The 101,136-nt window shown below is 48.8% G+C and overlaps 1 protein-coding gene across 2 annotated transcripts; it reads left to right on the top strand.

The window, feature by feature from the left end:
• Positions 1-12,894: 12,894 nt before the first annotated feature.
• Positions 12,895-98,108, top strand: ACBD6 (acyl-CoA binding domain containing 6). Of its 2 annotated transcripts, XR_014617379.1 has the most exons (9): positions 12,910-13,107; positions 19,428-19,492; positions 19,997-20,093; positions 39,514-39,596; positions 50,448-50,553; positions 56,956-57,045; positions 90,981-91,123; positions 93,801-93,831; positions 97,795-97,889. XR_014617379.1 is itself a non-coding variant. In XM_084266032.1 (8 exons), the coding sequence occupies exons 1-8, from the start codon at positions 12,910-12,912 to the stop codon at positions 97,947-97,949; spliced, it is 825 nt and encodes a 274-aa protein (XP_084122158.1). In that variant the 5' UTR covers positions 12,895-12,909; the 3' UTR covers positions 97,950-98,108. The 2 variants fall into 2 exon arrangements, 1 of the variants encoding a protein (XP_084122158.1); XM_084266032.1 differs by lacking the exon at positions 90,981-91,123 and having other exon boundaries at positions 12,895-13,107; positions 97,795-98,108.
• Positions 98,109-101,136: the final 3,028 nt, after the last annotated feature.

Raw genomic sequence — 101,136 nt, 5'->3', positions numbered from 1 at the left:
CAGACAACATCACGCCGGGGCCAGAGCCTGCTCCCACCACGACGGGTGCCATCGGCTTAACCCGGAGCAGGTGGGAGGTGGGTGTCTGCAGCTCCCACCTGCTGAATGCCGTCGGGCTTCCAGAAGTAACGTGGGGAGGGGGAGAACGGATTTGGGAATTAGTACTGTTAATTACCTGCTGGAGGCGTTGCATCACACGCGCGCCATGACGCCTGAGAGGCGACTACATCCCAATACGGCAGCTTGCAAGAGCAGTGGCTGAAAATAACCGGTGGTCCCCCGTTCCCCTCTGTACCTCGGAGAGTTTTCTACCCACCAATAAATGCTACTTATTTAATACCAATAAATGTTCTTTATTTATGTATTTAATACCGATAAATGCTATTTATTTACTTGTTTGTTTACTTGATAGTGATAAATGCTACAGGCACTAAACAAAGGCAGGCGACAGCAGGGGAGGCAGAGCAGAGGTTAGACTCCTTCTTGCTGGACACTGCCATGTTCAGAATATCTGATTGGCAACACCCTGCCTCCTGTTATCGGGCGCGCTTTGGGACCACGCTTGGCATTGTGACAGCATTTCACTGCTCTGCTGGGACTTGGGGCTTTCCAACTCCTCAAAAGGTTTCAAAACTCTCAGGTCTGCGCATTGAGAAGAACAGGAAGGAAGGAGGGAAGGAAAAAAGGGCAAAGAGAAGCCTTAAATGAAAGAGGAAAGGCCACTGCTGCCTGACTCCGCTGCCTTCTGCCCGCAGCAGGGCTGGAGGGCAGGCAGGGGGGATTCAGGCAGTGCATCCCAGCCAATCCTGGTCCCCATACCTGGGGTCCAGATCCTAGTCCCCATACCTGGGGTCTGGATCCTCATCCCTATACCTCAGATCTGGATGCCGGTCCACCTGCCTCAAATCTGGATCCCTGTCCCCATACCTTGGGTCCAGATCCCCATACTGTGGGTCCAGATCCTGGTCCCCATGTCCCTGGTCTAGATGCCAGTAACCATGCCTCAAATCCAGACATGGGTCCCCATACCTCAGGTTCAGATCCCAGTCCCCACAGAGTGAATCTGAATCCCTGTCTCCACACCTGGCATCCGGATCCCAGTCCCCATGCCTCCAGTCTGGATGCCGGTCTCCATGCCTTGAATCTGGACCCCAGTCCCCATACCTTGGGTCTGGATTGAAGTCCTCAAATCCAAATCCCAGTCCCCACACCTTGAATCCAGATCCCAGTCCCCAGCTTGCACCAGGCTGCCACATTCCCCTCATCCCTTCCTCCTTCCCAGGAAGGTGCTTCCGTTGTGATTTCCCCCCATGCTGCTGTAGCTTGGAACAAATAAAAGCAGCAACATTATTTGCATTTTGAAACAGTGAGGAGAAGTCAGGAGTGGGCTTGCAGCCAGTGCAGTCTGGCACTTGTTTTGTTGAGAGCATATAGAATAATTTATAAATAGCATGGTGGGGGATTTTTTATATATATAAAATATACAATTATACTTTTAAAGATCCTGTATTACTTGGGAGAAAGAGTCTTCAAAAGAGGCTTTAGGAAAAAAGTCTTGGCGGGGGGAAAATTCTCTTTAATGGCATTCAGAACATCACAAAGGGGAAGGTTTTCCATAGCAGGAGACAATGCAGGACACCCACGGACAACCATTCCCACACCTCTCTTCCCACCTCCTCCCTAGGCAGCTGGCTTTTAAGATGCCTGGGTTCATTTGTTATGGGAGGGGGATGCTTTAGCCCCCAGAGCAGAGCCTGGACCACTGGGTAGGTCAACGTTGTGAGGGACAGGGAAGATAAATTCATCTCCGCTCCATCATCATGCAGGGAAATGGCTGCTCTCTGCTGCCCTGCCCTGCCCAGGAGGCGATTCCTGCTCCCGAGGGACGACCAAGGATTCCAATGCTGCCTCTTGGAAGCAAAGGGACGGGGAGGGAGGGGAATAAATAAATAGGGAAATAAAAGCAGGTCAGGGGCGAGGTTGGTGTGGAATGATGAGGGGATTTACGAGATGCTGCCCTGCCTGTTGAAATCAATAGAGCAGCAGCCCTGGGATTCAGACATCCTCAGCATCCCCCAGCCAGCCCTGAACACTCCCATTATCTGCTTCATCGATACCTGTCTTGAGGAACGCAATCCATATATTGGATTTCCCACAGACAGTGGTGTGAAATGCACGGATCCCCCGGCAGCTGGAGCTGAAGCTATTGATTCTTCATATGTTCTCCCTCCCAACTGGGTACCGGTGGAGGACGAGGGTGTGATTATGAGCATCAGGAGCCGGGGGTTGGTCTCAGGCCCTCGGGCAGAAGCAGTGCAGAGGGTCATGCTGGGAGCAGCACAGCCCAATCCACTGTGAATTCTAAGGACGTTTATGCACCCAGGCAAGCTGCCTGCAGCGGGGGTTTTTAAGCCAAGAGGAGCAGTGGTTTCCTGGCAATAATAATGCACTGGGTGGTCCTGATTCCAGCAGTGGGGATGTCGGTACTGATCCAGGCTCTTCCAAGCACATAACATCCAGCGGCAATTCTGAATGGGGTGAGGAGATGCTTTCATCCCTGCTTTGGAGGAGCCAGGATGAGACCTGCCAGGAGGGGCCATGCCTCCCTCCACCCTCGCTTCACTCACCCACTGAATTTGATCCATGGGCATCTGAGCCTGTCACAGAGGTGAATTTGGGACACGAGATCCCTGAGCACCACCCCCATGCTGGGGTGGGCATGGGGATGGGGGGGTGGCCCTGTCGCCAGCCGCAAGTGCACGGGTGTGTGGATCTGTGGCAGTAACTCTGTCCCGCTGGGTTTATCTATCACCCCCCTGCGCTCCCTGGGGAAGGATATGGCCCATACATCTCTCAGCCAGTGGCAACATGCTCGGTCTTAAAAACACCAACATCACACAGCAACGTACCCCGGGGCTGCCAGCCTGCACAGGGAAGCAGGATTGCTACCGAAATGCGCCAGAACACAGAAATGTGGGGCGCAAAACCAAAGCAGCGGCAGCTCCCTTTTGCTGGGAGCCTGTCCTGCTGGCGGTGAGGGGGGGAGCAGGGATGCCTCCGCTCCTCGCCTGACACCCCCGAGCAGGCTGACCTTTCCGGGGCTGACTCACAACCGACCTATGCATAGCTGTGAGCAGGGGGCAGCTCCTTGCTGCCTGCACCATGCATCTCCTTCGCTTAGCTTGAGGTTGCAGGGGTGTCCTGCCTGGAAACCCAGCTGGGCAATAAGGACAAACACCCATCTGCCAAGAGGTTTTGGGTCGAGATGCCCCTGCCAGGATGCTTCCAGACCTGCTCCTGCGCTGTGAGGGGTGCACCCTCCACCGCCACAGAGCCCTGGGGGGGTGTGGAGTGGGGTCTGTGCTGGTGGTGCCAGGCTTGGGAGTCGCTGCGCTTGTCTTGCAACCAGGAGCAGATGGGGGGTTTCACACCCTTCACTGGTGTGTAAGTGATTGCTCCTGGATCCTTTCCAATACATATATGTGCGTCTGGTTTAATTTATGCACACGTGCTTTGGGTGCAAGGAGACAGCAGCTGACCGGTGGGTAAGAAAACCGAACACCCCGAAAAGGTCTAAAATTAGAGAAGAAACAAGAGCTGCTTCCTCTGATCCAGGGATCTGCCTGGGTGGCTTCCAGGAGAGCCCTGGGAAGAGCCTCTGATCTCCCTTCTCCATGTACCAGGACTGCCCTGCTGCTAAACCCCTCTCGTTGCTGGTTGAAGCTGGGGGGAGCGCAGTGTGCACCCCCACCCCAGCACCTCTCTGCACTCATGGCATTGCCCCGCCGTGCCCTGGGACAGGATGGATCTTTGTCACTTTCGGATGTTTCCCAAGGGACAGAGGCTGGTGAAGTGCCAGGTGGCCTCAGGGCTGGTGAAGTGCCAGGTGGCCTCAGGACCATACCCGTCATGTTTACCCCAGTCTCACTTGCCTCTTAAACATGCTTTCACCCAGCCATCACCACACCAGCTGCTGGCCTCTTCCCCGGGGCAGGGAGGGGATAAACCTGAGGGGGGTGAAGGATGGGGGGTGAAGGATGGGGGACAGAACCCTGCCAAACAGTGGAAGGGAGGTGACATGGGACAAGGAACAGTGTCGGCTGCTTTGTTGGCTGTCCCGCCGGAGCCGCGGCAGGTCATGGAGGAAACATGAGATATCAGCACATCTCGGTCTATCGATGCTGCAGGCACCGAGCCGCCACGAGCGTGATAGAGTGGCAGAGCAGCGCTTGGCAGCAGCACCGGCAGTGGCACCGTGCCCTTTCCAGGGAACCTGGGACAGGAAACCCTCTCCGCCAGCATCGCACCCCTGGGCAGTGCTGGGTGGCTGGGGGTGGGCTCCGCAAAGTGTGCCAGGGACCAGGGAGCGCAGCTCCCACTGTTTCCCTGCCCAGAAATCAAGCAGTGCTTTTCTTCCTTGGGCAAATCCACCAGTGACTGGCTCCCTCCCACTGCTCCAGCAGGAGCCCACACCGATCCGCTTTCTCCCTCCCTTTGTTCCACAGCCCACCGGATCCAGGGACAGGATCCAGTGTAAGGCAGAGGGAACTGCCCTTTTCTGTGCCCGATGGGCTGTGGATGGAGAGACGCTGGGGTTGTGCCTTGATGCTGGTACAAAGGCACTTCATGTTTAGTGAGAGGTACCCACTGGGAGAGGAGGGAAGATTGCTACCCATGGGTGACACCATGCATGTGGAGGTGTCACCACGATTCTCTGCACTGAACCTGCATCCCTGAGCCGCCACATCTGGAAGGGCAACAAAAAGTGACATGTGTGTAAGGCCAAAGCGTGTGGCAACGGCTACAGCGGCAATCTCCAAAGCTAGATCGACTTCCCAGGAATTTCTGGAAACCCTGCCATAGCCTTGTAGGTTTTTAACCACCTCTGAACCTTATCAAAGCGTGCAAAAGGCCACAGGTCTCCTACTCATGAGGGCCATGTTAGGGAAATGATGTCCGCTCCTGCAAAGCCTGGCTTGACCTGGCTGCGTGGGCTCCAAGCCCCACAGCTCAGCCCCACATCACCAGCACCCTCGGGGCAAGCAAATCCTGCTGGTGCATGCAGGGCACTGCAGGGGATGGATGTCATCCTTCTGGTGGTGTCCTGGGACAGCACTATGCCAGGGTGTCCCTCCATGGAAGGCCATGTGTCTCCAGGGAGGAGACGGGACTCGTGTGCCTCCAGGCCAAGTTCCCAGATGCCTCAGGGCTGAGTATGAAGTGTAACACATGGCTCCAGGTCCTGCAACCTTGGGACAAGATGCCAGATGGGGAAGAACCCTTAAAAACAGGTGGGGACACGCCCCAAAGGGGCAGAGAGTGAGAGGCTGCACAGCAGCGGTGTTCCTGGCCTGGGGAGCGCCCAGGCTGGTATCGTGCTGGGGATTCCACATCTGTTCCCTGCCAGCTGTTGGAAAAACAATGGCTCTGGTCTCTGATGGCTGCTGTGGGGCCAGACACAGCCTGGCTTTGTCCTTGCCATAGCAATTAGTCCCGGTGCTGCAAACCGCACATATGTGGAAAGTCCCCCAGCGCTTCTCAGGGCCTCCGGTTGATGCCAGCTTTGGCAAGGGTCGCCTCTGGAGCCTGAGACACCCCCCCATCCTCTGCAGTTTCAGGCATCATCTTGATTTTATCATAGGTCTGCCAGAAATCAAGCCAAACCCTTCCCTCACTGACAGGGACCAACTGGGGGCTCTGATCTGACACCCAGGGTGACGCAGAGAGGACGCAGGGTGTCCCCTCCCTCTACCACACCAGCCTGCCTGGCCAGGACACACTGACCTGCAACCCAAGCCCTGCCCGCTCTGTTTTACGACCAAAACAAGCCATAAATCTCCTTCCGTGGAGCTGGGAGGTGCAGTCAGTTCGCTGTGGTGCAGGTTTATCTTTCCCTTTGCGTGACTTGTAGCACCACGTGAGGGAAATCTGTAAGTAAAAGTCAGGCTGGAGCCATTTATAACAGCAGTGCCGTGATTGGTACTGCTGACAGCTGCAATTACAGGCGCTGCCTTCGATCGCTCCTCGCTGGGGCAGAGTGGAGCCAGCACCGGTGCCGGGAAGGGGTCAGGAACAGCTTTTCCAGAGCTGCATCCCCATCTCCAGTGAACCTGGTCAGGATAGTGCTCAGCAGGGGCTTCACAGGGGAATGTAGAGTGGGGAGTAACTCCCAGTAAAGGAGGGTTTTGCAGGGGATGCAGGATGTTTCCCTGTAAGGAGAGTTCACTTGGCACATCAGCTCCATGGGCGCGACATCAGCTGGTGCTCAGCTCCATGGGCAGGGCAGGGCATTGCCCTGTGGTCATGCAGGGACAGATGACAGGTCCAAGGGAGAGATGCTGCTGGTGGCCCCAGATAACCCCAAGGTGGGCTGCGGGTGAGGGCAGCATCCCTGGCGGGTCACTGCTGGACATACCTTGCCAACACCATGGTCTAGGCCTCCTGCCCGTGAGTTGCCAAAGGTCCCTGTGCCCAGTGGGATGCAGAGCTGGGCATGGCACGAGCAGGGGATGGGTGGGCAGTGGACCTTGCCTGGGGGAGATGGAGAGGAAAATGAGGGACATCTGTGGCCTTGTGGTGACAGGGTAGTGACAAACGGAGCCACTGCTCCCCATTTGCTGCCGCATGGAGATGCGAGACAAGGAGGAGCAGCAGAGGTGGCAGCAGCCAGACCTCAGCAGGGTTTCCTGCGAATGCTTCAGCTCTGCCTTTTCAAAGCAGCTTCAGGGGAAATGAAACACCCAAAACCGAGCTAAATTTCATCTTTAGCTCAGGTGAGTTTTTTCACCTCCATGTTTTTTCAAATTTTGCTGTTTTCAATCAGTACACACCTGGGGCTTTGATTCAAAGCTAAAGGCTCCACTGCAGCTTTTGCACACATGTGAAAAGAGATGGGAAAGAGGGTGGATGGAGCAGGGGGCTGAGGGAACCAAAACAAAAATGAAGCCTTTTGAGATTGTTTCCACTGAGCAAAATGTTCTGGGTCAACCGGGCTGCCAATGCTACCTGTGCCTTTGAACCCAGCATACAAAATGCCCTACAAAATGTCATCCTGCTGCCCCAAACTGGAAAAGACCCAGCACTGAGATCTCTCTTCCCCACCACGGAAAGGGCCATTATTTGCACAGCCCCGGCTGCAACCTTCGAACCGCTGGCCAGCCGCCACGTTGCAACCACGCTGTTGTTGTTGACAGCCCAGCAAATACGTCGGGCATGCTTGGGGAGGAGTGCTTGGCACCCAACACAGGAGTTTCCCCATCAGTGTCTAAGAGGTCTGACGATATGCTGGGGAGAGGGGAGATGTATGCACTTCTGAGGGGGAAGAGGGAGGTGTTATGCATTCCTTTTCCATTGTGGCTACAGATTTGTATTCGCTACAGAACCACAGAATTATAGCGGTTGGAAGGGAGCTCCAGAGCTCATCGAGTCCAACCCCCTGCCAAAGCAGGGTCCCTAGAACAGGTCACATAGGGAGGTGTCCAGACAGGGCTGGAATATCTCCAGAGAAGGAGACTCCACACCCCCTGAGGGGGCAGCCTGTCCCAGGGCTCCCTCACTCTCACCAGGAAGAAGTTATTCCACATATTGGTGCAGAACTTCCTGTGCTCCAACTTGAGGCCATCGCCCCTTGTCCTGTCTCCACAGACACTGAGAAGAGGCTGGCCATTTCCCCCTGTGTCCCACCTTCAGCTATTGATAAACACTGATCAGATCCCCTCTCAGGCTTCTTTTCTCCAGGCTGAACAGCCCCAGGTCACTCAGCCTTTCCTTGTAGGGGAGATGCTCCAGGCCCTTAATCACCTTCGTAGCCTCCGCTGGACTGTCTCCAGGACTACGGCATGGGAATTTATGGAAGGAGGGAATTGATGCTGTATTGATATCTAAAAAACTCCCTGAGTGATGGGTGTGCTAATTACATACTTCTTCCTCTGATCCCCTTTATTACACACAGACAAATGGCCCTGGTGCTATCACGACCTGAACGCTGCAGAGTCAATGGATGCAGGTTGCTTATGCCGGGGCAGAGACCTTGGCTCTTTGTTCAGCTTCTTCCCCAGCCTGTATTGAATTTTGGTTCCCCATCGCCTGCAGCTCCATTTCCATTTCATGGACACCACCTCCCTTGTTGGGGGTAGGGTGGGGAGAGCACAGCTCTCACAGACACGCTGTAGGCTCCATCAACCAGCTCCCAAAAATATTGAAAGGCGTGTGCATTTGCTCTGCTTTGCTAACAAAGGAACCGTGCAAAAGGTGAAAAACGAGCTGGGGTTTCTTGGTCTCCCTGCTAAAAGGGTGAGCGTGTGGAGTAGAGGGGCAGCGTTGAAGTGGGGGTCATCTTCCCTCCTCCCTCTCCCCCCACAGGGGACAAGGCAAGCTGGGTGCTGCAACATGTATCGTGTGTAGTGACACATGTAAAAAAAAAAAATCCAGATTCCAGATGGAAATCACAGCTCAAGGCAGCCACACGCTGCCCTGGCCCTGCCTGAGGAGCTGGGCTCCAGCCCGAGCCGCATGCGAGCTCTCCTCCTGCGGGTCTGCAGGGAGGGATGCTGGCTCAGCTTTCTGCACAGGGATGGGGTTTGGGGAGCCACCAAAGCAGTGGAAAGACCTTCTTGGAGGAGTATTGTATCCAGTGCTGGGCTCCCTGTTATAAAAAAGACAGGGATCTCCTGGAGAGAGTCCAGCAGAGGCTATGAAGGGGATTAAGGGCATCTCCCCTACAAGGAAAGGCTGAGTGACCTGGGGCTGTTCAGCCTGGAGAAAAGATGACTGAGAGGGGATCTGATCGGTATGTATCAATAGCTGAAGGGTGGGACACAGGGGGAAATGGCCAGCCTCTTCTCAGTGTCTGTGGAGACAGGACAAGGGGCGATGGCCTCAAGTTGGAGCACAGGAAGTTCCGCACCAATATGTGGCAGAACTTCTTCCTGGTGGGGGTGAGGGAGCCCTGGGACAGGCTTCCTGGGGGGTGTGGAGTCTCCTTCTCTGGAGATATTCCAGCCCTGTCTGGATGCCTCCCTATGCGACCTGTCCTAGGGACCCTGCTTTGGCAGGGGGTTGGACTTTATGAGCTCTGGAGCTCTCTTCCAAGCCATATGATCCTGTGAATCTGTAACCTGGAGTAGATGCGAGAGGTGGTAGCTCCACCAGAGAGAAGGTGGGATAAAGCAGGGAGCCCAAAGCATTGCACCAGCACAGCTTGTGTTTTTACTGTGAGGACTTGGTAGTCTCGAGGACCAGGGGAAAAGGTTTCGGCCATCCCTCCATCCCTCGGGGTGTTTGAGGAAAGGTTGGATGAGGTGCTTAGGAACATAGGTTAGCGAGTGATGGAGGTGGTAGGGGGACGATTGGACTGGATGATCTTGGAGGTCTTTTGCAACCTGAATGATCCTGTGATTCTGTGATTCACAAAGGCTCAGTCAGGATGAGGCCCCCTGTTGGTGTCTCCTATGTTGGGGGCACAGGATCTCCGGTATGGAGATGATGGGAGGTGCAACCCGGAGAAGGGTTCTCCCCCCAGTGTGTGGGTGCAGAGGGCAAACCTCCCAGAGAAGAGTGATGAGGAAGACGGAGATGAGAGCAGTGGGACAGGGGCACACATAATGGCTAGCCTGGAGTTGCTCAGCAGACAGGAGGGAACATTTGTTAAGCAGCTCTGCCTGCAGTGGGGGTGACGCATGCTGGGTGGAGATGTGCTGGGGGCTGTGCCACAGAAGGGGAGCGTGCCCTGGCTCCCCATGTCCCTCGCCCTTAGGAGGGCATGCGTGTCCCCAGCCTGCAGCCTGCTTCTCCCCCATGGATAGGTGCCTCCCGAAGCAGAATGCGTGGCCACAAACAAACCAGCTCTTAATTGCCTCTTTCTCCTTTTGCTGGGGAACAAAAAAAGAGATGTAATCATAGCTTAGCTCGCTGGGATCCCTTCTGATGTTCCCTTGGGGCTGGCTGGGGTTTGATGGGCACAGTGGCCTCTGCCCTCTGCAGTGGGACAATGACAGGTCTCCAGGCTGACCAGTGGGATGGATGTGATAATTATACTGGGATATTTTTTCCCTGCTCGGCACTGCTGGTCACAGCCTGTTATTGTGTCTCTGCGATCCCAGCATGGTACCTGGGGCTGATCCACAGTCTCCACTCATGGAAGGGCCCCATGTGATTTTCTTTACTGGTCAGCACCTACAATGCTTCTGGGTTTGAGCACCTTGTGGCCAGGGACTGGGAGAATGGTATGAATTTGGCCTGGCTTATACTAGGATGACTGGGGCCCTCCCAGCCCTGCGCCACTTCACATTTGCAGGGCACAAGGGCATTGACGCTGGTGTCCCTCAAGCCCTGCTCTTGCCTCTCCCAGGCTGGTGGGGACCAGCAACTAAATAAGCATCATCCTGCAGAGCAGGCACAGCACGTCTGAGCCCGTCACCCCCATCCTCCGTGCTTCCTCGCCAGGCTCCTAAAACCTCGGTGGGGGACTTGCATCAAACCTGCTCCCACGCCTGCCGACGTGAGGGGGTGGAAGGAAGGATCAGGCCCTTGGTGCGCTTGCTCTTTAAGAAAAAATAACAAGGAAAAAGTGAGAGAGATCTAGCAGGAGCTGTAAGTGCTCTAGCAAAGGAACCCAGCAAGGTAGTGAGGCCTCTCTCACCATGGAGACGAGCCGGAGTGCAGTGTGGAGGCTGTGGGCTTCAGTTAATTTGCTGCCAGTACTTTTTCCAAGCTATTCAAAGAGGGTTTCATCCTGCCAGTTTGCCCAGCTGCCGGTTCCTTGCTGCATGCTGGCAGACACAGACCAGGCGATGCTTCCCCACCGGGAGTGGGGCTGGTCGGGGTGACACAGCCAGCTGGATGGAGCCGAATGGCTTCTGGCGAGGAACGGCGGGGAGGATGAGTTCGCTGTAAATATTGCGGTCTGTTTATGAGACTGGGTGTTAATCACGCACCAGAGAGGAGCGATTATTTTGTATTTGCAAGTGACAGAGCCAAGCTGTTCCCGCCTTTCTCCCTCTTCCCGGTTCGAACCGGGGTTTTGTCGCCCCTGCACAGGCCTCGGCAGGCAGCCTGGGGCAAAGCGTGTGCTTGTAGGCATGTTTGTTCCCTGCTCCGGTGTGGCCAAGCCCATCTGCCCCTTCATCACAGAGGCCCCACCTCGCCTCTCACACAAGCTGGGATGCAAGTGTCCCCTCCTGCTCCAGGGAAGGCTCCGTGCAGCTATGTACCCACTCTTGAACCATGCCCCTCTTCTCATATGCACAGCCCAAGGAGGAGGGACATCGCCACGGTTCAGTGGCCTGGTTGGAGAGTAATGGTAGCCCCACAGGGCTGTGTCCAGATGCTGCAGTCATGCTCCAGCTTGCTGTCCTGGCTGTTTTGGGCCTGTCCTGGTTCTGGCCAGGCCAGAGTCAACCTCCCCAAGCACCCAGCACAGGTGAGCTGAGTTAGTCCAGGTAAACTGAGTTAGCCCGGGCTGTTTTCCACACCACCTGACATCACTCCCCCCATAAAAGGGGAAGGGCAGGGCCTTGCTGCCTCCAGTTTGGGAAGAGCAGGGGCTTGGTCATTCCAGGGCAGTCTGAGTATAGCAGGAGTGTTGAGTCAGTTGGTCCTTGTGTTGGGCAGCACTCTGTAATCATCAGGTCAGTAAGGTACTCTGTGTTATTACTGGGTGTGAGTGTAATTGGCTGTTACTGTTCTGTGTTCATGGTGATTTTGTCAGTAAACTGTCTTTATCCTAGCCTATGGAGGCTCTGGCTGTTTCTCCCTTGGAGCAAGTGAGTGGTGTGTGGCCCTCAGCTGCTGCTTAGGGCTGAACCACCCCAGGGGCTGATTTCCCCCTAAGGAAACTCTCTTGCTCCTGGTGAGGCTGTGAAGGGAGAAAAAGAATAAAAGCCAGCTTGTTTTCGTCTTTTATGGCAGGCCTTTTTCCCACAGCTCCCACATCTCTCCCCTGTAAGCCCTTGGATGTGGAGATGGGGGTGTGCATTGCTCCTGGGCTGCATGAGTGTCTGGGACGTGTTGGGAAATTGCAAGCCAAGGATGGGCTGCATCAAGTGTGGGATGCTTTTTCACCTTCCTCCTCGTGCCTAGGGCAGTGAGCGTGCACTTGGTGCCTCTTCGAACTGTGGTGCAAGCCCCCAGCGTGCCCACCCGTAAGAGGGGTTCATGCTGCAGGACTGCCCCCTGATGTGCTGCAGCAGGACGGGGCAGCCGGTGTGTGCCTGGGTGGCTGGCGAAGTGGGTCGGGGCACTGCCAAGGCCTCCCCAGGAAAACTCCGGGCTGCCATTTGCTGAGGCGGAGGGTGGAGGAGGGAGATGGATTCGACAGCTGGGACAGGGCGGGGGGGGTGGGGGGGGGGGTGGGGGGAGAACTTTCCGCCCGAAGGTGATGCCGACCTAAATATAAATCGCCTTTGGGCAGGCACTTGGCCGGGACCCCCGGGGCGGCGGGACAGCGCCGACACCCGGCACCACGCAGGGAGGATGCTGGCTGCCACCCTACACCCGCGCTCCCTCCCCGGACGCTACGGAGGGCTCCCCCGCCCGGCCCGGAGCCGCGGGCGGCCTGCGAGTGCCCTCCAGCGGCAGCGGGCAGGCGCCGTGTCCGTGCCCCCCCCCCCCCCTCCGCCTTCACCCCGGGGACGGGCCGCTGGGACGGGACGGCGGGGGCCAGGGCTCCCAGGCGGGGATGAAGGGGCTCGGGTGGGCACGGCACCCGTGCTCGGCACAAGCGGTGGAAGGTTCGGGCGTGCGGGCTGCCCCCACCGTCAGGTGTTTCTGTTTAGCCGCGGGCGGGCCGTATGAAGCCGGCCCGGAACGCCCGGGCACGGCGCGCGTTTCCAGTCGGGCGGCCGGCCGCGCGTACCGAGGCGTGAGGGAGGACCGGTGCGGCCGTTGGACCTGGGCGGCCGGAGGGCCGCCATGGCGTCGCCCCCGCTGGCGGTGGCAGCTGCCGGGAGCGGTAGCGAGGGGAGCTCGGGCTCCGAGGAGACGGAGACGGCGCCGCCGCTGGACCGCGACCTGACCGCGCTGTTCGAGCAGGCGGCCGAGAGGCTGCCGGCGCTGCTGCCTTCCGCCAGCAAGGAGCAGCTGCTCTACCTGTACGCCCGCTACAAGCAGGTGAGGCGGGACCGGGGCGTCCCGGCCCACGGTCCGAGCCCGGGCACGCCGCGGGGTGGGCGGCATGGGCATCCCGGGCGGGGGAGCGGGAGCCGGGCCGGGACGCGAGCACCCGGGCCTGGAGCTCTCCCGGGGCCGAGGGCCTGGGCGGCTGCCCTACGGAACGCGGCGATGCCGAGGGGGAAAAGTTGTGCCGGGGTCTGCGGTAAGCGGGGCCCCGGGGAGCTTTTTCTGCCCGGCACGGTGCTCGCTGCCTCCGGCCGCGCCCGCCGGGAAGGCAAGCGAAGGCTGGCGGGGCAGAGTCCCGCCAAATTCATCCCGCGAGGTGTCATCCCTGGTCTCTGCCCTCGCTCAGGGTGGGCAGCCCCGAGGCCGGACTGCTCGCCTCTGTGTCGGCTCACTTTGGCCTCAGCACTCGCCCTCGGGCATTGGTGTGGAGGGTTCAGCCCGCGGCGGGTCGCCCGTGGGCTGGTGGCCTGTCCCAGTGCCCGCTGAGGCTCGGCGGCATAACTCCGGGGTACAGGCAGCTGCCTGGCTGGGCTCCTGGCATGTGCTGGGTGGTGAGGTGGCTGGGCCTGTCCAGCGAAGGGGATGGAACAGTTTGTAGCGGTTGTGTCCCCGTTAGAGCTGTCGGGGATCTGCAGCAATGATCCAGGTGTTAAGTCTTTGGGGGTCTGATGTGACCCAGCTGCAGTCTGGCCTCCAGCCAGGGTCCAACAGCCACAGACCCTCTGAAGGATGTGCCTGTGAGGATCTGTCTGCACAGGCTCTACAGTGGACTGGGAAACTAAACTGGTTGGCACTAGCTAGTGTTGAATGTGATCCCTGTTCCCCTTGGGTCCCTGGGAGCTGGGTGAGCTCTGGGATGGGAGCACACAGTGGCCTCACTGCTCCTGTGGCAGAAGCTAAGAATTAACAAAGAAAAGACACAAATTAGAAGGTGAAGGCCTGTAGTAATCACCTAACTGAGATAAATGAGAAGCTGGGAGTATTGTTACGTCTTTGGGAAGATGAAAAAGTACAAGTAGGACTTTCTTTAGGTGGGAGATGCTACCTTGACTTAAACCAAATCCCACTCATTTGGATTTGTAGTTGAACTTGGGGTATGCACATCTTCCTGACCCTGATTTCCCTCCCATATGGAGTTCCCTTGTCCTACCACTGCCACTTATAAGCTCTTTCATTTTTTCAATGCAATATTTAATTATCCTCTGGCTCCCAGACTGTGGTTTGAGGACCATTAAGTGTATTAAAAGCAGACTGGTCACATGGGGTTTTGTTTTCAGGTTTTTGTAGTGCTTAAAGAAGATCTGCAGGGTTTTTCTCTCTCCCTTTTTCTTGGAAAAAAAAGAGGGCAGAAAAAGAAATACAGGAAGAACTCTTAAGAATAACAGAACCATGCCTAGGATGAGAGAAAAAGAAAGGATATTTTTTTCTCCTCTGTAATTTTTGTCTGTATTCTCAGGACATCTATTGATAATGCATCTTGTTGGGTTTTTTTACCCTACCATGAATGCTTTGTAGGTGTCCTGGGTGGAAATGGGACTATGTTACTCACATACTGGCTCATGATTGCCTCCAGACTCCAGAGGGTTTCCTGGTGTTAGTCCTGTAAGACCAGTAAGATATTTAATGCTAAACATTCCTTAAATTTCACAACAGGGTTCACACAAGTCAGAAAAAGCTGGTAACACTGTGCCAGCCCAGATATCCAGTTGCCTTCAGCCGAGGGGAACAGGATGCTTCAGGCTTTTCCTCCAAGCAAGATGCAACCAGCAAGTATCTTTGTCCTCCTGGGTTTCTGTGCCTTTGGCTGCACAGAAAGGTGCCACTCCTGCTCTGTAGTGCCCAGGAGTGTAACGTTGGCAGTGGAGATGGCCAAAGTTTGCTAGCACAGCTACTGATAACTCTGAGTTTTGCAGCATTTTGTGCTTTAAATCAAAGCGTGGGCGCTTAATGTGAGTTTTCTCTATTTAATTACAGCAGCCATATCAGTGTGTGTAATGTGCTGCTAATATATTACTCTGGTGGATGGTAGCATTGCTTAGTGCACAAAAGGTGCTGACTCAGATCTGTCCATTGTCCTTGATTTGGCATCCTTGTCTTTCCTCGGCTTAGTGTTTTATGCCGCAGAAGGCTTTGATTTAAGATACAGCGCCATCATAAAAGGGGTGACAGTAACAGCTGAGCTCTCTGTTAAAATGCTGTGTATTATTTATTTCAAACTGTTTGGGTAATAGGCATTTCCCTGGAATTTTATTACCTTTTATTGGAGGCCATTTCAGGGTTTTATTACTTTTCTCTCTGATTTTGTTTATGTGTCAGAGACTTGAAAATAAGGGAATTGCTTAGTTGTCATCTCCAGTGAGGTTTTTAGAAGATGTTGCTGAGTTTACAACTCTGCCCCGGAGCAGGAGGGAGAACAGCCTAGTCTGTAGGGCTTGGGACTGTGTTGCTGTTCCTCCCCCAGCTTTCTGTGTGGCTTTGAGTAAATGACTTGCCTGTGGCTTGAATCCGTACTGGCAAAGTGAAGACAGTGCTTGCCCCTTGGGTTGAGGATGCAAAAAAGCAGCCCCTGAGGTTCAGAAAGTGTAGTAATGGAGGGCAGCATGGTAGTCATTTGTGCAGAGAGGGGAGGAGATCGGATCCAGAGTGTGCTGGAAGTGATTGGATTCAACTGCCCTGCTGGGAGGTACCCAGGTAAATGCTGAGAGGTGCAGGCAAGCTGGAAACACGGTGCCACTGGCAAAATGGGGCTTATGTTGTCTCCGACTGCAGTCTTGAGAATATAATCCTATTTTTTTGCATGATGTCTTTCAAGTATTGTAGGCTGTGATGCCACAAATCTGCCCTGAACATGGGAGTTTTCTGCCAGCAGCTTCCCATTGTGTGAACGGTTATGGTCCCTTGGCCACTGGTGCCTGCACCCCTTGCCTTCTATGGTTGGTGCTTGCTTATTCTTCCTTACACCTGCCTTTTTCCAGGGAATACAAGGCTTTCCCACAGGTTGGAGCAGGTTAATGGGTCAGGAACAGGCAGGAATTCCCTGTCTTGCAAAGAAATTCAGCTTGCTTGGCCTGTGTACAGATAGATCATCGTCTTGCTGTCCATGGAGGAGAGTTCTGTTCTTGTTACTGCTCCTTAGGGAGGATGCAGATATGATTGACCTGAAAAGATTTACAGTCAGGTAGGAATATTTGGCTGGAACTCCCTGGTGTATAAATGCATTAGTTGAAGTAGTAAAGAGATTTTTACTACCACTGCCTGAAGCAGAGGTGTGGGAGGTGGTGTCAGTTGTGGACTAATGGGTGAGTCGAATCTTGAGGTTCCCCACGGTCTGGACCAGAAGCTGAAGTTGTATGGGTATGGTATGCAGTGCTAACATGGCTCTGAGCATCTGTCTGTCTGGGTGTTCCTCTGAACATGGTGACCTTCAGCTCTGATGAAGGCTTCATCCAAGCTTTCTAAATTTCCATTTTGGCCACAAACGGAGACGTCTGTGGATGTCCCATCTGCCTGGGTCATCTTTGTACGACTCATGAGTACGATGCCTGCAGGCGACTGCATGCAGAAGCAATACTGGGGAAATACTTAATGTGTTCTGGCTGTCTGTCTTTTAATGCAGCTGATGAACTGTAAATGAGGAGAGCTAAGTATCAAGTGACCAGTCAGCCCTTGGAAACACTCAGTAATTATCTTGCGGACACACAAACTCTGACTAGAAATGCTAATACAGGCTCTTCTTTCTGCTGGTTATGGAGAAAACCAGGTTTTCAGACACATGCACACCCTGGGGAAGTGGTGGGAGGGCAGAATCATGCACAAAATCCTTCCGCTCCCTGGTATTTGTCATAGATTTGCACTGGCATATTTAGGAAAAACCCTCTTTTTCCCTCCAATGTTAGATTCCTGCTTGGGTTCTGATGCATCATGGAGTCCTGCAGCAAAAAGAAGGAAGCCAAGATCTTTATTTCCTTGTTTCCAACAAACCTTTTTAATAGATCTTAAAATAACAAACAGGGCATGAGTGCACATTTTTCCCCTCATGGTAGATGAAATTTAACTACTGCTCCTTGATTTGTATTACTATCGACATTACTAACAGTCTTTCCCCATGCTGGAACAGCTTTTGAATGCCAAATCTAAAGAGAGGAAACTGCTGTTGTGTTTTGATGATGGCAGTGGGAAATTAATATTAAAACAGGTGAGTTTTGGGGGTTTATTATCCAACTTGGCCAATTTTTGCAGGTTAGATATCGAAGTATGGAATTGCCTAGTGGGCATTTTCTGTCTGGATAATAAATTTGCATTTTATTTCTGTTTGGTTGATTTTTTTAAAAACAAATAGTCAGGCCCTCCTCTGGGCACAAGGGAGAATGTTTACGGTATGACATGAATTGTGACTGATTTATAGGGTTTAACTGTTGCTAGCCCGTTCTCCTGCTTCTCTGTGAAATGTGGGATGCTGTTTGAAAGGCCAGCTGGGATGTTGTGGTTTGAATGCGTTGCTCACTGGGAGACAGTCAGATGTATAGAAAATTAATTTCAGTTATGGTCACTCATATCCTCCAACACTTTAAATGAAAACATAGTGTGACTAATAAATATCCCTCAGCCTGGGCATGTTCTCTTTAAAGCCTGATTAATGATTCCATCCTCAGCATAAAATCTCCACCCTGTTAAGGTGAAGAATTGTTAGTTGATTTAAGCACTTCACCTGCCTGAACACTTGAGCATATTTCATAGGCCATTTGATGAATGCGCTTTCCTTTTGCTTGGCTAACAAATTCTTTGCCCACCACCAGAACCCACCAGGACCCTGTTCCCTCCCTGGGGTCCTACCTTGTGTAAATTTGTTGCCTGTCACAGGGATATTTTCATTTCAGTTGGATTCATTTCACCTGTGGCACCTCTGTGTGTGTGGGGATTTATTTTCCATGAGAAAAGGGTGCTCATAGCAGTCTGGTTTGGTGGGGCCTGACCCGTATTCCCTGCCTCTCCCACACAGGGACAGATGCACAATTGCTTTTATCGTCTGCTGAGGTGTGACTCCAAGAAAATACCTCTGTTCCAAGTCTCACGCTGCTAATCACTCTGTCCCTGAGGCAGGGGCCTTGTTGCAGGGACGGTGGGCCACTGTAGCCTTTTTCTGTCTGCTTTTTTCCCTTTGTGGGTGAGCTTATAGAGGAGGAATTCCTGCAGTGGGAGGAAGGGCTTTGTGTTTGTCCCATCAGTACACAATTCTGTGGAAAACTGCCTGAAGCCCACTGGCACCAAGTCTGTTTCACACTGGCTGTAAGCTGATTTTTTGTTTTCCTATAGGATTACCGAGAACAGCCTAGTTGCAGCCTACCAATACTTACAGGGGTCCTGCAGGGAAGCAGGAGAGGGGCTGTTCCTCAGGGAATGCAGGGACAGGACAAGGGGCGATGGCTTCAAGCTGACAGAAAGCAGGGTTAGGTCAGGCCTTAATAAGACATTCTTTACTCCAAGGGTGGTGAGGCCCTGGCACAGGATGCCCAGAGAGGCTGGGGGAGCCCCATCCCTGGAGGTGTTCAAGAGCAGGTTGGATGGGGCCTTGGGCTAGTGAGGGTGTCTCTGTCCATGGCAGGGGGTTGGACATTGAGGTCCCTTCCAACTCAAAGCATCCTGTGAGTCTTGTTCCATTGCTTCCCTGTGTTTCTTATACCCCCCACCCCATTTTAATTTCTGGCTTTGTTCTGACAGATTGGTTCTGCTCTGGCACGGGCCTGGACTTGCCTCACACAGTGCTTCCTCTGCAGCCAGATGCCTCGGAGCAAATTCAGAAGCTGCCTGGCATTCCTTTGCTCTGAGATTGTCCCTTTGCTTTCCAGAGGATCTTGAAAACAATTAAGCAAAGTCTGTTTACTTGAGCTTTGTGTGGAAGCAGGTGAATTTCAGCATTAATGAATAATCATTTCTGTAGAAACCCTAATCAACAAAATTTTTTCTTGATGCTGGTGGAGGCTGAGGCATTTGGTTGGGTAATAAACATAACATTGAGGAATCACTTGCTGGTTATCCCTGTTGGGTAATGCATGCAAAAGAAATGAGCTGCATAACAAAATTGCTTCCCTTGCAGCGCTGAAAAGAAAACACAGGGTTGCAGGGGTGCTCATGGCTGTGAGAAAGCTAAAATGAGGGCAAGATGGGGCTGAGTTGGGTCAGTTCTTTCTCTCAAAAGCTTTTCCTCTAGCACAAGAACAAAATTACCCTGATGCCATCAGAACCTGGTGTTACCTACACAAGTCCCCTTCCCTTTTGCTTTGTTCTAACAGAAGGAAATTTCTCTTCTTTAGGTGAAATGTGGAACCTGTAACACTCCCAAGCCAGGCTTCTTTGATTTTGAGGGAAAGCAGAAATGGTAAGAGGAAATCCTTGTAATTCCTAGAAATTTCTGGGCTCTGCTTTTTGTCATGTCTCATGTCATCAGTTGACAGATTATGGACCTAGAGTTTGCCACTAAACTGGCTTTAAAATCCTTCGTTTAATAGGGAAATGCTTGCTGCCATGCCTGATACAGACATGGAATGCCAGACTCTTGTATCTACCTTGTTCACCCAGAATTACCCTGTATACAAGACAAAAGAACTGTGAAAATAGCTACAGCTTTACAAACAGCTTTACTTTGTGAACACAAACCCTGTTCTGACCTGGATCAGGATCTGTTGAAAGATCCTTCCACAGCAGAGTGCTGCCCTGGCAGTGGCCACATGCAGCTTCAGGGAAAAGTTGACCATTTCAAACTGAGTGAAAGGTGACTTCGCACACTATGAAAGCTTTTAGATGAATCTATTCACTGTTGACACTATAAAAATACATCATGCTGTCTCAGAGTGGCGTGCTGATGTTTCATTCTTTCTCTTAGGGAGGCTTGGAAAGCCCTGGGAGATACCAGCCCTCATCAAGCTATGCAGGAGTATGTTGCTACAGTGAAAAAACTGGACCCCAGTTGGAATCCACAGGTAGGAAAGGTGAAAATGTTCAGAAAAAAAACAGCATCTGGTGTCATAAAGCTGACAGCAGTTCAGCTTCATGCAGATTTTTAATTGGTGCATGGCAAACTTCATTGTGAGCGGATTAAAGTCGAAATTCATTTTTAAAACTCTCCTTTTGTTATGCCTGAAACATGAAGAGCCATCTCTTTCATTCATAATTATCCTCATTACAGGGAGCGCATGCACAGGGCTGGCTTGGCTATAGTGATCTAATTTGTTTTGCTTTTATTGGTTCATGCTGTATTTAGCATGTAAAGATACTTTTTATTCTTTTCTCCTCTTTCTCTTCTCAACTACTATTTAAATGTTGATCAATACAAAGCAATCTCCATGAGAGTGACATGAACTGCATGATCAATTCTAAAAATGTTTCCTTTTTGTTTCGATGCAGCAAATTACCAAATCAGATTATGATTAGGTACTCCAACATAACAAGTGTATTTAAGTCCTGTGTGTGTGTCTTATAAGGAGACTGTACTGTCATTTTAATTAATCTGACTTTCATCCAGCACGTTGTTTTACTTGATTGACTATTTAAGGATATCTCCTGTTTATAGACTGATTTTTCTTATGCATTTTTTAAAGAGGATTGCTCTTTAGAGGAAGGGTTGCCTTTCACTGGGGGTAGAGTGGAGATATTTCACTAATAGCAGCATGCTGAAGGCATGGTAATTCCTTTTCACGATAGGAAATTGATTCTTCTTCAGTCCAGAGCTTCGGAAGCAAATTCTTGTCTGAGCCCAAGCCTATGAATCAAGAATTTGCTTCTCAATTGTCTTTTGGTGCTGTTCTGGAGACTGAAGAGCGATGGGTTTTTCTTTGCTAGTTCATGTTTCATGGTTTTGCAGCAAATAAATACTGTCATTTAGAGGAAGCCTTTTTTATCGCCCTCAGGGACAGTAGCTTTATGTGCTGTGCAGTTAGCAGAAAGCCAGCTGCATGCTCTGCAGATCCTTGTCTGACCTAAAATTCTCGTACAGAAAGTGATTCAGAAAGAATCCATGTACTGTCCTGAATGAGGAAAGCATCCAGCAGTGTAAATTGAAATGTATTAAACAATGTTAAGCTATTAAACAATAATTAGGTTATTAAACAATGAACAAACCCCAAAACCAATGCTTTCCTGACTCTTCATGAATAGAGCTTCTGTTCATAACAGGCTTCTCGCACTGTGACAAGCTGAGCATTGGGTACTCCCTTTTCTCTTTTGCCTTGAAGAAATACTGTCATGGGTGTGACTTTCAGGTTACAAAAGTGGAATAATCTGTTTTAATTTAAAAGAAGAGCTTTAAAGAAGCCATATAGCAAAGAAAGAATGGCTCACAGCCAGTGCTGCTGCTCCACTGTTCCCCTGCCGTGAGGAATGGATGCATGTGGGCATGTTTCTTCCTTCCTGGTGTTGTCCTTGCATAAGCCTGTCCCCAGGCCTTCAGCAGAAACCAGAGTCTGATGGGTAATGCTGTTCACGCTTTGCTCCATCCTCCCCTTCTGAAGAGCCAACACCAGAAGTGGAGCCTGGATGCAAGTTTCTGTGAAGATGGCAGGGCTGAGCTGTCAGAGTGGTTTCAAGAATTCTTTGGGTGCTTTTATTGCAGTGCTTCAGTTGATGTGCTTCTCTCTATGCAGATACTTCTTGGCTTTTTGAAGCCAATGACTACTTTTCCCCTGTGTGGTCTCAGTGCACGGAGCTGTAATGCTGAGGAAGATCCATAGGGCACTTTCTGGTTTACTGTCCCTGCACTGCTGTTCAGGTGCCATGTTTCTTGTCCTGACTTTCCTGTGCCTTGCCTATGACTGAGCTAGAAACCCTACAGGGAATGTAATCTCAAAGTTAGCATTGAAGTACAGATGATGTTGCTTTTTTTAAAAGAAGTTGCCTGTACTTCCTACTACATCTTCCTTTTAACTCTGCTTTCCTATGACCAAGAAAGATGCTCTCAGGAGTCCCCTCACTGCTCTAGCGCTGCTCTGTTTATTTTTCCCTACCAAATACACCCTCTGGAGCCACGAGAGGGAGCTCTGTTCTTTAAAATGATGGAGATGTGTGTGCCGGGGGGTGGAAATAAAGCTCTTTTAGTCTTCAAACTTCAATTTGGATTTATAGAAAAGATCTGTGGGTATGTTACAAGGTGCTTCATCACTGTCACAGTCTCCTTTTCATGCTCATCCCCTGGGTTCCATTGTGTTTTTCTTGCTTTCAGTGGACCCTGCATGAAATCCTACTCTTATTTGGTGAAAAGAGGGATAAAGTGCTTGCTACAAGCTTGAGAAGTTCAGCTTTCAGGTGATTATGAATGATAAATAGTAATTACAGTACAAGGGTGTCAAATTTCTCATTGTGCAACTTAAATTTTGCTGTTGTAAGGCTTTCTCAATATTGCTGTCACCAGTTTGTGCCATTGCTTGAAGTTGTTCCTGTGGGTTAAGTCCTCCTCCATGTCCTGTTTTGTGTATTTGCAAAGGGCTTTTAATATCTTGATCCTTTGGTACTGAATATGTGACATTTAAGACTTAGAAACGTCTTATCATAGGTTCACTCTTTCCCCCTGTAGATTCGCTGCTGTTCTGCAGCTCTCAGACTGTTGGTTTCTTTCTTAATAGATAGACTAGAACTAAAGGTGGTATTCCTTACGCAGTCCAATAGATCCATTTCTTCATTCCTTCCCCCTGATTCTTCATTGATTCATTCTTTCATATTGATTGACCTTGCAGGTTTTTTAGTACACTTTCAGTGTTGTGCTGGCACTGGTATAATTTAGCAATCTTTTCTGGTTTTGGATGGCAGGGGGGCAGTGAAACCAGCAAAAAGTAAAAGCATTCTGATACAGTGTGAGCACCCTGAATTTGTGTTCAGAGAACACCCTCCAAAATCTGACCTGCTGCTTCCTATTCCTGCATGGAATTTGGAGTTAAGGATACAGAGAGGCAGCAGTACAGCTGCTCTCTCTGTTGGGAAGCTGGTGTGCCCCCTTTGGTGGTAGAGGCACATCTGTTGGCTCATCTTCATGGGTGTTGCCTATGTGGTTTAGTGTCTTCACCCTTGCTGTTGTCTGTTGTCTGCTCTCTTCTTTCAGAGCCTTGCCTGAAACCTGAAAAGAAATGGTCATACTGCATCGTTTTCAGTGATTTTGTTTGCTAGGAAATCTTTAAAATAGCAGATAACCCAAAGATATGAAGATCTGTTGTTCTTAGAGCTGTGAAGCTGCTGGGAATCTCCCTGCTGTGTTTATCTAGAACCAAGTTACAGCTGCCTTCCTGGGTACTTTGCAGTGTGGCCTTCCTATGCTGGCAGGGGTCTTCCCGTGCTTCGGATGGTAGGTTTTGTCTCTTTTCCCAAGAACAGCCTTTAGTCACAGAATCACTAGGTTGGAAAAGACCTTTGAGATCATTGACACTGTCCTCTACTAACCCATATCCCTGAGCACCTCATCTACCTGTCTTTTAAGTACATCCAAGATCTGTGACTCAGTCCCCTCCCTGGGCAGCCTGTTCCAGTGCCTGATAACCCTTTCAGTGAAGAACCTTTTCCTAATGTCTGATCTGACCCTGCCCTGGTGCAGCTTGAGCCCATTCCCCCTTGCCCTGTCACCTGTTGCTTGGTTGAAGAGACAAACAGCCACCTCTCAACAACCTTCCTTCAGGTAGTTGTAGGTGGTGATAAGGTCTCCCCTCAGCCTCCTCCAGGCTGAACACCCCCAGCTCCCTCAGCCGCTCCTCGGAAGGTTTGCTCTCCAGCCCCTTCCCCAGCCTGGTTGCCCTTCTCTGGACTCGCTCCAGGACCTCCATGTCCTTCTCATGGTGAGGGGCCCAGAACTGGACACAGCCCTCAAGGTGCAGCCTCACCAGTGCTGAGTTCAGGGGCACAATCACTGCCCTGGACCTGCTGGCCACGCTGCATCTGACACAAGTGAGGTTTATACTTTTCCATTCTTGTTTCCATTCTTCTCTTGTTGTGGTCTCCCTTCGTCATCGTCCACCTTTTAGTGCATCTTTTGTTTCTTGTGAGTCATTCCTTTCAGTCTGAAGTTCCAGGCAGTGGAAAGGTAATTCTTGGACCAGCTCAGCTCCATTTGCATATTTCAGAGACATCACCTGTCCTTCAAGACTATTCACTCTTCTTCCAGAACAGAGAATAATTCATAAAGCAATTCTTCTATGTTCTCTATCCTTAAACAGAAATGTTTCATGCCATCAGCACCTCCTGCTGCTCTGGGTGCTTTGGAGAGGTATCTGTGTCCTGGCTGCTCCACTTCTGCCATGTTCACCTATTGCCTTCCCACTTTACTGGCAGCACATCACATGTTGTGTTTGACAGTGTTTGCTGGTGTGTGTGAGGTTGGTGATGATATTTATCTGCTCTCCCTGCCAGCCACCTACAGCTTATTGCCAAGGTGTGCTGGTCACTCTGACCCCTCTCACACTGTGGCTCTGCAGTACCCACTGCTGTCACGCTACCCCACAGCACCCGTGGTGGGTTTGGTGGTGTAGGGAGGCTCTCTTTCATGAGTGTGTTGCCTTGTGTCTTTAAGTGATACCTTTTGGTCCCGTGTGCGTCGCTGTCTCCGGTGCCTGCAGCTTTTGCGGCAGCCAGTGGCTGTATTTCAGCTTCCCCTACGCACTCTAAATTTCTAATCTCCAGCACGCACTTGGCATCACCAATCCCCACTGGCTTTCAGCAGCCAGATATTTCAAACCTCAGATGGACACGGGAGTCCGTGTCTGTGGGTGCTGTGACCACCCAGGGTGAGGACAGCCCCTCTCCTGCTCCGCAGCATTGTGCACGTCTCCTCCACGGCACATCTGTGGGTGGAGGTGCGTATGCGACACCGCAGTGAGGCGGTTAGGAGCTGTTATTGATTGTTTCTTGTAACGAGACGGTTATGTGGCAGAGCTTAAACAATAAAAATAAATAATAAAAAAGCGCATCCAGACTTGCTCATGGGTTTTAGCCTTCCATTTGCTGATTGCAGTTCTGGCATCTCTCGGTTCTAAATATTTCCTTTTCTGATTTCTTATACTGCACATTTACCAGCTTCCATCTCAACAGCTTGTCACGCTACTAACTTGGATGGCATCCTTCCCCAAACACTGAGCCCTCCTTTGATTTGCTTTGACTGTTGCAACTTGCAGGAGGACTTAATGATTTTCTATTTTTATATTTAAAGGGGGGAGGGAAGTTGGCTTTTTTTAACTTGACTGGACTCCACCAGTAATGCCCTAAGATTTCCACTGTGTAGTGAGAAAAGTTGCTTGTTGGCATTGGAAGAGCAGAGCTGTGTCTAGGGGAAAGCAGGAAGAGAGTTCATGTTCGAAGAAGAGACATTCATTGAACATCTCTTTAAGCTCTGGAGGTTTGAAATTCCAGTCCTGGTGTTTGCAGGGGAGTAAGCTGCATGGGCTTTTCCAGCTACTGTTCTGTGCCTTGGTTGAGTAGAGGAGGATTTATTTCTTTATCCTTTGGACTGAGTAGTCGATGGCAATCGAGATATTTTATTCCTGTGTTGGTGTGGGAGCACTGAGCCGGTGTCTGGAGCAGCCAGGTGAGGACCCCTGGGGAACAGACAGTCCAATGAATAAGAACACTTCCCAGTGAATAAAATAGCCAATGCACTATTGCTGCAGGCTCAGAACAGGGACAGTAAGCTGGAAAACCTTCAGGACTAAAGCAAATTGATTTGTGCAGTGGCCAGGGGTGTTTTTGCGAGGAGTGCTGCAGGGGGCAATATTTGCTAAGGTGGGTGGCCAGTTACCCTGTGCACAGGGCTGGGCTCCATCCCCCTTCCTCTCCCTCCCACTGCTTTCTGATGGAATAACCTTTTCTCCATCACAGCTGAAACTAGAATGTGGGGGAGACTTTTCAATCCAAGGGTACAGAGAAAAGCAGGAGAAGCTGTTTCCGGATTTGGAGGGGAGCTGAGTTTATACATGTGCCTTCTGAAGGCCGTGCAAGGTGTCGCTGAGGGACTCGTACGTGTTACTTGATTTGATGAACCCCTTGTATTTCCATAGGATCTCCAAGGCAACTCTTATTTTTCTGTAGTGACTCAAACACACACTGTGGGTCCGATGATGGTGATGTTCAGGCACTTGGAAATCCAAACCTGAATTTTTCTTAACTTTAGACTCGCTGCTCAAATCTGGCCGGTTCATGTTGGGAGCAAGAAGCTTTGCTCCTTTACACTCCACAAGTTTTACGCTTGGTCAACTTGTAAGCATTACATTAGTGGATGATAAATCATGCTGTAGTTTCAGGCTGAAGTACTGCAGGAATTTCTGCTGGAAATTAATACATGTATTAGAAAAATCAGGGTCTGTAAACAAAATGAGTGTGCCCACCGTGTTTTCCTGTTTTGTCTGTCAGTCAAACAGATGTCTCCCTTGATAATCTGGCCCAGTGGTCACCGTTTGTGGTTGGGGAAGAGCAGCAAGGTGGTGTGGGCAGGATTACCGAGGGGTGGGAAGAGCAGGAAGGGAAAAGACATGCTTGGGCTTCTGCCCATCACAGGCAGCAGCATGTTTGTGTACCTGCTGTGTGGTTAATTTGGATAATCACCTCCTTTTATGGCTTGAGGTCAAAAACTTTGAAAATAGCAACTTTATTTCTTTTTGTGGTACAAAAGGGATTTAATTGCACCACGTAATTAGTTTGCTGTGGTCCTTAGAGCTTGTCTTCCTGTGTTGTGCAGCAGGCTGGGAGAGGAGCCCATGGTGTTCCTTGGAGCTTCGTCGCAGTGCTGCCAGACTCCTTGCTCCCCCGTGTCCCTCTTTCCTGCTGGGTTTGTGCTGTCACTTCCCTCTGAGTGAATTCTGCATTTATGTTCTCTTTGGTTTGACCCAATGTTAGTATTTGTACATGAGGATATCTGTTGTAACAAAATGCCAAAAATAAATTGTACTGTTGTGTGTGGTGAAGCTGTTGTTTCAGTAGATGACCACGCTGGAAGAAGAAAAAATCCCTGAGATCATCCATAAACTCTAATTAGGTTCTTCCCCTTAAAACCCTCAAACCCAAACAAAACAACAGGCACCCTCCAAAAAACCCCCTTACCCACCCAAACACCTAAAAGCCTTTATTTTTTGCTCTTCTAGCAGATAAGGAAGCCCTAGAAATTAAAAGCATAAAAAAACAAATGGACCCAAGGCTTCTGGTTTTGGGGCATGTAAAACCATGATGCCCTCTGGGTTTGGGCAGGCTCACAAACCACAGAGTTGGGGTTTTCTGGGAACCACCTTGGATTATGTGATGGGTTGGTGTACATCCTGACAGGGCAGAGATTGTAACACACCGGGATTCTCCTGCCCTGCTGCTCTTTGCCAGCCGGGTGAGGGATGGTCTCCAGCACACAAGTAGAGTTAGTGGCTAACAAAAGATCCTGGCTTGTGTACATCTTTCTTCTCTGTGGGAGATGACAGGCACCGAGTCCTTTTATTTTATCGAAGTGGGATAGATGGCCATTTATGTGCTGCATAAATTAACCCTTGAGTGTTTTGCTATCGGAGGATGCTTTCAGAATAAATTATTTTTTTACTATCAAGGGGCTGTTTTCTTGTGCCAGGCAGTGTTAATGTTGCACTACAGCCATGACCTAAATTTCCCTGTGATAAAGGGGGCTGAATTTGCATCCTTTCTGCAGCCTCTCATGGGGAGAGTGTGCTCGCGCTTTAGGTACTTGATATAGTTCCTACCCCTAAACAAAGCTGTCCATAGGTCTTCCACTGCCTGCATCTCCATCCTCGTGTGTAGCTGTCTGTCACTATGATTCCATGGAAGATAGCTCAACTCTGGCACACCAAGTAGGATGTTAACACTCTGAGCAGCAAATCAAAAGCCATTTCCTATTTACACCTGCTTTTAAAAGCAGCACAGGGTCACAGGCAGCGCAAGTCCTCACTTGGTGCTGTGACAATAACACTGCCATCCCTTGGCTGTTGTTTGAGCAAGGGAGAGGTTTAATAAAACACTACATGTAACTTCTGTTTGTAAGGATGGCAGCATAGATGGGAACTGGCAGGGGCTTGCTGTGAACCTGAGGATGGAGTTGCAAGATGTCCTGAGGGCACTTTGCTCTAGCAAGTCGGGTGCTGTGCTGGTGGGGCTGTCTGCTGCAGTGCTCTGGGGTCTTTGCCTGTGGACGAGCTTGACAAATGATACAGGGCTGCTTCTCCTCTGCAGCTGTATTGCATTGTAGATCACAGAACAAAATGCTGGATCCAGAGTGAGATTTTTCCAGGGTCTTTTTGGAATTGCAGTTCTGGTGGGCTGTGTGTAAATGAAAAGTTAAAATGAACAAGCGTCTTGTAGCAGAAATACAAACAGCTGGAATATGTGTCAGCCTCCCACCCCCTGGGAGTCTGTGGGATTGTTCTTTTTGATTTTACATCTCCCTGGAAATTTATGGCCTCAGCTCCTTTTATTTATGACATCGCAACCCTCGTTCAAGCGATGGATTGAAATACAGCAGTGCCAAGCTGCGAGCCTGCATTTCAGAAGGATTGAAGTTCAGAAGGCAAACCAGCAACACAGGCAGTTGGGTATTGAAAGCTGCTCCCAAATCCCGGACAGAAGCAAACACAGAAGTTGCCTGTGTTTCTACGTTCCTAAAGTTCTTCAAAGTAAAGAATTACCATGACAAGGATTTGTACCTCTTCTCTCCCTCCAGGCTTGCTAAGCATCTACTGTACATTAAATGTGTGATTGTATGTTAAATGTGTGATCTTACTAGACCTGCAAGGGTTAATTCTTTGCTTGTAATGATGCTAGCCCCTATTTCTCCAGCTCTGCTGATGTGCCGTGTTGTTAGTATACTGTGGCCAGCAGAATACATTCTCTTGCAGCGACTTGAATGTACCGGTAGTTGTTTTATGAAACCGTGAGCAAGAAACTGGGGGGAACTCGTCATCTTTGGCTACTGATACGAGTCATTTTTGGTTAGAGATTTACGCAGAGGAAATATTTTTCCTTTCAATATGTCAGTAAGTTAATTTTCCTAATCTTGTGCCAATTCAAAAAAACTTCATGTGCCATCCAGAATGTATTCAGGGAAAAAGAGATGTAGCTCTGCCTGCCTGATGCTGAGTGTGCTGGTGCAGCATAGCAATGCAAGTCTGGCATCCTAGCGCTGTGCTTCCTCCTTGCTGGTAGATTAAGATGCTGCATCCCAGCCAGCTCCACCTGAAAAGAAAAATAAAATCAAATTTAAATATGTATCTTAAACTACTGGCATTTAGTGATGGCAGGATGTAACAGAATGAGGCAAGATGCAACCAAAACCTAGTTGCTTATAGGGGTTTTTTCTTCCCCCCTCTTAATAGATGTCCAGAAGTAACAGGTTTTGCTGTTGCAGTCCTGGTTGTTCTGTGGTCCCACAGCAGTGGGGTTGAAGGCTTGGGACACACCTGGGCTCTGGGATCTTAAAACTTCACTTGAGCAAGTGTTCTCGTAGCTGAGTAAGCATCTCAGTATTAGAGAAGGACCACTCAGTCAGGTTTGAGTTGCTGCTGATCCTCTGCTGAAGGTTGTTGACAAACAAAATGGATAGGTGCCAATGCCCAGATCTTGGCTTAAATTGATGTGTCAGGGTTGAATTTGTTAAAATGTCAGACCATGAGCTGAAGTGGGTGAGATGCAGCCAGGTGTTGCCCTCTGCCATTCCTACCTTGAGGTGGCAGTTTCTGCTGCAGGTTTTAGCATCAATGCCGCTTCTCCCCTAAAGAGAGAGTTGAACAGCTTCTTTTTATGAAGTGGCTGTGGGAGTCTGGAAGCAGGGGAAAAAAAAAAAGCTGTGTTGGGGCCTGAGAAGTGACTCTGCTGCCAGTCAAAACTTTCTTGTTAGGTTTGCTTCTGTACTGAAGCTCCCCTGGCTCAAGCAAATTGGGAAACGGAGTTTTTAGTAGCACTGGGTGGTATTATACAGCAGAGGTCTGGGGTGGTTCCAGAGGAGAGGGGTGGAATGGAGTGGGATGCTGTCATGGGCTGCAGAGCTGGGGAGGAAGCAGGCAGGGAGGTGCAGTTAGGAGCTTGGGCCAGAGGCAGAAAGCTGAGCAGCAAGCTGAATGTTTAGAGCAGGTTTGGAAGGGAAGCCAAATGGGAAGTGGCAAGGGGAAGTGGGGAGGTTTAACAAGGCCAAATGCAGGGTCCTGCACCTGAGTTAGGACAATCTCTGTTATCCATACAGATTAGGAGATGATGTGCTGGAAAGCAGCCCTGAGGAAAAGGACTTTGGAGGACTTGTGGATGAAAAGCTGCACAAGCCACCAATGTGCATCTGCAACCCAGAAACCCAACCCCATCCTGGGCTGCATCAAAAGAAGCTTGGCCAGCAGATTGAGAGAGGGGATTATGCCCCTCTGCTCGGAGGAGACCTCAGCTGGAGTGCTCTGTCCAGCTTTGGAACCCTCAGCACAAGAAGGATATGGATCTGTTGGAGCATATCCAGAGAAGGCCACAAAAATGATCAAAGGACTGGAGCACCATTCCCCAGGAAGCCAGGCTGAGAGAGTTGGGCTTGTCCAGCCTGGAGAAGAGAAGGCTCCAGGAAGATCTTCTAGCGGCCTTCAACTACCTGGGTGGTGCCTATAAGAAAGCTGGAGAAGAACTGTTCCTGAGGGTATGGAGCAATAGGACAAGGGGTAACTGTTTTAAACTAGAAAAGGGGAGATTGAGGTTGGATGTTAGGAAAAAGTTCTTGGATATGGGGGTGTTTGGTCCCTGGCACAGGTTGCACAGAGTGGTAGTGGGGGCCACATTCCTGGAGGTATTCAAGGTCAGGCTTGATGGAACTCTGAGCAACCTGATCTAGTGAAGATGTCCCTGCTCATTGCAGGAGGGATGGGTGGACTTAGATGGTCCCTTACGACCTTACACATTGTGTGGTTCTACAACAAGAAGGGTAAGAGGTGCTTTCTGGTTGCTTCTCAAGGACTGGGGAGCCTCCCTGACATCCATAGACCCCAGTATTTCCCTTGGGCACCCAGAAACCTAGAAAAGCCAAAGTTAAGACACCTGAGTCCTGTCACCTGGGATAGTGAAGTGAGATGATGAGGGGGGGTGGGAAGAGCAGGGCCAGTCTCTGTTTGTGGCAGGAGGTGGGCTTTGAATTGCTTGGGAGCTCATGGTAGCACTGAAGCTGTTGCAGAACTCTCCACCTGCTGTGTCAGAGGCTGGGAAAAACAAGGAGCTTGAGTAGAAATTATGGGTTTATCTTACTGTGCAGTATGTAGTGCCTTGATTTTTATGTGTGGAGTTGTAGACTTTATACTTCAGGGTGTTCTGACACAGAAAGGGTCCCTGTATCCTGCTGTTTCACCTGGCTCAGTAAAGAGAGTGTGGTAATTAAAAATAGGGGATGCTTTTGGCTAGGAGATAATAGCTGTAATTGTTTTGTGTATAACATGAGCTAGAGCTTAATTCAGCTGTTTCTTCAGTGTTTTTTGTGTTAGAAGAAGGGTAAGTGGTGATGTTTAACTCTCTTTATCTGAAGTATGGAGTTGAGTGTAATTACTGGAGATTACTATTTTGTTTGGTTATTAGCTAACACGTGTGCTGATATCTTGTGAATGCTGTGTGTCTCTTAGAGCGGAAGAAGAGTTATCCTCCAAAACAGCAGGTATTGTCTGACACTTGGACAGTTGTACCAAATTACTCCTGTTGTAAGTAAAGGCAGCAATCTTTTAAATGCCTCTAGAGAATCCCTTGAGTATTTTGAGCTGAGTTAACCGGCAGAAAGGTGTGTAAAGGCTGAGCCAGCACCAATGCACAGCACAACAGGCTGTTCAGCAGGCAGCTTCTCCAGATCCTGCTGCATCCTTCTGGCTGAGCCTGCCAAGGGTTATACCATAACTTTCAAAACCTTCCGTTCCTGCTGGGATGCTCTGATCCTTCCCTGCCCCAGTCTCTGGAGACGGGGACCGGTGAAGATCTCTTTGTTCTCATCATTTGTGTCTGCAGAGCTCGTAAATCCACCTTCTGCCTTCACGACCCGGATCTGTTGGGTCATGCTGTCTGGTCTGGTGTCACTGTAGCAAGCAGAGCTTGGATATGTCAATGGGCAGGCTGGGAATGGGGGCTGGTGTCCTGTCCTGGCTTTGCATATCAAAAGTTAGGGTTACCTGGAGCTTTCAAACTTGGGAAGGACCTGTTTCATCCCAAGCTGTGTAGCCTTTCTGTGTTTCCAGTTTGGCTCAGAATGTGTTTCTTGCTCATATGAGTGTGTAGCTCTATAAACTGCCCTCTTGTACTAGATGGACTAAACCCACCAGTTACTGTACAGGCTGTGTTTGTGCCCGTGGCCTGGTTCCCTCTGCCTGGATGCTTGTGGATTTTCATATCAGGGATGTGACAGAAGTGATTGATTGTTTTCAGGCTTGATAACTTGTTCCCCTTGTGAAAGCTCCTGGTGTCTGCAAGCTGCTGTGCGTGAAAGGGTGCACACACACTGCTCACTTCTTCCTTTGGTTGGCAGCCTCTGGGAGCCTGCAAGTTACTGCAGAGCCCTCAAAAAGGAGACAAGGGGAGGGAAGTCTGTGTGTGCATCTTATGCTTGCCACTACCTACCTGGTTTTCCATTTAAAACAAAACCCAACACTCAACAACTCACAGCATGTTGGGAAACACTGCATTAGGTATTTTGGTTGTGCATATTGCTTCATTCCATGCATCTGTTAAAGTGTGGAGTGAGTTACGGAATCACGGCTACTACCACGCATACAACTTGCTCAGAATGAAGTGTTTTACATTTATTTCCTTTCCCCTGACTGCCTTTACTACTAATTTCCAACTGTGATTATGATGTGGTTATTAACTCATTACATGAGTAATCTGCGAGGCCTTGTTTTAGATCACAGCCGTGTTTAACTGCGCGGCGCAATCGCGTTAGTTACAGCATGCTTGTCTATATTTTTTAATATAATCTGGAAAATATATTCCACATCTTAGACCATGTTTGTAAGAGGAAATTCTGTGCTGAGATTTAAGAGAAAACATTTTTTTAACGTAGCTGTTGATGGAATATTTAAAACCACACACCCCCATATCCCCCCCCACCCCCCCCGCCTGACGCTCTCCCGTGGCGCACGCTGCCATTTTTCTATCGGAGGGTTTGCTCAGGTTGTACAGCTTCTCAGTGGTCTTTTGAAAAGGCTCCAGGTGCTGAGTCATGTGCAGGCTCTCGCTGAGCCGCTGCCGGGAGCCAAGAAGGATTGTTGAGAGAGGAATATTGAAATAGTCTGTTTATGATGGCCATTAATTCGGCTGGTGCGGAGGGGTATAGCAGCCTTGTGCGGAAGGGGAAGCAGAGGGCTTTGTGATTCCTGCTCCTGTGTTTAATATCGTGCCTAATTTTATGGAGGGACTGGGAGTAATCCTGTAGTAGCGTCATCTCCGAGGGGTTAATATTTACCTCCTGCCGCAGGTAGCATGAAGTTCAGCTGAGCTGTAAAGTCGAAAGATACAGGTGTAAAGCTGGAAAATACCTTCGGAAGAAGACATTGTTTGCCCTCATTTCATGCTCCATTAGCTGCCCAGCCAGAGGACCCTCCTGCATTGTTATGGGGTCAGGAGCCTCCCGCAGAGCTGGGGAAGAAGGGACACCCCCTTGTCCAAGGACTGTCATCTCCCGACCACCTGCATTTGGGGTGGAGAGCATCCTCCTCCCCTTGGCTCTCCTGGCACTGGCCTTAACTAGCAAAGGAAAAGACGGCAGCAATTATGGCACACACAATTAACGAGCTTCTAATCTCCAGCCTTGCGTGTAATTGCTGCTGTCAAATACAATTAGTGTCTGCCCAAGTTCCCTTCCCAGGGGGATGGCCAGCCGTGGCACAGAGGGACTGGATGGGGGGGAGTGTCTGAAACTTTAGGAGAGCTTATTTTCCTGTTGCCTCCTTAATAATCCTCATTCTTCAGATTGGGTCCAGAAATGTTAATCCAGAGCATTAAGGGGACATGGTGGCCAGCAAAGCAGGCCTTGAGGTCGACCATTGGGTTAACTCTGTGAAGTGTCTTCTGTAAAATTTGTCACCTGAGACTATACTGGCTTAATTACAATTCAATCAGCACGCTTCAGGGATTGACTTGTACCTAAGCGGGAGCCTGCCAGGGTTATAGGATCTCACCTGTCCTGTCGTGGCAGCTGATACTGGAGCTGTGATTGCCTCCCAGGTGTAGTTCAGGGAGCTGGGATGTGCCCCAGGGTTTCTCCTGCCTTTGCCAAGCGGACCTCTGAACACCTGGCACTCACAGCTTCTCCAGGCTTGGTGGCTCAGAGCCCTCTGCTGCATCTCACAAGACTGAGGCAGATGGTTGCTTCTCTTATGGCCATTGCAGGCTGCCACTTTCTTGTTGAGTGGGGCTTTTCACCTTCAAGGAAATGTGTGTCCTGGGCTGTGCAGGCAGCTGCAGCTGGAGGAACAGGTGAGCTCTAGGAAGGTGAATTATGCAGACCAAGGAGTCTGTGCTATGTGTTCGTTGCTGTGGAAACACTTCAAGTTTTGGGTGTAGTAATTTTGTTGGGAGATTTTTCTGGTCTCCATCCCACAAAGCTGGATGCAGCTGCTACTCTGACTCAAGTTGCATCGGGCTCAGAGGAGGAGAAAAATAATACAGCCTCTGAACATAAGCTGAGAGAACTTCCGTGGCTCAGCTGTGAGGTCCTGAGGCAGAACTCACTGAAGTTGTCTCACTTACTGATTTCCAAGATGTGCGGTGAAGAAGAACTTAAGTCTTGACTGTTTCAAAGCATTGGCCAGTGTAACTTCAAAGACAAGTATTTTGATGAGAGAAACCTTTTTGCTAATGGCTTGTTCTTTCTCTTAACTATATATTTATGGGAAGCTCCTTAAAGGTTTTGAGTGTGGAGAAAAGCCAGTGAGATGTGGGATAGTGGGGGGAAGATGGAGGCCGCACAGCCCCATGCCTTGCCAAACACTTATTACTGCCTGATGTCTGGACATGTAAAACTAGCCAGAGTTCTCTTTTTGCTCTGATTAAAGCAGGGCTGCCCTTCATCTAATCCATACTTAGGGCTTAGCTCTTCTGTTAATGCCAAGTTACCATTTGGGTTTGATTTTGGGGTTTTTTTAAGTTTTACTGAAACTTTTGCGATTCCTGATGTTCAGTAGTATCTCTGCAGGGCTTCTCTGGACCTTTCCTCCTGTCAGATTCATGAATCCCTTGCCCTAACATAACTGTCTACCACTTGGTCCAGTTCAGTCCCAGCTAAATCCCCTGATGGTAAATTCACTTGCATTTTTGTAACGAGTTCTGGCACATGAGTTTGAAGTGAGTCATCGGAAGGGCCCTTGGAAGTGTCATCTTCTTAAATCCCTAGCAGCCTGTTTTGTGTAGATTGGAACAAAGCTTGGGCTCGGAGATGAGAAATAATAAATCCCTGTCCTGTCTTCAGGGATGTAGCAAGACATTGGCCCACCAAACCAAACCCTGACAGGAAACTACCGATCTCTTAGACTATAATTTTCCTTCTGCTCTCCAAAACTGCAAGAAAAGAAATGGATTGTGCTGTGATCACTGGAGACTCCTGAGACCAAAATAGAAGGTGAATTCAAAACCCCCACAAAGAAAATGTTTGTCTCTAATTGTCTTTCATTTCCATAATAGCTTTATCATACTAAGCATCTTCTTTCTCCTTTATTTTTCAATCATGATTAGACTTTAATGTTGTTAAAGCTTATAAGTGAGTTTGAGCTACTGTCTTGTTGAAGAGAAGATGGAGCTGAAATTCTCAGTGAGGCATCGGACAGGGTTTTTTAATGTGTCTGTCATTATATGTTAACCTCTGAACTGGGACATGACGTCTGTTTTATGGCTGACAACAATTTAAAGGTATACGTCTTGACATGGTGGATAAAGGGAGACGGGGGAGTGGAGAAAAAAGAATGAATTAATGATGTTAGCAAATATTAGTCCCTGTATTTCCATTTTGTTCAGAAAGTGGTTGTCAGGCTTTGAGGCTGTCTGGAGCAGCATTGTCTGTGACAGCCGGTCGAGACACGATTGTGCCTTGAATCAAGCCGATCCTTTTATTGACAAATACAGCGCACTGAGGCAGGGATGAGGATGCTCTGCTGTCCATTCCAGGAGTGCGGCTTTTCTCCTGGCATTCCTGGTGACATTTGAGAAGGATAGTTCTGGGCTTAGTGGAGTTCCCTGTGCTGGTCCGTGAGCCCGTCAGGCGTCAGGGGAGTTGAAAATGCCTCTTAATGAGTATGCGTGCCACACACTGAAGTGCATATTGCCCGTGATTTATGCTGGCTTTGGTCAACCAGACCCACCTACCAAAGTTAACTGTCATGAGTAATAGTGACTTTGATATCAGCCTTAATTGTATACAAGCAACAAAGAATCAATGGCCAAGAGTTAGGGGAAAACACGAGAAATTCTGATGATTCTTAAGGCATCGCTTGCGCTTGCCACCTCTTCCTGGATCTCTTATGTGCCTGTGCTTTGGTACTTAAGTGCCGTCCTCCGAGGTTTCTTTCCATGCTGTCACAAAGTCCCCTTTATCCCCCCTGGTTTTTAACTGGTTGTTTGGTGTCACCTCCTCATGCTCATGGAACCCACAGTGATCTTGCCTTTTCTACAGCATCATTCTTGTGCTGTCCTGCCTGCGGATAATGCTGCTGTCATCTCTCTCGGGTTCACACTGCAAATTATGGGAGCCTGGAATCATGTTATTCCTTAACTATCATTAGTTACATGTGTATCTGCAGTGCTTTTGGACAGCGCTGCCAGCAGGGAAAGAAATTGAGCTGGCTTAATTGAGAGCCACATAGTTAATTATTAGTGGCTTTTTTTTTAAAGGAGAGAGGAAATTTGCAGTGTCAGTTTTAATTTCATTGTGGCTTGCAACCTAAAGCGACTTTAAACTCACTGGTCATTATCTGTCTATCTGTAGCGCTTCCTTTATCTTTCCAGCCCTAAAAGTCCTTTTCTGTTGCAGAAATATCAAGAGATTTAAGGAGGAAAGTGCATCTGCACATTACTGAACCCTCCAGCTGGTATGAATGACAAATAAAAATACTGGTTCCTGAGGGTGCCGTAGCTGTGACGTGGTTTGGAAGGAGCAGCTGCTTTGTCCCACCTCTTTCATTGCCCAGTTTGGTCCATCACGATCAGGTATTGCGTCCAAGTCCCTGGCAGGCTGCATAGGACAGATATTGGAAGCGGGCAGATGAGCTTGTGGTATCGGCAAGTTGTCAAGGGTGGATGGAAAGGACTTAGTCTGTATCTGTGTTGAGGCAGAGGTAACCTTTTTGGGAAGAAGCAAGTGTTCCTTGTAGCCTGGACAGATTTCCCCTTGGGAAGTCTGGTGGTGGTGAGTGGTGGAGCCATGACCCTGACTTTAGGGCCTTGCAGAGCAGAGGCACATGCTAAATCCTGAGAGGGTGGCCAAGGCTTCTCCTGTGCATCTTTCACAAACTTATTCTACATGTCGAGCACCGTGATGGAATAAACCTGGTTCAGCATTCATAAATTAAATATTGAGCTTCCTGTTTCTGTGTGAAAGAGATGAGATAAAAGCTACTTGGACAAAGGAACCAGTATATGGATTTAAGAGCCAGAGAAGTTTTTGCCTGAGCACTTTTGGGAAAACCTTTATCGCTAAGTTTCCTGATGACCTTATGTGTACTCAATCAACGTGATTAATCTTTGGTAGAAAAGCATTGGTTGTGCAGAGAAGGTGAACTTAATCCAAGAATCCTTTCTTACAATTTCTGCCTGTAGAAAGATGAAATGTATTTTCTCAAGTCTTGTTTCTGACTTTGAAAAAAAGCCACAACCCAAATCTGCGGTGGGAAGAGATGAAAGACTAGAGACTAAATTTTTTTGCTGTGGTTTCTGATCCTGGTTGAATGACCACTGTCCCTCAATATCAAAGATGACAGACTGGTTTTGAGTATAGCTTCATTTTATAGAAATAACTCTTGTGTGTGCTAGCAGATGATCTGAAATTAATTTCCTTTGTAAGTGGTGTGGAAATAATTGATGGACAGTAAGGTTCTCTGCTAAATAATTTTTTAAGAGGGGCATTGCACTCTAAAGACTCTGAAGCCCTTTTCTCTCAGGAAGGAGGACTTTGTGTCATCTTTTATTCTAAATTAGAGAAAGCCTACTTACCATTGAATAGTTTTCTAAGCCAATTTCCTTTCCTTTTTTATTTTCATTTGAAGAAGTATGGCTGTGATATCTGCAAATCCAAATATTATGGCTTTGGGCTCTCCATCTTTATGGAGAGCTGAAATGTGGAACTGGTTGGCTCAAACCTGGTGGAATATAGAAGTAAATGTATTCAGGGGAAACAGTAGATTGATCTAAACCAAAAGCAATGTAGGGAACAGGAAGATAGACAAAAGTAAGCGTGTTTTCATTTAAAAATATGAAAAATAATCTTTCTCGATAGAATTCTGATGAGGCAGCAATGCATTTTGGTGTAATCAGCAATGTATTGCGGCTACTATGAGACTGATAGAGGTTGGGATGGCCTTCCCTTTGCTTTTAGTTTTATTCACCCAGGGTGTGATCATGTCATCGTGGAAAGCCATGGGACAGTGCTCTGACACCAGCAGTTAATGGCCTGTTTTTATAAGGAATTTAATGCTGCCAGTTGCAGACAGGCTTTGCCTGCTTGCCTGAAGTCTGTGATCCTAGATGCCCCACAGGAGTTTGAGTTTCTGGTCCCCAGTGTCCACTAATGAGGTCAGGCTTCCAGACAGAGCAGGCACTTTCCGCTTTCTGGAAGCCTGGCATCACCCTGAAGGCAGCCAATTGAAGATCCCAAGCTGTGGGATGGTTGGGGATGTGGGTTGATAGGGTTTTTTTTTTAAAAAAAAGATAGGCCTGATGCTCTGTATCAATCAATCATTATTCTAATTGTTCATTTCTATTATGGTAGGAATCATTCAGAATCCTAGAGTTCCTGGGAGTAAATCATTTGGAAATGCTGCCCATTATAAAATTTAATTTTAAATCTATATTAAATAGATTTATAAAGGCAAGCTCTGCAATCTAGTAACATAACATTATGCTGTCTCACAGAGGCTCAGCTTTTGGGCCCTAAGGGGCCACGGCTGGGAGCGTCGCAGTGGCAACGCTTGGTCTTGTCAGTGGGCTGGCGAGGCTGCCAAGCCCAGCTCCCGAGTGACCCTTCTGGGCTGCCTTCAGAGGAGCATCAATCCCCTTTGCCGAGGGATCCATCCAGATGTTCTGGATGGAGTTGGCAGGTGGGGTACTGTTTGCCTTGAAGATGAAGTTTCTGGGGAGCTGATCCCGTCTCTGGGCCAGGGGATGGGGCGGGGGAGATGGCAGAGGGGTGGCACAGGCTGGAACGGGACAGGAGCCAAGATGCTGGACCAATCTTTCTTTTTCTTTCAGACGGCAGAGAAGAGGGGAAAGGAAAGCAAAGCTGCATTTGGAGGCCCAGTTGTCAGCTCATTATATCAAGAAGAAATAATCAGGTGATTATCTGCGCTGGACTTTAGTTAAAAACAGTGGTTTTCTAATGTCATTCTGTTAAGCTTTTTTTTTTTAAACATTGCACAAGTGTGGTGGCAACTACAACAGGATAATAAATGACAGGAAAGAACTTTTCAGGTCCATAATCATTTAAATCAATAACTGCCTGTACCGTTGCCAGGTAGTAACCTTTCCCTAGCGCAAGATGTGGGGGAAGGGCAAGCCTTCCCATTATTCAGTTATATGGCTAAGAAAAGGTAATATTGGATATTTTTAATAGAAAGCTGTTCAGACGCTGCCCCTTTCAAATAGATATTTCTTTACCAATACATTCATTAAGGATCGTTCAGAGAAGGCTTTAACATCAGACAGTGTTTGCCTTCAGGGAGAGTTTGTACCTTATATCACACTAATTTTTTCAAGCCTCTGCAGCTAGCGTAGCAGAGACACCGCTACCGAGCTGCCATGTACAACCTGTCAAGGTGTGAGTAATAAGTGACATCAGCTGCTGAATAAGGACAGCTGGGTTTTCCTGTTTGGTTGGGTTTTACTGTTCCAGACTACTAATCATGGGTATAATATTAACTCCAATACCTAAATGATTGTCTGGAGGATCTTTCGGAATACAGTGTCGTATTTTCAGTTGAGAAGAACGCTCAGGGAAGACTAAATTTTGGAGTAGTGTTTGCTGTCAGGTTGCAGTCCCCCATTTATGTGTATGCAATCCCATTTGTTTTGTTGAGTGTCTTGCATCATTGCATCATTTTAGTCCCAGGGAATTAAAAGATAAACACTGATTTCTCAACACACAGCCTCCCAAGCTTGCTGGGAGCTTTCTCCAAGTGTTAAACCTCTTAACACAGCATTTCTTGGACTGATTGTCGCAAAATAATGAAAAATAAAACTTGAGCAGGTTGCTCCAAGCCCATTGCAAGGAGGTCAGGTAGAAGTTGGTATGGCTGTGCCCTGAGTAAGCAGGCAGGGCTGCAGTTTTGTGCTTGGCAGCAGTAGGGGCACTGCCCTTGGTGTTGCAATCCACCTTGTAGCCAGATAGAACTGTTGGCCAGGAGCATCTTTCTCTGCCTCGGATGGAATGCCAACATGTCTTTAACTTGCTCTGGGACCCCAACCAGATATATGCATGCTATGGCCTTGGTTTAACATGCTTCTGCTAGCCACAAGTTCCTTTTGCTTCCCTGCTCTGTCAGTGTAGGTCTTGGCCAATATCCTGTATCTCAGAGTTTGACCTTGTGGTTTAAATCCCTCTTGAGCTGTTCCTTCAGGAGGGGAACATATCGGAGCTGCCTGCTGGGTGCTGAGTATGAGCATGTCAGTCCTACAGTGCTTGCAGAGTCTTGGCCTTCCCAAGTACTGCCCATGCCCTTCGTGGGTATGAAACACAGCTCGATACATGAGAAAAGCTTGCTGGATTTGGCTTCACTGGTCTAAATCCCAGAATCACAGAATGTCAGGAGTTGAAAGGGACCTTGAAAGATCATCTAGTCCAACCCCTCTGCCAGAGCAGGATCACCCAGGCTAAATCACACAGGAACACAACCAGGTGGGGTTTGAATGCCTCCAGAGAAGGAGACTCCACAGCCCCTCTGGGCAGCCTGTCCCAGGGCTCCATCGCCCTCACAGTGAAAAAGTTCCTCCTGACATTCCCATGGAACTTCCTCTGCTCCAGCTGCACCCGCTGCCATCCCTTGTCCTGTCGCTGCCATCCCTGAGCAGAGCCTGGCTCCATCCTCCTGATTCTCACCCTTCTTGTCATATTTTTGTCTTGATTTCCACAAGAACATGACTTAACACAAGACATGAAGATAAGTACAGCTCTGAATACTCTTTTTCCAACATACTGTGAGGAACGTATGTGCTGTATGTTTAGCAGAGCACAGCTGTACTGGCTGTAGGCAGATGTAGGCTCCGGCACAGCTGGAACAGGCTGATTCTGCTGCAAGGGAGTGAAATGACGTGTCCTGACTCAGCTGACAGGATGGAAACTTGTGTGTAGGCACATCTCCAATGGAGAGAACTACACTGGTGCAAAATATGCAAGCACGTGAGCCAAAGAAGGATGACTCTAGACATGCAGTGTGGCATCCAAGTTTATCTGGATCTTGGAGTGGATTAGTTTGGTAGGAGCACCGCTTACCTGAGAGGGGTGGTTTTTCTGGGAGTCTGGGTGGTTACTCAGAAGAACCCAAGTTTCAGTGTTCAGAAATACTTCAGTGCATTTGTAAATAGAATGTAGCCTTAAAAAAAAATAAAGCAGTTTCTATAGTGGAAGAAAAGGAAAAATATGTAGGGGGAAAGACAACTTAATAGCTTGAGCCAGCATAAACTTAAACACATTGATAATTACCAGTAAGTCCAGTGTGTACGTGCATACTACCTCAAAAGCAAAGATCTGAGAAAAGAAACTTTGATCCAGACTGTCTTACTGATTCATTGCTCAGTCGTGGGCCTTACTGAAACTTTACAACAAGCTTGCAAAAACTGCAATATAAATTAAACCACTTCAGTGTCTATTTCCTGGGGCTGCTGATATGATCCTGTAACTAAAATACGTTTATCCTGTTAAGTAAACCCAGAATAAGCAAAAAAAAAAATAATTTTATGGACTAAAAACTAAAACTTGAGCCCTTGTCAGCCCTGGGTTCTGGCAGATGGCTGAAAGCAATTTCTCAGCTGGCATTACTCTGCCAAGCCCAGGCTGCCATATACCCTTTAGGATTTTGCTGACGCAGAGGCAGGAAAAGGCCACCTAATTTATCTGGATTTCGGCTCCTTCACAGCCTTCTTTGCCTTACACCAGGAGATAGGCAAGAAGGCAAGCATGGAGTTTTGAAGGCTCACTTATTTTATTCTTACCAGAAGCTTTTGTTTAGCAAAGTGATTGACGTTTAACAAATGCTTAATGTCCTTGGGGCTGCTGCTATTTAATAGCAAGATGAGAGATCTTGGGTTTAAATAGTGTACACCACTAGTTTACCATCAGTAATAAATTACCATAAGGCTTACATTCCTTTTGTGGAATTAAATGCTTGGGGTTTAGGATGCAAATCTGTAAATGTTGGACAAAGCGGAGGAACCATACTCTACCCTAAAGTCAGGAAGATCAGAAGTTGGAGGAACTGGGATGGTGCCAGGGCTTCTTTTGCCTTATCACTAATTATCTCAGATGTTTCTGTTTTGAGAACAAGGCAGAAAAATGGTCGGTCTGACTCACAGAAGTACGCTGCACCAATTCCAAAACAAATCCAAGAGCATCTGCGGAAACAGGTTATACCGATCTAATTAAATCAATTTAGGAAGAGATTCAGTTAAATCAGTGCTATTTGTGTGTTCATAGATCAATCCTGGAATCAGGAGAAGGTCTCTCGAGTTAATGAGGCATAGCAGTTATTTACTTAGGGGTGCTGGGCACTGGTCATCAATTAGGAGTCATTAATAAACCCTGGCACTAAAGAGCTCGAGTACCCCCAGTGACTAATGGGGAGCAGTTGCAGTATGTATTAGCTTAGTGCTCTGCCTCTGTGTTTCTCTGCAAATCACTTAGCTCACTCTGGGCATTACATAAAAATAACGCGTGCTGGTGACTGATGATGGGACTCGGAGGTTCCCCTGGAAGGAAGGGCTTGGAAATTCTCAGTGATTTCAGGCTGGGTATAGCGGCAGGGGCTTGGTTTGTATTTTTATACTGCTACATAAGGCTTTGTGTGTCTCTTCTGCTTTTATTACCAGAACAGACGCAGTAGTAGTTGAGCTCTTCTGTGATCAAATAGCTCTAATTACAGTGTCAGAAGCTTGGGAAATAGGCGGTGAGATGGGGTTGTCTGATGTCATCAGTGTAGTCTAAAGCACAGGCTGAGGGAGATGACGAAAATACTGTATCACTGGAAATTCAATGATAAAGTTATTTTTCAGTCGTCTTTTTAAAGCAGGGGCGTGGGGGGGAGACAGTTTAAGTGTTTCCACCAAACAAAACCATAGAGTTGGCAGATTAAGAATGCAAAATAACATTGCCAAATGTCTGTGTTCTGTTCCCCTTCCTCTGGAGCAGCCTTCCTGCACTCTGCCATGGGCTGCTTCCATGTGGCCTTGGCGTGCCAGGATGGGAACGATGTCCACTGGTTGGCATAGAGGCCTCCCTGAGCTATCCTTTGCACTTCTGCCATCACGAGGGATGCTGAAGGAGCCCTTCTCAGGTAGAAACTTCCACCCTCTCCTATAATCCTTGGGAGTGACCCCGGTCACAACTGGGGCGCTGTTTAGGATTGGGGTGTGCAGCGGGCATCCCTCAGATTTGGGAGCCCACCTGATGTCATGTAATCTATCAGAATTGTATTAATCCCGCTAACGCAGCCGCCATCTGGCCCTGCTGCCGGGCCAGCTCGCGCGAGCCCCTGTGATGGATGGCCTCGGGAATTGATTAGTTGTTGTGCGAGACAAATGAACTGTTTTGGCAGAAAATACCAGAGGTCGCTGCGTGTGGTCAGGCACAAAGGCTGCTGAATTTTAAAGAGCTGCTTCCAGCATCCATTGCAAGGATGCTGCTTTGGAGCAGCGATGGCTTTTGAGATGAGCCCGGCACTTCAGAGCACGGTTGGGGCTTTGTTCTCTTTCTCCAGCCCCATTTTTGGGAGCACTGGCACCAGAAGTGAGCGCAAAGCTGTGGAGATGCCAGAGCCGGCACCCTTGCCATGTTGGGAATTACAGGCCCACACTGGTATTGCGCGTGCCTTTGGCCGTGTCCATCAGTCATCTGCACAATCCCTGTGGAAGAGCTTTCTTGGTTGTGTGGAGCCCGAGCAGCCTGCAGCATGTTCAGCCATGGCATGTCTCAAACAAAACACCTGCGGGGCCAGGCAGCTGGGGTTTGGTTGCGGTTGGGTGTTTTATTTCAGGTCAGTGCTATTTCAAAATGGATGCTGCTCTGGTGATGTTTAATGGGCAAGTCTCTGACTTCAAGATCATTACTAGGTTTATTGCTTCCCCCCTCTTTTTGTTGTCCCCCGAGCGTGACCCTTGGGACTTCGCTTTGTTGTGTGAAGGGGCAGCTTGGCCTGGGCCCTGCCTTCCCTTCAGGAGAACTCATCCTTCCACTGGGGCTCCTGTTTGGGGTTGGCACAGCCACCTCCTCGCCAGCTCTGCCGCTAATCTACCAAAGCGCACGCGGCAGCGTGGCGATGGGTGGGAAATTGGATGACACATGTCTCGCTATGTTCCGGCTGCTCTCAGAGGGATGGCACATGAGTGTGCCGGCAAGTGGGCAACACTTCCCCTGGGATGGCCTGCCGGTTCAGAATAAACTTGAGTTATGGATTTATTCAGCTCGTAAAACCTCAGCTGGCATAAATAATTGAGAAAGCAAAGGTTTGTCTGTGGTGCATACCTCAGGGACCTGCTCCTGCCTCCCTCCCTCCCACCACCCTTTCTTATGAAAATGATCCCAGTTGCACTGATAGATAATAACAACACCAAGCAATTAAAAGCTATGGGTGGCTGGAGAGAGGAGAAAAGGTTCAGTTAATGAGCTTTTCCTCTTCCTTGTGCCCAGGAGAGCCTCAGAAGTGACGAGGCGATTAAAGCGAAGAGATAATTATAGATTATGTGAAAATGGGCCCCTTGGGGGCTGAGGGCCTTGACATAAACAGTAAGTGTTGCGAGTGTCTCTGGGCTCCCCGCATGCTGTTTGCTCCGCTCCGCTGCGCTCCCGCTCGCTCGGCAGCGCTGTGCCAAGCAGACGGGCGAAGCCACCTGTTAGCGGCACCCGGGGCCGCTCCGCAGTGGGTCCACTGGGACACGGCTTGGACCAGCCCCTGGAAAAGGAGAGAGAGAGAGAGAGAGAGAGGACGCCCAAAGTAGCACCTGGTCACAGCCCTCTGCCCAGGACTTTGTGCTGGAGGTAACCTGTGAGGGTGGGAGGAAGGGGATGGAGCAAACTCAGAGGATGCTCTCTGCGCGACGGTGGAATATCTGAATTTTGAGTCTCTTCTGCGCCCTCTTTCACAGCAGTCTTGGTGGCTGTTTTGGAAGCAAATAGGTTTACAGCACTTCAGGTTAGAAGTGAAGGGTGATTAAGCAGCAGCAGAGCTTTTCCATGAGCTGTTTAGAAACTGTTGGCTCAACACGTGAGCCAACGGACAGTTTATGAAGAGGGCTTGGGGGGACATGGCTTGGTTTAAGTCCTTCCACGTGCTTTTATTCAAGGATGGAAAATAGCTGCCCGGCAGGCAACGCACGCTTCAGCTCGACTTAGAGTTAACAGCTCTTCCTGGAGATGGGGGAGAGCGGAAGCTAAAAGCTTTGGGGTTGGACGTGTCAGCAAGGGAGAAAAGGAAATAGATACAAAGAAATAGATCTAAACACATTCTCAGTTTGAAGATGCTTTTTGGCAGTTCTCCTAGCTATAAGTTGGGAAGAATTCGGCATGTCTCCATGAGGTGGAGTTTTGTGGTCTTTCCCATCTGAAGATGTCTTGAACGCTGTGTTTTTACTGAAATTGTGATTTTCCTGAAAATACTGGTAGAAGTGCTGTGAGTTGTGGCTGCCTGTCCACCTTCAAACGCAGACACACCCTTATCTGAGCTCTGCCTTCGCAGTGACACTGCTTTTTGTGTTTCTGATGTGTTTCTGTCTGGTTTTGGACTGACTTGATCTGTCTCTGGGCCTCGCTGCCAACTCTTGCCAGTTCTGTGTGCAGTGCAAAGTCCTCCTTTGAACAAGCCTGATAAAAACACTGTATCTGCTGTGTTTACTTGTAGCTACTGCACTGGAGGGACTTTTCAGTGTGTACATGTGCACACGTGTAAAATCAAGGTGGGGGGACTTGTGTTGACAGGTTTTCAAGGTGTGTTTCTTATTTGTCCTGTGTGGTTTTGAATGCAACATCAGTGGATGCCAGGAACTTGTCTTTATTCCTTTTGCACCCTTCAAGTGGAGCTTCTCCCCCTTGTCTTGAAAGGCTGAGTGACCTGGAGCTGTTCAGCCTGGAGAAAAGACGACTGAGAGGGGATCTGATCAGTGTTTATCAATAGCTGAAGGGTGGGACACAGGGGGACATGGCCAGCCTCTTCTCAGTGTCTGTGGGGACAGGACAAGGGCGATGGTCTCAAATTGGAGCACAGGACGTTCCACACCAACATGTGGAAGAACTTCTTCCCAGTGAGGGTGAGGGAGCCCTGGGACAGGCTGCCCAGGGGGGTGTGGAGTCTCCTTCTCTAGAGGTATTCCAGTCCCATCTGAATGCCTCCCTTTGCAACCTGTCCAAGGGACCCTGCTCTGGCAGGGGGTTGGACTCGATGATCTCTGGAGCTCCCCTCCAACACCTACATTCCTGTGATTCTGTATTGGTACCCTCAAAAATATGGGTTCAGCTCCTCTGAGCTCTTTTCTCAGTTTCCCTTGCTGGGTTTTGGCACGTGCTAGATCAAACTGTTTTAAATAGATGGACTGCAGTTTCAGGTGGTTGTATTGTTCTCAGGTAAAATGTCTTTTGTTTACGATTGTATGGACTTCCCTTCAATCTGTTCAGGAAAGAGCTCGTTTCCTTTCATTAATATTTATAGAAAAGTTGAAGATAATATATGCTAATTTTTTTTAAAGAGGGCATGAGGTATAGAGGAAAGGTTTAAAGCAATAAAGAAAGGCAGGCTGAGCAGAAAGATGAAATTTCCCAAAACCTTATCTTCAGGTGGGGAAATTGCCATTCTGGATTAATTCCATTGTGGAGACTTCAGAAAGAAAAGTGGTTTTTTGGAAGGGGGATATATAGAGCATTTGCAGAGGTGGTTATTCCAGAAAAGCTAAATCATATCCAAATAGCTGTCAGGTCATTTCCCCCTTGCAGACAATAATATCCTCAGGAAAGGTCTGGAGAAGTCTGGTCTGGAGGCTGTGGTGGGAAAGCTGCCTGGTTTTGGTATGTCGGTGTTAATGTGCCCTCTCTCCACTGGCACAGACCCTGTAGCGTGGCACCCAGAGAGCGCAGTCGGTGGCTTTACCGATGCTGTGTACCTTCTGGTGCCAGTGCCTCTGGTGCTGCTGTGTGAGGTTTGGCAGGGCTGAGCCACCCTGGGCAGACACGTCTCTCAGCAGGTACCCAGGGTGGTATCACTGCTGGAGACAGAGGGTACAGCCTGAGATCATGGCTGTGATGCAGAAAATCATCCAGGACTAACTGAGGATGGCTGTGGACTTCTCTAGCGAGGACGGACTGAGCTCTGCTGTGGCATTACAAAAGTGTGCATGGCTGCACGGTGGGGGAAGCACTGCTGGAACCAAGTTACTGTACAGTGTCATCTGAATAGCAGCTTCACCCAAAAGGTGGCTTCCAGTAGCCAAGGGTGTGTTTGAGAGGTTGGACTCACAAGGCAGGGCTAGAGGGACTCCCTGGCTTATCAAAGCAGCCCTTGTTAGTGGGGGCAGGCGTGTCTCATAACCTCCATCGTGAGTCTGTTGAGCTCCATCTCAAGCAGTATGAGCTTTTGCCTTTTCTAATCCTGTGAGGTTCTTTTCTTCCTCCAGTTTTCAGAGTGATTGCATCCAAAGCATACGGTGATCTATTTCCCAGGAGCTTGTGTAGGGTGCAGATGAGACCTCTGGAGAAATGAGTTCATGAGAGACCGGTTAAGAAACTGGAGGACGTCTGTAATCTTCCCAGGCCAATACATGGAATGTGAAGTCTTGTGCAGTGTCTGGGGGAAGTCAGCCGTGAGGAAGGGCTGCAGACATGGGCTCACGTGCAGGAGAGAAATGCTGCTAAGGGGGCAGTGTGAGGGAGAGGTCAGAGGTGGTGACTTCTTTGGAGAAAGCACCACTTTGCTGCAGGAGCTTTGCTTCCCCACCTTTTACTGGTACAGAGGAAGGAAATAGCTGCTTGAGGTCTGAGGAACAAAGTGTAGCTTTAGTGAACCATGTGTGTTACAGTAAGACTGGAAGTCAGAGTTGTGTCATGGAGCTCTGCTGGAGACACAGTCTTAGTGGCATTTGTATTTTCATTTTTGGGGGGACTGCAGGTCAAAGACCATTACTTCGTCTTTGTTAACCCATTGCTCAAATGCAAATAACTTTGAGATTTTACTTTTTCTTGCTCTGGGGTTCTTCAGCATGCAAGGTTCAAGAACAGTTCTCAGGCCTCCCTGTTGCATTGGAGAGGCTGTTCTCTCTCTCCTGTCTGAAAGGCCCAGGGCAGAACATCCATCCTGCTGGGTATGACCTGCACCACCAACCTCCCATTTTTATGAGGAGTTGCCTTTGAGGTGTCAGGGCTGAGTTCTGCTGAACATCCAATGTGATTGAAAACTGGGGATGTCACGAGGGGCAACTACTGTGCATTCAACTCTTCTGAAGCCACCAGGTCCCAGAGCAACCCTGTTGGGTGTATTTTCATCTGGAAACTAGAAAGCAGGGGTAGTGTTTGGGCTTTTGGTTCACTTCTAGAAAACCTGTGACCTCTTTTCTTTCCTCCTTACCAGCAGCTCAGTTGTATCAGTGTATATGTATCTAAAGTATGGCATAGCCCCCTCCCACAGAAGATTTGGCTGTGTTGGAATAAGTAACTTCCCACTGATGTACCAGTGTGGACAGAAGAAGAGTTGTCCCTTCTCAGCAATACTGTGTCGGTAACTTCCCATCATGAGATACGTGAGTGCAGATTTATACAGCAAGATAGAAACTGTCCCTTTGCTGAGGGTCCCAATGTTTCTAATTTCCACCAAGCACTGTAGCTCTGCTTGCTTGTACAAAGGTATTTTGGGGTGGTTTAAGAATCTGTGAATGGCCTTACCTTCATTAGAGGTGTCCTTTGGTAAGAGCAGACGTTTTACCGTGTCTGAAGCCAGGGTATTGCTTGTAGCTCTAGAAGAAGCTACAGGTGTGACTCGGGCACGTGTGACACCACAACTTGATCCTCCTGTACTGGCATTGTCCTGGTACAGACGCCTGCTGCTGCCTCTGTATACACCAGCCTAATGCTCTGAGCAGAGATCCTGGTTGAGCTTTGTCTTAATGGGAGGAGTGCAGCTGGGTCACTTGCAGGCTTGTAAATAATAACCCACCAAACCCAGCCCTGTGGTCAGATTCCAAGACAAACACCAAAGATTTCACAAATTCCTGTACAATTACTTACTGGAGAGTACCAAATAATAGCAGGCACCTGTTTTAAAGCCCACTTTTAACCCCCTCACACACAGAATAACTTTGTTGTAGAGCTTGTCTTTTGGAAGGGCCAAGAGTATGAATGGGTTAAAAAGCAGGAGAGAGTGGAAAAAAGACCTGGAAAGGGCTGATAAACACATTCCGGCTGGCATGTGCATAAAGCTACAGCCATCCTTAAGCCACCAAGTTTCTGAAGCTGGGAGGATCCAACCAACAACCGATGTGTCCTGTTTCTACTCCTTTGGCTTTTTCTCCTAGCCACAGTTAGCAGCCAGTGTGCGAGCTGGATGGCATCGACAGGGTCTTTGGGCTGACCCAGAGCAGCTGTTGTGAGTGTGTTGCATAGCAGGGAGAGGTGCAGCTTTAGCCTTTTCTCTTCTGTGGGACTGCAGTGATTTATACAAGGACTTGAACGTGGGTTTTACTGTCTAACCTTATAGACTTCCTGCACCAGTCCAGAGGCATAAACCTGCTATTGTGCTAACATAATACTGTTCAAAACAGGCTTTGTTTTCTCTCTCACCTTAGAAGAGAAACCCAACTCATATTATTCTGCATGTGGAATACCAGGAGTCTGTTTCCAGTGATGCTACTGAAATGTCTGTAGCAAAGTTACAGCATATGGTGTGCATGAGGCCTTTGTTTTGTGCAGTAACATGGCTCTGCTTTTGCTTTTGTTTCCCAAACAGGGAAGAGGACAAGAACATTTTTGATTACTGCAGAGAAAACAACATCGACCACGTAACCAAAGCCATTCGGTCAAAAAAAGTGGATGTGAATGTCACAGATGAGGAGGTACGTAAAAAAAAGATAAAGACCATCAATCTTTTAGCTGCTTGGTGTATTCATTCAATGCCACTCCCTTTCCAAATTCCCTCCTTAGGACTGTTAACAGCAACAGTTGGGTAAGCGCTTGGTCACTGAGACAGAGACAGTCTGTTTGAAAATGGCTTTCCACTGGATTTCTGGTAGTGTGGAGATGCTGCCTGGGATGCTGTAGTGTATGAGAGACTTTCTGCATTATTTCCAGCAGCCACTTGCAGAATAAGATCTTCTGAATACCTACCTTCCCCCAGCTTGCATGCTGAAGTGGTGAGATAGAAACGGGAAGTGGCTCTTTTGACTGACTCTGTTCATGGATGAAGTAGGATTTCTGTCAGCTTTTCATTGTTCCCAGGTAGGGGGGGCAAAGGAGTGAGACTGAGTGGCTTTCCATCTTCACAGAAACAGTAGCATGGTCTAGTTTTTCTCTGCTCATCAAACTCAAAACCCCATTTCCCCATAAGGAGCTAATAGAGGTGTTATCAGAAACATCAAGAAAATGGGAAGTGTCTCAAATTGTGAACCATCTTCACCCTTTTCTTGGTAAAAGTGAACACCTGGCGTGGACAGTTTCCCATTGCTCCCTGGGGAAATGTCCTGGTACCAGCTCTGTCGCCTCGGTTTCCGTGCATGCGTACTGCCACCTAGCCCTGCTTGCAGCCCCTCCTATGTGCAGCTACTTTTGCCCTCTGCTTTCCAGCACATTGTGTTCTGGTGAACAGATGAAGTGCTTACACATTCATAGACTGAGACGCCACAAATTCAGTTGGGTTCTCGGGTAGCTCTAAGCAGATTTCTGCCCTCTGAGCCATGACAGCCCCGGCTGAGGCTCTGAATGCTGATAGCAGAGCCTTTTATTATTAATCGGGAATTCATGTGAATTAATTTTCAGAGGAGAAGGAGGGAGGGTGTTCACCATCAGGGTTGGAATTTCACATCATAAATCCAATGAACTGAAACTGTCATGTGTCAGTCGCTGCGACGGTGCTGTTACCAAGCTCCATCCCTCCTCCTGCTGATCACCAGTAGATGTCTGGGGCAGTCCCACAGAACATGGCTGGCATGCTTTCATTAATGAAAGCTCGTTTTGGGGGGGATCACATGCTTGCAGTAAGTGTATCACAACATCCCGTTCGCATCGCTTCGCTTCAAGGGCAAGATGCTCAGTCATAGTTCGCAGAAACTCGCATTGTCCTTTGTGTTCAAGCAACAAATGTGTTTGTTTTCAGCCAAAGAAACTGTTTATTTAAAAAAAAAAAAAACCAAAATGTTTGGTGTAAGGTGGCTGAAATATGTTTGTGCTTTAACAACACAAATATTTCCAGCCGGATCTGAAAACTGCCAGGTGCCATTCTCCTTGGGAAGTCTCCATGAGTCCCTGATGTAAGAGAAGTCCTGTTTCTGGGTATCAGCACGAGGCTGTTGTGTGGAATTGCTTCCACAGAGAGAGGAGCTGCTCACTGTGCCTACCAATGAGGAGCTCGTGGGCAGATTCCCACTGGTGCAAAACTCCCCTGTAGCTGAAAATCTCACAGCCTCGGTGATTCTGGCTTACCCCAGCAGATGCTTAAATTGGGAAGCAAGAAACTTTCTTTTTTGTTTGGCAAGCGCTATATTCCTTGGGTTTGAGCTTCTCTGGTCAAAAAGAAAAATAAAATTAGAAAAACCTGAAACAAATCCTATATTTCATGTTCTGTTAAGAAGCTGAAACCATTACTGAGATTGTTCGGTACACAAGCATATTCCTCACAGCCTGGAGGATAGCTTATTTCCAATATCACGCAGGTTGATTGAAGTTTTAGAGCCTGTTTTAGACTGGAGATAACCCAGCCCGAGCCTTTGGTAGAGTGAAGTGTATGCAAGCATCATCTCGTCGTTTTTATTAACTGTTTTAGTGTTGCTGTATAAACACATCCTGCCATAGCCGAAAGATGCCTCCCTGAGCCCTCTGAACATAACTCACACTGTCGAGCTTTTGATTTAAAAGCACATAAATTTAAAATGGCAGCAGGGATACATAGAAAGAGTTAACTTGTTATAAAACAAAATCTACCGAAGCACCCAACAGCCTTGTGCTCACTGTAAAGGCCCTGGGCTCAGCCCTTCCCTGGGCAATAAAGGCTTGAGTGGGGTACTTGTAAGGCATTTTTGGCTGTATTTCCCTGTGTCTAATTGCATCCCCTCCTTTCGCACCCACCTGAAATCAGGTAGTGAGAGGAGAAAAGGCATCGAGAATAAAAATGCAAAACAGGGACAAGGCAACATTTTGAAGCAAAAGGATTTTGGATAGGGCCAGAGAAGAACCTGGGGTGTAGAAGAGGTGTGTTTGGTGCCTTTCAAAGCAGAAGTGGTCTTCTCACAAGAAATAAAGATCTTCATGTACAGCATCCAAGCCAGCGTACCTGCTAACAGCTTGGATATAATAAACTTCAATTTAGAATTAAACAAAGAATCTAATGACAGTAATCATGTACAAGCTTCCATTTACTGTCTCGGAATTGCCCGGAGTTCAGCAGAATCGCTTGCGATCGCTTAGAAGAAGTGTCACGGCCTAAAACAACCCGTTTCTCATGGGTATGTCAGCAGGACTAATGGAATAAGAAACAGCCCGGGGCTGAGAAGCTGCCACAGGCACATCCTGGTTCTGTGAGGGGCTTGCTGCCTTTTCCAGAACAGTATTTCTTCCTCTCAGAGCAACCCAGGAAAGGCTCAGAGGCATAGATGAGTTGCTCTTGTAATTTGTGCCAAGGGCTGGGGAGGTTGTATGTAGAGAATTATTTTTATTTATTTTTTTCTTTAGTTGTTGGAAAAATCCCAGTAAACAAACATTACCTGTGTGCAGTATTTAAGCCCTTGCCAAAACTTTAATGAAAGGCAGCTGAAACGATGCTCTCTTAGTCCCCAGTCCTCGTGCTTTTGAGATGGAAACTGCCAAATTGGTGCCAGCTTGCCAAGGAAAGGGGCAGGGGGGAAATGGATTTGAAGAAAGACCATGTACTTCTGGATTTACAGGCTTAGTCCCATTAGACAAACTTCCCTGGATGTTTCAGAGCTCTGACAGTGGTTGACTTCCACATTGAACCTGAAGTTTACCTGTAGAATTGCAACCGTGGCCATTCCCTTCACCGGTTTTGCTGTTATGGGAGGATGCAGCCATATGTATACATACACACACGTGTGTATATATCTCTCTCTATCTTAATTGCTGGTAGTAAAACACCCTGAGTTAGAGGGGCTCTCACTGCAGCTGCAAACCCCGTGCCTAGAAGCATAGCTTAATACTGTAGCACATCCATTCAGTTTGGCTTTGTTCTCCTCTTCCTCTGCACTGGCTAATTGATGTGAAAATCATTCCCATCCATTTGTCTGCTGAGACTCGGTATATCTGAGACAAATCCCTGTCCTGTGCTTTGTTTGTGAACACCCTGTGACTTGGAGCTGAGCGAAATTGATGTGCTGTTGGCTTGAGAAACTGCTGCAGAAGCTGGCCAAGCTGGCAGCGGTTGCTCAAGCGAAGCACAGAAGATTTAAGAGGCAGGGTTAGTGCACTGGGGCTATTTTTATGCTTTTTTTTTTTTAATTATTATTATTAAATACTTCAAAGGCAGGGGAAAATGCATCCTCTCAAGTAACTTTCTGCAACAGCCGTCGTGCGGTGGAATTGCAGGGAGGGAGGGAATACCTCGACATTTGAGTGCATTTAGTCCCGACCTCGCTACTGCAGCTTTTCCCTCAATGAAATTACCGGCGTTGCTTCGAGTCTGTCACTGCTTAATGAAATAGTCATGTGGGAAGTGTTTTGGGAAGGCTCAATCTGTGACTTTTACGATTTCTGCCACGTTACTTGAACACACAAACATGTGTTATGCACTGATGGGAAGTGGCAGCTGTGCGGGCTGAGGAATTTTGCGAGGTGCGTAGGTGATATCCATGCTATATAAAGTACGTTTAGGGTAAGTTCATCTTATCCCTGAGGTTTGTTTTAAGGGAGATGAGGGGAACAAGTGGACTCGTAGCTGTATAGCTGCTGGAGGACGTTAGCTAGAGCTGAACGTTCTAATTTGCCTCCTACTATGCAAACAGTAGCAAATATTATCTTGTCCAAAATACAGGTTTCTTGGTAATGCTTTTTGTCCCACGGTAAGGAGATTGAGATTCTTCTACAGGTATTTTTGCCTCTCTCATCAAAGTTTGCTCTCGCACAGAAGGTCTCCAAAGCCCCTTATCGCCCTGTGTTTCGGGCACAGCGTGCTGCAAGGGTGAAGACGTTTCTTGGGTGGAACGTGTCAGCTTTTTAATAGCATGCAATTACAATGCAGAGCCATTTAAGGCACTAATTGGAAAATATTGTATCCATTTAGAATTGCAGAGAAAATATATAGGTAAGCAGAGTGTAATTACCCAAAGTGGAATTGGCCCAAGACTTGAAATCCATACTCCTGCAAATAGCACAAGGAGATTTTTAATGACTCCAGATGATCAGGCTTTGGTTTCTTGCCTTGCTCAAAAGGCAGCATTTGAGGCAGGACTGGCCTTCTGGCGGGATGGGAAGGGACCCGTTGCGCAGTGCCGCAGGACCCCTGAGCAGGCAGAATGGGCAGCGCTGCCTCTCCAGAACTTCTCCTTTACTGGTCTCAGCCGAGTTCCAGTACAGAATCACAGAATTATAGGGGTTGGAAGGGACCTCGAGAGATCATCAGGTCCAACCCCCCTGCCAAAGCAGCTCCCTAGCACATATTGCACAGATAGGTGTCCAGATGGGTTTTTAATATCTCCAGAGAAGGAGACTCCACCACCTCCATGGGCAGCCTGTCCCAGGGCTTTGTCACCCTCACTGTGTAAAAGTTCTTCCGCATGTTGCTGTGGAACTTCCTGTGCTCCAACTTGCAGCCATTGCACCTTGTCCTGTCTCCACCTAGCACTGAAAAGGGGCTGGCTAATTCCCCCAGCATTCCATGTTTAAGATACTTACAGACATTAAATAGATCCCCCCTTAGTCTTCTCTTCTCAAGACTGAACAGCCCCAGCTTATTCAGCCTTTCCTCATAGGGGAGATGCTCCAGGCCCTTAATCATCTTCGTAGCCCTTCTTTGGACTCTCTCAAGGAGATCCCTGTGCTTTTTATACCAGGGAGCCCAAAGTACAGTAAGATTCTGCTTGTCCATACACAAATGCACAGCGGTGTATTGTAGCCGCTTGTCTGTAAGGTGGATTCTGATGCAAAGGACAGAAATGCCATTATTTTGTTGTGTAATCAGGCAGTAATTACACTTACGTAGTTACAACATTATTCCTTTCATAGATAAAAACCCTGAAATCATCCTTGGAAGTACTTCCCGCCCTTATGCATGTTGCAGATGGTGCTGCTTTCTTTTGAAGTAAACACCTCTGGCGCAAAAATAAAGTGGGTATTATTCATCTGGCTGAAATGCCTATTTTTAGGCAATTACCAGTGCAGAGATGAGTTAAGGATGCACAAAATAAAGTCAAGATCTTTCTGTGTTTACCAATTGTTTTATATCGCTCTCTTCCCGCTTTTTAGTAGCAGTGTTGAGTGCACGAATATTAGTCATTAAACGGTGCGCGGATGTCATCGGTGCTTCCATAGAAAGCCATTGTCAGAACACTCCCTCTAATTCAAGGTTAATTAGTGTAGCCTTAAAATTATGTGTTACGAAAATTAATTACTTGCTGGGTCAAAAAGCGCACTTAAAAAAGCATAATGCCTTCTGTCTGAGGTGGCACCTCCTTCCTCCAAATCCTGTTGTACCTCCGCTGCCCTGCCCAAGAGTGTCCCGCAGAAGCAGTGTGAGCCTGGGTGCAGGTATCTTCTGCCCCTTGAGCTGTTCTGGTGCCGTGGTCAGGAAATTTGGCTCCCAGTTCTCATAAGCAGATGAATGGGTCACTTGCCTTCATTCCCTGTTGCTCTGCTGAGAGGTTTGTAACCAGGTGTGGGCTAATTTCACTGATTTCAGCTGGGTAGCATACTGGAAAACACGGGTCAGCCCAATGGTGTCACAGGTTAGGGGATGATTTCCAAGGAATTCCTTGCAAGTGTGCTACACACCCTCCAAAATCAGGGGACACTAGCAGTGAAAACCCTCTATCTCAAATTACTTGGAGCTCCCTCTCTCTTTGGAGTTGTGGATATATATATCTATAGTTCAGAACTACCCGCATCTCTGTGCTGTCATTCTGCAAGTCCAAATCAGGACCGATAGTAGGTTACATGCTAATATTAGTCTATTTTTTTCCAAAAGGTCTGTAGAAATTTTTCCCCTGGTCTTGCAAGACTGTCATTCTCTCTACTTGCTTTAATTTTTGCTTTTTTTTTTTTTTTTTCTGGCTTTGTTAATTTTCTCCTGGATGTTTCAGGGCCGGGCGCTGCTGCACTGGGCGTGCGACAGAGGACACAAGGAGCTGGTTTCGGTACTGTTACAACATGCTGCTGACGTTAACAGCCAGGTAAGGAAGGAAGAAAAAGGTGGATTTGATTAATGTGTTATGTAGCTTCTTGACCAAATGTTTTGCATGAAACTGAATTCTCCCAAAACTTCACAGCAAGCTCAGAGTGCTCAGCACAGGGAATAACATCCAAAAAGATAACCTGGGAAAAAGGAAGGACTTGGGTGTATGACATATATAGTTGTAAGGGGACAGTTCCACCTGGCTGTGGTGCCAGTGCAACTCATGGTACTGATGCAAGAGCGATTCTCTGCCTACGGGGTGTCCGGTAGCTTCCTACATGGAGTGTGTTCTCCTGTGTATTTTGTGTAATGTTACACTGCCAGTGGAACTTTGTGGTCTAACAGACAGAGCCCCACATTGCTCTCCAAAAAAGCATCCAATAAATGCCAGGTTTTGGCAGAGCACCCCGCAGCAGTAGGTGATCCTTTGGGTCCCAGCATGGTGGGCACACCACAGTTACAGTAGGGCCAACTGAGGGCAAAGGCTTACGCTGTTTCCATCCCCACAAACCCACCTCACCCCCATGGGGGTCACTATTTCCAGCACAATTTGACTTGGCTGAACATAAGCTAGCTTTTTAGCCACTGCAGTTTGCCACTCGTGTCTGAGTTTAACTAGTGCCAGTTTTAGGGTACCTTAGACCAAGCTTTGATCTGCTTTGCGAGTGGTTGTGCCTGTGCTCATGAGTAACGCTCTCTAGTTTTATCAGCGTGTTGTAATTAAGAGCTGGCCCATGTAAACGCAGTCATGTTCAGAAATATTTGTCTGACATATTTCTGTCAAATTTTGATTGACTTCTCATTACCAGCATGGCATTTAATTGGCTTTGCTTTCCAGCCCAGACTGGAGATAGATACACCTCTACTGACAAGCTTGATCGTACCAGTGAGACCTCAAGCAGCCTTGCAATAAAAGCTTTGGGAGTTTGTAAGAGGTGGACCCCTAGGCAGAGTTTGGCTCGTCAGCAGCCTTGTGGTGTTCAGGGGCAGTGAAGAGCCATGGTGGTATTCACACACACACAAAGTCTTACCCTTGTAGAGCTACAGGTGGGACGGGCTGAGGAAGTCTGGCTGGTGAGATGCCCATCATCAGGCTTAGACTGTGGTGATTGCAGTTGCGGTGGATTTTATGGGAGTCTCCTTCCCTAGGTAAGGAGTGGTGGAGCCAGCATGAATGGGGTTTTGTGTGCCCCACTGTCTGACCAGACTGGAGCCTTTCAGTCAGAGCTGGGGAGTGTCATGTTGGATACATATGGGAACAGCTCTGCCTTGAAATCTGTCTGGAGTCGGATTGGATGCCTGCCTATCCCCTTTGCCCTGGCAGCCCCAGAGATGGTTGTGTACCACTGCAGCAGTCTGAAAAGTCACTTCTTTATCATTTGTTTCTTATTTTTGGAGGTAAAGTCTGACTTTAGGAGAAAAGGCTGAAGGGAGAGTCCTCTTTTTTCTTTTTTTTTTTTCCTCGTGAACATTAATTTTCTGTTAAATTCTTCTTTCCTTTTTTCTTTTTGATGTATTGGACATTTTCCAACCAGATTATTTTTGGCCAGTAACAAAAGGTTAATAATAGCCATAAAAAGAAAAATCAATCTTTGATTTTATTTTTTTTCCCCCACCAAGATAATAAAGGAGATTTTTTTTTTATATATATATAAAGGTCTCTGTTTGCACGTAGGTGTGTTCCCAGAGAAGGCAGACACATTTTTATGCTCAGCCATATATAAATTGCAATAACATTTCAAGACTTGGTGACCTCATGTTTATTTCTTGCTTTTTTTTTTTTTTTGACCTTTACCCCATAAGAATTCACATCCAAAGCAAGAGCAGAGGGGAATTTTAAGAGCGACCAGAAGAAAAAGGGAGAGGGAGGGGAAAACTGTGGCTTCCTAACACGCCATAAGCACCATGGCACCTGTGATTAGAGATCAGCAGAAGCACTGTTGGTTACTGTGAAAGCTATAAAGCGCGGTGGGTTAAGCATGAGGGAATCTCTGGTGACTGGGATCAGCAGTGCTCTTAGTTCAGAGTGATGTGTGCTTCTGGGCTACAAAGATGATTAAAGGACTGCAGCGTCTCCCCTACGAGGAAAGGCTGAGTGACCTGGGGCTGTTCAGCCTGGAGAAAAGACGACTGAGAGGGGATCTGATCAGTGTTTACCAATAGCTGAAGGGTGGGACACAGTGGGAAATGGCCAACCTCTTCTCAGTGGGCTGTGGGGATAGGAGAAGGGGCGATGGCCTCAAGTTGGAGCACAGGGAATTCCGCACCAATATATGGAAGAACTTCTTGATGAGAGTGAGGGAGCCCTGGGACAGGCAGCCCAGGGGGTGTGGAGTCTCCTTCTCTGGAGATATTCCAGATGCGTCTGGATGCCTCCCTGTGTGACCTCTCCTAGGGACCCTGCTTTGGCAAGGGGTTGGACTCGATATGCTCTGGAGCTCCCTTCCACCCTTTACGATTCAGTGATTCTGCCAGAGCCAGCATGAAAGCAGCCTGTGCTGTTTCCACCCACTGCTCAGGGCCTCGGGTGCTTTTCTCTCGTGCTCGGTTCTGCAGCGGTACGTACACGTATGGCAGAAAGAGATACGGAATAAATTGGGGATTGGGAGGGTTATGAGCAGGGAGCAAAATGTCGCAGACCATTTTTTATTATTTTTCTTTCAAATCGCCTGTGTTTTAGTGTGCTTCTAAAAAGTTAGTCAGACAGCATGACAGATTTGTGCTCCCTTCCATTACCTCTTTAATAAATGCTCTTCCATCTTGGCACGCACTGACAGATTTCACTGCCCTAAGCAGCCAGTGACGGTGGTGGTGTGCGAGGTGGAGCAAGCCCTGCAGTTCCCTGGGCCTGCAGATGCGCCTTACTACCTCTTCAGTTGTCTTTGTGCTGTCTATTAATGAAGTACCTCCCGTCCCTAGATCAAGGAGCTCCATGAGAGCCAACTCTCTGCTCTTTGTTAATAACCAGCCAACTTGGGAGTGGGAAGAGAGGTCGTAAGTTGGGAAGTGCTTTAATTCTGGGGATAACCACACACTCCCGGACCGTGGTGATCCAGCACCTCTGCTTTTTGTTCAACACAGTGGTACTGCACTCTCCAAAGGGCGGTTCAGTAACGTCACTGGAAAGCTGCAGCCCTGGAGTTCTCTGATTGTTCATAATTAGCTCTAATACCATGTTTGAAAGGAGGTGGTAAGCAGTTGCCATGGGCAAAGGGGATACAGAAAGGCAACAGGCTTCTCCGCTTTGTTGGACAAGGGACATTTGTGGAATTGAATTACCTAAATCTTTAAGAGCTGGAGGCTGTTTCAAAGTGGGTGGTGGGATGGGATTTCAGAGCTGGGATGGAGATCCCTGGAGCTTGGGGCTCAGTCTGAAAGCGGCCTCCTGTCACTAGAACTGCCTAACATGTAGGCTTTGAGTGATGGTGAGAAAGGAGGGGGGGTGTATATTCATAGCAGTTATGGAGGAGCTCAGCAACCTGAGTATAAAGCCCCTTTCTAGCTTTAAAATACATGAAGTCAGGAACAAGTTTTCCTTGCCAGAAGAAGCAATAAGGGACAATCTTTTTCCCCTACATGGAGAGTTTTTCCTTGTGATGTTTTCTCTGGTGTTTGGAAGGAGTTTCTCTGGCACTGGGGACACACACACATGACAGTGAGCTCGAGCCATGCAGAGCTGCACCCCAGCTTTGTGCAGTCCTGAGGCTGTGCCATGGCACCCTCCGTGTTCCTGTGCCAGGAGCAGCAAGCGGCTTGTTAGGGAGATCCCTCTGTCCTCAGTTGGGTCCGGTGGTGCAGTGCCACTGCAGAGGAGGCAGCAGAGGTTCCACTCCCAGACCTGAGGTGCGGCTCAACCAGCTTTCAGAGGAGCTCCTTTAGTGTATTCAGGGGGAAGCGTAGGCATGGCGTACTGCCGCAGTGCTGTCTGGTGGAAGAGCGCTCTTGGGGATGGTCACCTCCTCCTGCGAGAGAGCAGAATGGCTTGAAAAGGAGGGTTCTGGGCTCTGGTGCAAAAGCCCCGCGCCATTGCTCCTCTTGTGCGGGGCTGTTGTAAGAGAGACAAAGGGCATCACAGTGTGGTATGAGAGAGGAGAAATACAGCATCTCTGGTTCATAACATCAAACCAGGAGACCATAGACTCTCCTTCTGGACTTGCTGTGGCTGCATGTTGTTCCATCCATGAGTACTCTCTATGCCAGAATACTAATCTGTGTGTTCGAGGTCTGCCTGTGGGAGTGCATGGGGGGCTGCACTGGGGCAGTTGTCACAGGTCAGCTTACTCGGACAAAGCTTGGCAGGGCTGCCAGACCACACAAACAGGCTGCATAATGATACTAAAATAACTACTGTTAGTTGTAAGTGGAACTGTGTGTGTCTGCGTGGTAGCGCAGATGACTTATCATAAAATATTTGGATATGATTTTTTGAAACTATATCATTGTGTGGTTCTGTTAATCAGCTCATTAGTGGTATGGTGATCACCTGGCTACACTGAAATTGTACTATACCGATGACTAGGAGGATGAAAACAACCTATAACTGATGTTCGGGTTTATTTGCTGACCTTCCACTTTCCCAGTAAAGGTGCAAATCACTGCACTGAGACTTAAAACCCCTTGTCAGCAAGTCTTCAGCGGTCACCTATGGACCCTCAGGGCTTGGAGAAGGGAACTTGAGAAGCTAGGAAACCTGTTGCTAGTATAGGTGGATCTTTATTTTACTCATTTGTGCACACCAGGAATTTCAGCGAAATAGCACCAGGTGCCTGCGCTGTCGGCAGAGCGAGCTGGTTGCTCCATGGTGCATCTTCCCCATTGCATGCTAAAATGCTTGCCTGTCTGAGCGCTCCTGGAGCAGCTGTCCCCTTGTAATACCTTCATTCTCGTCCTCAGTGGAGCCAGGCCGGGAGAAAAAGGAAAAAAACCTTTTCAAATGAAGACAATACAAACATAATAAATGGCAGGGAGGGTTCATCTTCCGCATGACTCAATCGTTCTCAAACAACATTATTATTGACTGGCCTGTTGGTTGCCAAAAAGGAAAATCAATTGTACTAGAAGTAGTTGCTGGGCCACAGATCACGGTACTAACCCAGCAGAGACAGGTTGATTTTTATCAACTATCCAAAGACTAATTTCCACTGTTAGTTTAAAATGAAGTAGGAATTACGGATACGTCGAAGGCTGCTAAGGTCGGTGGTTCTCTTGGGTTTGTTTTATTTCTACGTGGGGTTTTTTTCTTTTTTCCTGCCTGGCTCTAAAAGGATTGTGCCTGAGTAGGATAAAAAGAAGCGCGGAGCAGTCAGGCCTTGCTTGCCTGTCTGGGTTTGTTTTCTCCTCAGTCTTGTTTGGATTTCACAGCAAGCTTACAAACTGCTTTGGCCTCTGCGTGGGCCTCCTGTTGCTGGTATTGCGTAGACATCTCAAAGTGAAGCGGGTTGCGGGCAACACACATCCCATCCCTGCCCCCTGCACCGAGTATAGCTCATGCCCTCATTTTTCTGTGGAAATGTTGAGGAAATCCATGTGGGCATCATGACTGTTCTGACTGAGACCAAAGGCCACAGGCTTTATCTACACACCTTCCCCCCTGCACGGTAAATGGCAGGGGGAATCCTTTTGCTGCAAGCTGGTGGGTGCTAGCACGCTTGTGGGTGGGATGCCAGCTGCCCAAGTACTCTGCAGTTAGGACCGTTCTCTAAACCTGGCCAAGATGAAAAAGGACAATGCCTCAGCCTTGTGCCCTTGCAGTTAATGTCCCTAGGATAAATTTCCTCCTAAATGTACTAAAAGCCTGGCTCATAAAGCCAGGAGGGATCTGGTCCTGGATCTGATGATTGCTGCAGAGGGTTTGGTGTAGTTATGCTCATGGCAGGCAAAAGATGTCACGGATACTGCTGGACTTACCATTGCTGCGGTAGGAAGGCATGGTGGCAAGCGAATGAAAACACTAACCAGAGATGAAAAGCAAAGCAGTGAGTAATGAGAGCAGAATTATTAACCACGATTGTTCCCTCCTTTTCTTCTATCCCCCTTCCAATCCCCATCTCGGTGTTCCTTTTGGCGGCTTTGCCAGGCAGACCTCAGAAGGCTATGCAGGCTCATACCCCTTCAGTCTTGACGTTGTTGCCAATGGGTGTGAAAGCCATTAGCCAAAAGAAAGGAGAGATCTGCTTAGTGACAGAGGGTAGCTTTCTACATTAAAGCATTGACATGGTGCCAGTCACACAGTTATTAGAAGTGGCACAGCTCCATGTCTCTCCTGCGGGTCTCTCTGTGGAATGTAGATTGGCAGCAGGTTGAATGTTAAATGGTCACCACTCAGCAGATGCTGATTTTACCTACTGGGAGAAAAGTCCCTTTCAGCAGAAACATTTGCAAAATATTTGCAGCTCTAAATATATGCCGGGAGATACAGAGATTTACCCCTGGTTTGCTCTTCAGCTTCTGAAGACCCCTCAAGCCCCATCAACGCTAACAGTAGGTTGTACGGACAGTGAGATATCTCCTGCTCGTGCAGGCTGGGCTTTTTTGCATTGTTCATTCCCATCTTCCAGCTTGACATGTACAGTCTTTGTTGCCTCTGCTCCCTGTAGACACATGAATCATTGCTTCATTGCTGGTGCAGCAAAGCAGTTGGCACCCTTGCTCAGGCAATACGCGTGCAGCGTTGCCTGCAAAGCAGGCGCACCAGCCCAGAAAGCTTCTGTGGTGTTTGGCAGTGATTTCAGGCTCCACACAGTCCTTTCAGCCTCTATGCGCAAACCTGGTGTTAGAAAAATGAAATCCTAGAGCTCTTCTTATTAAAAAAAAAAACCCAACAACCAAACCAAAACTGAATTAGCAGTGGTCTCTGCTTTACCCTCAAAATCTAAAGGTGCTTTCAGGGTAACCCAAATGCAGGGTTTAAAGCTGGGGACTGAGGGCAGCCACACATTTTAGCAGCTTGCTGTGTGAGATTGGTGGTTTGTGAACATGCCCTGGGACTGAGGGATGCGCTGTGCGCAGGGGGAGGCACTTTGCGTGGCCAGTGCCAGTGCTGGAGGAATGCTGCCTGGGAGTCATGTACTTAGTTTTAGCTGAGGGGGCGTGAGCACCCTCTACATCCCAGAACCTTGTCCCTGTTTTCATGCCTGACCAGTACAGCTGTTCTGTGGTTTAATGGGTGCAATCTCTGTCATGACCCCAGGAGCAGTGAGCCTTGAGGTCAGCGCTGGTGGCACCCCTTGTATCGCATGTTGTGGCACAGGGGAGAAGCAGGACAAGCTCTCTACTGTCTCCATATGTCTTTGCCGAGGCAGGGAAGAGCCTTCCTTACCTTGAATGCCTCCCTGTGAGGACGTGGGGTGGTCCACTGCCCCTTTGTCGTTTGGTCTCTGGGTCATCTTTCACAGAATCACAGGATTATAGGGTTGGAAGGGAGCTCCAGAGATCATGGAGTCCAACCCCCCTGCCAAAGCAGGTTCCCTAGGCCAGGGAATAAATAAGCATTGAAATAAGCATGCATTAAAACACCTGTAATTAGTGAAGTCATTGTTGGAAATGCTGTAGCCCCTCATTAAGGTGCTTGGTTAACTGCGCAAACAGGATACCACTGGCAGCCCAGCTGGTTTTTCAGGTGAACAATCCAGTATGAATGGTCTCTAATCGCAGTAGCAATGGTCTCTAATCGCCATAGGAATGGTCTCTAGCCTTGCTCCACTTCCTACAGCCTTGGCGTCACCTCTCCCTGCTGGAGGAACCACCTTTGCCAAGCAGACAGCTACCCTTTGCTCCGGGGGAGGTGGTTCCCAGAACATCTTCTAATTTTTTTTGCAGTCAGCCCCTTGACAAAGCTTTCCCTGTTTTGAAGACGTTAAATTCTATCACTTGTCTTCTCTCTGTGGACTTTTCAATATAAGAAACTCTGGTTTTACTTTCCAAGTGGAGTTTTGTATTTGTCTGTTGTCAGCAGTTGTGTCTTCCAGTTTGGTCTTAAAACCCCACACAACAGAAACCATCAACCTCCCCAGTTCTGTGTGAACTGGAGATTGCAGTCTGGTGCAAAGTACTGCTGTAAGTTTTCCTAAAGAAGGTTGTCCTAACATTTCAGATGTCAGGGGAATAACTCTTTATGCTTATGTTTTTTAGGTTTTCGGTAAGATTTTTGATGGCCATGGCTCTTTCTTGGCTCCATGGATTCTAAGTGGCAAAACAGCACTCAAATTGGCAACTCAACCCTTACCTCAGCTTGTGCATCTCAGCTTCTGCATCCATGAAAAAAGCTGTCAGGGCAGGAGTCTTTCTAGCTCAGTCTCATGCTTCCAGTGGCAGGGAAGAGCGAATGCTTACAGGACAGAGTAGGGTAAGCGTACAGTGATAATTTTGTATATTTTCCCCAGAGCCTGTGGCTTGGAGGCTTCCTGAACCAACAGCATTACCTTTGTGCTCCTGGATTTTTCTTTGATAAATGTCTCTTGCCCCTCTTTATATTCCCAACCTTTTATGCCAGTGGGAGCTCTGGAGTTTAACCATGCATTTGCTTTGCGCTTGCTGCGATGGTTTCACGTGAGACCCCATCGTTCTTGTGTAATGAGAAACAGTAATTGTTCCCCCAGTTACCTTCTCTGTCCTGCTTTTGACTTTATTGGCCTCCTTGATTCCCCTCCATCAATTCTTTTTCAGACTGCAGAGTTTAATCTCTTTAATCCCACCCCATTTGGAAGCTGCTCAGTACCTTTGCTCCTTGTCATTCTGTGAATCATTTCTAGCCCTTCCTAATTTCCTTTCCGATGAAGAGAGCAGCACTTCTCGCAGTGCCCAACGTGTTAAGTGCAGTGTGAGGTTTAAGGAAGCAATATAATGATGTTTTCCTATTTCCTCTTCCTCCCCCCCCCCCCCCCCAAATGCCTCCAGGTTGTTTGCCTTTTATTAACTACTATTGAATACCAAGCTGGTGCTATAATAGAGCTGTCTGTAATAACTCATGATCTGTTTCTGCAGAGGTAATAGCCACTTTGAAGCCCGTTGCTGTGGATTTAGGCTAAAGATTGTTTTTCCCCACGTGCATTACTTGCTGTTCATTAGCGCTGAAGTTCACCCCCGGGGTTTTTTTCACCCTGTCACCCTGAAATCCTTTCATAGCATTTTACAGTCGGCTTTTGGTTTGACAGACCTGGATGCTCCGGTCTCAGCCTGCTTCTCCTGTTCATTTGTATGCGTTGGACAACCCAGGCCCTTCCACAGATCCCTCGGACTCCAGCGATCACCAGCAATTGTGTGGGCTGGTTGTTTATTCCTATTCCTCCTTTGCTTTTGTGATAGCTTTTCAAGCAGTGCAGAGACGTTCCCTTCTGCTCTACCACATTATCATTTAATAGCTTCTAGCAAGGGGCTGTATCTGAAGGCTTTTGGAAAGCCAGATGAGCAGGCATCCCTGCTGGTGTGAGGGATAGCAGAAGTCTCGGCAGCGCTTGTCTGCATAGGGAAACGAAGGCCAGTGCCGTCTTCTTTCCACCCCTCAGGAGAGACTGCTCACTTGCTCCCTTTTCCAGTAGAGTAAGTAAATCCCATCCCGGAGCAACCTTCTAGTTTATCTAACAGAGCAATTGGCTGTCCCAACCTAGACATCCCATGTTGGAATAGGTCTTCTTTCCTCTTATGACAAGGCTCAGCTTGGCCAAGTGTCACAAGAAGGGTTCCTTATGAAATGAAGGGCTGAACTTCCATGGAGGTGGAAGGTGCCTTGAACTTTGTCTGCTGCTTTTGTTCTGGTGGTAGGAGTTGGCTGTCTGCATGCTGCGTGCTAGCATTGGGAGAATTGGTAAACGTCCATCCTCTAAATCCGTTTCTGCTGTTCCAGCCAATTAAGCATTAAAATGAGCATGACAAATAAGTGTTCATTTATGGGTCAATAACTCTGTAGTATGTCTGTGACATGGCTGGCCGAGACAATCCATTTCAGTACAGTCCTGGGCAACCCGACATCTTCAACTATGTAATTGCTTTTATAGGGATAGAGGAGCAATAAGGATAATGTAGCTATCGGGCCCCGACTCACTAGCACAGAAACTTCCCCTTGCCAATCAGATTTCTCTGGTATTCAACCTGGTTTAGGCTCATTCCAAAGGCATTATTGGGATGTCAGAAAAGATCCTGACAGATATGTGCGTTTCTATCCAGTTGCCTGGATGTTGTCTTCTTGAAGATGTTGGGGTTTGTCCACCAGCCAATTAACTATCCCCATAAAGAGCACTTGGTGCACGCTTTCTGGCGATAGACGGGGTTGCCTTGTCCCTCTCCTTTATTCTCCTTCCCCGCCCCATTATATATATATTTTCTCAGCACTATTAGATTATTAAATGCTTAATGACTATTCCATTCCTGCTAACTATACTTTTGATGAGCTGTAGCAATAAAACTTTGTAACAGCAAAGTGTGTTTCTGGTGCCTTTATAGGAAGGGCACATTTGGGGAGCTGAAGTAATGGGGGATAAAACTCAAGTAATGAATAGAAATAAAAAGAAGTAAATGAGGTAATCAAACTCGGAGAAATTAGTATTGGCAGGTTCTGAATGATGCTCTCGGATGAACAATCTTTCAAAATCCTTCCTTGTATGCCACTGCCGTCTCTTTATTTATTATTAAAATAACATGATCCATGAGGCGCTCGGGGTGACTCCCAGCCTAGCTAATTCTAATTAATCCAGTCAGGGAGAGCAGCAGGGTAAGTGGAGCAGTCTATCGGATTGAAATTCATAACTTAATTGAGGTCAAAGTCCCGGGTTGGGAGAACAAAAGTCTTTCACTGGGACCAGGCAGATCAATAGCAATAAATATCTGGCTTGGATACAAGTAGCTTATAGTGACGGATTATCTGACACTGGCCAGAGGTCTTGGTCTTGTTCGGGGCAAAGTCCCATGGCATGTACAGTGTAGGGTGACTTTTGTCAGTGGGACCTCCAAAACCTTGAGGAGCCCATGGAAGGGCTCATGGGAGCCACAGAAGGAGGGCACCCGTGAAGAAATCCACGTGAGCTGTGGTGGAATTTGGATTCAGTTTCTCAAGGTATGGGTCGGTAGCACAAGGGCATGTGTCACATTAGCACTGATGGAGGTTGGAAGAAGTTGCTCAGGCTTACAGGAACTTGGAGCTAAATCACAGCTTGTCCGGAGAAAGACCTTTAGGATCAGGGGAAGCTGAGCAGTAGATTGATGGGCTTTAAGCCAAGTCTGTATTTATAGTATGTTTACAGAAGAGGAGAGAGAAAGGTTGGAAGAGGGAAGTGTAAATAATCAGTAAGGTAGATTTGTAGTGTGAGAGAAACCAGGAGAGGCAGATGTGGTCTCACGTGTTCTTCAGAAAAGCAGTCAGTGCCTCTGACCTGCAAAAGGCAGGGGTTTGTAAGTGCTTGTGGCAGCTGGTTTCCCCAGCCCTTACCCAAGTGTGACCTGACTTTGGGGCTTCACTGCCACACCGATCCCCTAACTCCTCAGCTGGGGCAGAAGCATGAGGTCCTAGCCCGAGACCTGTGGCATTGCCTTGTACTTGAAGCCTTCCCTAAGAGTGGGTGCTGAAATATTTGCCCACAGTGATAACTAAAGAAGCTTCTCTGAACTTTTAAATGAGTAGGTGCTTCAACTGGAGTTCAATAATAAAATGCAATCTTCGCCCAGTCTGTTATTAATGCAATGTTTATGCAGATTTGACTGTTCTGTTCGTATCCTCTTTGCAGAGGACAAATACTGCTGTGGTCAGCATTTGATATGTCCCTGATGGATGTTGTTCTGCCAATGTACTTCAACACAGCTTGGAAGAGAGATGGAAACCGCAGCTTGGACACAGCCAGTGACTTAGTTTGACATACCTGCTCCCCCCATTAACTGCATAAGTCTAAAGCGTCTGTAAAATGTCTGACGTGCCAAAAATGTTGAGAAGGTGCCTATAAGAAAGCTGGGGAAGAACTGTTCCCAAGGGCATGGAGCAGTAGGACAAGGGGTGATGTTTTTAAACTCGAAAAAGGGAGATTTAGGTTGGATATTAGGAAGAAAGCTCTCCAATATGAGGTTGGTAGATCCCTGGCACAGGTTGCCCAGAGAGGTGGTGGAAGCCATATCCCTAGAGACATTCAAGGTCAGGCTTGATGAGGCTCTGAGTGACCTGATCTAGTGAAGATGTCCCTGCTCGCTGCAGGGGGGTTGGACTAGATGGCCTCTAAAGGTCCCTTCCAACCTAACACGTTCCGTGATTCTCAAAGATCTCTTTGCCTCCGCTGTTCAGGTTTGGAGGTCTAGGTCAAGCACCTTGTCTGGTCAGCTTTCAGATTTTAACCCACAGAGCAAGTGTTGATATTTCTGCGTGTGGAAGTGGTCTCTGTACCCTCACAGAATTTTCAAGGTCTCTCTGGAGAACACCTCTTGCTTTCTGCTGCCAGACTTCTGCCTTGGATGGACAGCACATAAGGAACAAGGTAGATGTTCAGTACACACATATATATACACACAGTGTATATATACACACATATATACACACAGTGCCAGTACATATACATATACACACACTCTTTATTACCATATACTACTTTACTTCCCTTGTTCATAGCTAATTTACAGCAAAACCTCAACCTCTGTCTGGCATCGCTTTCTGGGTTTCTGCTGCATTGAGTGCCTGTTCCTGCTGGGGCCAGACAGGAGCAAAACAGAGTTCCTGAGGCTGTTAAACATTTTGGGCTGCAAAGAAAATGACCTTGTTTTCTCCATCATTGAGGGGATGGGGGGCCTGAGTTGGTTATTTGTTGTTTGTATAAAAGCTAATGGAAAAATCCGGACATACCACGGTGCTGAACGATTCACCGTTAACAGCAAGTTGTCACAAGCAATGTGTGTCCGGAATCTACAGGACTTTGAGATGGATCTTTCCCTTTAACTCGCTTTATTATGGCTCTGCTAAGGTTTAGGAGAAGAAACTTTAAAATGTGAATATTACTGGGGTTTTCCCCTCTTTACAGAGACACATCTGCCATACAGCTCTGCTATTTCAAATTTTCAGAACCAGCAAGTGATGTACTTTGGCCACAACTCAAGTGCCGTGTCCAGTTCTGGGCTCCTCACCATAAGAAGGACATCGAGGTCCTGGAGCGAGTCCAGAGAAGGACAACCAGGCTGGGGAAGGGGCTGGAGGGTAAATCTTGTGAGGAGTGGCTGAGGGAGCTGTGGGTGTTGAGCCTGGAGAAGGCAGAGGGGAGCCTTATCACCGCCTACAGTGTGACCTGACAGCAGGGTGTAGAGAGGTGGGCAATGGTCTCTTCAGCCAGGGGACAGGAGATGGGACAAGGGGAAATAGGCTCAAGCTGCACCAGGGTAGGGTCAGATCAGATGTTAGGAAAAAGTTCTTCATTGAAAGAGTTGTGGGGATGTGGAACAGGCTGCCCAGGGAGGGGGTTGAGTCACCAACTCTTGGGTGTGTTTAACAGATGGGTAGATGAGGTGCTCAGGGATATGGGTTAGCACAGAACAGGAACAGTTGACTTGATTTTAAATGTCTTTTCCAACCTTCTGATTCTGTGATGCTTTGAAGTGCTTTAGCTAAACTTCAGGTTCCCCCCACCTGGTAGCGAGAGCTGGATGGTTTTATTTATTAGAGACAATCTCCTTTTTCAGCTGAGAGAAATAACAGGATCTGTCTGTTCAGAGCTGGGTTATCCACAGTTGTTTCCTCCCTGTTGATTCAGTGAGGAAATTTCCTTTATGGCTATTTTTCAGAGTTAAGTTCAGGTCTCTAATTCTCCAGGTTTGCTACAGAATCTTGGAACGACCTTGAACAAGTCACTTGATTTCTTTCTGTCTTGGTTTCCCATTTGGGAAATGGTGGGGGAAATAATCGTGTTGTATCTCATGGATATAACAAGATTATAAAAATATGGTAGTTCTGAGATCCTTAGAAAACTGATCAAATGAAATTATCCAGATCTTGCAGTCTGGATGAAATTAGATGAAACAAGCGTGAAACTATTAGGGAAATAAATGTTTCTTTATCTTCTACAAATAAAAATGCAAAGTGATGAAGTGGGTCTTTTCTAGCTGTTAGCAATAACAGCTCCTGACAGCTGACTTCTGGCACCCTTGGAAATTAATTTGTGGGGTACAGTCTTGAATTTAGCATGCTTACACTAAATACCTCAAAAAATGTTGTCACCTTCTCTGCTGCATGATGTTACTGCTTCGATAGCACTGCAGTTACTGGCCCTACAGATAAAGGGTGGCTGCTCTAAATGCAGTGCTCCGACACAATGGTTTGCAAGTTTCTTTTCATTGATTATTATTTTTTCTTTCTGTGGTATTTCCTTCCCTTATTGTGCATCCAGCAGTATTTTTTGTGAGGAAAATGGGAAGAGTGTTGAAGGTTATTTTTATGCAGGACTGTTTCGGAGGACATCTCTGGTCATCCCTCTGGGTGGGCGGCATCTCTGCTGTAGCTGATGTGCCACGCAGCTACAGGCTGGAGAAAACCCCACACGTCCCTGCTGCTGACAGGGAGGCACAGTCAGGAATGAGCTTTGTGTGCCTGTGAGGTGTCAGGAGAGAGGAGGAGAGGACTGGCTCTTGTCTACAGGCATTTTGGTGATGGGATGAGAATTGTCTCCCTTTCAGCATGGCCCTCAAAGCACGGTAGCAATTAACAAGTAAGGAAGGAGTTTTGACTGGTTGGCTTGACTTTATGCAAGACAGAAGGAAGACAGGAGAAGTATTTCAGAAGGGAATGGGCTGCAATGTGCTATGGAGCAACCTTGATATGTGCTTGGACCCAGACGGAGGCAAGGATACATGTTAATACATTTCAATTTACTCTTTTTTTCTTTCTTCCTTTCTTTTTATTTTCTTTTTTTTTTTTTTTTTTTTTTTAACTCAAGTTTTAATCATGCTCAGACCGTGTATGTGAAATCTGAGTCAGAAGCCAGGACTAGAAAAGCTGCCTGGTTGCCTTCTCTGTGATGCCCTATCCCTGCCTCCAATTGTCAGGATATTTTCAAGTGGTGCTCATAGATTACACGGCAATTTGGCTCCCAGAGCGGTATGAAATTGAGCATTGCACTTTAAATTCCAGTGGTCAAACTCAGAAGAGACTTGTAAAGTTATGGCTCAGCAATTGCAAATGAACAATTTTTCATGGCTTAATACCCGAGCGCTTGTTTTTTGAATGATGGGAAGTGATCGTCTATGCCCTCACCTCCAGTCCTAATTGCAAAGTAAAAGAGGTTAATTTAAACCGTGAAGGCAGTTTCAATCTGGATTTTTCACACCAGCAGTAAAACTCAGAGCTATGGTGACTTCCGATTGTTAATTTGACTTCTCAGGTGGGAAGTTAAGTCGGGGTGCGGTCCGTTTGCACTCATCTGGTGGTAAGAAACAACGTCCTAAGCCACAGGAGCCCGGTCGCCCGGGATAAACCGCAATGTAAAGACAGATTATAAAGGAGTTTAAACATGAAAACCATATTAAATATCGATTTAGACCTATTTTAAATCATCTAATTATTTTTTTTACCTGTCAGCTCAATGTGCCTCTCACACTGGTGTGAATTAGAATCTGAAACTGCTCTCTGAATTTACCTACCAACAGCTACAGGATCACAGAGAAAGCACTATGCTTTGTTTTGCTCTGGAGAAAGGAAAGCCCGGCTCGAGTAGCAAAGAAAATCTTTCCAAGCTTGTAAAGCATAGTACCAAAAGCTGCAGGCTTTCACCGCACCGCCTGGTTCTCCTCTTAGATGCACGTGAGGAGCAAATGCAACTGCAGCGTCTTTTTGTGCACCGAGCAAGGCAAAGAGATACAGGCACTTCTATAAAGGCAAGTTTAGTTTTATCTTCAGCTCTTCCAGCTCATTTTGTCTGGTGTAGCTAGTGAAAATGCCAGCTGAGGCATCAAATGACAGCAAAGAGACCATCCCTACCCCAAAGAGATCATCTTGGCATCAGGCGCAGTGCGACAGGTAGCGCAAATGGAAAGGTTGAGCGAATGGAAGTGAGGGAACATAACTGAGATCAGCAGAAAAATGGTATTGTTGGCTTGTTGCTTCCCCGAGTGGTGCCAGACAGCGGTGACACAGAGGGTTGTGGCAGAAGTAGTCTTACTGAGGATTTAAAGGGTGGCATGGTGTCCTTACCGAGGACTTTTGATAAGGGGTAAACAGGTGAATTCCCCATTTTAGCTGATGGGACTTTATCTTGGGGCCGACCATGTCCCTTTCTGCAATCAGTTCAAAAACCCAAGCCTGCAAATGTTGCATTTTATCAAGTCTGCTGGGAGCTAAATTCAGCGACGGGGAAGAAATGGGAGACTTGTCATAGAGAAAAAGAGAAAATTGCTTCATTTGCATAGCAATGTATTGCAGCTGTACCTGGTGCAGAACATGTTTCCTCGTGGGATAGGGTGTTTTAAAAACACAGTCACCCGGCTGCAAAATTGTTTCTGATCTAAGCAGACAGTGGCACTAATAATGGCACCGCCTTTCGGGATGGATGATCCTTCAACCTCGCGCCCCGCTACTGAAACACCTGGCACGCTGCTGGGCTCCGGAATCTCGTCTCCCACTTAAATACAGGAGTTTGCTGTTCCTAAACTGAGAATATCTGAGCAATATTCCCTAACTGGGGAATTGCCTGTCTAGACTGGCCAACTGCAGCCCATCTTGTTTGACGTGACTGCTTGTTAGCATCTCCTGCACCACCAAATGGTATCTAAACATCCAGCGCTGTGCTTTTCAATCCTTGTTTTGTCTTTGAGGTGCTTAGTTTGTGGCTGGGGCTCTGCTTCAGTGAGCCAGCTGTGTGACCTGTGAATCTGGGTTTGTGGCTAGTCACAGATGGTCCAAGAGATCAGAAACTGCTTATAAGATTATGTAGGGGGTGTCTGGTGTGCTTTTAGCAGCGCTCTTCGATTCCCAAATACAAGTAAGTTGCCGGTTCCTTTATCACCTTTGCTGTCAGTGTGTTAGGCAGGAAAGATTGCTGCCTGGATTACTTCTCTGGAGAAGTAACAAGGGAGGCAAAAAGGAGGTCTTGCTGACTAAGTAAATTCTCTTGAAATTCAACTGAAATTCTCTTTTGAGCTCTACTTACTGTTGTAACTGTGGTTGTTGTTGCTGCCACCGCCTTTATGCCATTCTCCAACCCTGAGGAGTGACATCTGAGAAGCGGTATTGGGACATCATCCCGTCCCATTAGATCCTTTTTCTCTTCAAAATACTCAACTACTTTTTCACCTCTGTTTCTCTTGCACGTCCCTCATAGCTCCTGGGCAACCAAGTTACAGGTCAGCAAAACGTGAAGTGGTGGTTCCTGACTGATCGGGCCTCCAGCTGCCAAGGTCTGTTGGAGCGAGGTGTCCCCAGGAACGATTCCTGTGTTTTCCTTTTCCAACCATCCTAATCTTCTGGTATCCACAGCTTCAGCATCTGATACTTTTGCACCGAGTCACTGGGCATCATTTGGTCCTGCTGTGGATGATAGCCCGTGATGATAAGGTGTGAGCTTGCCCTCCCTTGTGTGCTGTGCTCTCTTTGATACCATCTAGGAGGAAGAGAGAAACACTGCAAATGTCTGGTGTTTAGCACTGAGGGTTTCGTTTTGCTGCCAAAACAAAAGGGAAAAGATCCTGAGCCATGTTTTAGTGTAAGACTCAGAAGGTTTCAAAGGGGCACCAGTTAAACCTGCCTGCTCTGTGATAGCCAACAAGTGGGTCTGTCAGATGTCTGAGTGTTCCCCAGAGGCTTGTGTTATTAATGTCTGCCGTATGACAAGGTGGCCGAGCTGATGCCAAGGTGGTGTTTGTTGTGTGGGTTTTTTTTTTCCCCAGCCAGCATGATTAATTTTTCTTTCCTTTCTTAATATCTCTGAGCCAGATGCTTCTAAATGTCCTCATAGGGGCGGTGTGTGTGTGTGTATGTGTTGCTGCTCTTAACCGCTCCTCCTTCCTCCCCTTCCCCCCTTTCTGACTAATTCATGTAATGGCTCCAGAGATGTGTTTTGTAGCATCACAAAAAGCGAGACTTTGAAAGCCTCCTAAGGTGATGGACTTGATGTGTGCAAATCTGGCCTCCTCACCTTCCTGTTGGGCCTGAAAGCGTGGTGCCAGGTAGTCCATCCAGAATGGTGCCCATTTCAGAGCGACCTTATTTGCCTAGCCCTTTACAGATGGTACCCATGCAGAACTGCTGAAGTGCAAGTATTCCTTGCAGGGAGAGCAGCAGTGGGGTGTCAAACGTTCCGGAGAAAGCAAAGGAAGTTTTGGCAGAGGAAAAGGAGACGTGGCTGTGTTGTTTACAGAAAGGGCCCTGGGTCTTCAAGCACTGATTTAGTTTAAAGGCACTGTGAAAGGTCTTTATTCTACAAACAGAAATTAATTCCTCTTCAGAGCTGTCGTTCCCAAGCACAGCTATACAGGTTTGAGTTCTACCGGCTTGGGGAGCGGGAGACTTTAGCGAACTGTACAGCAAATGGCTTGTTTCCAAGTTGCTCGTACCTCTGCTGTATCTATCCATCGGTTTCCTCCAGCTCACTGAATCGTGGGTCTCCTGTATTTATCCACAGTCGTTAGCATGTTCATTCATCTCTATCTCGGGGGATTTTTCCAGGAGGAAGCAAAACCCAGAAACTGTGCAGTAAATAGATCAGGATTTAGGTGCTTATTTTTGGTGGGTTAATGCTATGTGCAAGAGGTCAGTCACTGGATTTAACGTTGAAAATCTGAATTTAGGAAGCCAAGAATGTAGTGTTTCTTGGTGCAGGGCAGGCTACGTTACATCTTTATATGGAATTCGGCAGTGAGAAAGGTGTAATACAAAGCAGTGGATTTGTTGGCGCAAGTAGAACTGTAATTAGGGAAATCAAATGCTTACTCTCTGTATCTTCTGTGGGAAGATGAGGATACTAAGAGCATACTCAGAGTAAGGAGGGTAAGGGTAAGAACTGGAGGATACCCAAAGCATTCCTCTCCCTACTAGATAGACGTCATTTAGCTGTACATCAGGCAGCCTCAGAGTGTGGGCAGCCCTTTAGCCTGCAGCGACATGGGAATTAAGTTAAAATTAACCTGAGTTTGGAAAACAACTAACATCGCTTTATTTGTCCATTTAATTGAATTATATGGCGCTGTGAAAGTATGCTGACCCGCAGACGTAAATTGCTCCACCCTACCCATTTTCCTCCTTAATTCTTTCATGCTAATGGAGCTGATGGGGATGTTGACTGCAGAGAGAGAGAGAGAGGAAAAAAGGCTGGAAATAAAAGGGACCGTTCCAGCCTCATGCAAACCTTCCCCTTCGGTGAAAGGCTTTCCCAGTGTCAGAGCTGCGCTAACTGTGCTCTGATCTTTGCTGCCATTAAGCTGATTATATCTGCTGAAGGATTCATCCAACTAATCCTGCAATGCTGCAACTGGTTGCTTTATATTTAAACACAATTTTATTTCTTTTTTTTAGTATTATTTCCCAAGGAAATAAAAGTCAACTTGGCTTCCCTGGACTCAGAGAATGGGTAGGACCGTTGCAGGGACCCACTTAACATTTTGGTTTTTTAGCATATTGGTTAATACAGGACAACAGGGACGCATTCATGGGCCCCACATGTTAACAGGCACACTCAGCTTGGAAGAGGTCTGTGCATTTATTAGGACTCACAGCATCTGGCGTTATTTTGGATGGGTGTCCTGGGATGGTGCTAGGCTCTCACTGTACCTTCGGCACTGCATTGTTTCATGTGTCGCTTGCATGTGTGTGCTATAGAGTTATCAGCTTGGTATCTCACAGTGGCTCTAACCAGAGACTTCAAAAGATTGGATGGGGTTAGGTGATTTGATAAGCAATTTAAATCTAGTTCTTGGCTATTTTTGTAAGGAAAGGTTGCTTTCTATTGGTTAGTAGCCATTAAAATATGTTCATTTGCAGCTAAATATAGTTATAGTATGCTCTCTGCATGCGAGCGGTCCTTGGTAAAAGTGGAGCAAGACTGAAGATACCCAGCCAGAAGGCAGGTGCCAGGACACACACCTGGCTGCGGTGGGTGAGATGGTCATCTAAGAAGAAAAAAAATAATGAAGAGCCAAAAGTTGAAAGCTATAAGCCCTGAACCGAATTACCAAAGGAAGGTAAGATTAAACGTAAGCTTAGGTGAGGGCAGGTCTTACAAGACGAGGGAGGACCTAGTGTGGGAAACAACAGCACATCCTCATAGTCACAACGTAGAGCCAGCAGCTCAGGATCCTGAAACTAATCCTGGCTGTGGGCAGTGTTCCTTGTTTGACCTTGACGAAGTCAGACAGTGAGGGGGGTTTTTTTTGTGTGTGTGTGTTTCAGTTTCTGCAAGTAACATGGGAATACTATGTGCATATATCCTTGGGTCTTGCCTAGATTAATAAATCAATATTTGTAAAGTAAGCCTTGATAAATGCTAACCGTATTAATACATGTACTTGAACCCTGTGCAGAGCTTTGGGCACGCGCCGGCATTTCTGCTGGTGTGAGTGGCTGGGGTACATCGGGGCCCCGGGCCAGGATGGTCAGCAGCGAGAGAGATGGGTTTGGGTCATTTTCTTCCTCCCAAGGGACCACCCGTAGCACATTGCTGCAAGAAGGTCTTGAATACAACTTTTCCACTTAACATGCTCCCCCATCACCCACTGTCAGCAATGAGATTAAATTCTGCGCGACTGCAGAGGACGTTGCATGATTAAAATCCTCTTTTAGAAATTAATATGTACCGTCGCTCTATAGTACTGTGCCTCTTCTCGGAGAAGGGTATTGTCTCCTGAGCACTCAAGGTGCGAAAAGCCACCAGCTATCTTTGAATTTTATGCTCTTGCACAGTTGCTCTGATGATGGCAACAACTGCATGGAATCACAGGGACCTGGGGGCTTCTCCCTTCCCGGGGTCACAGAGATAGGGATGGGATGGGGGGGTCAGTTTTGTAGGAAACAAAAGGAGTGGTTTGAGTCCTGCTCACAGCAGAAAAGGTTTCCTGACTGGGAAGGATGGTCAAAGTCCACATTCACCCCTTCTCTATAGGAAACATCTCCCGTGACTGGGTATTCTGAACAAAAATAAACCCACAGCACTTTGCTCCCAAGGTACTGCACAGCTTTTCCTTGCCTTGCTGCAATAATGCAGTAGTGATAGTAATAATAGCAATAATAATAATAATAATAATAATAATAATGCAAAGACAGATGCAATTGTGTAACCAAATTCAGTCTTCGTTAAGCATCAGACATTGGCACAGCCTGCAGAAGAGGGTTACGTACGTAAACTTTACGTGCTCTTGGTAGGCACATTTGGGTGCATGGGGCTGCTGTGGTCAGTAAGAACCAAATCACAGAACCATAGGGGTTGAAAGGGACCTCCAGAGATCACCAAGTCCAACCCCCTGACAAAGCAAGATCCCTGGGACAGGTCACACAGGATGGTGTCCAGACGGGTCTTGAGTATCTCCAGAGAAGGAGACTCAAAGCCCAAAGCCCTCAAGCAGTCATTTCCATTCTGCTTTAGGTGCTGGGAGTCTTTGTAGCACAACCAGAAGGTACAGTAGGATGAGTTGTTCTGGATGGATTGATGGGTTTTGGAGGAGCTTCTCCGGGAGCAGCTGGTATTTGAACATCCTTGGTTAGCAGAGCTAGCAGGATTTGTACTGCTTTGAGGGGGGCTGCAGCACAAATGACAGGTTAGTGCCTGGAGTTCTCAGGGTTGTTCAGCGCTTCTTCAGCTGTGGGAGATTGGTTTAGGTCACTGTTAGTGGATGGAAATTAGGGAGGACGATGTCGATCTATTCCCCTCTATCATTCTTTTACAATGTATAAAGAAAATTTTGAAACTGTTTAAAAAAGGATGGGGGAGAATTCATCTTCTTTAAAGACAGAAGTCCTAGGTTTTATCTGTTAATTTTTTTTCCCCAGCATATATTTAGGAGATCATAAAAATATGTATTTCAGAGGGAAGAAATCTTATTTAGCAGAATGATTTTTTTCATTTGAGGGTGTGTAAAATCCTGGCTTTGCTTTGCTGTTCATGTTCACCTGGCATTTCAGTCTAAAATGCTTTCCTTAGAGCAGTCCTTCTGCACTGCCTTCAGCGGGGGGATGGACAGCACTTCCACTCCTGTTGCCAAGGCTTTCAAAGAAGATCTCCTGTGAAATTAGGTTTTATCAGGTTAGGCTCCCCTGGCTTTTTCTAATCTTAAAAGATTAAAAAAAAATAGAAAAATATTAGGAAAAGTGGAAATTCTGAACATCAGGGAGAAATCTTCAGAAAGCGTGCAGGTTGAGTGGTTTTCTTCCCTCTGTCAGTAAAAACGAGCTTTTTAACTGTTGGTCTGTCTCCAGGTCTCTGCCAGTGTCCCATTGGGGTTGACTTCGTCTTGTCCCAACTTGCACAGAGGGGAACTTTGTCTTGTGCCCGAGTTCCTTTGAAGGGCTCCAGGGCCTCGGTTCACTCCGCTCCATTGCTGTGGTCTGTATCAGTGCTTCGAGCAGCCCCCTCATGTAGGGACATGAGGTCTGGCTTTCCTAATTTGCTGCAAGAGGCCTCTGTGTTATTGCTAGTGGTTGTACAGCAGTGGTGGGATTTAGGAGGAGTTTGTCCCTGCATTCTTGTAGCGCTGTTGTGAATTCAGCTGCCCTCAGAAGCATGTACAGCTCTGGGATACAGGCTAAGGGATCCGGGGTAAAAAAGATTACGTAGGTTTGTGAGGCGGGCCGGGGAACAAGGATAGCCCCAAGTCCTTTTTTGAAGGCTGGGTCTGAACTGCCTGCTGGAAGGAAGCACCGATGTACTTTGGGTTGTTCCTCTGGGGTACTTATGCCCCATTTCTGTCTGATATGATTTTTGGAATTAAACGCGATTCAGGCATCATATATGGTGGGTTTCAGGCATCATATATGGTGGGTTTCAGGCATCATATACAGTGGGTTTAAGGCATCTCTGTGGTTTTAGACGCTACTCTTTCATGTACAGATAATTAAGTTGCTGTCAGGAGCTACAGATTGGTGCCCAGGAGGTGTTCTCATCTCATAGTTTGGTTCTCCTTAATTCCGGCTCTGCAGCCCTGCCGGAGTACTTGCTGTTGAGCCCCTGTCAGACACACAGCCATGCTTCAGTTTAATTCCCCTCCTGTACTTTGAGTGGCCCATCTGGAAGGCACATGGCACATTCCCATTTTACATGTGGGGAAACTGAGGCACAGAACAGTTGGGAGTTCAGACACCGTTTGTGGCAGAACTCCTTCTCCCTACACTGTGCATTCCCACTCTCCATCGGGAAGAAGGGCTGGAGCTACAACTGAACCCAGTTACATTTGCCTGGGGACTGGGTTATGTGGCAGGCTGGATTTGTGCCTGTTGCTCCGTGTTCCGAACGTGCATTTCTGCCTTTCCCTGCCTGCTGGCAGGCTCCTGGCTTCCAAGGGCTCAGTCCCATTTTCCCATTAGAAAGCAGAGGATCTGGGGGATTTTGTAAGAGCACAAACTCAAAGCAGACACATGGTTTCCCAAAAAAAAAAAAAAAGCCTTTCCATGGCTTTTAGCAGAAGGGTTGATTTGGGTCAAAATTAATGCAAACACTTGTGTAGACCATTTAACATTTCATTTATGGACCTGTTAAGGCAGCAAGATAATCCCTTTAGATTACCCTTGTAATTCCTAGTGAATATTTATTTTAAAGTGACTTCGGTGCCCTCCGGTCATTAGCAAAGGTTAGTAATGCATCTTGCGGCTGCCAGGCTCCGTACCACGGCATTGCTCAATGGTGGGGTGTGGGGGAGTGTGTGTGTCTCTTTTTCCTTCCTTCCTTTCTTTCTTCCTCCTTAGTTTGTTTGTTTGGTTTTTACCATTTCTCCAACTCTTGCCAGCTTAATCCCATGAGCTCACCTCTAATCGCGGGGAAGCATCCGACCTGCCTTTGCCGTGTTGACTTCCACTTGAGCGAGGCTAAGGAAGGGCACCTAATCCTGGGCTTCCCTCCTGCTGTCTGCTGAGGGTGCTGGGTACACAGCCTGCGTGGGCTGCCAGGGAGGGGGACGAGGGGGGGAGGATGGAGTACGCTGCGGGTTCAAGGACACGCTCCCGCTTTAATGTGCGCAGACATGCTCCCGCTCGCTCCCTGATTGGCAAGGTTAACTCGGAGAGGCTGCAGCTTTTTAAATTGATTTGATTAGACCCACTACTTTATCCCATTCCCTCCCCCACTGCTCGTCCCCCCACCTCCTGATCCTTTTAACACAGCCCTTGGGCCAATAACCAAACAGTCTGCTTTTGGGGTGGGGATTTTTCCCCCCTTTTTCCTGTTTTCATGCTAAATTTTGACATTTTGTAAAACAGGGAGGATCAGGAGGCAGTGTCTTAGCCTCAGTGTTGTGTTTTATTGGGAGGCTGGGGTTTGCCTCCTCTTCCTCGCTCTTTCCAGCTCAGCCCCTTCCCCTGCTCTCAGGTGTGGATGTGTGGGTTTGGGGCTAATGCACCCCAGATCTGATGCTTTTTGTCCTCCAACTTCTCCTCCCCTGCAAAACTGGGGTTGGGGAGGGCTATACAGTCAGACCAAGGCCCAGGTCCTCTTCTGCCGCGGTATGGCAACACGTTTGTAGAAAGAAACAGCTCCCTTATCCCATAAGAACGAAATAACTGTCTCTTTTAGTAGCAAACGGTGGGATTACCCTGGGAGAACAAATCACCTATAGCTTCCAGTTGACAGGTTGGCTGATGAGCGGGATGGGCGTGGAGGAGCTGGGAGAAGCTGTTGTGGCATTAGTGCCCACAGCCACCAAGGCAGCAAGGGCTGAGTGGGCACCAGCCCAGCCTTGAAGAGTACGTGAGCCCGGTGCTGCCTGTGGCCGGTTTTCAATCCCAGGCTCCACTGCCAGTTTGCAGCTTTTGTTTGTCATATTAAACACTGCAGGGGAATCTGGAGCCTTGTGTACTTAAGTGCCTCTTGCCAAGTCTCTCTAGTCCTCCCATAAATAAGTAAATAAAACCTATGAATTACAGACTCTAGCAAAACCTGAGTGCCCCACCTCACAGAACACAATTTCTGGAGTGCTGAATTTTGGGGAATCCCAGACTGATTGAGGCCATGTTTCCCCTCGTTATCACTTGCCTATTTGTTTAGGCAGAGCTGATCTAAAGAGGTGCGGGCCAGATGAGCAGCTCAGTGCTGGCAGGGACCGAATCTGGTGGACAGGACCGACCCTACAGAGTCACCCTGGTGAAACGGCACAGAATATAGACAATCCCCTACATGCAATTTATTAAACCTTGACATACTGCATTACTTAAGAGGTCTCAGGGAAAATTAAAACCCTTTCAACTGGGTTTTGCAATGCAGGGGAAATTTTAGTGACATTTAAAAGGTTTCTCTTGTGTTCCTCTAATGGGATAAATAAAAAAAGGCTTGTTTTAGGCCAGCAAATGGGGGGACAATCCAATTTCCCTGATTCCATCAAGACACTCTTAAAGCATTAGCTTGTGCAGTTTTAAAAAAACCCACAACAGACTGACCCCTCTGCCTGATGGCTTTGAAAAGTGTCCTGATGTGGAGGTATTTATCTGACGCAACACGCTTCATCGAGGCACTACAGCAACGGTCCTCAATACACTCCTTTGTTATTAAACTATTGAGGAGGACAGCATGCACAGGAAGAAACACAAACCTGGGTTCATTATTTACTGCAGCAATCCACGCTGGGGCTGTGCCCAGAGACTTATGTGTGGTGACGTGCTCTTTAAATTCAGGACTTGGAAGAGCAAAAGGATGCCCTTAGCTGGTAGCATTTCTGATGAAAGACTGAAACCTCAGCATGCCCTTAACTTTATGGGTTTCAGCATAGTTTTTGTCTCAAAATAAGTAAAGGTTCCCCTGTGGAACATTATATCTGCAGTTTGTTTCCATCAGTCAGCAAGATTAATGTATCGACACTTACTGCAGAGGGGGCTCTGGGGATTGATCATGGGAGATACGAAGCCTTTCACCTCAGGGTCACTGGTTCAGCTCTGCCCCACGTCGCTCACCACCACCAGTACCTGCCATCTGCTCCTCCCGAGCCATCCGCCCAGAGCGAAATGGGCTGGTCCCAGTTTTGGGCACCAGGGACAGATGTCTGGGTCTCAGCGGGATCCCTGGGAGTAGGAAATGGGACGGACCCACTCAGTTCAGCCTCAGCATTCGCCTCAGACTGAGCAGCACCAGGGAACTTGACCTTCTGCCGCACTTGTACGACCCGTGAATGGCGAACCTGTTATCCCTGCCCTGTGCAGAATAACTCATCCGAGAAGCAGGACATCCCTGAACATAAATCTGTCTGTTGGAAAGTTGGCCACAGTCTTCCCCAGTTGCCTCCAACTTCTTGCTGAATCTCATTAGGAACACCTCTATTATACAGCACAAGCAGGGAGCTGGAGCTGCCTCCAGACATTGAAAGAGCCCTTTAAAGCGAAGATCAATTTTGCATCTCACTAAATAAGTCATGACAGACTACACTGCAAGTACTTAATTCAGCTTTATTTTAACAGCATCGTGGCTCCAGTGAGAAATCCCACTTCCTGGTGTAGTTTGATGCCCTGAGATGGTTTTTGCCAGACATTTTTCATTGTTTTTCTTTAGTATCGACACTTTCTTAATAGCTGTTTTGGGATCCTGACTGGCTGTGAATAAGCAGCACTGAGAAACCTTTTCCCTCTCTGTTTCTCCTTCCATGGAGAAACAGTCCCGACGATTGCAGACTGAGAGGGGAGTTTTCAGACTCGAACACGTAGCTGTACTCGGTGGGGATGATCAAACGAAAGAGCAGCTTCCTGCTTTATGAAATACAAAATGGGAAATCAGCTGCTAGTAACAAGTTGCAGAGGCTGCTAAAAGGCTGCTTGTTGGATGTCGCAGAACAGCAGCCCTTGGGGGTGATGAGCCGGGAGCTTCTTAAGTCAACACGTGCAGTCGGCTTCTCCCTGGCAGTGATCCACTGCCAGGCAGGATCCAGGCTCTGATGCCTTCCCTCTCTGGCAGACGGCTGTGTGTGTGCGAACGTCCTCTCTAATTCCAGATTAGCCACAAAAAGGAGTCGTTGTCCTTAAGAGAGGCGTGCTTGGGAAGGAGAGGCTGTCTGGAGGCTGCAGGGCACGTCCCTATCCTGAGATGCTCTAAGATGTCTGAGCAAGGTCCCCTGGTCTGTTGGGGTTTTCTAAAGAAGCAGGAAAAAGGAAAAAAAAAACCCAAATAAATAAAAGTGCTTTTCAAGCTGAGGGCCGTGGGCTGTTGTAACTCAGCTGCACAGCTACGCCAGGCTTCCCCAAGCTTGGCTTAATAAAATCCAGCTCTGATGTAGTGAGTTCAGAGGACAGTTCAGACTGTCTCAACGTGGAAGGTTTGGGTTTTTGCACACCAAGCCGAGGAAGGTTTATGAGACCAAACCAGATTCTCTGGAGCCTTCATCCTCACCTGCTCCTCCTGCCACGTGTGATGTGGCCATGTTTTTATCGCGACCACCCCTGCAGCCATCATGATACCGTGACCTCCCTGGCAGAGCTCCCACCCGCGTGGGAAAAGAGATTGTTTCCAAAGTCCAGCATCCCTTCAGATCAGTATAAGCCCTGCTTGCCTTGAAGGCAGAGAGGGCTGAGGTGAACTGAGCAGCAGCAGCAACCCGCTCAGCTCCCGCTGTCTCCCGTCCAACCTGCTAAATTTAGCAGCCTAATCAATCTTCTGTCTCTTTAATCAGGTGGAGCAAGTGGCATGTCGACTTGCTGGTTGATGCTGGATCCAATCCTGGTCACAGCGCTTCCAGCCCCTCAGTAGTGGCTGAGGGGAGCCAGATGCAGGGGGGAGCAGTGTGTCTGGATAGGCCACCGCGGCAGCGCTTCCACTTAATCCCTCTGCTCCCGTCCACACGTGCTGTCCTGATATCCGACAGCCGGTCCCACGCGGGCACAGTGCCAGCAGTGACTTTACAGGCTTTGTGGCAGAGATTATTTAAAGGAGATTAACCCTTCTAAACCCCTTAGATTTTAATTATTTCTGTATGTATTTATAAAACCTGCAGTCTGCTAGTTCCAGGGCACGACTGCCCCAGTCCCCATCCTTAACCTGGATTCGGGAATATGTGATGCTGGACAAGGTCTGGACCGGACAGGAGTCATTTGACTTATTTATTGCCATTCAGAAACAATTCACAATCCGGGATGAAAACGAAACGTTACAATTTCAAATTTTAAAAGGGGCTAATAATTCAATTGACTTTAAAATCTTAGCGCTGACACGGCGATAATTGAATTGTTCAAGTCAACGTGGCATCTCTCACTAATTGTTTTGGTTAAGGCAGCTCTGTTGTTAATTGCCTCCCCGCTGCCCATGTTGTGAGCGCAGAGCACCCCGCTTCTCTCGGAGGACGGGGCTGACGCGTTGGCAGCCAGCAGAAGGAAGGCTTCTTCTTTCAGTCAATCTCTGAGCAAATTTTTAATATGCCTGTGAATGCTGTGAAGTGCTGAAGCCTGGAAAACTGCCATGCCTAACAGGTACTCTTAAAAGGAGGAGGAGGAAGAAAAAGGTGTACACCTCCATCCTTTCACACTGGGCTTTTCATTAGTGATGGGCTGATTGGGGCAGGGGGGAGGGTTAGAGTTAAGGAGCAGTGGAGGGAACGTTTCTATTCTGCTTGTGAAATCCATACTGGAAATACCTTATTGCTGTTTCCCAGAGCAGCCTGGCTGACCTCAGGTGCTGCACACCTCAGGAGGCGGGAAGAACAGTAGAGGAGCTGGTGAGCCATCCCCACTGGGACTGCTGGCTCCAGCGACCTCCTGTCAATGTGGGTGACAGCCCTGGTGTGGGTACTGCAGCTCTAGTTCTCTACGTTCTCTGTGTGTTGCCACTGGAAAAACAGAAAGACAATTCTCAAATGTCTACCTGGTTTGTAAATGAAAGAATTAGCAACAAAGAAAACCCAGAGCATTGTGGACCCCAGTTATCGGAGAAGAAACTAGGTCGTTTTGAGTGCATTTCTTAAGATCAGATGATTTTTATTTATTCTTGTCTCTGGAGCGAGGAGATAAATGCAGACAGTGCCAAAGAGTCCATAAATAAATTTTGGTCTTGCAGAAGCTCTTTAATATGCACCCAGCCCTGCTTCTGTAGTAGTGAATGTTTGACCAGTAGCAATTAATTTCTTATCGCAGTCTTTCTATGAGGTAAGAAAACATTAATGTCTTCATTAGAGAACAGGAGCTCTCCGAGAGCCGGCAAGGCACCCGGCTTCTCCCCCCTGCCCTGTGGCTTGCCAAGAGGTGTCCGATGGGGAAGGCATGGCAGCGATGCCTCTCCTCCTGCAGCCAGGATCCAGACAGATCCGTCCTCCCAATCGAACAGACGCAGGAGGCGTTCGGTATCTGTGTATTTCAGAACTAACATCGTTAAGCTGATGAATTTCCAAGGCGCTTGCTGCGCACAGGATTTCCTTTAAGGACAGGTGGTAACGGAGAGAAGAATAATTAAGGTCCCTGCTCCAAACCTCTCCTGTCTAGGAAGAATGGGAAGAGGGTTTCTTACAAACCCAGCCTTACGTAAAATAACCTACGGTCCCGTAGCACCGAAATGATCAGGCAAAGCGTCCTGGGGGTTAGTAGATCTTTTCTCCTTTAAACGGGTAGGACCCGCACATTCAGCCCCAGGGAGGGGGAGCGGGGAAGCAACGGGTTAAATTTCGGGGCTGTAGAAGCAGATTGTGTTTTCCTTCTATGATGTGGGCTGACAAGACATCAGTATTCTATTCATCTGTTGGGAATTAGGCTGTTAATCCAATCAATGACTCTTGAGCGAGCAGCAGCCTGCCTCCCCACTGGGGAACAATCGGATCAGACGGGGAGATTGTTTAAGAGCACAGCGCGGTCCCGGTGTCAGGTGGAATTTCCAAGCATTCCCTAGTGAATTGGGGATGGGAAAGCTGTCTCAGCCCATTTATCCTGCCCCTTAAATAACCAGGTATCTGCCTCAGCCACGCTAAAGTGATAAAGCAGTGTGAGAGCTACTAACTTTTACGCGGGCGGGGGCAGGGAAGCACCCCGAGAAGAGCGATTTTAGGAATGATGTCCTGTTTTAGCCCATGTTTCCCTTTTCATGGTTCTGTTGGCTCAGTGGCAGCCTGTGACACTTGTTACGGCACTTTTGATTCCCGGGCTGAGGAAGCCAGCAGCTTGTTTGATGACCAGAAAGATGCCTGATGTTGGGAGTAACAAATAGCGAATATCCTTTGCAGCAGCCTATAGATGTGTGCATAGAAATACTCAGCTGTGCTTTGCTGGCTGGAAAATCGGGGTGCAAATGCACAATAGCAAAACAGCCCTGAAGAGTTTTGGGGTTGCTGTGTGGATTCAGAAATCAGTTTGTTCTGCAATTAAAGGCAGCCATGTCCACGGTGGGATATGGAGAGTCTGTATCTGTGCCAGCAGCACTCCATGCTGATGACAGTAGACGTGATAAATCCCATTGAAATTGCACTTGGAAATTTAGGTGCACCACCAGTTAGGAAACTAGGGCGATGAGGGATTAGCGTAACCCTGGCACGCTGAACTCCTCGGGACAGTGGCATTTGGGTGCATTAGCAGATGTGGGCTTCAACAGGGAGCAAGGGACGGTCCCTGGCCATCATATTCTCTCTGAGCTTTCTTAGATCTGGTTTTAACAACAGCTCTGCAAGTGGAGGGCTCCTCCAAATTAGTGCACCAAAATGATTTCAGGAGTACAAGCTTGGTTGCGAAAGGGGAGGTCCCCAGGCAGAAAGAGCCCCAGCTCGGAGGCTTGGCTTTAGAGGGCTTCAACATCCCTCTTCCCATGATCGTAATTTTGAATCAAACAAAAGCTAATGCAATTTTCTTTGCCTTTCAGTAACAGGTTGTGCTGTGAGGCTCCATGCCATTAGAAATGTAATAATTGCTTCTCTATGCAGATCTAATTTATCCATGAGGCACTTAGAAGATAGGCCAGGCGATAGCCTGGCAGCAGGCTCAGGAGAAGGGCCCAAGAGGTGATGCTAAAGATCTGTCTAGCACCTTCCATCTTTACAGATGTCTTCTAGCACAGTGCAGGCAAAGGTCTGAATGGGAGGACAGGGGCAGAGGAGAGGAGAGCTCTTGGAGGACAGCTCAGTAAGAGCTACCCAATGTGCAAGGGAGGTGCAAGAGTTAATCAGGGAACCAAACTGCGCTTGTTAGTCTGGGCTGTTTGCAACCCCCAAACAAGAGCTGCCTGCGATCGGGTACGTGAATTTGGGTTTTGCTTCTGCTAGAGATTGCTTCTGTATCCTTTGTCCCACAGCGTTCATCCTCCAGGAGTGCCTGAGCCACCTTCCAGCTGGTAGGAAGGATGCACATCCTGATGGCTCACAACAGCCTAGGCCAAGGAGTGCTTCACAAACACCGGCTAACTGGTCACCCTCTTAGGGGCCACCCAGTTTGAAAAATAGGGAGAGAATGTGAAAGTCTGCTTTGGTTTCCTGGGGTTGGAGCTATTTGAGACTCTGGATGTTCTGGTACAAAGCTGTTTGTTAGATGGTCTTACTTCTCAAATCACACTGCCTCTGGTAGTGCCTGTCTGCTTTGGTGGCACAAGCATTCACTTCATGTTTCCAACCCCAGGCTGCTGGGTGCTAAAGCAGCATGTCAGTGACAATAAAGGCTGTCGTGGGGCCATCCTCTGAGCCGTCCGGTGGGCTTCAGACTGGTTTCATTAGCCTGCGTCAGCTGGCTTTGCATTTCGATGGGTACTGGCATGTCAGGTCTGGTTTGCTTTTAACTGCAGTCTCACCCTCAGTCGTCTTGGGGAGAAAACTTGAGAGAGAGAGAAAAAGATGATGAGGTTAAAGTAAATTGTTGGGAAGTTGAAGTCTGAAGTGGAAATAAATGAGAAATAAAACCCTTTTTAAAAGTGGAGGGAAGTATTTTCTTGCTATTTTTCATCTCCCTGGCTTGAGTGAGTGTGTGTCGGGAGGCTGCAGAGATTTATATTCACAGCTTCTAAGCACCAGTGCTTGTTCAGGCGCTGTATTATTCTAGCCCTTTTTATTCACTCACCTTCTAAAGATGGAGCGTAAATATTTATCTTCCCTCCGGCCCATCCATGCTGCCCAGGACCCAGCTGTTAAACACTCTTATCACCTCATCGGTCTTATCTCCTGTGATCCCTGCCAATGTTTGGAGTCCCTCAATGGGAACAAGCCTCCACAGTGCCATGAGCCAACAGAAGCAAGCAGTGATGTGGAGGCAGGGATACCTTAAAATAGAGTCCCTCAAAGAGAGAGGTTAGTGGGTGCCCATGTTTTCTGCCATGCTTTTCATGCTCAAGGGGTCTGTGCTTGGAGGTGTGATTGAAGGCAGGGAGGTGAGGTCTGGGTGAGGGCCAGCACTCAAGGAGGTGTAGACCCTCACAGCTGGTGCATAGGGCTGTCCAGCCCCAGCTTCATCACCCATAATGGGTCTAACTGGACCCAAGTTCAACCAAGTAAATGGTTTTGGGTTTCTTCTTTCTGTACTTGCACTAAATAAAGCAGAGGAGATGGAGGAAGAGCCGGTGTCTCCCTCAGGGCCACTCTCCCGCTCACAGAGGTTCCACATGCATCTCCGAGAGCCAGCATGGCAGGTCTGGGAGATGGATGTTTATATAGCACTGTTTTAAAAACCCTCCCATGAAACCAGCATGGCCAGCCAGCCTCCACTGGCACATCAAGGTCTGCTGGCCATGGCAGGGCAGTGAGGATTGTGGTGTATAGCATCTCAGCAGGTCTCAGCCAAGATACTTCCATATCCCTACCCCTCAGTACATCCAGGAACCTTGTGTTAGGTTAAGCAGGGTGCAGAAATTCCTAAGGAAGAACATGGGATGGCAACACCAATATAATCCTATCACTCATAAGACAAAATTACCGTGCACTAGCCATAGGACCACTTAGCAGATAAGACCATCTGCGCTTGGTCCATCTTCTCTCATTTCTCCTGCTTAAATTTCTTAGGAGCAGAGCACAATCCTGTTATCCAATAAGTTACCCACTGGTAGCTGGATTTTCATTGAGTGACATCTGTCGCAGCCCATGGACGTAGGGGGTACCAATGATTTTGTAGCATCTTTGTTTTGATGGGTTAGTTAGATGTGGACATTTAGGGTTATTTTTTAAGTATTTGGAAGCACTTTCATCTCCCTTGAAGGCTCAGCTGTCGTCCTTCCACGACCAGACTGTCCAGGGGCTGTAGAAGGCACCAGTGATGGCACACAGTGTTAGGAGGCAAGGGGAAAGCTTGGCAACGATCTGCTGTTGGCCAATAACCTGCGTGCATGGGACTGAGCGCTCCTAAATTTGAGTGCCTAATAGTCTTGCCTTCCTTTCTGGATGTTTTCTTCCTGCCTGTGTGGGTTCTGCCCCTTCCATGAGCTCCTTGTTTTTATAGACAGGGTCTGCTAAAAGGGCTGTGGGACCTGCCAACACCTTGCAAGGTGAAAGCAAAGCTTCACAGAAGCATTTACTGCTGCTTTGAGCTTGGCCTCTTCCCATTCCGCATTGGGGTCCACTGAATCAGAGCTGGGATTCTTCTTTCTTTTAACCTGCCGCATTGACATTATTCCAGCTGATGTGTGATGTTGAAAGGATGTTTCTTGGAGGCGTCCTGGCACAGAGTGGAGCTCAGCGTTGGCCCCGAGCTGCCCATCTCTTCCTGACATCAGCTGCCCTGCTCAGCACTTTCTCCTTGTGCTCCAGCCATGCTTCACAAGCTCGTATTCAGGGAGGGGGGAGTCACTAACTTCTTTTAACCCACCTGAGCACAGATTAATAATGCATCGTGATTCCCTAACTTTCCATGGGCAGGGTTTGGGAATAACTGGTTACAGTATTCAGGTTCTTGCATTACATATTTACCAAATGGTTGGTTTGGGTGTGTATTGGCAGACTCTGGGTCTCCGGCAGCTCTCTGCTGATAACAGCACTTCTGTTAGCTGGAAGCTCAGCTGGAGAGAGAAAAAGGAACCGGTCATGACAAACATCCCCCTCTGACGCGGTGCATTGTATAGAACGAACCAACAGATATCCTGGTGAGTCTGATGGAGAAAAATTAGCTTCCCCCTTGCTTGCTAGCCAGATGAGCAAAGCAGCCTGTCCGATGCTCACCGGCACCTCTGCATTCCTCCCAGCTGTGCAGGATATGCTTGGGACACCTTGGCAGTGATCCTGGAATGGGCTGGTGACATTTGCCAGTGCCCTGGTCAGGGTACAGCGGGGTGAGGAGAGAGGCTGTGGCAGGCTGCACCTATCCTCTCGCTGTTTGGAGTCTTTCACCCAGGCAGAAGCACTTCCTGAGAGAAAACCACTCCGCACCTCTCCTGGGATGCTCCAGAAGCCACTGCTTCCTGTCACGCGTCGGCCGGCCACAATCCATCTCCAGACTGCTTCTGTGCGTTGTAAAGCCAACATTTCCCCCGCCTGGCAGGCAGTATGCATCTCACGTAAGCTCCGCAACTGGAGCGCTAATCCTCGCTGTCACGGCATCTCTTCCATTAGTTCCCAGGTGTGACCATTGTGCTGGAGGCTCAGCACTGCCGTACCTGCAGCCAAGCGCCGTGCGTGGAGCACATCGGGCTCCGATTAACCATGGTGCTCCAAAAAGCCAAATCAAAGAAGGGTTGAGATCAGCAGCCTCCAAGAGGGCATTTCAAGGCCCTTAGTGAGTGACCAGGCTGGAGCTTTTTTCCATTTACCTGGATTAAAATTTGTCACAGGGAAAATACGAGCAAATAGCGTAGCATCTGAGAGCTATAACGGCCAGCATTCGGCCAGCTGGCGGGCTCAAAGGCGGTGGGGGGCGCAGGGGGGAGCCCCCACGGCGTAAATAAAGCGTAAGCACTGCTTGCTTAGCTTTGGATTAGAAGTTATTTTTAAAAACCACACTGGCATTAGAGAGACATGTTTGGGATGCCGGGACTCTCACTCTCTTCTTAGTCCCGTTCACCTGCAGGTTTTGTCAGCCACCGTTTTGAAGGCAGCAGTGGAGGGGGGGAGCTTCCAATCCCCCAGCGCACACACAGCTGCGTGTTTGAAAGCCTGTCTTCCCAATAACTTGATCATAGCGCTTCTGCTCCCTCTTCCCCAGTCCTGCTCTCTGTAATGTTAAAATCAGTGCCAGCCCCATCACTCCTTAGAACAGACACGTGCTTAAGGACCACTCGGTGACTCAGACTCACCGTGTTAGTGTGGAATAATCAGTGGGTGCCACCCTCCATCCCCCTCCAGAGAGGAAGTGCCCTCAAATGTTGGTGTGAGGGCCACAAACAGGGTGTAGCAGCATGCAGAAGGAGACATCTTGCCCACACACCCCTCTTTTCAAAGATGTGAAAGGGATGTTTTCCTGTTTTCCTGCCCTCCTTTTCCCTTTCCCCTGCTCCAGAATCCACGGTGGGCTGTAGAATTTGCACCTTAATCCCAAAGATGATGGTAATTAAAAACTTAAGTCTCTATAAACAGATGCAAATAAATTAAAGAGGCAAAGGACTGAATTAGAGGCTAATCCCAGAGGGGTAGTGAAAGCAAAGGGGCCGGTAATTCTTTCCTGCTGGTATTTCTCCGTCTCACACAGCAGGACAAGGCTGCAGCAGGATGAGAGGTGCCCGGGATGTGCTGTGTGTGTGCCAACCACTCACTGGCAAAGCTCTGCCTGTGCTTGCTGAGTGCGGGGACGGGACGCGCTTCCCAAACTGTGGCAGCTGACGCCGTGACGTACGTGTTAGCTCAGAGAGGGAGCCGTGGGATGACGTGTTCAAATCGCAGGGTTGGCTTTGCCCTTGAGCCATACGTGTTTTGCAAGAGTGAGTCTGACAACCAGCTCTTGTTCCCGAGCGCTGTGTGTAGCCCCTTCCTCACCTTCATCCCACAGGAATGCCAGCAGCCCACCAGAAGTGACCTGGGCTTTGGGACCTGAATCCTGAAGGGCGAGGACCCAAGATGTATTCAGCTAGGAGAAAAGTGGGGGGAGTTTCTTGCCCCGTTTGTCCTCCTTGCGCTGAGCTGTGCCGGCATCATAGTGCTTTGCCTTTCTCTTGAATGGCTGGGATAGGCTGTGCTTGCCCAGAAGCTCTCTGTAGGCTCTCCTGGCAGGACAATGGGAATGGAGTGAAGCTGAAGGAGGGAAGGGTTAGATGAGATATTAGGGGGAAGTTATTTACAGAGAGAGTGGTGAGGGGCTGGAATTGGCTGCCCAGAGAGGTGGTGAGTGCCCCATCCCTGGGGGTGTTCAAGGCCAGGTTGGATGGGGTCCCAGACAACCTTGTGTAGATCCAGACCTGGATGTTGGTGGCCCTGACTGTGGCAGGGGGTTGGAACTCTGTGATCCTTGGGGTCCCTTCCAACCCCGGCCAGTCTATGATTTCCAGAGGCGCATTGAAGCAGTGGGATTAGCGAAGGTCCCAGAGTAAGGCTGTAGGGATTGAAATCCTTCCGTTTTATGGGCCAGAAGTGATCACGCTAGGAACTGAATTATGCTCATGTCATGATGTGATGCAGCTCTCGTGTGTGGATGGGTATTGATTATCCATCAATACGGATTGATGGCGGATGATGAGTCAAAGCCTGGCTGCCAGGTAGCTGAGTGTCCTGGGCTGTTTGTCTAGTCAATTAAAATATTACTGTGGTTCATCTTATGTGTTTAAAACTGGGATTCACTTCCATCCTCATGCCGTTACCTATACCTCTAAACTCAAGTCTCTCTCTCTTTTTCAGGACGGGGAAGGCCAGACCGCACTCCATTACGGTAAGTTGCCTCTCGGCCTCGGTGTTCCCCCTTCTCAAGAAGGATTTTGCAGCTGGAGTAAATGCAAATTTCAGCAGATATATGAGCTGGGAAGCTGGATTTGATTAACCAGCGGCTCCCTGCACCGGCAAATCCGTGTGGTGTGAATAGGAGCCCTGGGAGAAGTGGCAAGGAACACTGCTGTCCTCCCTTCATGGTCCTCTGTGAATGATGCCTTAAAGCCTCCTCTTTCCCTCAGTTCATGATGCAGAAATTGTCCTGTGTGCCTGTGGCCCCCTGGGATGCGGCTGTGGTACCTCCAGCCCCAGCTTTGGTTAGAGGATGCTGAGATGTAGAGTAGGGTCTGTGCTGCCTTTAGAAGCTTACACCAGTGAGGGGGAGAGGACGAGCAAGGCAGCCTTCCCCTCCTCACGTCCTGGTGCCAGACCTCTCTGACGGTGGCTGGGAGAGCAGCAGCTTCTCTGCTTCCAGAACCAGCAGAGCTGACTTACACTTTGTGTCCCTCCTGTGCTGACGTGTGAATCAGATCAGAGGTTTTTGCGGCAATCCTTTTAATGGAAAGATTGTTCCATCTCCAGATGAGACGAGCGGAGGCGAAAGCGACACGTTAGGGGGTGCTGAGGTGCAGAGGAATAGGGCGGTGCTGGTGTGCAGGGAGCAGGGAGATGCATCGGTTTAGCCTACATCACAGCTTGCTCTGAAATGAAGACATGCCGGTTCTTATTTTATCCCCTCTCTCCTGATGGCTGTTGCTGTGTGATTAGGAGCACACATGTCATCCCGAGGTGTTTGCATCCCTTTCTCCCTGATGCTCTCTCCACGAAGACACTGACAGCCCAGCAAAACCACTCTGCAGAGCCTGTCAGCCCAGGGTGCAGCATTCCACCCTGGATCTGAGCTACCAGGTTCCAGGGCCCCCTGGACTGAGATTGGAATTCCAACAGCGTACGATTTCCTGCCTCCCTGCCCCGTGTCATCTTCCCCATAGGATGCTGCATTTTTCCAGTTCTTACCCTTCTGGAGTGGCACATCTGTTGCTTAGTGCTCAGTGCCCCTTTCTCTGCCCAGCCCATTCCAAATTTTCTCTCTCCTGGGACAATGCTCAAACCCCCCCATCCCAGCTCCCCGCTCTGGCACTGACCCCCGCTTGCTGAGGGATGTGCAGGGGATTACAGTAGCCTCTGCAGAAGCACATGTGTGAATCATCCAAGAGCAGCTGCTTCAAGCAAGCCCAGTACATGAGTGTCGAGGACAGGGGTGCACCACCTCAACCCCTTTGCAGGTGGATCGCCCCATCTGGTTGTTTGACATGAGCTAGCCAACAGCCCCGATTTAATCACCATTACTTCAGAGAGGGCTTCTCTGAGCCACCCTCCAGCTCAGATGTCTCCATAATGTCTGTAGTTTGTTTTCTCCCAATGTTTTAAGTGTCACACTTTTTTCTTCCCTCCCTGTACATCATCCTTGGAGAAGCCTCTTTGGGCCACCAACACACAAGTGCCCACGCATGCCTGGGCTGTCCCTGACTGACCATCGCTGCACCCAGGCTGTCCTCATTCCCTTACTTAGCTGAGCCAGTCATAAATCACGACGATCTGGAAAGAGCTTTGTTAAATTATTCACTGGGACAGGCTGCCCAGGCGTTGTGGAGTCTCCTTCTCTGGAGACATCCAAGACCTGTCTGGATGTGCCTCCCTGTGCGACTTTTCCTAGGGACCCTGCTTTGGCAGGGGGGCTTGGACTCGAGCTCTGGATCTCCCTTCCCACCACTACAATTCTGTGAGCCTGTGAGATGAGTGGATGGTTTAGATTTGAGTGGCTCTTGTCCCGGAAGGAGAATTCCCTGAGCAAGCCTCCTGACATGCCTTGGTAAGCACTTTGTACCCATGCCATTAATTCCAGCCCAGCATGAAAACTCGCTGGTGGTGCCAGGTCTTGATAGGGCCTTCACTGGTGTTGGAGCCTGTTTGGGGAAGGGTTAAATCCCGTGAGCAGGGCCAGCAAGGCAGCCGCCACTTTTAGGGTGCCTCTGGTCCCTTTTTATGAGCCGGCATGGCCTGACAGCTGTCCTTGTGGTGACAGCTCTCCTGATTACAGCCCGTGTCAGACTGAATCCTACAGCAGGTTATAAATCCTGCCTCCTTCCAATTGGTGCCGACCCCGGGTTTAATCGGAGGTTAAGTGGAGGCCAGCCGGCAGCGCGCTCCGAAGGCACTGGCTCACCAGTGGGACCCACCGCCAGACCAGCTCCCCTCCGGACCGCAGGCACTGGTCAGTGCCGTGTTGATCAATTTGAGCACCGTCTCCCCACTAAACGGCCCGTTAAGTCTTCAGCTCCTCTCCATCCATCCATCCATCCATCCATCCATCCATCCATCCATCCATCCACCCACCCACTGGGAATACTAAAATCATTGCCGCTGCCTCTCCCAGAGGAAATCAAGGCTTCTCTGAGCGCTTGCCGGCCACGTGGCCGCGGAGTGGGCAGGCTCTGTATCCTCATGGGTGCTTCAGCTTCCCTGCAAAGCACCATCTGTTCGGCTCGTGCTGTGCTGTGGTAGGGCAGTGGGAGGGGATGCTGGAGGGGAAATAAATAATAAAATTTAAAAAAAAAAAAAGGAAAAGAAAAGAAAGAAAGAAAGAAATTCATCATCTGAACCCTGAGGATTAATGGAGTCGGAAGGCGAACTGCGCTGAATGGAAATTCATCTTCCCCCGTGCCAGTGTCAGGGCTGCCGCTCCAGCCCTTGACAAATTGAGGGTCCTGGGGTGCGATAAATCCAGCGGCTCTGCTTATCCCTAGTGATGTCCCCTGCCTGCCCGGGGACACGGGCAGTGACTCCGGCAACACCACACGGGGAAGCCGCCTTTCCCTAGGCGGGCACCGGCTCTCCATCCCCACGAGCTGCCACTGTGGCTTCCTTGACACTCCGGGCGATCTGCTTCCTGCAGCGGTCCTCTGCTGGCACCCCGGGACATTCAGTCCACCCCCCAGCCCCTCAGCTTGGCCTCACCCCCACCTGCTTCCTCCCCACCCCTTTCCCCCCTCTATTTTTTGTTTTATCTTCAGTACAAGCTGCAATCACCGTCAAATTTATTTTAATTAAGCAGAGCTGCTTGTCCCTTTGGGTCAGGGCGAGCTGCAGCATGGTGCAAAAGACACTCTAATTACTGCAGTTAATGGCAAAGGAGAGTCAGTGTGTACGGTCTAAAAGCGCCTGAAATATAATTAAAAGTAACCGCTGCCGGTGTGAGAGGGAGCTGCTGGCTTTGCTGGCGTGTAAGGGCGCTGAGGCTTATCCATGAGGGATAACCTGTGGACTGGGACCTGGGTGGCATGGGAGAGTCTGGCAAGCAGATTAAAAATGGAGCTGAAAGACTTCCTGCGAGGAGAAATGACGGATGAGCGTGGGACTGGCGATGTCCCGCCCGGACATGTGCCTGTGGGGAGGCAGGGAAGGGGCAGGGCTCTGCTGGTGCCTTGTGAGTTATAAATGTGTTGTAACTTCTGGGTACAGGAGCAGGCCGGGAAGGATTTGGGGCTCGCTCTGGTGCTGCAGCAGCCCTGCCCAGGGTCTCTCTCCGGTCCTGGATGTGAAGGAGAATCAGCCGAACCAGGCCCCAGCATCACCACCGCAGCCAGGTGATGCCTGGCAAACTGCCAGGGCTGTGGGGCCACGGTTGTACCCATAACACCCCCACAGCATGCCCAGCGTTTCATCCCATTCGTGCTGGCTTTTCCCTTGCTTTGCACGATGGAAGCCAAAGGCGAAGCGATACACCGAGTACCAAATGCTGCCTCAAGGCGAAAAGAGCTGCTCCTCCTGGCCAGGTGCTGAGGCGGCAGTTACAGCCTCTGGCACGCGCCTGGGAAGTCACCGGCTATGGCACCGGTCCAGAAACCCCCATCACCACCACCTCAGGTCAGGAGCCCCGGACTAACCCTTTCCTTTCTCCCTCCAGCCGCCGCCTGCGAGTTTTTGGACATCGTGGAGCTGTTGCTGAAGTCGGGAGCTGACCCCATGCTGCGGGACCAGGAGGGCTGCCTGCCGGAGGAGGTGACAGACTGTAAAGCCATCTCTTCAGCCCTGCAGCAGCACACTGCCAGCCAGACCTAGCCCTTGGAGGGCGGCAAGAACACCCCTTCTCTTCCCCCGCCACACCCTGAAACACCTTGGCGGGCAGGGCGGTTCGAAGGGGAGCGCTTGGAGCACAGGGTCTGGGTGGGCTCTCCTGGCTGGCGCAGGATGGGAGCAGGGTTTTGCATGCTCTGACATTTACCAGTATTTCAGGGGGAGTGGGTAGGGGTGGGAGCAGGGGAGGGAAGGGGCAGAGGGCCTGAAGAAGCACCCCAACGTTGTTTTAGTGTGTTGAACGCAGGTCCTGCTCCCTATGTCTCCCAGAGCAGCCAGGGCTGAGCAGTCAGCCCCTCTGCGGGGAGGGGAGGGCTGCTGGGCCAGGCAAGACGCTCGGCCCTCCCATTCCAGTTGAGTTTCGGTTTATTATATTTTTCTTTTCCCCTTCTGGATCCTAACAAAAATATAAATAAAAGCAAGGCACAGCGTTGGGACAGAGCCGTGGCATGTTTGTCTTGCGGGGAGTCATATGGATCCTTGGGAGCTCTCAGGGTGAGAGCTCAGTGCTGTTGTAGCCCTTGGAAAGCACCACACACACACTTTCACCCCAGTGAATGGGCTGCGAAAGACAGCAGGGATGTACAGCTGTCCATCCATCCCTCTGGTTCTCACCTAAAAGTGCTTTATAGCTGCTCACCATCCAGTCCCTTTGCAGCACAGCCACCTCCAGGAATAAAAAATGAGACCGTTCCATGGGCTGAGGACTGGCTGGGATGGAGGCACCTGGGAGGTTTGGCCCCTGACAGCTGCTGCTGGCTCCTGACAGCTTTCCCTGACTGAGTTTGCTGCACTGGCTCAAACGCTGCTGGCAGCTGAAGCACCACCACGGCGTGGCTCATGCAGGGACCAAATGGCTTGAGCACCTCAATCAGACATGTGGGTCTGCGGGTCCTCGTCCTCACTGGTTCATTGTTCCACTGACTCAGTACCAGAGGGGAGCAATGAGCCAGGGAGCTGCATTGGTGTCTCTGGTTTGGCTTTTTAAAAAAAAGCCCATTCAGGGTTTGTTTCCTGAAGGCAGATGGAAAAATCGAGCCTGAAGCTGGCTCAACTCCGAACCCCAAGGCCCCACAGTGGCTTCTGCTCCCCCTCACACTGCCCCCAGGACCTGTCGGCAGGTCCCACCACACAGCCGAAACGCGACAGGTGCCGACAGCGACGCCCAGACACTTGTATCCTGATGCAGCTGAAGCGAAGATACCAACGACCGCGAGCTACACCTGGAGCCGTCCTCAGCCTTCGGGATGGGGAACACGGCGGCATTGAGGGTAGGGAGGAGTGAGGCCACCCTTGTTGTGGTGCCATATGGTGCAGGCACTGCCTGGCTTGATGGGTAATTAAAATAAAAACCCCTAAAAAAACCCACCCCTCTGAAAGCAGGGATGAAAAGCAGCAGCAACCACAATGCCCCTGCTTTCAGCGAGCACATTTGGGGGCTGAGCACTCGGCTCCGGAGATGTTTATAGCACTTTAGTTCTGGTTGTGAGGCTGGAGCCTTTCCAAAAAAAGAGGAAAAAAGCTGGGAGGGGGAGGGGGAAAAAAAAATACGGAGCAAGACATATATTATTGTTTATAATCTGCTTTATTCAGCCAAACCGCTCCCAGCAGCCCTGTGGATTGCTGCTTAAATCCCCCGGTGCCTTTAACTACCGATACAGAAAGTGGTTAATGTGCATTCGGCCTAAGCTTGGCATCTACTCCAGGAAATCACTTTAATTGAGACGCATTAAATGTTAAAATGATTAAAATACAGAAAGCCAACATACAGGTGCCCATGGAGGGGTTTGGACCCCCTCCTCACCCACTCCCACTGCCTCCCCCCCCACCCCCAGCACAGCTCTCCCATTTCAGCTGCACCTGCTGAGCACAGCGGTGGGGCAGGGGCACTGTGGGCACCTCATGGTGCCATGGGGCAGGGATGGAGATGCCCACCCCCAAACCCACCCGCCAAAAGCCAGTACTGCTTGTCCCATCCAGGGATGCTGGCTCCTCCAACTGATCAAGACCCCGGGCATCTCGACTCACTTCACACACACCCCCACACCCCCCCCCCCCCCAAAGAGCTGAGGGTGCCAGAGCAGGCAATGCCGACAGCCACCGAGGAAGAATATCCCAAAGCCAGCAGCAGCTAAAGAGCATCCCGAGTTTATTTGCCATCGCTTTCCCTCGAGGTGAGGGGGTGACCATACACATCTCATGCCGATGCACAGGAGGCAGGGTACAAAAGCAATGCCCCAGGCCCAAATTCGGGGGGAGTTTGGCAGTGGGGGAAAGGGGGCAGAATTTCTCCCCAAACACATGGCAATAAATAAGGTTTCATTCTTTGAAATTTTTTTTTATTATTCTTTTTGTTGGGTTTTGTTTTTCTTCCCCCCAAGAAACAAGACTCTCACTTTCCAACCTGTACAAAATTTACACAGCGACGGGAGGAGGCGTTGGGCTTTGTGGAGGGGGATGAGAACAGCAGGCACAGCTCTCTCCCCCACACCCGACCCCCTCCCCAGCAGCCGCCCACGGTGTCCGGCGAAGCCAGAGGCTTGGCACAAAGCAGCACCCAAGGCTGGGGGTGGGGGAGGGTGGGACGAGGGTGGGACAGGGACATATCAGTGATGTGCTTTCTTGTGTGGCTTATTTTTATTATTATTTTTATTCTTTTTTTCCCCCTTTGCTATCAGAGCCCCCACCCCCTCCCCCTCCCTTCCCAGCCTCTGGCAGCCCCCAGCAGACCAAATCCACCCCCAAGCCCACCCTGAAGGGCAGCCAGGATGATCAGCATCACTCTATAGACAGGGGTGATAATGGCAAGGACCCCACTGCCAGGGCATCTCCACAGGGTGGGAGCAGAGCCGGGCACCCGGGCAGCGAGCATGGAGCTGGATGTTACCTATTGGGTTGAACGTCTTCAGCCTGGCAAGGCAGGGGTGTGAGGGGGTGGGATGCAAGCTGTGCCCAGGGAGACAGGCAGCCAGGGCTGTGAGTTTTGAGGAAGGGGCCGATACTGGGTGGGCCCGGCCAGGAGCAGAGCCCCACGGGGCTCACAAGCTGTGCCAAAACCCCCCGGGTCCCCCCACCAGCTGCCTGCACCCACTCCCAGTTCTGGTGGCCCCGCAGCGCCTGAGAAGGGGGCAGCTGACGGCAGGGACTTCACCCGCCTGACACACCCCTCCCA

Source organism: Gallinula chloropus (assembly GCF_964237585.1).
Source record: "Gallinula chloropus genome assembly, chromosome: 6".
Taxonomy (NCBI): domain Eukaryota; kingdom Metazoa; phylum Chordata; class Aves; order Gruiformes; family Rallidae; genus Gallinula; species Gallinula chloropus.
Note: the sequence above shows the minus strand (reverse complement) of the source record. Positions and strands in the feature narration are given on the sequence as shown.

Bases quoted from the DNA above. Each gene is read 5' to 3' on its own strand.
- ACBD6 (XM_084266032.1), top strand. From the start codon at position 12,910: ATGGCGTCGCCCCCGCTGGCGGTGGCAGCTGCCGGGAGCGGTAGCGAG. The intron at 13,108-19,427 runs GTGAGGCGGGAC...TCTCTTCTTTAG, and splicing joins TGTACGCCCGCTACAAGCAG to GTGAAATGTGGAACCTGTAA. The intron at 93,832-97,794 runs GTAAGTTGCCTC...TTCTCCCTCCAG, and splicing joins CCAGACCGCACTCCATTACG to CCGCCGCCTGCGAGTTTTTG.